A 144,179-nucleotide genomic window follows, 5' to 3' on the forward strand; every position below is an offset into this window, starting at 1 on the left:
GATATAAACAGTTAATAATTGAAGTTATTTAAGTATTATGTTTTAACTAAGGTATTTTTCCACTTTGCTTTTTTTTTATTACCCTTAGCATTGTGGTTTCTCACGTATCCACCCCTATTTTTTGTATAGACTTTTATAGATCTCTATCTATTGTTTCTTTAGAAACACAAATATTAATACATTTTTTACATTGTTACTAAGTAAAACTAACACAGAGAAAATAATCTTTTGGAAGAGTACCCACAAATTACATAGACACTTCTTGAGGAAGTAGGATGTCACTTCCACTGGCTCTGTGTGGCTGTTTAGGAGGACTTTTTTTTTAATAGAGACAGAGATAGAGACCCACATTGGAGCACCGGACAGAAATCTCAAGGTCCAAATCTTGAGGAGAAGGACAGAGAGCACAAGCAAGGAACTCAGGACCGCAAGGGGTGCACCCACACACTGAGACAATGGGAATCAATGGCAATTTATGTCTATAGTCTTCTTCCCTACAACTAACCAACCTCTGTTAGGGGAAATACCAGGCAAACCCAAATTACAGAACATTGTAGGATTCCCGATTCAGTCGAAGGCAGCAAGAATAAGGGAGCCTCACAGTCTCCAGGCAGGACGGACTTTTGCTAACTAATGTTTCTATGTGAGTATGAGTTACAATACATATACTACAGTGATGATGAGGGTAAGTGATGCATTGGAGCACGGGACCCCTGTAGTTTTCATAGCTTCTCTGTGGTTTTGACATTACTCTAAATGCAAGACTTGCTTATTGCTTTCTACAATACATCACTTGCATGTGACTACTTACATCATAACTTACTGCTATAATAATTTGCACATTTCATGTAATGATTTTGCTGTAAGCATTAAATTATAATTTTAAGTAAAATGCATGAAACATTCAAGAATACTTTGTAGACTTATTTTTAATATCTCAATTTTGTAAGAAATATGATTAAGAAAATGTGTAGGAGACTGCCCAATCTGTAACAGAAGTATTAGAAAATAACACATGAATAATATCCACAGCTATAACTATCTCTATTTATGGCATTTTTAGGTTGTTTTCTGTTTAACAGTTTTAACAGTGTCAAAGCTTATTTCTTGCAATTCTTCTATGGTGAACTTAACTCATTTGGATTCTATGCTTGGATAATAGTTTAAGGCTAAAAATTATATATGTATATATATATGACATATGTATATACATTTCATTCGATGTGTGTGTGTGTGTGTGTGTGTGTGTGTGTGTGTGTGTGTGGTACCTGTGGGATCCAGTTAACTGCGTGAGCAAAGGTGTTCATAGAATGGTTAGGAATGTCAACCACTGGACCACTTGCTAGGAGTACCTGCTGTCATATGTTTGTGTCCTTATAAGTGTTAACTCCTTAACCTGGAACTGTTTCACTAATTTCCTTTTGTTCTTATAATTCAATTCTGGCATCCCATTTTGGAGGACTGGTCTGTACTTGAATAAAAGTTAGGCATCCTTGCAACATGGCTCCTAAGTCCTCAGGCTTCTTATTACAGAAATGCACTCACTGACATGACCCATATATGCTTATCTCTTTGACTTTTTGTAATGGTCTGTAGGTTCATTCACGTTGTATATTCTGTTGGTTTGTTGTTATTGTTTTAATTGTCTGTTTGCATCTCCGTAAGTCCCATAGCCAGTGCAATGTGGAGTCATAGCCTTCACCTATGCTTGCTGAACAGAAAGTGTGGAAAAATGAGATTGGGTGCCCATCTTGAAGCCACTCAAGTGTTTGACAGGTTATCAAGAGTAACAGACCTCAACTCTAACATTTTGTGATTCAGTGCAGACACTATGAACCATGCTACAATCCTTGATTGATACCTTGCATTATCAGCATCCTAACTTTTGACCTACACACCCATCAGGAAACACACAGCCCAAAGCAGACCTTAGGGAACTGAAGGGAAATAGTGATGCAAAGAGGACAAATTTTAGGGAAATAAAACTTCAGAAGAAAAATTAAGGGAATTGTTGTTTTGTTTCCTTGGCGGCCTAGAAGAGAAGGCAATTAAAAAAAAATAAATTAAAAAATAGGCAAGAAATTTCTGTATGCACTGCCGAGAAGGGGAAGTGAACCCAAACTTGAGCCTAAGAAAAAATTACCTATCAGCTACAAGTGTTTATCCTGAAAATGCATTTAGTGAGTGTTCATCCAACTATATTCAGAATAATTTTTATTCACTGGATTTGCTCTATGCTTAATCCTGTATGAAGTTGAGTCAGGGAGCTAATGGCTGCTGCAAAATGCTTTACTCATTATTAAGATTCAATCATTCTTCTGCCAAGAATATATTTCTGCTGACTACATTCATCCCAGGGATGTATGAGTCCCAAAGTAAACTTTAAGATAAGACACTGTAATTTGGATATTCTCAAATGATCTTTCTAAGTTGGTCTACCCAGTTGAGCCTCCGACGATCACGAATCACTGCTCATCTCTCATAACCATAACAAACTTCTCCAGATAACATGACTTTCTTTCAGGATACAGTGAAGAGAAGACTGCATTTCTTTAATGATTTTCCTGAAGATAAATGTGGACGTTTACTTGAGCCAGAAGATGTTATGATTATTCAGGGTCAGTGTATGGCTCATTCCCAAACAACCTGTCCTCTATAAAAGGGGCGAGTCCCAGCAGAATCTATCAGGCTGATGCCTTCGCAACTGTGTGTTCAACATTTGTATTTTTATTTACTCATGTTTGCTCATCATTACCAAACTCAACAAAATCCATCTCCTTTGACTATAGTGGAAAGAAAACTCTGAAAGTACGATATGTAGTAAATGGGAGGCTATTTATTTGGGGTATGACTTAGCTGGTTGTAGAAGCATTTGGAGATTCACAGCAGCAGAACCACTTCCATTAGCACACCATTTCAAGAACTCAAGTCTGTTCTGAAGGACAGCTGAAGGGGTGCTTTTCTTTTTCTTGTTTAATTCTGTATTAAGACCTCTGAAAGAAAAAAAAACAAAAACACATCTATATAATATAAAACAGGAGTTAAGAATAGCATAGTTAAGTTATCTTTGACCTTGTAGTTCTGGTGCACCCATAGCAAATATTCACTTGAAGAATGAATCCTCACAATGCACCCCCACCCCTGAAAGATAGAGAAAGAAAAGCCCGAGGCAAACATCATCAGCTATTCCGAAAAAAAAAAAGAGTAAAATATGTATGCAGCCACAGGGAATTCCAGTATTTTAGTGGAAATCCACACTTCCAAACTGCAAGCTGTTGTTAGGGTTACAGTGCTCTGACCACTTAGGTTGAAAGTGAAAGAGGCATTAATTAAGTAATAACGATCAAGGTATGGGGCATTTCCTGGGGATTAATGACCAGCTGGGGGAGTTGATAGCCCTCAGTGCAGCCAAGGGCCATTAACCCCAGCTGGTCATCAATTCCTGGGCCCTGTGTTATAGTCATTATTGCTATCATAAGCCAAAAATGAAAAGCAAATGGGTCTATGGATTACTTTTATGGATGATGCAGTTTCAATTGGTATCTACAGGGCATTCCTGGAGAATGAATGCCCTGCCCATGAGCCAATCAGGTGCTCTGACATTCCATTCTACTTAGGATGCTGCCTGGGAGGAACGGAGGGTGAATGAGGTAGGCAGCCAACGGTTGAAAAGTTTCAGGTCTCTGTTGACACTTGAGAGCTATTGAAACCATAAAGATCACATAGAGGAAAGTTCTGGGAAGGAAAGAAAATGTGCCGTTATAGTTTGGTGGGGGGGGGGGTGTTTTGTGAAGGGTGTCCCAGTTTAGTGCCTTTATTGTAAAGTGGAGGAAAATCATTGGATAGTAATGAGACTCCTTTAAGACAGAAAGTGTCAGTTTGCAGCAGAGAATGAAAGATATGAAAGGATAATGTACTCTACCAGAAAAAAATACATTAAAAATAAATACGGCAGGACTGTCAGCCTGTGGTGATCATGCTGGACAGCTGGAGAATAATTATATTTGGTTTAAGAAGTGGGTTCTGCATCCTTGGTCAATTTTGAGAGCCACGATAAAGAACAACTCAAACTGACTTTCCAATTACCATGGGTGATAGCAAGGGGTAGTGAAACAAAACTCATTTTCGGTGGGTAAATACATTCAATGCTGACGGACAACATTTTCCAGATGCAAAAGTTTAGGCCCTAGCCACATCGTTTGGAATTTGATTCAGAGGAGAGTTGACCTCTGCTCAAGGAGAACAACGCCCATGTGTGCCCTCCCTTAGCAAATGATCTCAGATAAAAGCACAGTAGAACAGTGGCGCTTGCACATCTGGAAGGATATGGAGAATAAGGAAGAGCTTCATTGAAGTTATTTTTTATGATATTGTTTTTAATTTTAATTGTTAACTTTTCAAAAGTCATATCCAAATCTGCTTTCATCTACTACTTTCTAATGATTATAGTTAAGTTTCACGCACGTGTGTGTGTGTGTCTGTATGTGTGTGCATGTGTGTATATGTGTGCATGGTGTGTATGTGTGTGTGTGTGCAAGTTTATGAGAGGCACAAGTGCACATGTTTGGAGGTTGATGTCAGTCTTGAGTATCATTCCTCAGGTGCCACCTACTGTTTATTGAGACGGAGTTTCTAACAGGTTGGGAGCTTCACAAGTACTCCAGGTTGGCTGGCTGAGCATCAGGAGTCCAGCTGTCTCTGTCTCTCCAGGGATTAGATTAAAAGTGTGTGCCACCATGGCTAGCTTTTTTTCATGTGTGTTCTGGGGATCAAAATCAGGTCAAGCATTTTCCCAACTGAGCTATTTCCCTGACCTCTTCAGATAACTTAAAAATTAGGAATTTATAAAAGATGAGAAAATAAGTGTCTGAGAAGTTAACTGGTATTATAAAGAAACCCTTAAAATCATGGCTTTTTAGAGGAAAGAAAGTGTTTTTAAAAGGACACACAGATTAAGGCCATGGTGTGCTGTCTGCCCTCATACCTTCCTTTCACCTGATCAGAGGAAAAGGTGACAGCTAAGTTCAAGAGTGACTAACAAACATTAATGACAAGATAGTAGGAGAGCCTCAGTAACTCAAATAATAATAACACATTTAAAACAATGGCATCATTCTTCTAGACTGTTTGTATCAGAGCCATTGCTTTTTGCCTATGTTGGCAAAATAGTCAAAGGACAGGAGATTCATATTCTCAACGGCCTTGGTTTCAGATTCAGAGCCTGCACTGTAGTCTGGCTCTGGTTATGTTTATGCAGCTCTCCATTAAGAGAAAAGACTCGACCTCTGCAGATCCTCGACTTGTTTGAAATTCTACTCAATCCAACTCACATTCTTCTTTCCACGTTCCTGGGTCAGTAAGATGGATAAGAGAAAGTGATGAAGTGATCTGTTTGCGCTATCCGCCTACCTTCAGTAATGTAAGAGATGTGAGGAAAATAAGCACGGCTGAGTTCATGGTTTCTATCTTTTCAACTGACAACATTCCTAAAGCACTGCTCACTCTCTGCGTTTCAGAGTCACCTCCAGGTGGGCGACTTCCACATCTCCATTCTCAGCCCTCGTGTCTCTCTTACGCTCTGGTCTTCAAGTTGAAGCAATCTTTGAGTCCTTTCTATTTTGTAGTCCTACCCATCAGAGCTACCTTTTTGCAATTTTCTCATAGAAAAAGAAACATTTTTCATTAGCATCACTGTTCCCCCCCCCCCCCCCGGTGATTTGTATGCAAAACTTTAATGATCTCCCCTAGTAAGCTGTTGGAGAAAAAGCATTTACTGCTTTTTTTTTTTTCTTTTTGAAGAACCTGGAGTCCCCATCACTGAGGAAAACTGTTGTGGATATATATACACTGTGTGAAAATGTATTGCTATGATTGGTGTAATAAAAAACTAAATGGCCAATAGCTAGGAATAGGTTAGGCAGTACTTTCGGGGACAGAGAGTACTCTGGGAAAAAGGAACGCAGAACTGCCAAGCAGACATGGGATAGAAACAGGAAGTGCAAGGTGGAAGAGAGGTAACACCTCATGGCAGAATGTAAATTAATCTAAGAGGGTCATTTTAAGTTCTAAGAGCAAGTTGAGACAAGTCTAAGCCAAGATTTCATAGTTCATAGTAAGTTTCTGTGTCTTTATTTGTTAGCTGGCAGCAGATGAAGTAAACTTGCTACATTTGGTGCCCAGTGTGGGGCATTTAAATCAATATAGGGCCTGAGAGAGCTGAAAGAAAAAAAAAGTTTCTGGGTAGGCTCAGTGTTTGCAGCATGCAGAGGCACTGTTCTTTCAAGAGGCCCTGCTATGGAGTACTTGAGTGGTGTTTCTTCTGAGCAGCAGGCATTGTTCCACTGGGTGGAAGAGACTAGGTGGACACACTTACTGGAGCTGGGGCAGATAGACAGGCTCCAGGCCACAGGCATGAGGCTCTGCTCTCACCATCTGAAAGGGGTGGAGCCAGACGCCAGCTCACCATAGACAAGCAGAAGAGCCCCACTGAGGAGGGCTTAGCTGCCATGTAACAGTTTAAGTTTTAGCTCACAAAGTCTGAGAAGAATGCAAACCCCCAAAAAGTCAGATTCAGACAAAGAAACCCTGTAAGCAGATTAAAATATGTTTGAATATTCACAGATGCTGAAGAAAGAAAAGAAAATGAGATATAGTCATAAAAAAAAGCAAACAGCTTAAAATAATAAAGTCTTTAAAGAGATAAAGATGGGAAATATGCAGGAAGTCTGGTCCTGGATGGTGCTTTGTTGATTTTGAATTCTTTAAATGCTAATGTACAAAAAGAAGCAATAGCTTTTGAGAGACACCAGATTATAGAAACTGCTAAGTTAAACCAACCTATATATTTTAAGAATTTCATAACTTCAAAATGGAAGTCAAAGTATGTTGTGTTGGGAGAAAGGTTATGCCTTTGTTTCCATGGGAAACAAAAAGTTATGGTTCTCTTCAAAAAGTAAGAAAGATCAGATTTTATTGGGAGGGACTGCCTGAAAATCATGGAGAAGGACATTAAAAAATAAAAACAACCCCTCCAAATCCAAGAAAACTATACTAAAGGTCAAGCTTTTATAATCAATAATAAGTTTCTGTGCCATTATTTATGATCTAGAGGCTGATGAAAAAGCTTGCTACAGAAAACAGTAAAAGCTAAAACATCATCTCACACTACAAAAAAAAAAATGAATGAGGAATTTAATGCCTTGTCTTATTACCCTAACTCTGCAGCTCTAAGATCTTCATGCCTGTGGGCCTCAGTTTCTTTTTCTTTTTAATTTTTTATTTTTTTTAATTAATTATTTATTAAAGATTTCTGCCTCCTCCCCGCCACCCGCCTCCCATTTCCCTCCCCCATCCCCGGTCAAATCCCCCTCCCTCATCAGCCCAAAGAGCAATCAGGGTTCCCTGCCCTGTGGGAAGTCCAAAGACCACCCACCTCCATCCAGGTCTAGTAAGGTGAGGATCCAAACTGCCTAGGCTCCCACAAAGCCAGTATGTGCAGTAGGATCAAAAACCCATTGCCATGCCCTATCATACAACAAAAGTATTTGCTCAACTGTGTTCATAGCAGCATTGTTTGTAATAGCCAGAACCTGGAAACAACCTAGATGCCCTTCAATGGAAGAATGGATGAAGAAAGTATGGAATATATACATATTAGAGTACTACTCAGCAGTAAAAAACAATGACTTCTTGAATTTTGCATACAAATGGACAGAAATAGAAAACACTATCCTGAATGAGGTAAGCCAGACCCAAAAAGAGGAACATGGGATGTACTCACTCATATTTGGTTTCTAGCCATAAATAAAGGACATTGAGCCAATAATTCTGATCCTAGAGAAGCTAAATAAGAAGGTGAACCCAAAGAAAACCATATGGGCCTCAGTTTCTTAGCAGCAATGTGTTGGGGGTGATTCTCAAGAAGTAATAAGCTTAAAGCTCAAATCAGGGGTAGAAATGGATTATGTGAATAGAATATGAGAATCTATGCATATGTTCAAATATATATAGTTTATCATTGATCTTGCAGGATGGCATTGTTATCGCTACATTCCACATGAGTGAGAGAGATTGTACATCTACATAAGCATCAATTAATGGCAGGGATGTCTTCTCTGCATTGTTAGTTCCCATTTGCTGTGACCCAGAACTGCCTCTCTGGTGTCTTCTACTTGAATAAGCTCACACACTTCGTAATTATCTTCTTCCATGTTGTTTATATTTAAAATATTAATATCCTAATCATTGCAAGTTATACTTGAGCACAAGGGTCTGGCAGTCTAACTCACACAAAGGTGAGAGGTTCATATGATACATTCCTCTTCAGCAGACTTAGGGAAAGTGTTATACATTGGGTGGGGATATATTTTTTGACACGAAGTCTTTTTCCCAGAACCCCTCATACCATATCACAGAGACATCTGTTCAGTTTACATACACCCATAGGCCAACTCGGGCTACTTGGGAGGGTGAAAATTACACACGTGTTGGGGATTTGTGTCAGGTATCATGAAGGAAGGCTGACAGGGAGGTCTGTGGCTAGATGTCCCACATACATCTGGAGTATCCTATGAAATATCTAGAAGTCTATAAATCTGCTTGGATTTCCAAGAGATGAACTAGATAACTTAGTAGGTATTTTTGTCTGTCTTTATTTCCTGAGATCTTTCCTACCAAAAAATTTCATTTTTGGGTCTCACATGTTGGAACAATTATCCAAGAATATTTCATCCCTGAGAAAAATATAACCCTTGGGGTGCTGCCAAAGTCAGTGAGATCTATGGCAGCTTGCCTTCTGCATACAGACCTTGCACATTAACACTTTAGGGCTCTAGCAGAAAGAAAGGTTTCCTTTTTTTCCCTGCTACTTACTTGTGAATGAGGGACACTGACTGGAGCCTCAAGGAAGCCTCTCCAGGGCACCGAACTACATTTCTATTATAAGGTATGTGCTAAATGAGATCATTCTATGTTTAAGGTTGTCAGTCACATGTTAAAAACACCACTTAAAAAACATAACTGATAGCATGAATAAAATATTTGAAGCTACTTTTCAAAGACAAGAATATTTTGACACAGAACCCTGGTTAATCACTTTCCTATTTTCTCTACTTCCTGGACACTAAATATATATAAGTACTGTGTCCCTGCCTCTGCTGCACTTAGGATTCCAGTCACTGGGATGTGATCAGAAATAATATAACCTACTTCCAGGCCTTATCTATAAAAGCTTCCTTGCTTATGACCCTTCATGATTGGCAAATCTTTCCAGCATCTGGAATGTTTTTAACCCCCAGTGTGACATTGGTAGCCACATAGTGAAGATGGCAGAAACTTATTCATCAATTCAAGTTCTATTCATCTAGTAAGTCTCTCATCCAACTGTCACAAAAAGGAAGAAGCAACTCTTCACTCTGTAAAGTCACTGAAACAGAGACATCTATCCATCAGCTTTCTTGAAGGCATTGCGTACTTTGGTTTTCTATTAGCATAACAAGCTCTTTTTCTACATTTAAATGATGTCTGATGGGAAACTACACAATTATATTGTGAGATATTCCCCACTTTCACACCTGGCCCATAATATTTATCAGTTTCTGCTTCTGCCTAACCTCACTGAAGTTCCCAGCAATGATTTCTTGTCTTCTCCTGTTCCTCCATCTTATTTCTCCTCCACACTTTCATCTCCCTTTTCTTATTAGGCATATTTTTTTATTCTGTAATTCAATTAGTATTCATAACGCCCCACTGTGTGTCAAACATCTGCCAGGGGTTTGGTTGAGAATGATGAGTATGACAGAACTGCCTCAGCTCTTCTTTGGTGACAGCATTTAGGAGATAGATATTGAACAATAAACAAACATGCAAATTTATAGTATAAAAATATGAGGTCTGCTACAAAGGAAATAAATACGGCCCAGGACAATGACAATGATGATAGGGGTATAGAAAACCCTGACTGGAAAATTATCCCAAAAGGTTGAGGGGCACAACATTTCAGTTGTTATCTTAGAACAGAGAGGAACGGTTTTGAATGTTCAGAGAATGAGAAGACCAATGTGGCTGCAGTTCTGTGAATGATGGGAGAATTGTAAAGAAGACATGAAATCAGAAGTTTAGGCACAGTGCCCTGGGATTCAAATGTCTCAAGAAGGAGCTCAGACTTTAATGAGAAATGCTATGAAAACATATCACAAAGCTACCACAAAGAAAGTGATGTTATTCAGTTACTGGTTTGTCCGAATTTTTGTTTGGAAAGCAGAAGGCCCAAAGCTTGGGGTTGTGACATTGGTATTCTAGAAGGAAGCTTTCATATGTGTTCAGGAAAACATGATGTTCACTTGGATTTGAGAGGAGGAAGTGATTCAAAGATAGGAATATATTTGTAGCAGGATTTCAGATGCATGGACGACATAGAAATTGAGATTCTAAACAGTTAGATTTAGGAGCCTGAAGCTAAGAGTAGGGGTCTATACATTAGATATTAATGTAAGAGTTATGTGACTCAAGATACTTTAACCACGGAAAGGAGTAAAAAACCCCAGGCTTTATTTAGGTTCACTGTGTGCTTCTTGGATCTATAAATTTCTTTATAAGGTTCAATAAAATCTTACGGAAAAAACAGAACACTAGAATACCACTCAAACATGGTTATAAAGTAGACAATTACTCAACAACACACAGCAATGGAGATGTATGTCCAGGTTTTTCTCAGGCAAGGTGATGGGCTACACCAAGCCAGTTTCTTTCCCTTTCAGGTTTTATAACTAAGAATGAAAAACCTTTAGAAAAAGTTGACGTTCCAGTTTGTAAACTTTCATGATAGTAGATTATCTGGTTTCTCTTCCTGCATCCCCTGAGTTCACCTAAAGAAGAACTGGGTTTCAGAGGATTTTAAGGATCATTTTATGATTATCATTTTTGTTTATCTTAATACCTCTGCTCCTCAATAACTGGCTACTGAGAGACTTATTCGTATTTTTTTATTTTTAAGTCCTAATTCAAAGAATGAATATAAACACACAAATGTATGTATCTCACAAGTCCAAGATCAAGGAACTTTGACTAAATCCGCATGTCCGTTGTAACTAGCCATGCTACACATAATGAATCCATACTAGACTTAATCCAATAGTTCAGTTATCCCGCAGTGTTGTGATATTTTGTTTGTGATCTAACAAATAAAGCTTGCTGTAGAAGCCAGACAGTGGTGGTACTCACCTTTAATCCTAGAACTTGGGAGGGAGAGGAAGAAGAATTTCTGTCAGTTCAAAGCCACCCTGGGCTATAGGAGATTGATACCGTCTAAAAGAGAAACAAACTCAGGTGGTGATGGCTCACATCTTTAATCCCACTACTTGGGAGTCACACGCCTTTAATCACAGCACTAGAAAGGAATATATATGGCTGGGCAGAGAGAGGAATATAAGGCGGGAGGAAACAGGAGCAGAGCACATTCAGTCTGGACATTCAATCTGAGGATTCCTAGAAAAAGTATCGCCAATTAGGTCTGAGGATTTGCTACAGGTAAGAACTGGTGGCTGGCTGCTCTGCTTCTCTTATCTTTCAGCATTTACTCCTATATCTGACTTGGGGTTTTTTATTATTAAGACCAAGTAGAATTCATGCCACACCCCAGCTTTTCCAAGATGGGAATGTCCATGTGACCCTTCAGATTTTCAGATGGAGAATTTCCTGCTTCTAGAAGCCCAGATGAATGGACTGTTAAGCACGAAGCTCCATAGCTCCCAGGTCCTATCATACATACAACTCAGTCTTCTAGTGTCTACTGCAAGAATGAGCAGGGGCCTTCTTCAGCTGCTCCTAGTATTTAATCAACTGTTGTTCTACATCAACCGGAGAGAAAGTATCCTGAATTTAGGAGTCAACTTGACCCTTGTGAACCATTTCCTCCTTTCCTTAGATGACTGGAGTACCTTTGACTTGACCCCTTGGCATCCCTTTGTGCGGTTTTGTTGTTGTTGTTTTGTTGTTTTTGTTGTCCCGTCCCCCCCCCCTCCCCCCGGCGACCTTAGTGCTATCCTGGGCAAACTGACAAGAGCATCACTGATCTAACTCCCATGATATCTAATCTCAATACTTGTAGAACTCCCCTCTATAAGGAGGAGTGAGACTCACTTTGTCTCTTAACCCACAATGTTAATCATTGTTTCTTGTGACCTAAGTAATTCAGCTCAGTATCTGATGATCAACGCACTGTGGCTAGGGTACATGTCTGTGGTCCTAGCCCTTGGGAGGCCCAGCAGAGGGGCTGCAGTGGATGCGAGGTCACGCTGAGCTGTATAAGCTGGATCCTGTCTGAAAACCAAGAGTAAACAAGTTACTTTAAAGTGACTGGTTTACACAACTAAACGTTCAGCTTCCACTCTGCCTTCTTCTATCTAAGGACAGTCATAATGAAAGCGGGGACAGGGTTGGATGGGAAAGACAACAGGGATGACCCGGAAGCTGCTGGTTTAACTCTGACGGCCACCACTCCGAACTGAGATTTACAAGCCCCACATCCGGCAGAAGTTAACTCAGCCTCATCCCTACAACACTCAAGAGTACTTTGAGGAGACCCTGGCTGGGTAACAAACATTTCACTGTAGTGCTCTTTCAGGAAGGTGTTGCCTGTACCAACGGGAAGCTAGCTCGGCATCACCGTCGCACATAGACATCCAGTGAAGGAGCTGGCCTGGCTGAAATGTGAGCCAAGCTCTCTTTCCTTCTTCAGACAATTAAAGAGCCTGGATGCACACTTTGAGCCAGTGTTCACACAGGCAATTCTTGCGCTATTAGAGGAGCAGATTGACTCCAGTTTGATCATCCTGCCCTCGTCTGCTTGGCAAGCGCAGTGTGATGTCCATATGCTCTATTGTTCCCGTCAGCAGGGCGCTAACGGTTCTTTTTGCTGCTGCTCTCACGTCTGTGGGGGATGTTTTTTTAGCCCCCTTTTCAATGTTGCCAACACATACATATATATTTTTAAAACATAGCACTTATTCTGGAGCCGCAGAAGGTGTGAGAGCTGTGTCCTCTAGCCACGCTCCTGCATTTACATTCAGACTCTGCTTCCTGCCTTTAAATGCAGCGTGGATTGGTTTTCCAAAGAGGTACAGATCACCAGCAAGTGGCAGTAGCCTGGCTCGAAGACAGGCTGCACTTACACTTCAGAGGCGACTGCCTGGAACTGGGAAAGGTTTGCAGCCAAGCGGAATTTATTAGCGGGATCTATAGATGTGTTAGTAGAGCCGGAGTGGTGTGAGCCGGCAGGCACACAGGTTGGCCCACCATCACACGAAGTCAAACAGGCCAACTGCTCAGGGAATTCAGACTGGCGTGCCCTGTCAGCCTTTCTTTATTTCTTCCAGGAGAGAAACACAAATGGAACAAATTTTCAATTCTGGGGACGGAGGCCTCTGGTGCACCCCTCCCCCTCCCTTGGAGCTTCCTTCCATGTTCTCGGCCTCCAAGCTGCTCCAGCTTTTCTTCCCCCAGATGGTGTTAAGGAAGCAATTGCTTCTTTAGTGCTTCCAGCTGATTCTCTTCTTGCCAGTACCTGAATTTCCTGTGGTGCTGGGTTTTTTAGCTGGGGAGAATTTTCTCAGTTCTTCACGGAAGGATTTGAAACCTCATCTTCAATGAGAGGGTTATGGAATTTGGCTTCTTGACAAAAACTCATCACTGTAAAGTGTGGGCTCCACCACACCTGATCCTGAGAAATCCCCACAAGAAGAGAAGAGAGTATTTATCCTTCTTGGAGGCAGGAACACTCAAAATCCGTGTCAGCAAGCTGATTTAAGTTTTTTAAGATGGTGTCTTAGAGGCAAAGTTAGCTTGATAGAGATCAGACACCCAAATAACATGGGGACAGTACAATATGGCAGAGGGTGGCTTTTGCTGACATGGCCACATGTGCCCAGGCACTAGGCACATCTTCCCTGGCTTTTGTGGTCTTCTGAATCCAGCCTCAGTTCCTCTCTAAGCAAGTGGAGGTAGAGACCCATAGATTGGCTGGGACATTTGGGAGGATAAGAAAACAACCTGGCCTTGAGGTGATGAGTCTTCCTCTGGGATGACATTTGTATTTCTTATTTTAATTTCTGTCACAAATTGCAATTTTGACAATTTCAGGACAAATAGACTTACAACTTATTTCCATACAGGCATTTTCCCATCGATCACATTTTTGACATCTAGCAGTCAGAACTCTATTCTAAGTTCTTAATTTGGAGGGGTTGATACATAGGCTCTACTCTGTATGTACTTATGATGGAGGAAGCACCTCTGCCTCTCCTCTCCTCCAGTACTCAACGCAGAATCAAATGAGGTAATGTTTTAAAACACGTGGGAATCAATTTGAATGACTGAGTGGTTAAACGATTGGACTGACTTCTTATTATTTCAATTTTCATCCACATTCAATCTTATTTTCCAATATTGAGCTCTCAAAAGTAACATAAACTTTCTCATTCCTACAACAGGGAAGCTGCAATTATCTTCACTTATTTTGAAACTGCTGCTGCTATTGTTGACAGACCCTCCACTTAATTGTCATGAGATTTTTTTTTCTCCTCCTTTTTGTATTTTTTTGGAATGTATCTGTGTGTAGAGTAGCTCATGACAGAGAGTTAAAGCACAAACCCAGGGATGACTGGCTCCTCTTCGGTAGATGGATCTCTGCAGCATGAATATTCAGGGAAACCTGGAAGAGTCCATTAAAAACAAAGTAGAGTTCTACCTGTTTATAGATTACTTCTCTTTGTAATTACACTATGTTTCAGCAACTAATAGGGAGGAAACTTCTTTAACAAAAACAACTGACTTTCCATAACATGAATTAGAGGAGAAATTAAGGTCAATTCTGTTTCAAATAACTGTCTCAAAAGGAAAAAAAAAATCTCTTCATTAATCAAACGCATCCCAATCTACTTCTCCCTATTAATCCAGGTATATAAAGGCTCACAACACTTGTAACCAATCTCTGTCTGCTCTAATGGATATTGGGAACCTTTATTGATTTAGGTAAATTTGCTTCTTCTAAGGTCAATAATGATAAATGAGCCATGTTCTGCATGAAGTGACTTGGTACTTCAAATTAAATGATTGTAATTATCTGTAGTTACTCTGTAACTGCTGCTGTTACGGCTGCCGACAGAACATCCATGTCATTGAAATGGGACTCTTTCTATGCTGTTTAATTTGGGTGAATTTCATCTGCATGTGGGCGAGGTGGTGGCTGTGGCTTAGCAGGCAGCCACTGCAGTGTCCTCCACCTTCCCTTGTGCCTCTGTCCTCATGCATTGCACCCAGGCCTTTCACACTGTGTTGCTGTTGCTTCCAGTTGATCAGGCAAATGTGATACTTGGGTAGTGGGAGGAGGAGCTAAACTACAGGGCAAGACTTATGTCTTTTTGGGTTGTGTTTGGTGGCATTAAATCAGGCTGAGACATGTTAATCCTTCAGAGTGTTTGCTTGACCACCCCATCAGGGTATCTGTTTATAAGTGATGGTCTACCCTGCGGTGTTAGACGGTCGCCAGTGGTGAGAAAGCTGCATCTGCCTATAGGCTCTTGCTGTGCTTCCATCTGCAGCTACATATTGAACAGTTATCTACATACAAAGCCCCGGGCTCTGTCTCCACATTTACTACTTCTGAGTGGAAGGCAATTGCGGATGGATGTGAACTCTCAGCTGCACTCTGGAACCCATGCTCTTGATGACAAGCAGAGCTTCAGCTTCAGGTGAGATTCATCTACTGCAGTGGATCCCTGCCTTCTTAATGCTGCCCAACCCTAGAAAACAGTTCCTCGTGCTGTGGTGATCCCCAACCATAAAATGATTTCCATTGCTACTTCATAACTGTAATATTTCTGCTGTTGTGAATTATAATGTAAACGCCCATGTTTTTCAATTGTCTTGGGTGTCCCCTGGAAAAGGGTCGCTTGACCCCCAAAGGAGACAAGATACACAGGTTGAGTAACACTGATCTAGAAACTGCCCTGCATAGTGTGGAAGGGAGGAAGGACTACTTCACTATATCCCAGTGATTAATATATACCTTTTAGTCCCATGTGTCCACATGACACAGCTCATTGTTCACATGTTGCCAAGATAGCCACGAATGTATTTAAACAGACATTTTTGTTTAAGATTTTTCTTTTCTTACTACTCAGTTGTGTGGTTCTTCAGTGGGAAATTTATGGATGAAGTTATTTCACAATGTCAAAAGTTTAGATTTACTTGTAAGAGTCTAGAATGTTGTAGCTTTATACATATAGGGAAAATTATATCTTTAAAAGGATATAAGAAGCCAGAGCAGTACGTTGGGGAAAGTGTTTCAAACTGTGTGAGTCTTACACTTCACAGCAAGAGAAAGTGGGAAAAATATCTTAATACCCCCAGGCACTCTAGCTTTCAAGGAGAGCATCTCAGAAAGGTCCTCATGGACAACCATATTGAACAATAACCAGGAATGACGAAGGCAGCTATTGGTTGGTTACTTGAAGACTCAGAAAATTAGACTAGATTAACTCAAACCTTAAAGTAATGAATAAGTAACTCAATAGCTTGCTGGAAATGAAAGGAGAGAGAATGAAGAGCTCTTTGGGTATGAACTTATATATACCAGGCGATGTGAGACATGGTATCACTTCGTCAGTAGACTTCCGGAATGAGCAGGATGTACCTTGTACTTCCAGAAAACAAAAGAGTGTGGAAAAGAGCTTGACTTTAAATGATGAAGGAAAGAAAATAAGAGAGGGGTAAGTGGACAGGCATCCAGAAGTCATGGATGAGAGCGCTTGTTGGTAAAGATCTGAGAAGCAGAGGGCTCAGAAATTTAATTCAGGTTGATAGAGGAATAGACCGTGGATGCCTCCTGCTAAGACAGTCTTTCCCTACTATACCAACTTTGAGGTTTGTCCTGGTTTTTGGGTAACTGTGGCCAGAAACAGGCCACTTTGGATAGGGTATCACCCTCTCTTCAGAGTCTTTCACAATGAAGAAGAAAAGTGAAAGATTAGGATGATCTGGCAAGAGATCCTCTTATTCTCTGCCACATATACCCTCCCCCTCATACTTTTCCTAACCTCTTTAAATTAGCGGCATCCACTTGAGATCCATTCCCATTTGTTTCTATGGATCTTAAGACTTTTTTTCATCTGTTTCTTTCTTCTCACATTCGTCTGGGGATTTTTATCTCTCCCAGATTAGGAATTAGGATCAAGCTACTCATTATCCCCTGCCTACATGTTCTGATGAAATAAAATAAAAGACTAGAAGAGATTTGAAGTCATTCTTGTTGCCCCTGGCTCCCTCTGGTGAGTAAGGGAATGGTGGACATCTCCACTGACTCCATTCCTATAGGCATGCATGAAACAGAAGCCTGATAAGGTCTGTGCTTATCCAATCACAGCAGAGATATAGTAGGGCTGTGGAATGGAAACAGTCACTGAACGAGAAAACAACATTCCATGACAGGACCATTGCCCCCCTCTTTCATCTCTCACGGAATTAACCGTTGAGCTCTCAGACACTGCCTTAAAGCCAGCAAAGCTGGTGGACTCATAGCAGGTGTTTACACCTGTGGCCACCTAACTTCAGCTTAAACTCCTCTGTTCCCAGAGGAGGCAGGTGTAGGGAAAATGGGGAAAGAAAGAGCATTGGAGTATAAAGTCTGGAATTAGAGGTTCGGCTAGAGGCCAGAACCCTCAGTAGGATTAGCTCTACCCTGAAATAGGAGAACATCAAGAAGAGACTTAAGTCTGCTATGGTTTACAGATAAGCCATGTGGAGGGTTCAGGTCAAAAAGTGAGCCTGTTAAGAAAGAAGAGAATTAGCACTAATGGAGTGTTCTTTCTTTTTCCACAAATGAACTCACAATCGCACCACCCTTAGTCCCACATCTGCCTGCCAGATAGTGTGCACAGCTGCATGTGGGTCATTGTTTGTCTACAAACAGACTATTACATGCTAAATGCTATGCATTTTGGATGAGTTAAAAGGAAATCTGCTAGAGAGAGGACATAGCAAATGTACTTAGTCTTGAGTTCCAGCTTGCCTTTATTAGTTTTTCTTTGAGTTCCCATTCGTTATTGCAAACTATGAAATTTACTTGAGTAAAGAAGAACACTGGGATGGGCACTGGGGGAGCCAACTCACTCACTTGCCAGACTGCATACTCTTCATTATTAGTTATTGCAATACAGTACTACAGTCATTGTGTCTTTTGCAAGCACAGCAAAGCGGCTTGGTAATTATGGACAGAACTTGGTCTCTATGGCTATGGTAGAGATAGAAACTGAAGCTGAACAGAAACAACAGTTTATTGTCTTCTTGCCTTATTGCTAAACAATCGCTTATTAGACAACTGGATCTTGGTTTATTTACTCTTATTTTAATTTTATTTTCTTTCCAACAGTCATGGAGTATCTCACCCATTCCTTTTCCTATCACTGCTTCTCTCCAACCTAAGCCCTGACTCTAGAGAAGGCATCTCAAATGAAAATGCTGTTGGTTAGCTAAATTGGTGTAGTATCAAACTCCTTCTAAATATGTACCTTTCTATCCACAGACAAACTCTCTGCCTTAAAGAGAGATGCCTCTATTTCTAGTGAACATTGGTAAAGGCAGCAATTCGTGGCTGCATATGGTGCTGAGAACAAGTAAGAGATGATTGCTAGGTCCTAAAGAAGAGATTTTTGTAATTCTCTCTAAGACTCAAGGAACATTACAGAAGAATGGATGGCAAGATTGTAATGGCCCCAAGAGAGACAAAATGCCAATTCTTGAGCAAGTCACAGCTATTGTAAAGACAAATATATTAACTGTAGATTTTTCAAAAGAATTAGTCTGTCAACAGTTAACCGTGGAGGTGGGGAGACCTCAAGAGGAATACATTTCCTCACTCCTGATCTATGTTCTATTGATAAATTTAGAGATGGGGGTTCATTGCCTTCAGCTGTTTGGTCACTGGTGCCTCCACCACTGCTATTAATAGTTTCAATGCACTTGTAACAGAGAGGAGACCCTGGTAAAAGTAAGTGTTTCAAAATTCATGAATCTTGGAAAGAAACTAGTAGGGACATTGAATGTTGAACAGGGTTTGATAAGGATCATAGGGAACTGGTAAGAAGAATACATTACATACAAATATGAAATGTCAAAGAACCAAATTAACCAGTAACAAAAAATTTAGTGAGCACAAAGAAATGTAATTTTAACTTCCAGAGACCACCAAACATTAGTTTTGTATCTCAATACCAACTTGTAATTGTGTGTGTGTCTTTCTGTGTGTGTGTGTGTGTGTGTGTGTGTGTGTGTGCATGTTTAGTGTCTGTGGCCATGTATGTGTGCAGAAGCTGGAGGAGGACACAGTTGTCTGGTGATCTGACCTTATCACACTTTGACTTATTCCATTAAGACAGGATCACTCAGTGAACCTGGAACTAGGTTGGTAGTCTGTTAGCCCTAGAAATCTTCTTGTCTCTGTGTCCCTGACCCACACAGCCCTAGGATGACAGGCCGATGTCTGTCATGTGCAATGTTTTTATATGCCTTCTGGGGAATTCTACGTAGTTTCCTCACTGAGATATCTCCTCGGCCTCTATAACTTTTTTTTTTAATTCTTATTTTATTTTACTTTGTGTATGAGTGTTTTGCCTACATTTATATATGAGTACCATGTGTATGCCAGGTGCCTGACTAGGACTGGGGAAGGCATTACAGTTCTTGCAACTGGGGTTACAGATGGTAGTGAGCTGCCATATGTGTGTTGGGAATTAAACCTGAGCCGTCTGAAAGCCCAGCAAATGCTGGTAACCACTGAGAAAATCTCTTCCTCCCCTCCGCTTTATACTTTTACTTACAAAAGTAATATAGGAATCATACTACAGTTAGTTATAGGATATTATGTAGAAGCCTAACCTACCATCTGGAGAGTGATGGGTCCAGTCTATGGAGCAGTTACATCAGTTATGCCGAACTAGCAAAAGACACACCATCCCTAAGGAAACAGCCAGAGTATTGAACTTGGAAAATAATGCCTCCCCTGTTCCTCACCTTAAAGTTGAAATTTCCCTTTAAGGAATTGAATAATCCATGGCTAGACTAGACAATGGCCAGTGAGAATGAAGAAACTCGGATTCCTTAAAAGTAAATCATGTAGTTTAAAAATAAATACTAGTAACTGGTATGACTGAGCCTCCTCTCTTGAGCACAGGGAGAGGACTGTTGAGAAAAGCTATCTTCAACAAATCTCTAGTGGTTGAGTTATGAAAGTAGAGAAACTGGATGCAGCTTTGACAAGAGTTCTGTTTCTTCCTTCCCACGCCAAAATGGAATCTTTAGTGAAAAACTGTCACATCTTCACCCTGAAATAAAATATGTGCATAAATGGAAAAGCACATTATTTACCCCGTGTGTACGTACTACATCATCACACCACTGAGAATGTTTCTCTAATGATAGAACATATGGAGCCATATATAATAAACTGTAATGAGAAATATTAAAAATATAGATGGGTTTAATTTTATTTAATTAATTAAATAAAAAACTTTTATAAGGCAGTTTCACAAGACTTGCAGAGATTGCGGCCAATTCCCCCCCTCCCCCCACCACAGCAGAGTGCAGGCTCTGAGCTATTACACAGTTCACACTGCTTAAGAATGAAGTAATCAAGTCAGTGACAATGAAAGCTATCCCAAAGTCCAAACTCCATCCTGCTGTAATATTTGGGATATGAACCCATCCCCTCTATCTCGTCTGTCTTTCTGCTGCAATTCTGAGAAAGTTTCTGTAGGCCATTTTATTATGTTCATATTTCTGATGACCAGTAGTTGTTTCCCCTCTGCATTTGTACAATATGACCTATTGTACAAATTATTTATTTTTGCTTTTAATTATATACATATCTGAGTCCATGGGAGATTGTACACATGTGCGCAAATGCCTGCGGAGTTTCAGCGAGGGCATCAGATTCCCTGGAACTTGAGTAATAGGAGGTTGTGAGTCACTGGCATGGGTGCTGGGGATCTAAGCCAGATCCTCTGCTGGAAGATTGTGAAGGCTTGATTCTTATCTGCTGAATTTCCTCCTCAGCACCTCCTCTCCAGTCTTGAGACAGAGAGAATCACTCTCCGAAAACACGCCAGGTTTCACAAAGAAGAAACCCTTGTTCTGCACAGTGACATCTACCCCAGCCACAGGCTGCGACAATTCTGAGACATCTCTGCTTAAAACTCAGGGAAAAAAAAATCCCATTTTATGTTAGGGTAATTTCATACAACCCTGGTTGCCTTTCAATTTATGGAAATAATTAGAGTGAGGTATATCACCAGAAAGTTTAATTAGCTAGGCATAGTTTTGAATGAAAGTTCATTTTCTGTGAAAATTGTAAAAGGCGAGGCACTTGGCTCTGTGTTATTAAGTGGTGTATGTAGTGGCACCAGGATGGCAAGAGGCCCAATGCGGGGGGAGGGAAGGGACTGAGTGGTCAAAGGGAGGCTGGGTCTAACAAATTCAGACCCCAGACACTGAACTCCAATTGGTACTTCTTCTCTTCTTTTTTTTTTCATTTTATGTTGTCTTATTTTAATTAAAGAGGTTTTTATTTGAGAACTTATTGTTTAATTTTCTTTAAATCAACCATTTCTATACCATATGTGGTGCGTGAGTTTGACTTTTTCAATTTAACTATTTTCATTGTTTGCTTGATTTTTCTCATATATTAAAGGGATTCTCACAAATACCATATACATAGTACGTAGCTTAAAATTTACTTTGGACATACTCAGAGGCTTTTGCAAGTCTAGTACTAATAATGGTTTTCTTCTTTTTTTCTTTTATTTATAGTGACTTATATCAGAGTAAGGTAAAAAAAATTAAGATCTAATTTCAAAACTCGTCCCAAATCTCCCCTCTTTCGATAAATCTCCCTGCATCCTTAGCCATTCACCTCCCCCATCCGATTGCAAAACCAGTTCTACTCTGCCTTAAATTCATGTTTACACACTTGTAACACTGTTGCAGGTCAAGGACCATCTATCAATTTTCTTTTCTTTTACCACAACGTTTTAGGGCTTTCCCTATACTCACTGCTTCATAATTCTATTTCTTATCATTAATGGAAGGAGCTAAATTTGATTCAGACCACAGAGTTTTAAAACTTTGTTATGTTCAATGAGAGGATGTGTCTTTCTTCCTTCACCACAGCAGTTCTGTGTCCACGTGGCCTCCCCAACCCATTCCTATGACACCCATCTCTACCTGTACTCAGACAACTGATTTCAATGTGGAAAGCATAAATAAGACCATCAAAAACTATGATAAACCAATATTTTCTACCATAAGTAGGAATCCTTCAAACATGGAATGTAGTAGACCTTACAGATAAACCAAAATTACATTTCTCCCTGAATATGCCAGTTTCAAATAAATCCAAACAATTCTTGTAAAATCAAAGAAATCTAATAAACTGTTACAGAAATAACCAGAAATATCTATTTACATTCAAATAAAGAACATAAGCTTTTAATTTTCTAACTTTGCCCTGTAAATTTTGCTATAACTCTCTTATAATTGGTAGCATAAAGAGCCATTGCTGTACAGGTGTAAACAGCAAAAATAATATCTATCCTATGATGCATTAAAATACCTATTCTTTGTTATTTGAAGACCAATATTCAACTTTGGAGAATGGTTGTTATTGATGCCAATATCTATGAGGTTGTGTTATAAGTAGTACCACTTCATCAAGGGTGAGAGAAAGTAGGCAGAAGGAATTCTCCAAAAATTACATAGCGGGTTCTGCTAGCGTTTGCTGGGTGCCATGTCTCCTGTTAGTAGGCTGCAGACCCATGCCACCTCCCCTGTGAGTCCCTGTGATCCATACTGATTGCCCCATCGTGAAATATTAAGGAGGACTCTGCATGTATGTCCTCCATGTATGTTCCATTTGTCTCTGAATGGAGTCCAAGCATATATTTGAACATGGTGATTGTTGCCATGGAACTTGGAAAAACTTCAAATGAAATTAAAGAAGTTTTCAGGAAAATCTCTGACTTTGGAGACCTTGTTTGGTCAAGAGTTTGGCTGGACTCAATGTGTCACCCATTTCGTAAGGAAAATCTGGGCTCTCAACAACTATCCCAGGTCTCTTCCGATTGAGAAAGTGATCAAGAATTTTGATGAAAATGTTATGGAATTGTGCACTTATGTGCTTGGATTGTGTAAATGGGTAGACTTTATGGTGTGTAAGTAACGTCAAGCTCCTCAGGCATGAGCAGCACAAATGGCTGGAAAAGTGGCCAAGAGAAAGTTTGGTTCTAGACTTAAAATTGAGCACTGGAAGGCTAGACTAGTTTCTGGTTGCAAACCCGGGAGTGCAAGGAAGCTGGGTCATTTGATCTGTATTTTACAGCAAGTTCATGGCAGAAGCAGGGTTTTAAGTCCATTCTCCAGAGCCCATTAGAACAACATCTTCCACCTGAAGTTGTCATGAGCTCGTTGCATTACATTCTGTCTTTCGACACACAGTATCTAAAGATAGGGATTTCTCAGGCATCCTGCAAAAAACATGCTTCTTCAAAGTCAGTCGGATCATTCCTACTCACTCCCAATTCTAAAAGTATCAAAATGAAATAAAGCTGGATATAAATAAATATATCTGCGGAAGAGGAAAAATGCTTCTCTTTTTCATTTTCTTGATTCCTATTTAATTTCATATGCATGTATGTCTTTTGTTTTACATCTGAAATGATTTTGAAAAAAAGAGCTTAAGCAAAAAAGAAATTGCAAAACTTGAGTAAGACTTAGGAGTCCTAACTTTGTTCAGTCGTCCATACTCTTACTTGTCTATAAAAATCAAAGATTTTGTATCTTTAATTGTATGAAATCTATTTGTATGCTAGAAGTCATATTTTTAATGAAAACTTTAACTTCTATCTGTAAAAACAGATCAATATACATGGAATAGGAGCTTTATAGCACTGAATTGTGATTGAATTCATTATAAAAACAAATTTTAAGAATCCCATTTATTTATTATTTATATGTATATGTTGCATGCATATGAACATGTGTATAGATGCACCTGTTCATGGGGCACGTGTGAAGGTCTGAGGACACCTTTTGGGAGTCAGTTCTATCTCTTCTTCTACCACGTAGATCCCAGGGGATGAACTGAGATTGTCAGACTTAACAGCAAGCACCTTTATCCACTGAACATTTCCCACCCAGAATCAACCTTATTAACCCTTGTTAATCCCAGATCTAATTTCATCTTAAACATACATAGATCATCTGTGCAGTCAGCACTACACATTTGCAATAGTAAAAAGAAAATGTTCTTAAATATGTGAGATGATAGCCCATGCTTAATTAGCAGACATAAAAGGAGAATGTAATTGGGTTGGGATGTCCTAACATGCTAGAATGTATGGGTCCATCTCCAGTTCTACAGAAACAACTTGGACATCTTGTTGCACAGATGTATTCCCAATACTGTAGAGTTGGAGGCAGGAGGATCAGAGATTTACGGTCATCCTGGACTATAGAAAGGAAGCCAGCCCGGGACATAAAAGATACTATATGTAAATCAAAAAAGAAACAAATTGGGTGAAATTAATTAAAGGTTTTTATTATGTTCCAGTATGGAAAATAATTTGCCAAAGGCTTACTGAATTTTTAGTTAGTTCAGTTCTGTTCCATAAACAAACACATTTTCCCCTAAATTTTAGTTACTTTTAAGTTGATCTGAGATATAAAACAATGAAGCTAGAGCAGAAAGCACATAGGGTAAGTGGCAAAAATTGACAGTAAGTCTATATGGAGTTTCAATGTTAGAAATTAGAAAGGGAGATCTGGAACAGGAAGATTAAATGGGGGGATATGAGGGCGGGGTTAAGGAGGGAAGATTTAGAGGGAAAGCTAACACTAAAGGCCATTTGAAAAGCCATATGGAAACCTACTACTGTAGAAGCCACCTAAAATATACACATATATGCCGGGCGGTGGTGGCGCACGCCTTTAATCCCAGCACTCGGGAGGCAGAGGCAGGTGGATCTCTGTGAGTTCGAGGCCAGCCTGGTCTACAGAGCTAGTTCCAGGACAGGAACCAAAAGCTACGGAGAAACCCTGTCTTAAAAAAGCCAAAAAAACAAAACAAAACAAATATACACATATATGAAATGAATGTAGTTGAGTCACCATATATAGAAGACACAATGCTTCAACGAAATCTCTTATGCAATCGAGTAAAACCTTCAGCCTCAGGAATAGTTTCCATCTTGTTAAATTGTTGGGCAAAATGGTCCTATAGGCACTGCCCCCTCCCCCGCATGCTGTAGACTTATCCCAAAGCTCTTGATTGCTCCCCATAAACAGATGTTAATGCTCTATTGCTGAAGATGCAATTTACTTGTATCATTGAACATGAAGAAATCGAACTGGTACCCAAGTAGGAACTTCATCCCTAATGACCAGAGTTGGTAATGCTAGAAGGTGCTCTTCATACTACTACCAATATCTCTTACTTACAAACTCTGTGCTCTACAATGGTGTTTAATCTATAAAATACATTGGGGTAATAGCCTCAATTATTCTGTAAAATATACTGGCAAAATTTTATTTCTTGATATTTTTCTTGGGTATTTTTTTTTTGAGAGAAAGGAAAGCATAGAGTTGGGTGGGTGAGGAAATAGGGAAGATTTGGTAGGAGGTTGGGGAGGGGGAAGAATATATTTGAAATATATAGTATAAAAATTAAATAAAAATAAAGCAAAAGCTGTAATACTATAACCTATGCACTGTTAATGAATTAATAAATATGAAAATGAAAAATGGGAGAAAAATAGTTTGATTTTGATATACTGCACTATACTGTAAATGATGTGGTTATAACAGCTTTATCTTCTGGAGTGAGCTTTGGATATTGGACACTATATGGCATATGTGTACACTTACTTATACATATAGTCTGCATTTATATTCTGCATCATAGACTAAAATTACCATGTAATGACAATTGATGGCATTGTATTAGTAGTCCAAGGCGCACTTCTCCTTCAACCATCCTGGAGTCTCAATACCTGACAGCAAGTGTGTTTCAAGTAGAGTGGAAGAGCGAGTCATTACAGGGTGAGTTTGCCATTTGCTGGATGGGGACAACCAAGTCTGTGCCACAGAAATTAAATCGTCATTCCTCAAAGGGGCTGACATTCAAGAGGAAATCTGAGTATGAAGTGATTCTAATTGCTTCTCTTCCCGTGGCTTCAGTTTTGTTTTGGCTTCATGGAACAGAGTGAATCAGTGGGTAGTGTATGCTTTCTGTCTGGAGAGATGGATTGACTGACAGACTCACTTTTATTTCCCCATCCATTTTTCAAAGACTTACAGAGGAAGAAAAATCTTTTAAACACACATGGAAGTTCATGATTGTGCTTGAACACAAAGAGAAACTTCTCGGCCAAACTGGGAACACGGGAGATGGTAGTAACCAGCATGGCTCTCTTGAGATCCGATGTCACCTCTCTTCTGGCGTTAATCCTCATATTCAGGAGACGGACAGCTAAAGACGGAGAGAAAAAGCTGAATATTGTATATAAAGTTTAGAGAATCGAGTATTGTCTACTAAAGCAACAAGATTTACGAGAAACGTCTGGCTCAATTGCATTAGGAGGAAAATGATTTAAAAAAAAAATCGCTTCCCTGCCTTTTAAAATGAAAACCATCTGCGATGAAAAATTTAAAATGATAAATCTTCTCCTTTCACACAGCTACTGATAAATGGGGGGTTGTCTTCCTCTTTTTGGAGGCAGCAGGGTAAGGGATTAGAAGCCTGCGGTATTTGTGCATGCAGATCTTTGATTAAAAAAACCTATATGTTCTTTTCTGGAATTTTAATAAGGTTCTAATTTATTAATTATTGTTACATGATTTAATGTAAGTACTTTCATGAAGGATGCAACTTCGGGGATGAAATTTAATAACATTTGATCTTTCTTAGCTACAGCAAAAGAATTGCTGTGTTTCAATATGTAGAACATTTTAAAATTCAAGCTGTTTAGGGCAAGGGTTCTTCAATGCAATAATATTTTAAATAAGTAAGTTTGTACAAGTTTATGGCTATAGTTGATGCTAATTAGCCAATGATAAATGCTTTTCAGTGAAATATTTTACTTTGATAAATTTTTCATTTCTAGCATTTATTAAGAATATGAAAAATAAGAAATTATCTATTTCTCAATCTGCTTAAACATGTACACAGAAGCAGAACATTTTACACATTGATGAGACTTCTTTTTTTGTCAATTTTTTTCTACAGAAGCATTTAGCTATGTGTGCCCGTTGTTCCATTTTCCCCAGATCTTAACAAACTATAAGAATCTAATAAGAAGCAATGGCTGAATTCATGTAAACTTATTCCGTGTTCTGTCTCCTTGGTTTATTAGAGGACCTGTATTCCTATTTGGTTAACTTTGAAGCCAGAGTGAATGGGACTGTCCTCTGTGTTAGGGGCCCTGGTCTCCTTTGGAAACATGAGAGTTTAATTGGAAATTCTGGTGTCTATTTTACAAGTCATAAACTAAGTAATTGTTTCCTAATGCAACCTGGCAGTGCCACTGAGGGCAGATTACACAGTCCTGCCATCCTGAGGTGTTCTAAACAGGTGACAAATCATTAACAGCAAGTCTCTGCATCTCCGCAACTCAGTTTTGTGTCTGCGGCTGGAGGGGAACAAGACCAGAGAGGAGTGAGGGAGGTTTGAGCCGGCAGAAGCTGCTGCACTAATGACTGGTATTGTCAGCCACAGCAAGTGCAGGGGATGATTGCTGCATCTTCAGGCTCACCTTCTCAGGAATGTTGCTATGGGTACCATCTCAGAGGTGTCATAGAAAAAAGGAGCAGGAGGTAGACTGATGAACAACACAAGGAAGTAAAGGATGCGCATCGGCATAACACTATGAAGACATCAGACCCCTACAAACGAGTGAGTTGCATACTTCGGTGGGGACCCATTAAATATGGAGGATGGCAGACAGGAGAATTGGCTGAATTGTCAACAAATGACAAATAAAAGGAGCTTTGGAACTATTTGATGGCCCCAATTACCCATAAAGATAATCAGAGTCCTGGACCTTTGTCACTTGGGTATAATCTTTTGTCACTAAATTAATTTATGAGCCTCTGGAAACTGTGCATGTGCGGTGTATGGGTGCTTTTGTCATATGGCAAGGCGAGGGAAAGCTGTTCATTATTTTAAAGGCAGTCAGTTGAGTTTTTCTCTTCCCGCTTTTTTATTTTTCAAATTCCTGCTCCCTTCTATGATGAGAGAGTCCGTGAACTTGCTAGCTCTCTAGCCCGTTGCCTTTGAAGTTAAACGTCACAGTTACCTTCCTCTCTTAACACATTGGTCATCATCAGCCTCATTCTGTGTCTCACTCCATCTAGCTTTGGAATAAAAGTCAGGAAAAATTCTTATGAGCATTTTTACAAATTGCTGTGTTTCGGTGATTGGGTAACAGTTGTCAGATTCCTTCCAGGCAGTGCGGGGAAAGTGACATTTTCTGAGTCTCCCAAATTGACGCAACTTATTAAAGTAGCATAAACAATGCCGTGGTGAAAAGCAGGTCTCACTACCAAACTTCATTACTGTCTCATAAGCACAGAGTGCAGCCGTGTGCGTCCATGCGTCCGTATGTGTGTGTGTGCGTGTGTGCATGCGTGTGTGCGTGCATGTTTTATATTTATAGTAGGAATTGTTAAATGTACTCTGCTGGAAACCCAACTGCACCCTCACAGTTTGGTGGGAAACTTGGGGGTTCACAATTTAGGGGCCATATAGTATTCAAACTTTCCACAATCACTTCAGTTATTTTTGTATATATATATATATACATATATATATACACAAATATATATACACATTCTCTCTATATATATAGAATACACACACACACACACACACACATATATATATATATATATGACTAGAAGATATTTTTGTTTTCTTCCCCTTCTTATAGGTATTTTCTTCTTTTTTCCTTTTTCCCTTACACTTTAAAATCATGGTTCTTGCTAGGAATGTCAAGCAGAATAGCATTCATAACTTGAGACTGCTGCCCGTTACTTTTCACACATATATCACGTAACAGTCATTGGAAACCAAATTCTGTGGTGATTTGAACAAACTCTTGGGAGACCATTGCAGACACTGCTATAAAGAAATGTTTTTACTAAAATCAATGAAAAGACCCTTGGCCCTGACTGACTATGAGTTTATTTTTTGTAGGCATCAGTTTTCTCAGGCAAGGAAACAAGAGATGCTCTCAGAGAGGAGAGAGGTCCTGACTCTCAGACACTCCTCTCTTTATGGCTCTAACTTCGAGTCTACATCATTGTTGGAACCAGAAAGAGATATTTATGGGGAAATGAAATTCTATTTGACTAAGCAGTAAGAAAAAGACAAATCTGAAGACACAAAGAAAACCTGGTCTTTATTCTTTAATTTTTTTTCATGAATTCTGTACTTATGGAACAGCCCTCATTTGTCAGGTGTTGTACTGAAACTTGGGGGAAAGAAGGTAAATAATACAGAGGCCTTTCCCCTTAGATCTTGTGGCCAAGAAGGCCTATTCTTTAAATAGGTTATGATAAAATGCTACAGAATAGTGTGATCGGAGACACCTTGATGCCAGGCATGAAACTGACTAAGGGAATTTCAGGACATCACCTGGAAGGAGGGTTTGAATGTTCCCGGGCTCTTTAAATGTGAAAAACAAATTGAAGTCTCTAAAATAGGCAATCTAATACATTGAAAATGGCACTAAAGCTGGTTGAAGTTGGCTAAAAGACCCCAACTTTAGGGGCTTTGTCCCAATATGTTACTGTATACACGGGGGAAAGCAAATGTCTATTGCTAAATGCCAAATCTTGAATTTCCTGTGGATTGTTTCACTATGGTATATAAGGGTTTAAATAAGCTTATAGTCATTCAAAGTTATGATTATATAATATGGACATTTCTTATACTAGAGTTTCTTAAAGTCAACTACTGTCTTTTATTATCAGTTTCAAAATAATGTCTTTCTAGCTCTATCCTAGCAAAGTGCACCGCATTAGATACTAGGGTAGCGTAGGAAGGCGTTTTCTGCCACAACGTTCAATTGTTATTTCCTTTAGGTCCATTATTAAATTAGACTTTTCTGTTTCGAATTTGTTTTGTTTTCTCAGATTTGAAAGTTGTCTGGAGAATCTAGAAATATCTGGAGTAACATAAGCAGTTCATAAAGTGACTAGCTCATCACTGCTATTTACTAGGCAATTAATCTGCCAGCTATTATTAGTGATTATAAACACAGTACATACTAAATCTTGCAGGGTAGCCAGTGACCATCAAGCCATTCTTAATTGTACAAATGTCAGAAATTTTATAAAATTCCCAGCTGATGTAAAACTTGAATGTAACATACAACTTACAATTTACAACCCGCACATATATTCCAACACGATTATAAATTTTGTCGGAATTTTTTTTCATACCCATAAAAGGTCAGTTTTTACTACAATGCAAATTTAGAGCCTTTCTTGAAATATGCCTTCTTGAAAGCTGCTGAGAATTTTTATGCATCCATTAACTGTCTAAACACTTGTAAAGGACAGCGTATCTCTAGAAACACACTCCTGTGTGTATGTGTATATTTGTCTGTATTTATAGCCTCATGTGTGAATATACATTGTCGTATTTATCTGTACATATGTCTTCCCTACATCTGGAAGAATATATTTGTGCTTGTAGAAAGTTGGTCCAGTGTGCATATACAAATGCAAATTTTGACTCTTCGAAGCATGCTCTCATATTTGTATGCCTTTTTCTCGGCGATCTTGCCAGTTGGTATATTTCCTTGCTTATTTCCACGTTTGTCTTCCCCTGCAGTATCCCCCATGAAGTGGCGCTGAAAGATCACGTTAGCACAGTGGTATGAAGTGAAATACCACAAGTCTGTAATTTTTTGGTCTGGAGAGCATTGCTGGGCTAAGTGGATGGAAATCTTTCAGTAATTATACCAGTTTGTATTCGTCTCACATTTGGGACCAAATACAAATCCAATCCTCTCTTTCTTCCTGTGAATATTCATAAAAAACAAAGTGCCAATTCTGGTCTAATCATGTATGGAACCAAATATGTTGATGAGGCCTAAGTATATACTGTATGTATGTATACATATGAATGTATATATTTATACACACTAATTTTGCTTGTGTCCTCTGCTGTGCAATTTGTTTGTTTAGTATAAGGCTTGCTGTTATAATGTGTTAATAAGCTGCTGAAAACTTGGCACCTATTACTTGAAATGACAGCTATGTTAGAAGCCTATTAACACAGCTCCGCAGCTACTAGAAATGAATTTCAAAGATGGTAAATGAACAAAAGCGATTCATATCTCTAAGGAAAGCAAACACCGTGCTCAGAAGCATATACATGTTGAAAAGGTACAGTATATAAAACCTCTTTAACTCTTCCACTTAAAGAAACAGCGGAAGGGAATGTTTGGAGAAAGGAAAACTGCCTCTAAGATTTCCAAACAACCTTGAAGACAGAAATGTAAAGGATACCACGCACAACTTCCTCTCTTTGTTTCTATTGTGTTCTGATGAGAACTGTGTTAAACATCGGAATAGAATGGTGCAGGTAGAGGAAGTTATCTTTTCTCTCCATGAAAAAAAAATATCATCTGGATTTAGCTCACACTTTTTCTGCGTCTTTGAGTTTAAAAGGCCAGCGTCTGCCATTGTTCTTAAGGCCAGGCTCTTTATGAGTTGCTGGACTGTGTCTTTGAACTGCTTTTCTTTCCTTTAACTGTCATTGAAAGTTCACAAGATGGCTCATAGGCCTGAGTAAAGTTCAGCTGTGATTATGGAAAAAAAAATGTGCTTAACTTAGCTAAGAATAGCCTTTTATTTTCTTCCACTTTCTACAGTGCAGTGTAAGGGAGAAGGTTCCCAGGAGAGGAGTGGGTCATAGGCTGATATTTGGGAGATATGGTTCTACCCTTTTAAGTTAAATTACTAATTTTTAAGATTCTTGCTTTTGAAATTAAACAAAGGCTTAACATTTGACTTAAATATGTAAATTGGAAGTCTTAAGTTTTAGATGGACTGAACTAGCATTCAAAGGCTGTAATAGGCAGCTTTATTCACTCATAATTCTTTGGTGAAGATTCTGTAATATCCTTAAAAATGCTATCTTAATTCATAGATCCACATATGTAATACATGTATTATAATATCTTGTATGTATTATGCAATTTACTATCATCCTTCAAGCCTATGTCAGGCTACAATACCATCTAAAAAGGAAAGATTGAAAACTCTTTGAGAAAGACGGAGAATAAGCATAGACTCTAACAATTTGAAAACTGATAAACCTAAAGCCACTGTGTGTGTGTGTGTGTGTGTGTGTGTGTGTGTGTGTGTGTGAAAGAGGAGAGAGAGAGAGAGAGAGAGAGAGAGAGAGAGAGATCACTATTGGATGTCTACACTAAGAAACCGTCACAATCAGTTTGTGAAACATTATTGTCATGTTAGCATAAAAATGGTGAGACAAAATGCCAGCCTTTACCATGAGCCTCAGTAAAAAATGAATTTGGTATTTTGTCTAAATAAAACTCAAAGCTTTTCCCAGGTAAGGTGACATTGAAATTGTTACCAGGGATTTTAACTGTATATGATCTTTTCTGAAATTCTGTCACATAAAACTTCTGATTCCATGATCCTTCCTACACCAGTGGTACAGTAACAAATGACAGTCACTAAGATCTTTAAAGTGGCCAAGCGAGGCCGTTTAGCTGTTTTCAACCTTATTGGCTATCGTACTAAGTATCACTTTTTATCAAATGATTGAAAGTTAATATAACATCTTATATTTATGTAATATACATATATTATATAGATAATAACAGCCGTTCATATATTTGAAGACCACAAATACCCCCATTCCATGTCAAATAGGGAACAGGGAAAAATCTAAACTATTAAGCACATAGTAAAAGTTTTTGAAGTATTGTATTTACAAATGTCAATTATTATTATTATTGGGTGTAGTAGCTCATGCTTGTAATACAGGTACTTAGGTACTCCTGAGTCAGGAGGTCTGCCACGAGTCCCAGGCCAACCACAGCTGCATTGTGAGTTCCTCATCAGCCTTAGTTACAGAATGAAAGTTTCTCTAAAAAAAAAAAAGTCAATAAACTTTTTCAAATGAACTACAAAATGTTATAGTACTGCCCTTTTGTCAATTAAAATCTGTTCATTCATAAGATAAAACAATAACCAATAAGGAATATACTATTAATATTCGCAAGGTACCAAGACTTAATACTTTTTTATGTTTTAAGATATTTATCTTATTCTTAATATTTAACTAAAAAAAATGTAAAAAAAAAGAGATGCTTAAAGTTGAGCATTAAAGACACACCCAGGTGGCATGTGGCCATCATAGAAGTCAAGAAGTATAATTGTCAACGCCTTAGATAATTATGTCCATCACTGTGTTATCCTCCCTACACCCTACCCAAAGTAGCCAGCAGCTATACTCTCCTGAAGTTATCTATAGTTTTGCAAACTTAAGATAAATGGTGTGGCAGGCCAATTTAACTTTCATAGATAGAATCATGTTCTTTTGCATATGCTATCTGTACATCACTATCATTAGTTACATTTACTAAATAAAAGTAGTTATCAACCTATCTTACATGCACCAAATGCATTCATTAAAATGACTGTCTGGGAACCAGGGAGGTGGCTCCATGGTAGATAGCATGTACTACTTCCAGAGAACCAAAATTCCATTCTCAGAACCCAGGTAGGTTGCTCACACTGTCTGTAACTAAAGCTTCAGGGAACTAGTACCCTCTATTAGCTTCCACAGACATTGCATGAGTGTGCACAAACAGTTACTTGTCCATCCAAACTTTTTGAGATATAGGTCCCATCCCATCTCTTGGAGTAGGGCCTTAAGCAAAATCAGTTATTGGTTGGTTACTCCCACAAGACTTGTACCACCATTGCAATAGCGTGCCTTGAGGTTTGTGGCTGGGTTGTTGTTTACATTTCTCCCTTTGTGGCATGCACCTTCCTGTACCATAGACACTGGCGTGAAAGCTACTGTGCTTTGGCTCATTTTGGAACTGTAGAAATGGATCAAATTGTTAAGAGCATGTGTTTCTCTTAGAGAAGTTCTGAGTTTGGTTCCCATCATGCACATCGGGTGACTCACACCTGCCAGTCAATCCAGTTCCAGAGCATTTGAAGATCTTGTCTGGCCTCTTCAGGTACCCCTACACACATACGCAGCACAACATAAAATAAAACAAAACAAATTGTTTTCTTATTACTGAGATTTAAAGCTCTGTATATTTCTTTCTTTCTTTCTTTCTTTCTTTTTTTATGATTTTCGAGACGGGGTTTCTCTGTAGCTTTTTTTTTTATATATATATATAAACTCTTTATCAAATCTCTTCTGTTGGTAGTCTCTCCCAGTCTGTGGTTTTGCCTTTCATCTTCTCAGCCGCATCTTTTACGAATCAGAAGTATTTAATTTGAATGAGGTCCTGCTTCGCCAGTGTTTCATTCATGAACTGTGCCTTTGACATTATATCTGAGAAGTTATCCTCAAACTTGAGATCATCCAGATTTTCCTCAAGAACTTTGACGATTTTGCTATATATTTAGACCTGCTATCACGTAATATTAATTTTGATGAATTGTGAGCCTAGATCCCTCTTTACTTTGCTACTAGTTATCATTGATGTAGGTCAGTGTTTAAAGATTTCCTCTGCTCTACTATCGCTGTTTCTGATTCTTGCTCAAGCACCAGTGATTTCTCATTATGGTATTGCTTTCATTTGTCTTTATTACTAAAGAAATTAAATTCTTTTATAAGTGGCAATCACTTCTTTCTTAATTTCTTCTGTAAGTGTCATAGATGAGGCCTATAAAAGTTGTATGTGTCTCGTTGTGTTACTTTCCTATTGTCTTTTTTTTTTTTTTTTTTTTTTTTGGTTTTTTGAGACAGGGTTTCTCTGTGGCTTTGGAGCCTGTCCTGGAACTAGCTCTGTAGACCAGGCTGGTCTCGAACTCACAGAGATCCGCCTGCCTCTGCCTCCCGAGTGCTGGGATTAAAGGCGTGCGCCACCACCGCCCGGCTTCCTATTGTCTTTTGATGACTAATCCATTATCCAAATTTTACTTTAGATCAATTTTAGGTTATATTTATCTATAAACTCTTCCAATTATTCTGGTTCTAAAAGCAAAATATTGATGTTATTAATAGACATAAGATCTGTAGTGATTTCTCTATTCATATTAATATTATTCTTGGCCATTTTAATTTATCATTATCACCAAGTATAATTAATCCGTTTCAAAAATGAAATTTATTTTGTTGGTGTTGTATTGAATATTTTAGCATATACTTTTATTCTTTTACCTACCTCCACCTATTTTCTTTGTATCTAATTTCTATTTTAGAAGCTGTATTGTAAACTGAACTTCAGTTTTCTGATATATTATTTCTCTTATATTCATTTAAAAATATAAATTTCATTTAAAAGTAATCTTAGCAGCATTTCCCAAGCTTTCATAGGGAATACTGTCCTTAGATGAAAATGTTATTTGAATTTAACATTTCTTTGGTCTATGAATTATTTAGAATTGCATTGCTTAGCTATTAACATGTGGTGATTTGGAAGTTACCATTTTATTAACTTCTAGCCTATATTCATTAGGATCACAGAAAATATTCTATATGACTTCATTCTTTTGATATTTTAAGAAAGTGCTTTCTTGGCCAGTAGATGGCCAAATTTGGGAATATTCTTAAAAGAAACTCTTATTCTTAAATGATTGCCCCCATGCTTAATATTTATTATAATTCACTTTGATCACATTAAATATTTAATTATAATTTTTAATTTGGTTGGGCCATGATGGCCCATACCTGTAAAACCAACATTCTGGAAGTTGAGGAGAAAGAACATGAATCCAAAACTATCCTGAACTAACTAGCTAGTCCTTGCCTCAAAACAAATACTAATTTTAGCTATTATATCAATTACTAAAGATATATTTAAAACATTAATTAGGATTGTTTGTTTAGTTATATCAATTATTAATTTATACCTGAGGGCACATTAAGAACGCACATTTAAAATTGTGTACCTTCATGGTGAACCTCTTACTATTAAGTCTTCTTTTACCTACAACAATACTTAAAGTTTACTTTAGCAATGTTGATATGTGAAGACCATTGTTTACTTAACATTTCTAACACAGTATATTGTAGCATTATCTTAAGAACAGTGTACTTGCATATCATTTGCAATTATCTGGCAGCCATTTTATCTTAATTAAAACATTACCTTTTGTGTCCTTAACAGATTTAAGATATCTTGTTAAATATAATTTTTCAGGCCATTTCTATTTTTGCCTCTGGCTCCCTTTATTTCCTCTTGCATCCTACCTATGATTTCTCCTTTTTCTTTTAAACTTTTTCATTTATTTCACATGCCAAACACAGTTTCCCTTCCCTCCTCTCCTCCTGGTTCCCCCCACTTCTCCCCATCCACTACACCCTCCTCAGAAAGTATAAGACCTCTTAGGGGGAGTCACCAAAGTCTGGCACATTAAGTTGAGGCAGTACCAAACCCCTCCCCCCTTCATCAAGGCTGAGCAAGGCATCCCACCATAGGGAATGGACTCCAAAAAGCCAGTTTATACAGCAGGAATAGATGGTCCCACTGCCAGGGGCTCCACAAACAGACCAAGCCAGACAACTGATGAGGGATTCCTCTGTGTATGCTGTGAAAATGTTTTATTACTACTGGCTAATAAAGAAGGTGCTTTAGGGCAGACTAGAGCTAAGTGGAAAAACTAACCTGAATGCATGGAGAAAGAAGGCAGAGTCAGGCAGATGCCATAAGCCAACCAAGAAGGAAAAGGTAACAAACCATGAGCCTTGTGGTAAAATATAAAATAATACAAATGGGTTAATTTAAGATATAAGAGTTAGTTAATAAGAAGCCTAAGATACTAGGTCAAACAGTACTGTCATTAATATAGTTTAGGCTTGGGTGATCAGGAAACTCAAATGCAGTCTCCTTTTGCACACAACCGTCACCCAAATGCAGAGAGCCTAGTTTGGTCCCATGTGGGCTCCTCAGGTGTCTGTCTAGAGTCAAGTCTGTGAGCTTCCATGAGCTCAGGTCACCTGTCTCTGTGGATTTCCCTGTTGTAATCTTCACACACACACACACACACACACACACACACACACACACACACACACGCCCCTCATATAATTCCTCCTTCTGCTCTTTGACTGTATTTCTGGAGCTCAGCCTGGATCTCTGCATCTGCTTCTAACAGTTAAAAGATGAAGGTTTTTATGATAAAAATTAGCGTAGTGGTTTTTATCCATAATTAGTTTTTATATTTCCATTTCTGCTAGTGGAGAAACACATACACACAAACTCATACAAATATATTATGTCTTTGATGACTAGAGACTGAAACATGAATTCTTGACTCATAAAGTTTAACGTGACTTGACAGTCTTATTTCCCTTGTAAGTATTGCAAAATTCTTTTAAAAAGCTTCGTGCCCACCATCTTATTAGAACATATACTCAAGCCTCACCAAAATTTAGTTATTGTTTTCATGTGGTTAATATTGATTAATATTTATTCTAATCTTTTTTTATAATTTTTTTTATTAAGAAAAGAAGAAAAAAAACATAAACAAAAAACAAGTTTCCACCTCCTCCCAGCCTCCCATTTCCCTCACCCTCCTCCCACCCTTCTCCCCCTCCTCCCACCCTTCTACCCCTCCCCCCACTCCTCTCCCCCTCCCTCTCCAGTCCACAGAGCAGTCTGGGTTCCCTGCCCTGTGGTAAGTCCTAGGTCCTCCCCCCTCCGTCCATATCTAGGAAGGTGAACATCCAAACTGGCTAGGCTTCCACAAAGCCAGCACATTAAGTAGGATCAAAACCCCGTGCCATTGTCCTTGGCGTCTCATCAGCCCTCATTGTTCGCCATGTTCAGAGAGTCCGGTTTTATCCCATGCTTTTTCGGTCACAGTCCAGCTGGCCTTGGTGAGCTCCCAGTAGATCAGCTCCTTGGGGGTGGGGTGGGATGGGGGTAAGGGGAGATGGGGAGAGAAAAGGTAGAAGGGAAGGAGGGGGGACTTGGGGAATCAGGAGAATTGGGATAAAGGAAAGGTGGATAGGGGAGCACGGAACCATATTTATTCTAATCTTGAGGGGTAAGGAGATGCCTTTATCCGTAGAACACACTTGTAAAAGTGTGAGAACTGAACTTTGAAGGCTGAACTTTTACACAAAAATCTTGGCATTGTACCTCACATCTATAGCCCATTATTTAAGAGAAAGAGATGGGCAGATCCCTGATACTCATTGGTCAGTAAGTCTAGATTACTCACTAAGCTCCAAGTTCAGTGTAAGACCCCTTCTCTAAATCTAAGGTGAGCAGAGATCAAGGAGGATGGATACCCAATAATGACCTCTGGCTTCTACACATAGGAGTCTAACAATTTAACTAATTATTTAGGAAATTATTTCATTTGTGTGAAATAAACTGAGACTAAAAAGCACTATTTTTATATGTGGATGCCTGAGTGTATGTATGGCACCATGTGTGTGCAAGAGTCTCCACACGTACGTTAGAAGGGGCCATATGATCCCCTGGATACACAGGTGTTATGAGGCCTCAGAACTAAACCTGGATCCTCTCCAAGAGCAGGAAGTGTTCTTAACCACTTAGCCATCCCCATACTCCTGAACGAATGTTTTTGAATTTGTTAGCTCTGATTTATATTCTAGGATCCTAAGTATATGAAAGAGAGAAAGATAAAATTGTGTGACAATTAATGTCTGAAGTAGCCATATTTCCCAAGAAATTTCCTGGGAAATTGATGAGAGAATGAACAAATTGCCACATTCTTTGGCCAAGACCTATAGTGAATTAAAACAGCACTAGAAGGTATTAGAAGGACCTATTATAGCAATAAAAAGATGATAACATCTATTCATAGTTTCAGTTAATTTGAAAAAAACAAGTCAGAGAATAAATAAAGTTATTTAAAATAATATAAATTGTAGACATTAGTGATGCATGTCTTTCTAAAATTTTCATGTACATCGCACTTTCAAATACATCATCTAGGGCCAGAAAAGTTAAACATAAGCAATTTGTTTCTCATAGATGTAGCAAATTTTAGCACAAAGTAAGTCCACTGAATCTTATTTATATATTATTTCTATATTCCTCATGGAATGTATGTAGTTCTTCTATAGCAAGAAAGTCACATGGTCCTCACGTAACAAAGTCTCACAGTATAAAGGGAAGGACAGGTGGTTGTGAAGGTTTGATCCCATATGAAAGCTTCATATACCAACTTCAAGGTCTATTTACTGTTTTTTGATCCTTCTAAGTATGAAATATTCCCATCCAACCAATCAAAGGCCACATTTTTCTTTAGCTGCTACGTCAAGTTTGATGGTCTTCTAACAAGTGTAGGACAATTTGAAGAGTAACCTGCCTTCTTGGTTGTCACTTCCAGAGCATGCTTGTTTTGAATTAATGTGTGTATCATCCGCAGCCAACTCAACTCCAATAATTTCCTCAATTTGGGAACTAAACCTCAGATGCATCTTAGCAGACTCCTTTTTTCCTCAGCTCCATGCCTTCTTCCTTGGGCCATGAGCTTCCTGGATATCAAAGGCAACTTCTTGTAGTGAAGGGAGTCAGGCAGGGGCAGAGGAGCCCAGGACCTGACCCCATGTTACGGCTGCTGCTTGAGAAAGTAGAGAAGTTAAAAACACTCACTAAATAATTCTCTTTAAATCAGAAGAAAAGTGATTTTTTACATTTAACAGTTAGATGCATGATGATTAATGTTTTCAACCTTGAGGGCAAACTCTGCCTGTTTAGTATGAATTTTTTATTCCTGTGTTTCAAGTGAAAAATATCCTGGGGTCCTTTTGAATTTCAAACAATTAGTCCAAATTCAAAATGTATTAGGTTAATTGCGTATTTTTAATCTAATTTTAATATACTTTGACTCCGAAATTGATAAGATAGCATTTATTTGCTCTTAAAATCTTTCAAAGTTTATAACAATCTTTTATGCCTTTTAAAAGGCATTAAAGCTTAATGATAAAAACCTGGCCTAAGGAGGAGATAATGTTTAAGAACTATCTAAACCCATGGGGCTGGGGTGTAAATCATCTCTCTGGTCTTTTTCAGAGTACATATTCTATTTTATGAAATTTAGCAGGGGGTTTCCTCCTCTGGGGACAGTTGACTTAGATATAAGTGATAGACGAGGCACACATGAATTCCACCATTAGTTGTACCACTGGATTTCATCAAAAGACAAAGACACTGGCTGATATGGTCTTTGTCTGAGGCAGCGAGGGATAAACTGCCCTTTTTCTTTTCTCTTATTATAAACAAAAGAAACAGACTTCAGTGAAGATCTTTGCCCATCCTTGTCACCCTGAACAAGCATAAGTTTCCTCGGGTGCTAAACATACCAATTTTAAGAAATATGTACATAAAGAAAAATATTAGCATTTTTGTTAGATGATAAAATTTCATCAGTGGTTATTTTTAGGGAGGTACAAACATTTATGGATAATTTAAAGTATATTTTATAGATTTATTTTACTTGTTATTTTAATACTGTACTAGTAAACCTTGTTCACTTTTTTATAGTCCACAATTATTTTTGCTTTTTAATTTAAGAATGTGAGTCAACTTTAACCTTGCCAAACAATTGGTAATGCTTCCCTTGTTCTGATACAAACATCTAAGAAGGGGAAGGGTTTCCACAGGCTACTGGTTTCAGTCTTGTTCCTGAAAGGCCCCAGAGGAAGCATTTCAGCTTATACCATGCAGCCAGGAGCAGTAACAGAGAAGGCCCATCTCTGCTTTCAGAATTTTTCTTAATTTTAATTTTATTTTTTTAAAGAAAACAAACTATCTTTTTTCATTATACATATCAATCCAAGTTCCCATCCCTCCCTTCCCCCATTCCCTCCATATACCCTCTCATCCCACCCCTATCCAATCCTCAGAGAGGGTAAGGCACATTGCTTTGGGAAAGATCCAAGGCCTCTCTCCTATATCTAGACTGAGCAAGATATCCATCCAAAGAGAATAGATTCTCCAAAAGCCAGTACATGCAGTAGGGATAAATCCTGGTGCCACTGCCAGTGGCCCCTCAGTCTGCCCCAGCCATGCAACTGCCAATCACAATTAGAGGGACTAATTTGTACTTATGCTTCTCCCTTCCTAGTCTGGGTGAAGCTGGTGAGCTCCCATTAATTAGCCTAGGTAGACTGTTTCAGTTTGTGTATCCATCATAGTTTTGACTTCTTTGCTCATATTCTCACTCCTCCCACTCTTGAACTGGACATTGGGAATTAAGTCCAGTGCTCCGATGTGGGTCTGTCTCTGTTTCCATCAGTTGCTGGATGAAAGGTCTATGGTAATATTGAAGTTATTCATCAATCTGACTACAGGGCAAGTCAATATCGGGCCCCCTCTCCTCTATTGCTTAGAGTGTTAGCTGGGGTCATCCATGTGGATTCCTGGGAATTTCTCTAAAGCCATCACCTCTCCTTTCAAAACTTTTTTTTATAAGTAGCTGTCACAAGTGTTATGCAAGAAAAAGTTATTTCCAAAATGTTCTCAATCATACTACAAAGGCATTTGCTCAGTTATGTTCATAGCAGCATTATTTGTAATTGCCAGAACCAGAAAACAGCCTAGATGTCCCTCAACAGAAGAATGTATAAAAAATATGGCACATTTACACATTAAAGAACTACTCAGTGGTAAAAAAAAAAAACAATGACATCTTCAATTTTGCATGCAAATGTATGGAATTAGAAAATACTATCCTTAGTGAGGTAACCCAGACCCAAAAAGATGAATACTGTATATACTCACTCAGAAGTGGATACTAGCTATAAACAAAAGATATTGAGCCTGCTTTCAAATTTGAAGAAAACACTTCAGCCTCCTTTTGAGAATAATTTCCCATGAAGCTTCAGGGCATAGGCAGGTGTATATGGAGCTGTTTTGGCAAAGCTGAGAGGACAACTCAGAGCCCCAGACTCTTATCCTTTCCCTCTTTTCTGAGGTGGCTCCTCACATTTCCATGATGACCTTCCTCTAGGAAATAAGTCTTTGAAAATCACTTCAATGAAAGTTCGTAGAGAACATCATTGGTAAGGGTAACCAAGGTGAGATGATCACACAGAAGTTACGTCAACATATAAAGTTGATTATGATTATTGTCTTCTCCAGATCTGTGAAGAATTTTGATGGGATTTTGATGGGGATTGCATTGAATCTATAGATTGCTTTTGGTAGAATTGCCATTTTTACTATGTTGATCCTCCCAATCCAGGAGCAAGGAAGATCTTTCCATTTTCTGGTGTCCTCTTCAATTTCTTTCTTCAAAGACTTAAAATTCTTGTCAAATAGATCTTTCACATCCTTGGTCAGAGTTACCCCAAGATATTTTATGCTATTTGTGGCTATCGTGAAAGGTGATGCTTCTCTAATTTCCCTCTCTGTTTCCTTATCCTTGGTGTATATGAAGGCCACTGATTTTTTGGAGTTGATCTTGTATCCTGCCACATTACTAAAGGTGTTTATCAGCTGTGGGAGTTCTTTGGTAGAGTTTTTGGGGTCGCTTATGTATACTATCATATCATCTGCAAATAACGAGAGCTTAACTTCTTCTTTTCCGATATGGGTTTCTGATCCTACTGCACGCACTGGCTTTGTGGGAGCCTAGGTAGTTTGGATGCTCAACTTACTAGACCTGGATGGAGGTGGGGGTTCCTTGGACTTCCCACAGGACAGGGAACCCTGATTGCTTTTCAGGCTGAGGGGGGGGGAGACTTAATTGGGGGAGTGGGAGGGAAATGGGAGGCGGTGGCGGGGAAGAGACAGAAATCTTTAATAAATAAATAAATTAAAAAAACAAAAAACAACAACAACAACAAAACAAAACAAAAAAAATGATGTTACGTCAACAACAGTTGTTACGAATGTTATTGCACCAGTTGCTTTCAAGGTTCATTCTGAGAGCAGACAGGATTATTTCTCTGAGCAAAAACAACAACATTTTCTTTTGAGAGAGCACATGCAGATGAAGTCTCTATGAGGCAAATGCCTATTTTGTTTCCACCTTGCTGTTCTGGTCTTTCTGTTTTGGGCATGAACTATCTAGTGGGATTGGTGCCTAAGGATTACATGCTATCATTTTTCTAACCCAAAACATATAGACGAAAGTGCTGTATTGGTGGGCATGGTGTAGTCATCCCAGATTTTCTCCTGCCTGCCCATTTGTTTGTGCTGATTGCCTTCCCCTAGGAAAGCTTAGCTTTGCCTAAACTTGCAAGATTATATATCTAACTTTAGCAGAAGGAATGGGAGGCCTTAGGCACCTTACCCAGTATCTGACAATACTGCATTGACAATCTACTGAGTTTATATTTTTTCTCAGTTCTGAAAAACAGGCTCCATGTTTGTTGAGACTAACTTATCCTGGCTTACAGCAGACAGTCTGCTAATGCTATTGGACTTTTGCAAATGAGTTGTTGTCACAAGACAGCTTAAAATTAGTCTGGCTAGGAGCATTTACCTTAGAAAACCTTTAGAACTTAAAAATCAAGTCTTCTGGTGATTTGGGATTCCCCTCTGTATTCTGTGAATACCATTGTTTAATAAAGAAATTGTCTTAGGCCTGTGCCAGGCAGAACTTAGGTAAGTGGGGGAAAGTAAACTGAATGCTGGGGGAAAGAAGGCAGAGTCAGGAGAAGCCATGTAGCCCCACTGGAGATAGAAGCTGTAACTTTACCTGGTAAACCACAGCCTCATGGCAAAACACAGATTAATAGAAATGGGTTAAATTAATATGTAAGAGCTAGCCAATAAGAAACTAGAGCTATTAGGCCAAGCAGTGATTTAATTAGTACAGTTTTGGTGTGGTTATTTTGGGTCTGAGCAGCCAGAATGAGCAAGTAGCTTTCTACAACAAATTGGCATGCCAAAGTAGTTGACTAAATTTCACTTAAAACCTGAGAGAGTTTGGGAAGAAATTCTAGGCAAAAAACAAACAAATGAATAAACAAAAAAACAGAGTTAAGCATGGCTTAACGCTGATGCTTTTTTGAAAGAGTGTTAACAGAGATTTCCGTTCTGCCCCATCCTGCAGCCATTCAGTCCCAGAGAAATATACAGAGTTCTGCTATATTAATTATAAACTGCTTGGCCTATTTGCTCAGGCTTCTTATAACTTTTATGACTTATATTATCCCATACTTCTTTTCTGTGTTAGCCCATGTGGCTTAAGAACCTATCATCAGCAAGGCATTCTCATCTTGCTTCCTCTGTGTCTGGGTGATGAGAGCAGACTGACTCTTTCCTCTTCCCCAAATTCTGTTCTGATTGCCCCACCTGCCTGGTCACCCCGCCTACACTTTATGTGTGGCTACTGACCAATCAGCATTTTATTAAAAATAATACAAGTGACAGGATAAAAGACCATTGTCCCACAGCAAGAGAGGATTTCCTGATTCAACAGAGGTAGAAAAAAAGCCACACGGTTTTGAAATGGACACTTTCGGGGCTGTATTGCCAATGCAACAAACTCTGGCTCTTTTAGGATCTCAAGTATTTAAATGGGGTTTGTGGGCAGTGTATCACAAGTGACTTGGTGGCAGCATGGGCCAAATGGATACCAGAGTTGAGGTGGTGAGGACGACTCCCACCTGGCAATCTCAGGCACTAACGAGTTCTGCCATGTTGGATTGGGTGGAGCAAACAGACAGGGCTGTATTACCCCTAGCAATGACACCACTTAGGTTTTTAAGAAATGCTTAGCATTTTAAGAAGCAGTCCCGGTCAGAAAACGGTTACATATACACAATAAAAACAAATTCAAATGGAAAAGTGCTCTAAATGGGTCATGGTGTTGGATAAATGTACATAGGCTTGGGAGAGAGAATAAAAAGAGGATAGAGAGTTATAAAAAGAAGTAAATAGTTTAAAAAAATAAAACAAAGTCTTTAAAGAGACAAAGTACAGACAGTCATAGATTAAAAGGTGTAAAGAAAAATAAGCCACATAAAGATGGAATGTACAGAGAGTCTGGATTGTATATGTTATTGTGTTTTCTTTGAATTTTTTGACTGTGAAAGAACTAAATAACCAACATATATATCTTAAAGGTATCTTGACCTCAAAATATGGGTCTAAGGATATGTTACTTTGGAAAAGAGGTTCTTCTTTTGTTTCCACAGAGGATGAAAACCTGTAGAATCCTTCCAGACTAATGTGGTTTGATGAGCAAGACCCCCCCCCAAAAAGGTTACTGTGAATACTCTCAAAAATTAATCTGCCCAATAAACAGCAGGAAGTAGTTTGGAGAGAATTATGCCCATATTCCCAAATATTGTCTATAAATGTTTGTTTACATTCAAGGGGGGATATACTATAGAGATTTGCATGGGTATGGATCTTGGTCTCTTGATACAAATTTAAGATCAATTTTGTTATATATGTATTTCTGATCTTGATTAAGGTATTGTGTTTGTCCAGCTCATTTAAAAATGTAATGTATAATTAAGATATATAGGTTAATAGATAATCATCTATAATAGTCAAGCTTGTAGTCATGTTAGTTAGATTTTCTAGATGTACAGAGATGTATTTCAGATATATAGGCATTCTTTATATCTTTCAAAGGCCTTCAGAATATGGCATTTAAGATGTTTAAGGACTTAGAACCTTTCATGACATCGAGACACATCTGCTCCTGGAAGCACCAATTACTTCAAGTGGAAGATGGGCATCACAGAGACTCCTTATGGAGTTTGTTAGCCATTTGGGCAAGAAACTGCTTTTGCCTGGACTGCTTGATGCTATGCTGTATGATCTAGACATGCAGTTCCCACAGAGAAATGACTGCTGAAGTTGCCTAAAGAAGGTGAGAAAGTCATTTGAGGTTCCTGCTTCATGAAGCAAGTGTCTGCCAGACATTCTGCAGAACACAGAACAAAGTGACTGACAAACCGCCAATATCGGTGGAACTATCTTTGAAATTTCCTACTTCATGGAAAAGTCTGCTGGATTCTATGGACCTGTAGGATGAATATGGATTCCCCAATGGTACAGAAAAACTTTGGATGTCTGTCCAGGCAGCAAATGTCTCTGTCGATTCTAGAGTTTTGGAAGTTGCTTATAATGCACTTGCTGTTTACTTAGGTAATATTATATTCTTCTTGAGTTTTTGATGGAGTTGAAGAATATATAGTTATAGTTTTCCTTAGTTATGATAGAAGATAAAATAGATATAAACATCGTAACTGTAATTCTTGCTTGATTACTGTTTTATGTAATTTTACCATGTTAAATTTAAAACTTTCTTTTTATTTAATCAGAAAATGGAAGGTAATGTGGGGTTCTCCTCTATATGCTGTGAATACCATTGTTTAATAAAGAAATTGTCTGTGCAAGGCAGAACTTAGGTAGGTAGGGGAAAGTAAACTGAATGCTAGGGGAAAGAAGGCAGAGTCAGGAGAAGCCATGTAGCCCCACTGGAGATAGAAGCTGGAACTTTTCCTGGTAAACCACAGCCTCGTGGCAAAACACAGATTAATAGAAATGGGTTAAATTAATATGTAAGAGCTAGCCAATAAGAAACTAGAGCTATTAGGCCAAGCAGTGATTTAATTAATGCAGTTTCTGTGTGGTTATATTGGTTCTGAGCGGCTGGAATGAGCAAGTGGCTTTCCACAACATTCTGGAGCATAGCACTGCTTGGGAACTTGCTTCCAACTCAATGAACTCAGTAGCCAGGATCTCCATCTTCCCTGGACCTAATTTTGCACTTGGTCTCATAAACAATGCAAAATGCATGGACTTGACATTCTTGTTAGACTTTTCTTGTAGTCTTTCTGGATTTGTGCTTACAGAGTTCTCCTGACGTCTGATCACCCAAGGTCATTGAATGTGTTATTGATTCTTAGATTTTCCTAGTCTCATCACTACTTAGTCTTGAACCACTCACTTGAACCTCCTGCAGTCTGTTCTGTAACGTGCATCCAACAATGCTTTCCCCAATGTCTGTCTGTAAACATCTGCTTTAGCTGACATGTTTTGTAGACAAAGTTGGGCTTCTACAGATTTGTGGTCCTGGATCTCCTCTACCCAACCCCCTCCCAATCTACTCTGTCCCAGTTAACTGAAATAACGCAATACTCTTTCTGTAGAATTAAAAAAATAAACATTTATTCCACCTAGAAATAGTTTGTGTATTATTAGACTTTTAATTATTTAAAAGTAATTTGTTAGTGGTTTTAATTTTAAAGCCCAATTTAACATTTTAATAAATATTAACATTTAATATCCATAATGAGAGTTCACTATATATTAAGTATTTCATTTCTAAACACACTATCTATATTTTCTCAAAATAATGAGCAGTAATTACCACTGTTTCTCTCCTGTACACTGATTGTATACTTTGATTATATTCACTTAGCCCTATGTATTTGGTGGTATTCACTTAGCCATATGTATATGTATTCACTTAGTGCTGTGCACTCTCTATGAGGTGTGTACTATTCTTGTCCACGTTCATCTTATGAATGAAAGAGGTAAGAAACCTAGAGGTTTTGTTTTACACACACACACACACACACACACACACCAGCAAAATTTTAGCTTAAATGGGATCGTCTGGCCCTAGAACTCTCTTAACCATCTTATTGTTCTACCCCTTGCTAAATTGAAACCTGGAGATGGGACTTAGGAGAAAATCTACATATGCCCATTTTAAATGTCAACAGCTCAGAACAGCAGATCTGAGCATTGGCAGAGGAAAGCCTAAGAAATCAGTTGGAAAAATCCTTCTCATGCCCATGGAAAGTAGAGGAAGGAAGCTTACGAGTGTGAGATCCACTGGACCATATGTGACCACAGGCTAAGAAATGGTGAAATCTCTTTTTCTTTCCTATACATATTTTCCTCAGTTGATCCATGTGTAGAAAACTGTGGCAGGGGGGGTCTGTGTTCTTATGGGAATTGTCTAAGTATAAGCAAAACCTAACAGAATTCAGTTTCTTTTTGTCAGTTGCACAAACAGAAAAATTAATATAAATAATGTCATTTTATTATTTGCGCAGAATAGAAAGTATAAGCTATATGGATCACTGGTTTATTATGGTTTTCATACTCTTTAGTGAAACTGTATTTTTACAGTATTGCTGGGGCCAGCTTGATCCTGAAAATGTTGCTATAATAACTTTTTTTTTAGAAAACACCAAATATATTATCCTCCCAGATTATGACATTTGGCACTTTCAGTAAAAAGGTATGGCGGGATTGCAGCAAGTCAAAGACAAAGAAGGCAATAGCCACCCATTTTCCTTTCTCTTTACCTTTTGCTGATTTGTTTGCTGTGATAAGAAGTTTCTCTGAATCCCAGACTGGGTTGGAACTAGAGATCCTCCTGCTCAGCCTAATGGGTATTGAGATTGTAGGCATGCATCGCTACATCCAGCAAAACACAGCTGTCAAGTCTAAAGATTGCCTTCTAGAAAGTTCAAAAAATAGAATAATACTGCAAGACTGCGACCCCAAAATTTTACAAATAGAAACACTTGGTTGTGGTGCCTCTGCTTGCTGAATTCCAGGTGAAATGAGAGAGAACATGATAGAAGGCAGGCATTTGTGTTATTCTATTCTGTTTTTTAAATGGAATTTTTAATTGATTTTTATTGAGCTCTACGTTTTTTTCTCTGCTCCCCTCCCTGCCTCTCCCCTCCCCTTTAACCCTCCCTGAAGGTCCCCATGGTCCCAATTTACTCAGGAGATCTTGTCCTTTTTTACTTCCCATGTAGATTAGATCTACATAAGTCTCTTTTAGTGTCCTCATTGTCTAAGTTCTCTGGGATTGTGATTTGTAGGCTGGTTTCCTTTGCTTTATGTTTAAAAACCACTTATGAGTGAGTACATGTGATAATTGTCTTTCTGTGTCTGGGTTACCTCACTCAAAATAATATTTTCTAGCTCCATCCATTTTCCTGCAAAATTCAAGATGTCGTTATCACCATGCACAAAACTCAAGTCCAAATGGATCAAAGACTTCAACATAAAGCCAGCCACACTGAACCTTATAGAAGAGAAAGTGGGAAGTACACTTGAATGCATTGGCATGGGAGACTACTTCCTAAATATGACCACAGAAGCACAGACACTGAGAGAAACAATTAATAAATGGGACCTCCTGAAAGGGAAATGCTGCTGTAAAGCAAAAGACATGGTCAACAAGACAAAATGACAGCCTACAGAATGGGGAAAGATCTTCACTAACCCCACATCAGACAGAGGTCTGATATCCAAAATATACAAAGAACTCAAGAAATTGGTCATCAAAAGAACACATAATCCAATAAAAAAAATGGAGTGCAGACCTAAAAAGAGAACACTCAACAGAGAAATATAAAATGGCTGAAAGACACTTAAGGAAATGTTCAACATTATTATCGGAAAAATGCAAATCAAAACAACTCTGAGATTCCATCTTTCCCCCGTAAGATCAAGATCAAAAACGCTGATGACAATTAATGCTGGAGAGTTGTGGGGTAAATGGAACACTTCTGCATTGCTAGTGGGAATGCAAGCTGGTACAATCCCTTTGGATGTCAGTGTGGTGATTTCTCAAAAAATTAGGAAACAACCTTCCTCAGGACCCAGGAATACCACTTTTGGGTATATATCCAAAGGATGCTCAATCGTACCACAAGAACATGTGCTCAACTATGTTCACAGCAACATTGTTTGTCATAACCAGAACCTGGAAACAACCTAAATGCCCCTGCACAGAAGAATGGAAAATAAAAATGTGGTACATTTACACAATGGAGTACTACACAGCAGAAAAAAACTGATGACATCTTGAATTTTGTCCTTCCATTCTTGTCCTTAGTTGGTACTTCTCTCTCTTTATTACTCTCATCCTGGAGTCCTGGACCATTACCTTCTCCCAATGCACAGGCTTCAGCTTTGGTGTTGAAGCTGCTCCAGTGTCCTCCATCACTCTCCCATCTGTGTTTTGACTTTCGCTTTCTCTCACATGATAATTCTCTAATGCATGAACCTCTAATCTCCAAATCTTAGTCTTTACTTCTCAGAAAAATCAAACCTTACTTCTATATACTTGTCTTAGTTACTGTTCTGTTGCTGTGAGAAGACACCATGACTAAGGAAAGTTATAAAATAAAGAATTTAATTGAGGGCTTCTTTATAGTTGTAGAGTGTTAGTTCACCTACACTATGGAGAAGACATGGCTGCATGCAGACACTGAGGTAGTAACTGAGAGCTTATCTATGGATGGAGAGAGGAAGAGAGAGGATAGAGAAAGGAGAGAGAGAGACAGAGAGAGAGAGAGACAGAGAGAGAGAGAGAGAGAGAGAGAGAGAGAGAGAGAGACCTCATCCAACAAGGCTACACTTCTTAATCTTTCACAAACAGTTCTATTAACTGGGGGACCAAACATTCAAACACGAGCCTATGGTCATTATCGTTCAAACCACCTAACTAGTTAATAGAGAATCAAACAATAGCTTAATGGAATTATGCATCTCTTTCAGGAAATACATCCAGAGATAGAAGAGTAACTGGTAAGTATCTATACCCAACTAAGAAAGCTTTATTACATTTAATTCAAATAGTCTGAAGCTTGATCCACTTATATAGAAGGCTGGTCCTAAACAGTGGTATTCACTTCCATACCCTCCAGAGACACTTGAGTCACCCATACTACACCCACAGCAATTGAAATAAATGCATACCTTGACATTTCTGCACCATTTCCCTAGACATTCATAGTGTCTAAGATCCAGCTGATGGGGAGAGAACCTCCTGAGAATGAGACAGCTCCTGTGGGAGCTGGCTATTTGAACTGCTGTCATTTCCTGCCAGAGAAGTGATGACATGGTGACTTCATAAAGTTTTCAGGGAATTTAGTTGGATACAATCAAAATAGTAGCTGGTTCAGACCAGATCTAAACCACCGAAGAGGTGAAGCATGAGAGAATTTGATTCTTCTTTTTGTTCCTGTCTTCCAGCTGCAAATTGCTATTTCCTTGGCATGGGGCATGAAATAATTGAAAGCAACTGCTAGCACTAATATTTCAGTATATTTTTATTATATTCCTGCACTTTTTTGATCTGCAAAATTATTCTCTCTCTCTCTCTCTCTCTCTCTCTCTCTCTCTCTCTCTCTCTCCACACACACACACACACACACACACACACACACACACACACATGTTTGAGATTATGGTGAGGCTCGGTGGGATAGTATTTTTTCCAAGGCCACCATTCTGCAAGTTGATGACAGAATAGCTAAGTTTGTAATTTAGAGTTTGCCTTCAATTTATCTGTGTTTTAAAATAACAGCTTGGACATTTTGTTCTTGGGCTTTTTGTGATGAAGTCAAAATAAAAAGTAACCCACAGTCAACTTCTTCCTGTTTTGTTTTCTGACCTGGACTTCTTGTGAGCATTGTATCACAGAAGGGGAAAGAACTGAGAGCTTTGTAGGGAAGGAGAGGGGCTTCCCTTGAGTGGAAACAATCAAGTTTAACAAAGTTTAGGGTAGTTAGAAATGGTACTTTTATTAACTTGGAGAGTCTTGAAACTTATGCAGAACCATGGGGACAAAAGATTGGATGACTCATTTAAGAAAGACAAGCCATTACCAGCAGGTTTAGACAGAGAGTAGATGACAATGATTAAGAACCAAAGTGGCTACCATAAATGCCTACTCTCCATAAAGCTTCAGATCACCGATGTCAAACTAAGCTTGAGACAGAGAGCTTATAGTGACTATAATTAGGGAAGAGAGACCATATTACTATGTGTTTAATTTTATGTAGATATTTGGTTCATTAACATACTAGCCTTCTATGTTGGAAGTTTAGCAATACATATTTGATTGTCCTACATCTCCTATGACTCACAAGTTTATATTTAGATGGGAAATATTCACCAAATTCATCGCTTTGTATGCTTATAGCAAAAGACACAGCTGTTGACTCATACTAAATTGTTCTGTATTTAATTCTATAAACATGGGTCAGATAATGTTTTTCAATAGTTAGACACGTAAGCTAGTATTAGACACAGAAATGGCCATCTGGACAAGGCATAAATGGTTCTCATGAAACTTGAAATTGATGCCTTTGTGTGGTGGAAATAATGACTCATAAACAGACTGGACTACACTGCAAGACTTGTTTAAAACTCCGGTTGTTTATTAGTTTTCCCAACTCCTTGAACAACTCCTAACATTTTCTATACAAAAACATCCATGTACTCTCTTTGCTTTTGATGCTGAAGCCCAACAATTTTACTATGTTGCTTTAGAGCAGAAAAAAAATTTTATTAGTCTGTGTTTCAGTAGAGATCTTTGATTCCCAACTTAAATTAAGACAAAGCTAAGAAACAGCTCATACATTTATATATGGTATTTGGTCATCATTTGAAAACAAAATGCAATAAAAACGCAAAGGGGAGTGTTTGAAGAGAAACCTGTTCTCTCTAATGCCTCATCTCCTTTTTCTCTTTTTCCTTGTCTGCCTTCTTCAGTACACAGAGCTCAGAGAAACACAACAGAAGCACAAATAGTATAGAGTGAAATTCCTCCGTAATAATGACATCTCTTGAGTTAGGAGAAATCTGCCAACATCTGCAAGCTCCTCTACAGAGTTGTGAGCCAAAGCTAAAACTCATGTGTGACAGGGCTGTGAAAAGTCCAATTGATTCCTGTGTGATTGTGTCAGTTCCCAACAGAAACAATATTGACGATGTTCAACAGTGATCTTATTGGGCTTGGACCCAACTGAACATTGGTCTTTGTCAACTCATTATTCCTCTCTCAGAGGGATCTTTGCAGATTGATCTTGCCAGCACCTCTTGATGCATCTCACAAATCAGTGTTCTCCTGTTGGCAGGCAGATTTGAGCTCTGCACAGTAATTGCTGGGTTTTTTAACCTATCTCTATGCCTCATTTTCTGCCAGGAGACAGTGACTATATATTGAAAGTCATCGTTATTTGAAGAGCTAAATAAGTCCAAACAAGATTGAGTAGGTTGGTATATAGATTTTGGTCAAGCCCAGATTTGTGGCCATACCACAAGTGCTCTCAGATTGGCAAAATAAAGAATTATGTCTTTCATCTGCCTTTAACACAGTTAATTAAAAGAACCCTGAACATTTTAGAAGTCTGCAGTATCACCGGTAGGAAAGTTCAGTTCTACTGGTTTAGATGATTAGCACTTCCACTACAATTTCACAAGTTGGAAAATATGTTGCGTCAGAAGTAATGGTAGAAGGGAGGATAAGGCATTAACATTGGGTTGTATTCAACACACCATCTTCTATGATTTGATTTGCCCTTCTAGTCTGAATTGATGTCCTCCAGAAAAGTCTCCTGATATCAGTACTTCAGTTAGCTACAAAGTGTGATTATATTTCAGGTAAAATGATCAGAATAGAGTTACATCTTTATAATTAATAGGTCCACAGTTAGTTTCCCTTATGAATGAGAGACTCTTCTAGAAAGTATGTGTCCTTATATTTGCTAAGTAGAGAGGAAGATCATGGCCCATGCAGTTTCAGGATGTATGTTTGAGTTACTGATGCCCTCAAACATAAAGATTTGTTGGTTGCTCCATTTCTAAGTAATCGTTGTGGAAAAGGCAGTGACCCCTTCTCTGAAATCCTCACCATGGAGAATGGATTTTGAGGTTATCTGAAGAGACTAATGCTTTTCTTCTGACTTTTTTATTTTTAAACTTTTTTACACAGAGGAGTACTTGTTATAAAGACAAGATGAACTGAAATAACTGAGTTTAGTAGAAGGTATTTTCTATAGCTTCAAAGAACATGCAATAAAATTTGTAATTGATGTAATGAAGTGTCTTGATAATACTTGAAGAAATTCTAGACTCTCAGATGTGATTTATTTATTAATTCTCATTGTTTCTGGAGCTCGTAGAATGCAAGAGCTATTCTTGTACAACAGTTGGGATCACAAAACAGAATGATATAGTGATGATAGCCAGGGAAAGTAAGAGTTTTCCAATTCTGCACTCCATTCTTTCACCAGGTTGCTTCCTGCTTCTGACTGTCAAAGAATACAGTAATTAATCAGTCTAAATTAAAAATTTCCTTACATTGAATTTACCTTACTATATTTATTTCTTCTGACTTTCTGGGTTAGAGAAAGTTACTCAGTGTTTGCCTTTGAAAAACTTCTTTCTTGGTAGGATGAACAGTAGACAAACATGCAAAAATAAATGGCATACAAAATAAAAGATGACTAACTGCCTGCATATGGAAATTAACTATCCCAGAAGAATTTAAAAGCAAGATTAAAAGCAGATCAACTGTGGAATTGATGGAGGGTGGACTGTTGAGAACCATTTGACGCCGGACCTTTCCTTCTCCCAGTCAGTGCTAAGAAAGGGCCATGTAACAAATAGGGTGTTGGGTAATGATCCCAAAGTTTGTTTTTGTTTTTTTGTTTCAGGTAAGAATATAGGCATTTCTGAGCTGAGTCCACAAGTGATAGGGCATCTGATTATGAAATTGTATCTTTTAAAACTTATTTTATATTTTGTATAGGATTTCATAAAAATGTGTTTTATGATATATACATACTTTGATCATATTTAGCTATCATAACTCCCTGTTTTCCTCTTCCTACCCTCCCCTCTCTAACTAGTATCCATTATTCCTCTATTCTCCCTTCTGTTTTCATGCTATAAAAATGTATTTATATTTCTATATAAACTTTGTCATCCATAAACGAAGAGAACATGTGAAATTTGCCTTCCTGAATCTGCCTAATTTTACTTAATATGATGATCTCAAATTGCATACATTTCCAACAATAGCCATAATTTTATTCTTATTTAGGGCTGAATAAAATTCCATTGTGTCCATGAATCACATTTGCTGTGCCCATTCATCAGCTGATAGACACCAGCTGTTTCCAGAACATGTCTTTTGTGAATATTGCTGTAATACACAGAACAAACGCTGCTGGGAGATGTGGGTGAAGAGGAAACCATACACACTGCTTACAGGAGCAGGAATTAGTCCACTCACAATGGAAATCAGCATTTAGATTCCTCAAAAGATCCAGAAATAGAACAACTATATTAGCAATCTGTACCATTCTTGGCTTTATACTTGAGAGATAGAGATTCTAACCACACAGGTGCTTTTTTTTTCTTTCTAATAATTGACAAGTTTATCCACACCCAGAAGCTTGAGCATTGTCATAGCAAAAGCCAGCATTAGTGTAAGATATTGGCTGGTGTTCAGTGCTTTGGATACTCAAAATACATCATTCTAGAACTAAACTAAGTTGGAAGGTTTAACAGAATAGCAACAGATATCCATATCTGGGAATGCTATTTCTATTTATCACTTTATTAATGTGAATGATTATTTCATTATTTTGTTGTTGATAATTCCTTATGTATCTTCCAGAAAATATACCTAAATAGATAACAGATTTTACACAGAATTATTGAAAATGAGAAAATCAATTTAAAAAGGAAAGTAAGAAAATGATCTTAAATGGTCTTGTGTTATGAATAGGGTTTTATGGAAGACATCAGGTGACATAGCATCTCCTTGGAACTTACTATGTTCTAAGAAATAAGATGTAGGAAATGGTCCCCATTTATATAAGTTAACAATGCCTTCTTTTCTGTTTTTCAGATGGTAATGCTAAGTAGACAACTAAGGGACCACAACATTTTAAGGCATTAAAAAATACCCATTTCAAAAAGCCTTGTAATCTGGTGCTAGAACTTTCTTATGAATGAGTCCCTCATTCCCCTCATGTCAGATGAAAGATGTACTGTTAGCTGCAGGCTTCCAACAGATACCACTGCGTACTTGCACCGTGGCCCACATTTTCTCTTATGGGGATCAGAACCAGTTTCATTGCCATACCACACATGATGTGGGCTGGTACAATCTCCTACATTCCATCCCCTTTGGGTGTACAGTAGAGATTGGTAGGGAGTAACATAGGTGAGGTGACTTTCAAATATGTTTTGTCCAGTTTTGTAAAGTTCAGAACACCCTGGTATATATAGTGCTGCTGTTACTGCACAAAGAACACGGTGCTGTTCCATCAAAATCCTTTCCCCTGCCCTTGATGAATTTTCCAATGAAGCTAGTCAACACTTCATCCTTTTATGGAATGACAACCTCGACTGACTTTAAATTATCTTAGACTTTCCCCTACCATTACAATGCTTTACAGACAAGAAAAGCGGTGTCTCTTCCCCCTTGCAAATTAGAAATCAAAATAAACCAGGAGCCTTCTAATAATATTCCTTGAATGTAACTAGGAATAGCCTTGTCAGGATGAATAGCCACTCCTCACAACGAAATGCCAATTCTAATTTCAGAATCTTGTATACCATCCTGCCATTTGCAAACATTTAATGGCAATTCTTTCAACTCTGATACCGTTTGGCAACCTGACTGTCAAAATTCAATTCCTTAGGGTGCAGACTCTGAAGGGTTTTTGGTAGTTATACCCAACCGTAGATGGCACTTCTGTCCTGTGTGCAAATGAGCCGTCGCCTGGCATTCGCTCCTGGAGTTTCTATATGCAGTGGTGAATAGCAGCTCACTGCTGAGGATCCCAACAATTACTGTTCCCACTTTGCAAATATTTGCATGATTAATTTTTTCTGATGTGTGTATTCCCAACCATGAGCACAAACAGCTTTTCATTTCCGACAAGTAAAGCGGCGCCCTGAGGGGTAAAAGCAGACATTTTTATGAAGTTGCTGCTCCGGGAACTTACAATTCTTACAGAATTTTTTTTCTCTTTTTTTTTTCTGGGGTAAAATGAAAATTTAATACCTGTGAAAACTACTTTTCATTTTCATAAATGAAGTGACAGCAAGAATAAAATCTATTTAGAATCATGCAATCTTGGTGGGGTGACTGTGCTCTGTTCTTCTTGCATTTACTTAGCACCTCTCCCTCCAGGAGGGGATGCTTATGATGCTGAGATGTGAACGTGCCTCTGCTCCTGCAAGAGAGAACTCTTGGACAGCTTCACGAGTTATGAACATAATAAACCAGAGATATAAAACATAGCTTATTAAACACATTGAGAAAAAAAATCCCTGATGTGAGGATTCAATGCTGGGAGTGTTTGTAATAATGTCTTGAGAACTCAAGACATTAACAAGCATATTTTTTAATACAGGAAAGGAGGATGTTTTGCATTCCTAGCTCAGTGTTCCTGCAGGCATTCATGCCTACACCCTGCATTCTTGGAAAAATCCTAATTACCGAGTCCTCTTGGATTGCTTTCTTTTCTCTGTCCCAACCATTGACCTCCTTTTTCCAGCTCTTTCATTGATTTCTGCTGTGCAATAAGCTTTATGAACTTTGAAGTTACAGTCTCCCCCCTGTCTAGGGTTATCTAGAAGCATTCTCAAGCCGTCCCATTGGCTTGTATCTGATGGAATGCAGAGCTCAGCTTCAAAGTCACTGGATTCAGACCCTTCTTTGACTCCATCCCATCCTACCCCTTCATGATGTCTCTGCTTCTCCATAACAGTTGTATCCAGTGGCAGGTTGAAAGAGTGGTTCCCATTTGTTAGGCTATGTCATGCATACCCTTGGTCATGGGATATGTAAACTCTTTTTCTCTGCTGCTGGGCCTGAAAAAAGTGGTTGACCAGTGGAACGTTAGCAGAAGGGATGGCCTGCACTCATTTCTGTGTTTCCATCTCCATAGTTTCCATGAACTCACTCTGCAGGCAGACTTCATAGGGCAGGACTAAGTCACTCCCGTACCCTAGCTACGGCACCCTGGATCAGCATCAGCTAGCCCGGCTGACTTTACAATATATATCCATTTGCTTCACATATCTTACAAAATCTGGACTGTGGAATTCTCGGGATGGATGCACATCTGCATTATAACTCTCCTTTGACCAGAAGTAGTATTTTAACCACTTGGTTGAATAATGTTTATTAAACGCTTACTATATTTCTGATTTATTGCTAACCCAGAGAAGAAATTAAAGATACATTTAACAATATTTTTAATGTATAAACTAGTAGGTACAATAATAATAATAAACTAGTACAATACAATAAAGAAAACATTGTCAACTAATGAGACAAATAATCAATGTAACAAAATGTAATGAGGCAAGTGGCAGACTCCATCGCACATGGGAAGGCAGGCCTGATGTGTCTCGTTCATCTTTCATCATTTGTCTTTGGTTTTCATGTCTTATTTGACTATTATTTTCCCTTATATCAGACTCCTCTGTTGGGGGAACTTATTGATAAGCACATATATGCATATATTATCTCTTGCTCTTAGACTGGTATCTCCTGAAACATTATGTGGTTTAGTTAACTCGGTCATCTTTGCATGGCATTTGGCAACCGGGCTCTGAAGACAAGTCTTGAATTGATCAGTTCCATTTAACCTGCAAAGCATCTAATGTTGCACTATTATTCAATAGTCATCTGCAGATTTGATTTAACTGTGTTGTCGCTTCTGATGACCAGCGATGTACCTGAAAGCAAACATTATGAATTCCATAGGTCACCCCTAAAGAAACGGGAGGTGAGCACTGCTGTATTGACACACAGGGAAGAAACCGAGTTGGGGCACAGTCTCCGTTGGGGAAGATCTTTTATGTGCATCTTCAAATCTGCAGTCTAGAAAAAAATGAGAGTGTTCTAAAGCTTCATTCGAGATGATAAATTTGAACAAATACACTCTATTTTCCGAGCATCTGTATCAAAGAATTTTTGCCACAATTTAAATCTGATTCAGGTGGTGAAACATCTGGAAATCATGATGCATTTACAGAACATCATAAAATGTTGACATATAAAGCTGAAAATTATGTAATGTACCATTTTGTGCTAAATCAGATGCCATCTCATGCTGGAGTCTCTGGAGATGAGGAATGGCAGGTGCCAAATGTTCTAGGGGAAAATGAGAGCGGCTTAAAGAAATCTGATTTTTAAAAATTAATGAGTTTGGAAAAGTCTGCATTATTCTACTTTGGTCCTGAGATGTCTAAATATATCTATCAAAAAACATTAAATAGCCTAAATATGTTCTCAATGTTAATTTGACTTTTTAGTTAAGAGCAACTATATAATATTATATTTCATGGACTAAGAGATAGAAAGGCTTATAGTCTGGAGAAAATTACCTTCTGAACCTACAGAGGAAAAGAAAAACCATAAAATTGGTTGCAGCCTTGTTGCTGTAGTTAGAGAATTAGAAGAATTTGGGTGGGTTTGACTCTTGGTTTGCACATTTCTAACCCTTCTTGGTATTTTACAAAGAGGAGTTCTAAGCAGAACTCCCCCTGCTGCTCCCGTCAGTGGCCATCAGCATCAGACTCCACAGCAGTCCAAGCAGACCTCCTTCTCCCTGCCTCAAAGAGCCGTGCTTCCTAACCAAAGGAAGAAGGTCTTGCATTGCCCATTTTATTAAAATTATTAATCCAAAACAATGTTGTTCCACTCTGCTCTTTGCCCCGTTCCTCCCCCCCTCGGATGCCCCCACCTCTGCCTCTCCAGGGCCCTCCAGCAGTGCCATTGCACTTTTTCCTTTCCATACTTGCGGCTTCTCTAACCCTGCCCCTCAAACCCCATTCCAACCCTAATAGCCTCTGTCCTTTGGCTCTCAAGTTTGGTATCTTTGTAATTTAATGGTGAATTTTAAAACCCCTTTTCCATATCATTCACAAACATCTCTTGAGTAACTACCATTGTTAGGAACTTTTCAACATTAATTCACATTAAAAATGAGGTTATGTTCCTGGGCTTGTGGCTCATACATTCTATCATAGGAGTTGGATTTTTTTTAAAAAAAATATTATATATATATATATATATATATGTATGTACATATATTTTGCCTGAGGCCAGAAGAGGATCCTCATGAGATACTCTGGACTAGAGTTACAGATATAGTGAGCCACCCTGTGTGTACTGGAAACAGAACCCAGAGTCTCTACAAGTGGATGTTAACCACTGAGCCACCCAGCCAGCCTTGAGAGACATTTTTAAGGCAGATTTAAGTGTTATACAGATTGCCATATAAGACATCCAAAGAAAAATATCAGATCCTCAGATAAGTTTGAATTTAAGAAATGCCACAAAATACACTTTATTATAAATCTGTTCCATGTCATATTGAAATAAAATGAAAGAAGGTACAAATTTACCTGATTTTTTTAAAAAGTAGATCTGTAGTTAGCGCCCCAGCAACAGTCCTATACCCAATTGCCAGGATTCTATATTGACAACTTTCTTTTGTATGGTCTCTCAGTGGGTGTAGATTTTGTTGACACCTAATCCCCACCTCCCTGGGATATTTTCTTGTGACAGGGCCAGGTTGTATAATTCTCTAACCTTAGACGTCACCTTTCTGGTTACTGTCCACATCATACAGCTCTAAAAGCGCAAAGCAGAGTCCAGAAGTCCATGCTTGCCTGCACCTTCAGTGCTCTGCTGTCCCATTCTTGACTTGTCTTACTTATTAGCTTCTTCAAAATCCCAGGTGGTAAGTGCAGCAATCAAGAATGAAGCCTCTGAAACACACAGTCGGTATTCCATGCCCTGACTCCTCTGCCTGCTGACAATTAGGACTTCACACAGGTCTCGGGCCGAGTCTCAGTTTCTCCATTTGTACCTACGTCTGCGAGTTTCCAAGGACACTAAATGTGGCCGCATGTGTGGAAGAGAGCACACTGGCGCTCTTCCTCTGCTATGGTGTTGCCTCATAATCATGACCACCTGGGTGAAGTTTCTAGAATGGCCTGGAAGGTCTAGTACCCAATAGAAAACTTCAACATTAAGTGATTATTGAAATGAATAGAGAAAGAGAAAAAATAAATAATGGCTTCTATGGTGATGCTTTAAAAAAAAAAAAAAACAACAGTGTATTTATCCTGTCCTTTGTTGTTGTTGTTTTACCCTGTAATGGTGAGCAGCAAAAAATAATTTGTCTTATTTTAAGGAAAAAAATATAGACCACTTGAAGTGGGAAATGAAACACACACACACACACACACACACACACACACACACACACACACCACATTCCAACAAAGCTCCAAGTATAATATGTGAGTCAAGTCCTATCTGTACCTCCTCTCCTTTCCTTTTTGGGAACTAAATTTTCAGAGGTCAGAATCAGTTCTTTCAGTAAAAGGCCACTCTCCTAACTGTGTAAGCTTTGGGTCACTGGTAAAAATATTCAATGACAATCATGGTGATGGCCCCCTGATGATCTGTCCAAGCAAAATCGGATTAAGCAGCAGGTTTCCAAACCAACCGTTCAGCAGGAAATGATTCATTTTCTATTATACTTCTGTAGCTGGTGTGTTTTGGCTTTATGCTGTTTGTCATATATACTAGCCAAGTTTGTAAATTGAACTCTACAGTGCACCTTCAAATATTCTGAGAAATAGAATCTCTGGGGCTTGGAACATACCATGTTCTTGGTCTTGCCAGAAAGCATGAGGGAAGCCTAGTATAAAATAATATATTCCATCTGCCTGAGAGATTAGTGAAAATGTAAAAATCATTATTGCTATAAATCTTTAGTGTCCTTATATTATTACTGCAAGTCTACAGTATGCTTTTGGGGCCTGGGAATCATGAAAGAAATGTCTGAAATAACCACAGAAAATATAGGGTGGATGACACAGAAAGCTCCATGAGAGAGCAAGCCCCAAATTATCACAGACCCAGCTCCATCGTCTTGGAAGACGGCAAATCTTTGCAAAAAGTCAGAGTACGTTAGGATAGAAGCGACTTTGAGAGTGTGGACACAAAAAGGAGAGAATACTATGATTTGTGTCGCCACTCAAAGGTATATTTTGTTGTTTTCGCCTTCTTCAGAATATTGTGAACACTGAAAATTTCATCTGAAAACAAAACGTCTCGTGGAGAGTTCTGGGAGCCCGAATGAAATGAACAAATGCAGAGCCAGTGAATGAATGGATGAGGGCCCTGAACTTAAATGATATTGAAAAATCAGGGTTTTTTGAAGCAAAATATGTAATAAAATATAAGCTTATATAACTCTCAAAATCCCTGTGGGAACTTAAGCACTCTATGTAATTAAATCTAATCTTTCAGCTTCTACAAACTCAGTTTTACTTTCCTAAGCCCTTCCACACCGAAGACATTCTTCAATTGCTAGCAATACTACACATTTTTTTTCCATTTTAAAAATTTAAACCAAAAATCATGAGATAATTATCAGGAACGTTTTGTATTGTGTATTCCAGTGTGTTACATTTTTATGTGATTTCCCAAGTCTCGCTACAGTGACTGCAAACTGTACTAGGTGAGAGAAAGAAACCCTCAAGTCTCTAAAATGCTAAGGTGAATTCTTTGTTATTCCTTTTCTAGGTGAAGTGCTGTGTTAATATCTTGAGAGATAAACAAAACCATTGGTAACAATAGAGTTTCCAACCCCTCCCAAAAAAGCAAACACTTGGCATGCTTAGTTTTAGAACAGAATACACTTGGTTGTGTAGCAAGTAGAGTGATATCATTTCTTATAGTCCCCTTATCCCCAAAAGATTCAATACTTTTAGAACAACTAAAATCTTGGACAGACAACTAGTAGATTCAGAAATCCCTCAGCTAGGGAAACATAGAACAGGCAGCAAACAGCACTGGGTAAGGAAAAGACAACAGAGAGGAAGGAAGGTAGAGAGGGAGGGAGGGAGGAAATTGCCTGGTTTTGGACTTCCTATATAGAAGAAAGAGAAAACAAGGTCTCTGAAGCCAGACACTGACCAGTTCCGCTAAGTATTTACAAAGTAGCCACAAACAGAGCTCACATTTAGATTTGCATTAAAGGACAGATTATTAATATAGTTGATGATCCAGATAATCACTAAAATATTTTCTACCATAAAAAGGATACATGAGTTAATTTATATCCTGTATGCTGGCATGTGCCTGTCATACCTGCACTGGACATGCTGAGGCAGGAGGATCAAAGAATTAAGACCAACCTGGACTACATAGCAAGATTCTGTCTTAAAATAAAAAAAAAATAGAAAAAGTTAATTCACAATCTAGTATAAATCCGTCATCTTAATGATTGTGTACATGAAAACTGCCCATCAGGTAAGCCAGGCTTGGGCAGCAGGTGCCGCTGTCCACACTGAGTGAGTCTGCCTTTATGAGAGTCTTGATCAGCCTGCAGTGACCTGCCCTTGAAGCGGTAGTTTGCCCAAGCACTCTCTGGCTCTTTGCACATCTTTAATAGTTTTCTTGACGGACTATGAAGAACTGCCAGATGACAGTTCTATTTCATTTTTGTCACTGCCTGGTGCTCCCTTTCTCTCTCTGGCTTTTTCTCAAGGGCATGATTCTATAAGTCAACGTGGCAATGTTCACGGTGGGGATTGCTCTTTCAACCACTGTATTGATGTAGCAAGAGCGAGTCACAGACGTGTCAAGATTTCAGGCCTTCAAAAAAGTAATCAAGGAGTATTTTATAAACTCTAATGTCCTTTCCATTGGAAGCAAATTGAAACTGGGGATTGGGATCTGATATTAAGGGTTTACTTTAAAACACTGCTGCCAGAGGCATAAAAACCCATTTTGATTAATATACTGTAGGATTTTGTTCCCTTGGAAAAAAAAAGCACAAACGATGTGCTTTTGTTTCCTGAGTTTTAAATAAAACATTTGTCATTATTTTACACTGTATGATCTAATTGCACAATTATTTCATTAAATGGCACCAGAAAAATATGATTTCAGATTCCTCCTGCATATTCTATGTTTTAAGTAAATATCACTTCAGTCAAAGATTATTTATTAAATTACGTGATTCCTTGCTAAACATAATTGAGATGTCAAAACTTTTTTATTAGTTCTGCATAATGAAATAATTGAGGAAATAGTAATAAATTATTTCTTTTGTAATTTAGAATAAATAAAAACAGTTGCTAGGATTTTCTGTAAGAATGTGGTACTCTGAAAACTCTCTCTCATATAATCATGCTGATGGATGTCATATGTTTCCTCAGCAAAAACGCAAAGTGAGCTTGCATTTCTGTCTCCTGTACAGAGTCAACTGCGCTCTTCCACACTGCATGGGCATAAAGGTTTCTTTAGATACTGTTTCTTTTGATTGCCTCGGTGTAGAAAGGGAGGAGAGCTTAATTCCAAAATTAAGGATGCTGGTCTACTGGACATGACATTTTCATTATGCTTATTAGCTTCTACCTGTTATAAAACCACAGCTTTACCCTAAGAGTAGGAAGTTAGTTTAAAAGCCCTGAAATACCAATTTAGTTTTAAGGATCAAGAAACTATTAATGTGGGGGGAATGGAGAGATGGCTCAGTGAGTAAAGCAAATCTGAGGACCAGAGTCTGCAATTCCAGGACAGACTAGATGCCAGACAAGTGTGATGGTCTGCCTGTAACCCCAGAGCACAGAAGATAGACAGATGAAGCAGAGGTGGTGGAATCGGTGATCTCTGCATCCAGAGGGACACCCTGCCTCAGTAAAGAAAATGGAGCTTGATCAAGTGAGTTACCCATCAGCAACCTCTCATCTCTACATGTGTTTGTGTGTGTGTGTGCACGCGCACACACACACACACACACATTCACACATAAATGCACCTCTACATGTAAAAGGAAACAAAGATACTGTTAAAGCTAGTGTAAGATGTCAGGTACCATGAGGGACATGGGGGCTTGGATGTTGACTTTGGCTTCAAAGACCTCACCATCCAGAAAAGAGGTTTGGTTCATTAATGCGTATAGTTGACTAGTGTGCTCCCTGAAAGTAAAGAAGACATATCAACATAGACTTTTGAGAAAACTGGAGACCCCATGACTTAAGAGAGAGGAATGATGGGACATGGGCAGAAAAACAGCAAAGGATTTGATTTTGAGCTTGAAGGAGAGTGATGGTAGCCGTAACTAACATTTTTTTTTGAACTATTGGGTGACCAGATATTCCTTAAAATTCATTTTCTTTAACATAGGACTTGGATGTAATAAGGTCAATGGATATGGATAGTTGGGATGAAAGAAACAATGTGAATATAGGAGTTGAATGGGGATGGGTCCTGACTTTTAACTCTTCTGTACATAGAATTGGAGGTACTGGTGCACATGAGACAGGACCACAACCTCACCTCCCTGCAGTAGCTTTGATAACACGTGCAGCATCAAGATGATAAGAGCCATGCATCCCTTAAAGATAATTAGATTTGGCTTAGCTTCACTACAGGCTGTTTTGACCATGGAATCGTGAATTTATTAACAAAACTCTTGTTCTTTCAGCTGGAAAATCTGAGAATTAAGCACAAAATGTAAAAGAAAACAAAAAATACAAAGAACAAAACAAAACAACGGCCCCAAAAGCAGACTATTCCTGGTGTGGCATCAAATTATCTAGCCATATAATTTTCCAGTCCACAGTTTATATGCTCTATACTCTGAAGTTATTGGGTCCAGTATGTGTCTGTCTTCCTCACAGCCTATTGCTTGGGGACACTCTGGGTTTCTCAGCGTGCTGATTGGCTCAAGAATGATTTGAAGGAGGGTACACTATACTCCATCACCTCGTTCACCAACCCATTCAAGAGGCATACCTCTCTGGCTTGTGCTGGGGAATTGGAATAGCCACCTTCGAAATTCTTTCTCCCTCACCGTTCCTCATGCTCTCCTCACCTTTCCTCTTTTGGAGGGCTCACCTCACTTTCTGATGTTTGGTGACACTGTTTTCCAGCTCTTGAAGACGCATCTTTTTCTTCATTATAGTTAAAGCTTGTTCCATCCTCTACTGTTGAAAGTCTTGTGGGCCATCCCTCTCCTACGACTTATTCAAGATCAATGGAAATATCTATTTACAGAAACAGTTGTTTAGGAATGTCTATAACTATTAGCAAGGAAGTGCTAAATGCTTAATCATTCTGCTTTTCCACCAGCCACACATTTGTTTGCTGCTGATGTCCACACAGCACCAGTGTTTCTAAGTAAATCTCTTCTGCTTGGCTGTGCAGTGCAATCTCACTGTGGTTTACATTTGGATTCTTTAAAACAGTTAATGGCATCAAGTACTCAGATTTGGAACCCACACATACAATTTAGTGACTAATTTCTATTTATTTTTGTAATTTTACTAGATTGTCTTATTACTTGGTTAGTTCTAGCTTCATGCAATTACAAGTCAACCAGGCTTTTATATGACCATAGTATTTTTTAGCACCTGGTAAAATACTTATAAATGTAATTGTCACATAGAATGGTAAGTCTGTCTCACTTTATATTTCCTAACAGAAAATTTGTGATGAATTACATAGACTCTATATAGCAGTTAAATGTGGATTCACAAGCTAACATTATTGAGTAATCCAAGTTATAATAATAACATATCTTCTCATATTGTTTATCAGTAACTTCTCTCAGAAATATTTTATAGTTTTTAATCTGTAAGTCATATATATCAAAATTAACTCAGATTTTATGATATTATAAATAGTTATTTTAAGTTGAAATGCCCAGTTGTTTGTTGTTAGCATATATGAATAAAATTTCATTTTGTATATATTGAATATACTATTTGTAGTTGTGACAAACTCTATTTATGAAGGGCTGATCCTGGCCCGCAGTTCAAGGATATGGTCCATCATGATGGAGCAGTCCTGCCACCAGGTGCTTGAGGCAGCCGCTAACATGGCACCAGCTGGTCACATGGCATAATCCAGTCAATGGCATCAGCTGGTCACATGACGTCAGCTGTCGGGAAGCAAGGAGAGATGAACTGGTGGTCAGATCCCTTTCTTCCTTTCACTCTTTCTTGGATCCCAAGCAGTTGAAGTGCCAGCCACATTTAGGGTTTTTCTATCTCTGCTAGCCCATCCAGAAACTCATTCATAGTCTCACCAAGAGGCTTGTCTCCTGAAGATTCTGTCTTGTCAAACTGACAACTGAGATGAATCTCACTCCGACCTTACAGTTTGTAATTTTACTAGATTCTGATATTAATTCTAATGGTTGTTCTGTGGGCTGACCTGGATGCAACACACAGATGATTACTTGAGTAAACAATTTTTTCTCTTTTTTTCCTTCTGACCAGCTTGCTTTTATTATTTTTCCTCACTTTGATAAGGTCTTTTAGGACTGTTTTAAATGGAATCATGAGAGGATAGGAGGTAAGAGAAGATGTCATGGGGAAGAGAACAGGAGTGAAAGGGAACAAAAGAGTAACAATACATGTGGCTGGAAACAAAAGAAGACACTGGGAAGAGGAAAGTGGTCAGGTGATCAGAGTGATGGTGGAGGGCTCGGGGAAGACAGCAGCGTTCAGGGAGAATCAACAGTAAGCATGTATGAAAACCCCAAAATGAAACTTTCTTCTTTGCATATCAAGTTTTAAAAAATAGATATGGTTATTTGCTAAAAGCTTTCCTACATCTATACATATGTAGGAATGATCATACACTTCTTTCTTCATTTAGTTTGCTTATTAAATAAATATGTGGTGTTGATTGCTTTCAAATACTCAACTAAGAGTAGGCTGGTGTAAACCCCTATTTGTTACTGATGTACCAACATCTGACCTATTGTCTGATTCAAGTTGCTACAATGTCCTCACTGTTTCTATGGCTTGTGGAATATTGGTTTGTAGTGTTTTTCTTCCTATCCTTTTGAATGGTTCTGGCTCCTTTGGCACCAGGTCATTTCTAGCCTCACAGAATGTGATAGACCCATTTTCGTTGCTTTGGGTAGACATTTTTATTTTTTTTTAATTTTTTTTTCCATTTTTTTATTGAGAAAAGGAGAAAAAAAAAACAAGTTTCCACCTCCTACCAGCCTCACATTTCCCTCCCCCTCCTCCCACCCTTCTCCCCCTCCTCCCACCCTTCTCCCCCTCCCCCCACTCCTCTCCCCCTCCCTCTCCAGTCCAAAGAGCAGTCAGGGTTCCCTGCCCTGTGGTAAGTCCTAGGTCCTCCCCTCTCCGTCCATTTCTAGGAAGGTGAACATCCAAACTGGCTAGGCTCCCACAAAGCCAGCACATTACGTAGGTTCAAAACCCCTTGCCATTGTCCTTGGCTTCTCATCAGCCCTCATTGTTCGCCATGCTCAGAGAGTCCAGATTTATCCCATGCTTTTTCAGTCACAGTCCAGCTGGCCTTGGTGAGCTCCCAATAGATCAGCTCCACTGTCTCAGTGGGTGGGTGCACCCCTCGTGGTCCCAACTTCTTTGCTCATGTTCTCCCTCCTTCTGCTCCTCATTGGGACCTTGGGAACTCAGTCCAGTGCTCCAGTGTGGGTCTCTGTCTCTATCTCCATCCATCACCAGATGAAGGTTCTATGATGATATGCAAGACATTTTTAATACCATTTCTTAGTACTATCTCTACCACAAACATTTGATAGAATCTCCAAGTGATACTATCTATCTAGGCTTAGAGAGTGATTTGTAGGAATGTTTTAGGCTATAAATTAAGTTTACTTAAGTATAAAGGATTAGTTATCTTTTCTTATATATGCTTTTAGACTATGGATTTCAACAAATTTATTTCCTCTTGTCATCATTTTAACGTTTTTAAAAGCTATAGCTATGACCCACCTAACATTCCATATTCTGGTATTAATAGTTTTCTGGGGTTACTAACAATAGCACATGTATTGTTACTCTTTTGTTCCCTTTCACTCCTATTCTCTTTCCAATGACATCTTTTCTTTCCTCCTCCCATCCTCTCATGATTCCATTTAAAACAGTTCTAAATGGCCTTATCAAAGTAAGGAAAAATAATAAAAGCAGCATGTACTAATTTTGGTACATGCTCTTCAGTGATATTGGTAAGCTTAAGACACAGTGCATCTTTCAGTAATACCTCTCACTTGCTTCCTACTTCATTCGTATCCACCCCACCTTGTTATTTCTTTCTCTTCACTTTCCTTGAGTTTGCTCTTCCCTTTTCAACACCATAACATGTAAGTAAAGACTCATCATATCATGCTGATTATCTGTTTGGCAGTATTCCACAATTTTGTATCATGTGTTTTCATGTTCCATCTAATTCAAAATAATTGATTCCCAATGTAATTATTTTTGCTTTGACATATATATGTGTGTGTATATATATACATACACACACACACACACATATATATAATATATATATATATATATATATATATATATATATATATATGAAATATATATATTTCTGTTTCCCAGATAGCTAGCTTTCAAATATGGATTCCAGGTATGGTGGTCAGAGCAGGAACATTAAAAACAATTTCAAGTCTTTTCTATTTATTGAGAGTATTTTAGTCTAGAGCATAGTATGTCATGTTAAGTGTATGATGTCTGTCTTTCAAAAAATATGTATTTTTTTTTCCTTTGGAACTGGAGCATTTTACAGATTGCCAATCAGGAAAAGTTAGTATATAGGGTGCTCACATACTGTTCCTTATTTAGTTTATATATTCACTTAATTATTGAGCAAGAGATTTTGAAATATTTAGATGCTTATGAATTTAGTCAATTTTCTTTCATTTCTGTAAGCTTTTGCCGTTGTGTTTTTGAAGGTCTATTATTAGAAACAGACACAACTAGGATTGTTATGTTTTATTGGTACATTGGCCTTCTGTCTTCTGCTGAATCTCCCTTTATTCCTGGAATAATCTTTCCTCAGATATCTTGTCTAATATTCATATAGTAAATAAATTTATTTTATTTAATTTATTATGATCAATCTTTCTTCATTTCTTTTATTTTGACCTCTTTATGCTTTATATTTAAAGAGCAGTTCTTACAAACAGCATGCAGCGCATCAACTGACATTTGTGGTCTCTAAATGGAATGCTTAAAACATTTTCAGTTAATGGGATTTTTGCATTTTGAATGAATTTAATGGCCCTACTTTGCTATGTATTGTACCTTTTAAAATTATTTTTTAAAATTTTTCTTTATGTGTGTTTGTGAGTGCCTGAATGCATGTATATGCACCACATGTTTGCAGTGCCTCTCGGGACCAGAAGAGGTTGTTGGGTTCCCTGGAATTGGAGTTACAGATGGTTGTCAGCCACCCAGTGTAAGCTCTTGGAACCAAACCCATCTCCTCTGTAAGAGCAGTATTGTGCTTTCCCACTGAGCCATTTCTCCAGTTCCATGATTTGTCTTTTTCAAACTGTCTCTGCTCTTCCTTTTCATGTATGGGTAGTGAGCTGGGGCTTAAACGTAGATCCTGACGTTGCTAGGTAAGCTGTTTGGCCATGGAGACACATCCCCACCTTCTCTGTTCTTTGTGTTCCTTTCCTTCTTTCCATGTTTTGGAACATCATTTAGACGGATTAATAGTGATTATTCTAACTAGAAAAAGATCTTCAGAAATAGATTATTCCTATTTTCATACATTAAACAGAGCTTTAGAGTAATCTACCATTTGTTGATGCTTCCATAGTTACTCAATAAGATTCCTTAAATTGACTTACACAGTTTCTTGATTTGCCACCTCCCAGATAATGCTCTTCCTTACCTCTAGGTCACCCTTTGGCTCTCACCACAGTGGTGTCCCTCTTAGTCTTCATATGTGTAAGGCTAATTCCAGATTTGAGTGTACTTATACTCTCTTCACTTTCTGGAATTCTCTATTTAACTCGCCTTCTGGAAGTGGTCTTTATCACTTTTATCTTGAGATAAAAAACACAGGAAATACCTTTCTTTGCTTGATTTCAATGAAATAAAACTATGTCAACGTCTGTAAAACTGAGATGGAAATATATATGAATTCTCTTCTTAAGTCATCGTAATTCAATGTTGTGTGGACCATTTGTGAAATAAATACATAGTTTAGATAGCATCATTTCATGAAACAAGATATGTTTAAAAGTTGGGAAATTAATAATACATAGCATAATAGAAAGTTTCACATTATATGATCCAAGGTGCTCTTAGGTGTGCATGTGTTCATGTGCGCTCTCTCTCTCTCTCTCTCTTTCTCTCTCTCTCCCTCCCTCCCTCCACCCTCCCCTCCCTCCCTCTCTCCCTCCCCCCTCCCCTCCCTCCCTCTCTCCCTCCTTCCCTCTCCCCTCTCTGGTGCATAACAGAGTGCAAAATTCCATCATCTAAACCTTTGCTTTAAGTTGTATGGGAACTTAAGGTTTTCATTAAAATTTTGACTACTCATGAAGGTGAAGGAATGCGTTTGTTAATATTATGCATAAAGCAAGTGGAAATGAGACTTGTGTCCTGAAATACAACTTTCTGTCACGTGATTAGTTTCATGTTCAAGCTGATGTCAATTCTTTAATTTATCCAGAGTAGTTGGGTATGTAGTAGCTTGTGTGCCTTTTTCATATGAAGGCCATTCAGAGGGATTTGCTAGCAGGTAGATTTGCATTTTGAATATTGAAGCAAATATTTTCTATTCTTGTAGCATATGCTTAATATTTTATATATAACTTTTAATAGATCAACTTAATTATTTAAGTAAATATAAATGAAAAATGGAGTGATAATGATTAATTCATAAAATTTGCTTCTGTAGGCTGAAAATGAATGAAAAACAAAAGCAAGTTAATTCTACTTACATGCAGTGAAATCTCTCAATCTGGGATCCCCATCATAGATTGCTCTCCTATTTGCAAGAAGAAAAACAAAAAGTGATAGATTCAAATATTAACCACAATAGTTTATCTAGAAAATAACACACACAAGAAAAAAGACTTTCTGATCTCAGGGATGATAGCCAGTATAACTGGTTCCTCTAGAGTTAGGTAATTTGAATAGTCTTGTAGTTTTACAGAATGAACTAAATAATGAAGCCTTTCCACTCCCAACTCCTCTCAGATTCACGGAATTCAAATCAGCTATTTACGGATTGTGAATGAATCGCCTGCCGATAACATTGTCAACAACATAGAGTTTTTCCAAACGATATATGTGAAAGATAAGAAGAAGACTAAAGGTCAAACATGAGAATAATATTTTCAAAAGCAGATGCTTCCGCCTCTGATCTGATGAACTAGTTTATCATTATCATGTACTTTCTCATTTCTTTCCACATTTTCAAGAGCCTCTTGGAGCCTTATTTGTTCAGAAAACATGCTTAAAACCAGAATTTTTACATCTTTCCAAATTCTTCACCAAACTGTAAATGATCTTGTGAGGGTGACTCAGGAACCCTCCAGAAGTGGCTGGGATAACATCATTCTGGGAGCAGCATGGGACTTTCAGGACAAGAGGCAAAGTTGCTCACTGTGCCTATCCTGAGGCTGCGACAAAATCACTCAGAATTTGTTTTTTTCTACTACCTAATTGTTTTTGCCTTGATTTTTATGACTGGCTTATAGCAACCTGAGAGACTGAATATCTAGCCAATCTATGACATAGTTATGCCTTTTCGAGCCTGAATTCCTCAGGTTCACCACAGGTTCTACTTCAATCATTAATAATTTTCTGACTTTTCTTTGGCCACAGAGACCCCTGCATAGAGACCTCTGCATTTGTCATGCAGATAATAATAACAGTTGGCATTATGAAGTATATCCATTCAGGTAGAGAACCATATCTCCTTCGTTTAAAAAAAATCTACTTTTAATTCTAGAGTTTTAGATGTCAAAAATATTATATAGTGTGTACGTAGACACTTTCCCTATATCCAGCATCTGATTTCAAATGTTAATTAACAATAACTACATTATTATGGTACATTTGGTCCATGTATATTAGTTAATATGGTCTATCTGTCACATATGCAATCAATATTGATACATTTCTGACTGAAATCCATAACTTATTTAATTTCCCTTAAGTTTTACCTAGCATTGCACAAGAAGTAGAGGAAGCCCTGAGCAAGTCAACTGGGGAGTAGATATGTGTTCACTCCACATAGATAAAACCATGTGAAGGGCCCCATAGCCTTTGGCTCAGTGAGATAGAAAAGCTTTCCTGAGAGAACTGAGTGTTGACATTTTGTGCTGAAAATGTCCAGCATAGATTCCCCCTTCATATATGTATGGCCTAAAGACTGCTTCCCTGGAGAGAATGGTCCTACTGGTCCAGCTGTATAACATAAACTTCGCTTCCCCACTATCAGTATGTAATAACCCAACCTCCTTGTCGACTTATTGTATGCAATAACTCCGTCTCTGTTCAAATCTACACAATAAACACACTGAGACTCGGAGTGCTGAAGTTTCTCCAGTGGAGAACCCAGGCCATACGATCACAGCATTTTGTCCGTGTGTCCCTTTGCCTGTCATTTCTCCATTCTCTAACTACTCCACTTAGGTCCAAGTCCTGGAGTCATGATAGACATGGCACAGTGTGCCTTTCTGTTCCAGTATTTCATTTTGAATCCCACTGAGATTCAAGAATCATGATGGTTTCAAGAAGTGCTCATAACTAGTGTTGAATGAATTATTCCTCTGTTGGCATTTTCTGAAGTTTTTTTTTATGCATTGGCTAAAGTATGACTTTGGGAACAGGAAGACTGGAAGTGCTATTTTTGCCGCATCAGATTTGTATTTGTATTACCAATATGATATCATTTTGATGGTGACCTTGATCACCTGACTGAGACAGTAAAGGTCATGTCTTGCAACTGTGATATTATTATTTCTTCCTCTTCTTTATACAATATTCTTTAGAAGAAAGGCACTAGATACAGCCAACTTGACTTAACAGCAAGTTATGCTCTACTTCCTCCAGGGTGTAGTATCTCCATAAATTATTTAGAATTCCCCTAAATGGGAGACTAATCTATTTTATCCAATTTCTTTATTTGATTATTTATTCATGTAAGTAGAGATTCTTGGGTATTTGTTTAATCCAAATCTATTTTATTTATTTTGTTGTTTTTTTTTTATTTTAGCTCTGGGCATTGGAAGCTCTTTAGTTGTCTCTCGTGTCCTTGTAAAGTATCCTGGTGTGTGTGTGTGTGTATCTGTGTGTCTGTGCTTGTGCATGCGTATGTGTGCGTGTATAGGTGTGTTGAGTATTTCCTTGTTTTTTGGTGTTACATACTCAAAACTTAAATGTTTGGTCCAGCTTAAAACTCACCATTTGTGTAAATTTCTTGCTTCCATTTTTGTTTTTTTAAGAACTGGAAACCAAAATCTAGGTGTACATATGTTCACGGCTACTGTGGATCACTATTTTGATCTTTTAAGTTAAAAACCAAAGAAACACCATAAACTGAACTATATGAATTAAAATATTTTATAATAACCAAAGAAACACCATAAAGTGAACTATATGAATTAAAATATTTTATATGTAACCATCAAAGTCTTTATGAATATTGTCGTAAATTCATATTGGTATCTCTTTAGTCCATTATACCATACATCATTCTAGCCCAAACTCTTATCTATAATTACATCTACAACAAGAAATCTGGCTCCCAGCATTCTTCACGTAAACACTTCTTGTTTCATTTCTGTACACATGCACAGTGGTAGCAGAGTTCTGACTTCATATCCTGATGGTGGACAATGCCATCAGTGAGGGTACAGTGCTTAAGTGCAGCTTCTGATGTTTTAATCTTGCTAATTCTACTCATTTCTAAAGTCACATTGGTAAGCACCCACTCTAACCACTTACTCAAGTGAGGTCATGTCATCTGCCAAATCCCTTCATAGGAATCTTCTTAAATGCTTTTTAAAAGCATATATATTAAGGTTCACTCTGTGACTTCTGAAAAATACATTTCAATAATCTGTATAATCTATAAAAGGAATTCCTTGCATCTCTAGTAACTCAGTGGATTTGTTTCCTATTATTTTACATTTCACAAAATATTAACTAATTATCCAGGTATGGTTACTTGCAACTGTAATTCCGTATTCATAAAGCTAAAGATTATCAATAATTTAAGGTCAACTTGAACTTAGCAGCAAATTCTAGGTCAGTCTTAGCTATGTAAGTATTGAATAGCTTGAAACAACAGCCAAACTAGACCCAATGGACTCTTCAATAAGAGGATGGCTTAGAGGTTAAAGCATTTACCACAGGAAAATAGCACTTGTTTTCAGATACACAGAATCCATATAAATTCCCGGCAAACATGATGGCCTCCTTCCATCTTCAGAAGGCTTAGATAGGGATCTCTGAGTCAATCTAGCTAATGAGACTAACCATATAGATGAATTCTGTGTTTGATTGAAAGATTCTGTCTCAAAGAATAAGACAGAAGATTCTGGATATCAGCCTTCGGCTTCTACATGCTCACAAGCTCCCACATATGTGTGCTTAGACACACTTGAACACATTTACACACACACACACACACACACACACACACACACACCTACACAGTACATACAGATACACATGAAATGAAGAAAAAGAAAAACAAAACAAAGCAATAAATCAAACAAGCAAACAAATAAAAACAACCCTAACTGGGTCTTTATTTTTTATTTTTTTTTATTGAAAAAATTTCCACCTCCTCCTCCCCGCCTCCCTATTCCCTCCCCCTCCCTCCACTCCTCTCCCCCTTCCTCTCCAGTCATAAGAGCAGTCAGGGTTCCCTGCCCTGTGGGAAGTCCAAGGTCCTCCCCCCTCCATCCAGGTCTAGGAAGGTGAACATCCAAACAGACTAGGCTCCCATAAAGCCAGTACATGAAGTAGGATCAAAACCCAGTGCCATTGTCCTTGGCTTCTCATCAGCCCTCATTGTCCGCCATGTTCAGAGAGTCCGGTTTTATCCCATGCTTTTTCAGTCCCAGTCCAGCTGGCCTTGGTGAGCTCCCAATAGATCAGCTCCACTGTCTTAGTGGGTGGGTGCACCCCTCGCATTCCTGACTTCCTTGCTCATGTTCTCCCACCTTCTGTTCCTCATTGGGACCTTGGGAGCTCAGTCCGGTGCTCCAACGTGGGTCTCTGTCTCCGTCCATCGCCAGATGAAGGTTCTATAATGATATGCAAGATATGGTCTTTAAATTGTTTCACTTTTCAGACTATCTTCCTTCAGTAGTAATACAAATTTAAGTAATCTAGCCTTTTTGAGATATGATAGTTTATTCATTATTTTTCAGAATAGTTATACTATATGAGTATGCCCTAGTTTGATTACATATTTATGCCTGAGAGAAATATTCGCTGCTTTCAATTTCTGATTATAAATAAACCATTTATAAACATTCAGAAATATATAACTTTTAAATCAGTCAGATAAATACATGAGACAGTGGTTGGATTACAGACATCTAAACTTCACGGTACAAGAACCTACTAAATTGTCTTCCAAGTTATTTGCAACTTTTGTATTCTTATTTACTGTATATCTTCTTGAATATCTTAGACATATTTTATTGGGAAATAGAAATTAAGCATTTATATTAATGTGACATCATGTAAATTAATCTGAATTGCAGTTGGACAGAAGGAGGTTTTCCTTAGTGTTCTAGTTTGATTCTCTTCTTGACTTTAAGCTTCCTTAAAATTCCTCTTAAAATAAGCCTGTTTCTTAAAACTCTTTACTATATATTCTACTTTATTGCTCCTGTGATAAAATATCCCATCAAAATGCAGTTTAGGAGAGAAAGGGTTTATTTAGCTTACAACTCCAGATTGATACCCACCATTGTGGGGAAGTCACATTTGACAGGAGCTTAGAACTTCTAGTCACATTCAAAGTCAAGAGCATAGAAAATTCACTAATGCCTGCTCATTTGATTGATTGTGTTCAGCTTGGTCCCCACGCATACAGTTCAGGATTCTCTGCCTAGGGAATGAATGGTGCTGCCCACAGTGAGCTAGATCTTCTCACACCAATTAATTTAATAATCCTCCACAGACATAACCTCAGGAAAACCCAATGGAAACACTCCCTTGGTGAAACTCTATCCCCAGGTCTGTCTAGGATGTGTCAAGTGGACACCTAGAGCTGTCATTACAATACCATCCACTCCCATTGCACACCAAGTTAGTGTGGTTAGCAATGACAGGGGAAAGTGTCATTCTATAACCTTGCAATTAAAGTTTAATCTTTTATCAGCCTGTCTCTCTCTGTATGGTGATCCTAAAAGAAAGCTTCCATTACTGAATTTTCTTCTGTCTTTATCCCTACTATATTCCTTAAATATAGCAATATTTCTGTTCTAGTCCACTGAATATCATACTGTGTATATTTCTTATTCATCACATTATACATGATAAGAGTTTCTTAGGGACTAAAGTAGGCAGAATGTGGTAGTTGGATATCTGGGAGAAAAAAAAAAGACTCACCCAGACTTCTTTCGTGCAAAGTAGGCTCAGGTTTATTGCATAGTGGTTAATATTTCCCCCAATCCTTGACAAAAATAAAAGCCAAATTCTACAGACTATATCTGATGGTCATCACATTTAGATCTCTGGAAATACCACGCAGGACAATGTGGGTTCTCTCTAAATTGTAGCTACCAAAAGTTTGTCTTTTCCGTGCTAGTCCATACTCACTTAGTCTTTAACAATTTATCAAGATTGTCCTGTACTTGTCCTCAGCAGTGTGTGGCTTCAGAAGCATTAGCTTAGGGAAACAGGTCTTCCCTCTATTTCATTAGGAGCTCTCTAGACGGCAAGAAACGTGTTTGCCATACAGCTACATATAGAGCCCCAAAGCTGTTTGTTCTAAATCTTTTGAACCTTTTCATGTCAAATTAGGAACAACAATTTGGAAGTAATTTGTACAGTAGAGGTGGATCTGAAAACTTTTATGTTCATACATCTGGGGATTTACACGATCTTTCAACAAATAGTTTGATTTACTTCTTACAATAAATCATGTAAGTAGTTTTTGACATTTCTCCAATTAAGTAGGAGAAAAATTACTGTATATATTGAACCTTAAAAATTTTAAATTAGATAAATCTGCGATCAAAATTTTTTGAAATGATGTTTACAAAATAAAAACTTTTTTGAGAAAGTGTTAAATTTTGTTTTGTTTTTCCAAGACAGGGTTTCTCTGTGTAGCCTTGGAACCTGTCCTGGAACTTGCTCTGTAGACCAGGCTGGCCTCAAACTCACAGAGATCTACCTGCCTCTGTTTTCTGAGTGCTAGGATTAAAGGTGTGAGCCACCATGCCCAGCTTAAGTGTTGAGTTTTTAGGCATTGTCTCTATCTGGCATGCTCAAGACTTATTTGATCATCACTGTCATTGTGTGGACTGGGAAAAACTTCTTCCTTAGCAGATAAAGTTATAACAGAAAACTAATTTCAATGTCTGTTACAAACAATTTGTAAATGGTCAGTTTATGTTATGTTTAAATTCTATACTATTCTATACTTTAGGATCAGATTCCCAGAAACAATTGGAGAAAGGTTCTTCTAGTAATTTCAAATGATAAACTATCCAAGAATAAACTCCACACAGAGAAAGCAATGCCAAAGTCCATGGTTAAATACAATTCAGAGTCTTTCTTGCCATATTGTATTGCCAATTGTTCTACATGTAAATATACTTTCTACACTTTGTCAGCAGGAAGGCAAAAGTACACAGTGATGAAACAGAATCAACACAGGGGACACTCTCTCCATTCATATCTTTAAGTATACAGCAGGTGAAAATGGATTGAAGAGGGTAAGTGATATTCTCACAGATTCACTATGATGTATGAGATAAAAGAGAACCATTAAATTGTGTATCTTATTTATGGGAAAACAGAAGTGGGCCCTATGGATTGTCAAACACTGTGTGAAATATAGCTGAGCTTCGTAATGCATTGCTGCTAATCACTCTCCTGATTGCCGGAGCCTCAACAGTAAGGGAGTTTGCTCAGTCGTGGCTCAGTGGGTTATTTGTTTTCATGGCATTTGGGGGACTCTTTCCATAATTAATGTTTAAATTATACTAACGGATGGCTCACATACTCTTCCGAGAAGGCCTTTGGTCATGTGACATAGAGCACTGGCAGCATGCCAAACTTTGGACGGTTCACTTAATGTCAATAGCATGCAGAAGGATGTGTTAGTAAGCAGAGAAGTACAGGTGTGCCATTGTGCTCATGTGGTCAAAGAGATACAGCTCATGGCATACCTTCTGCTGGGCCTTCTGGGTAGGACACAACTGACTCCCAGACGGAATAGAGATTCGGTATTCACAAAGGTGTTGGACAGAACAGTAAATGCAGTTAGTAAGGTATACATGTAGGGGAAGTAGTGTAACCCACCCCTTAAAGGTTTATTTGCCAAGTATGGTTACTAAGAATGGGTGCCTAATGCTAGTCTCTGAATTTCAATTGTCTATGGCCTGAAACATTTCAAGTCAGATATCAGAAGTATGTTGGGAGATGTTAAACTTCAGAAAAAAATACATTAGAGCTTGCCTAACAATTAAGCAACATATTAAAAAATGCAGCCAGAAGAAAAAGGGTAAATAATATATGTTATAATCTCAATGTGGCATTCCTCATTGTAGTTGTTTTCAGGATAAGATCCATGCTGAGTAATAGGAAGAAAGAGAAGATTTTAGTTACCACATCAAATTTCCTGAAAAATTAAACCTATATATCCATTTTAATGAGGAGAGTTCCAAGAGCTTTAATGAGGTTCTCTGAGTGTTTATTAACCACAAACGTATTTAAAAAATTTAAAACATAGTTGTATTGGAAAAATATATCTATATGACTTCATATGAACTATGCTTGAAATATTGCTTTGGACATAGGTAGACCCAGATGCAAGTTCTTATGACATGGGCAAATTAAATGTCTTCTATGTAAAGTTACCCAAAAGATAACAACTTTATGTTTATATTTAGATCATGTCTTATTATGCAATTATATGCCTAAAATATTATGAAATTTTAGTAAATGTCTATTACAAGACAGAATTTAAGGGTTGCCCTGTTGACTATGATTTTAATTCTGCAGAACACTGAAGCACCTCGCATGGCATCTTGAGTGGTGGCTGAGACTGAGTTTTGTGCTAGGAACCATAATTTTAGCAGTGGCCAGATGAGATCTTATCAGTTTATCATCTAAGTGTGCCTACTCCAAATACTTTTGGGCATATTCTTTGATAAGTGTTAAATATAGATACTTGTTCTTGATAAAGCATATGTCTCATTAATCATCTTAATAGGCTTTAGAAATAAATTTTCTTTGGAAAAATGAGTTATATTCCTGTTATGCAGGATAGAGTGAATATTTTATAGATACATCCCACACTTTCCTAAATAGAAATCAAGAATCCAACAGATTCTTAATAATTTGTGGCTCTCCCTGTCTATAGTGCAGATTCTCAACAGCATGACATCCTGCTTCAAGAATATTGATGCAGATTCATTCCTGTAGATTCCTGGGAGTTTCTCATGCATCAGGCTGCTACCTCACCCAAATGCTCCCCTTTTCTAGTCATCTCTTTCAGTACTTTCTCCCTCCATCCTTTCAACCTGATCCCTAAAGTTCCTATCCTCACCTGCCCCCAGTCCTCCCATGAGATTTCTTCTATTTCCCCTTCCCAGGGAGATCCATGCATCCGCTACTGGGCCATTCTTGTTATCTAGCCTCTCTGGGTTTGTGAATTGTAGCATGGTTCTCTTTTATTTTACAGCCGATACCCACTTATCTTTCTGGGTCTGGGTTATCTCACTCAGGGTAATTTTTTTCTAGTTCCATCCATTTGCCTTCAAATTTCCTGGTGTCATTTTTTTTAACAACTGAGTAATATTACTGAGTAATATTATTTATGTTAATGAACCACATTTTTTTATCCATTATTTGGTTGAGGGGCATCTAGGTTGTCTCCAAGTTACTGCTATTAAGAATAAAGCTGCTGTGAATATAGTTGAGCAAGCATCTTTGTGGTATGAGTGAACATTCTTTGGGTATATGCCCAAGCATGGTATCGCTGACTCTTGAGGTAGATTTATTTCCAATTGTCTGAGAAACCACTATATTGATTTCCAAAGTAGAAGTACAAGTTTGCCCTTCTAGCATTAGAGGATGCATAGTCTGAACTAGTTGTGTCTTGTGATCAGATTGGTGACAACCCCAATCGTCATCAGAGGCTTCATCCAGTAATTGATCGAAATAGATTCAGAGACCCACAGCCAAACATTAGGACTTCCTCAGGGGTTCCTACTAGAAAGAGGAAAGAAGGAGTGTAAGAACCAGAGGGGTGTCAAGGACATCATGAGAAAACCCACAAAATCAACTAATCTGGCTCATAGGAACTCACCAAGACTGAACCAATAATCAGAGAGCCTGCGTGAGACTGAAAATGGCCCTGTACATGTATGTGATAGTTATATAAATTGGTCTACATGTGGGATTCCTAACAATGGGAGAAGGGGCTCTCCTTAATGCTTTCACTGTCTCTTGAAAGCCTATTCCTTATACTGGATTACCTTGCTCAGTTTTAATAAAAGGAGAGGTGATACATAACTTGATATGACATACTTTTTTTGATACCCATGGGAGACCTGCACCTTTCTGAACAGAAACAGAGGATTAGGGGAGGTACAAAAAAGAGGAGGTAGGGAATGGGAGAAGGGAAGAGAAACTGTGGCTGGGATGGCAAATAAATAAATAAATTAAGCAAATATATAAAAATAGAAAGCACACACCACAGAAAGAATACTGCTCCATTCTAGCAGGCACTCTTGAAAAGGAGAGAATTCTAGCTTATGGAACACACCAGTGCTATGCCTGATTGCCAACAAAATTTGTATAATACACACCACCATGTTTGTGATCGAAACTTTCTAAGCACTTGTTCTTCTTGGAGGGTATGAGCCTACATTTTTTACGGAGTATTTATTACCTAGTAAGTAATTCATAATAAGTATGTTTTAGGCTAGTTTTCAATCAGAGAAAAGCCCTCAGTCGTTTTTTTTTTTTTGATAAATATTTTTTATTGAAAAAATTTCTGCCTCCTCCCCGCCTCCCATTTCCCTCCCCCTCCCTCCACTCCTCTCTCCCTCCCCCTAGTCCTCTCCCCCATTCTCTCCAGTCCTAAGAGCAGTCAAGGTTCCCTGCCCTGTGGGAAGTCCAAGGTCCTCCCCCCATCCATCCAGGTCTAACAAGGTGAGCATCCAAACAGGCTAGGCTCTCACAAAGCCAGTACATGAAGTAGGATCAAAACCCAGTGCCATTGTCCTTAGCTTCTCATCAGTTCTCATTGTCCACAATTTTCAGAGAGTCTGGTTTTATCCCAAGCTTTTGCAGCCCCAGTCCAGCTGGCCTTGGTGAGCTCCCAATAGATCAGCCCCACTGTCTCAGTGGGTGGGTGCACCCCTCACGGGTCCTGACTTCCTTGCTCATTTTCTCCCTCCTTCTGCTCCTCATTTGGACCTTGGGAGCTCAGTCTAGTGCTCCAATGTGGGTTTCTGTCTCTATCTCAAAAGCATTTGTTCAACTATGTTCATAGTAGCATTATTTGTAAAAGCCCTCAGTCTTACCAAAGAAAAAGGAAGGTGAACACAGGTCAGTGGGCAGTGACAAGCAAGGAGCACACAGGTAATGAGATCCAAAGACGTGCAAGGGTGAAAATGAGGGCAGTGAAAGTTAAGGAAATACATGGTGTTAAACGGCAGGGAGCAATAGGCAAGTCGCCAGTCTTCAAGAGAACTTTGGTGATCTCAGGCAAACACATGCTGCAGATAGAGAAAGGGGTACTTGTGCCAAGGTCATATCCATCTTTGCCCATGGATGGATAAAAGTGAGATGAGGAGGAAGAGAAGCTGAAGAGCAATAGTTGTAAGTGAAATGCTCTGTGATTCCTCCCTGTCTCACCCTGGTCACTCATTTTCTGTCTTCTTTCAAGCTTCCTAAACCCCTCATACCTCATAGGTACAAACACATAATTGCAACCGTTTGGCACAAATGAGGACATATTCTTAGCACAGCACTCTGTAGTATCATTTATAAATATTTATTCATGAGAATGGAAGTATGCATCTATACAAAAGTTTTATGTAAATATGTAAATATTTACAGCAGCTTCATTCATAACTGTATAAAGTATATGAGCTCAAACAGCCATGAATTTTGAATGTACCTATAATTTCTGAAACATATGGGATGCTACCAAGAGATTAAAGAACACATTCAATAATGTCTGATACTATATTATATATACATATGTATTTTTATATATACACAAATATTCTATATGTGTACATATAAAATATCTGGTAAATTGGTTGCTTTATGGGCAGCGGAAGTGGTAGAATTCTAGGAGTTTATGACATGACAGGACACAGAGGAAGGCCATAACTGGAAGAGACTTCAGGCATGAGTACCATTCTCCCCAGAATTGCAAGCTGATAATACGTCACTAGTTTCTTTCCCTTTTTGAAAGGAGCACACGTTTCTCCTTACAAACCCACTGATGCAAAGATCTTCTAAAATAGAAACTGCCATTTCAAATTTTTGCATACAAATGGAATTTCTTTTGTGAACTCTAGCTTGCTGCGCATAAAACCAAGAAAATGCAAAAAAAGAAAGAGGCTCTTTGGAGGATTTGTAATGGAACTCTCAAACTTGCATGAATCTTTGTATAATCTAGAAGTCTGTTGGGAGAAATACTATACTTGAGACCAATAGCATAGTCCCATGGCATTTGGAAGCTGAAGTTTGCAAGTAAGGCAGTAATCAGTGGAAAGCTTTCCTGCTTAGCATTTAGTCACAGGATAGCTGCTTGGCAGGAATTTCAAAGACAATTGTTGACAGAGGTTTCTGTCATGCCCAGTCCCACAGCCATTCAGCCCCAAAGAAACACACAGAGGTCTACATTAATTATAAACTGGTTGGCCTATTAGCTCAGGCTTCTTATGACTCTTATAACTTATATTAGCCTATAATTCTTGTCTGTGTTAGCTATGTGAGGCAGTCACATCTCTTGCTTCCTCTGCATCTGGGTGATGACTACAGACAAACCTTTCTCTTCCCCTAATTCTCCTGTTCTCATCGTCCAACCTCTACTTCCTGCCTGGTTTCCCCACCTATACTTCCTGCCTGGATACTGGCCAATCAGCATTTTATTAAAATAATACAAGTGACAGGATAAAAGACTACTGTCCCACAGCACTTCCCCCTTTTTTAAAAACAAAAACTCTAAATTTAACATCTTTGTCCAGACCATATCCATAACATATTGTAACCAACACTCTGAACAATATAAATATCTGTACTCCATTTTTGGGGAATGTGGTGTAGTTTTCCAGGCTACTTCCTGCTGATTGGGGGTCCTGATCATCTTATGGGAACCTAAAGAAAATTTAGAATTACGATCAAGTCCTGACTGGAGTATCCTGTGAGGCTTGAACATCTCAGCCAGCAGTCTTTAAACTGTTCTGGATTTAGAACTCAGACATCTGGGCCTATTGGAGATTTCTCAGGGGTGTCTTCCTTGATCAAACCTGATTTTTCTTAATGGGGAATGAATCCACAGCCTCTCATTTCCTGTGGAAACAAAAGCAAAACCTCTTCTCCAAAGTAACATCTTTTGACTTCAATTTTGAAGTCAAGGCATTTCAAAATACCTATCTTGGATTAATCCAGCAGCATTTATAATCAAATGTCTTTTAACAGCTGTAGATAGATAGATAGATAGATAGATAGATAGATAGATAGACAGACAGACAGATAGATAGCCTTTGTTTACCTCTAAAAAAATTGAAGACTCTCTGATATGGTGTATCTACTGAAACTTATATATTACCCATATTAGGTAGATTTTCCAGAGAAACATAAGAGAGTTGATGTGATGACTAAAACCAGTTATCAAGTGACAGATTCTAGAATCACCTGGGATATTTGCTTCCAAACATACCCCATGAGAGTTATTTAGATTATGTTAGTCTCAGGCCACGCTTCTGAGGTATCACCATAATTAGGTCACTGGGGTGAGAAGACCCACTCTCAAATTGGGCAACACCATTTCTTAAGCTGGGCCCTGAGCTGCATAAAGAGCAGACATCTAGAAGAACACCAACATCATCGTGTTCTGCTTTCTGACTGTAAGTGTAATCTTACCAGCTTGTTTTTGAGATGGTTAGCTTTTAGGCCTATCCATCATACTCCTAACCAATGGAGAAAGACGCTGTCTATATCTATATTCCACTTCCTAGTCTATAAAGCTTTTAGAGTCTGCTGACATTTTTCATTCCTTCTATTCTTACTTAGTGACATTTGTACCAAGAAAAGCTCTAGATCCAAGGAATGCACCAGTAATCATAAGCTTGTACTTTGTAAAAGATGACAACATACAAATAAAACATAAATATAATTTGATATAGGGTGACCAACATAATGAAAATTATTCAATGAACATTTATACCTGCATGAATGGGGGAGCTGCTAAGGTTCAGAACTAGCCAGGTGCTCCTGGGTGAGCTGCTTGAGAAGAGGCCTTTTGAACTAAGATGAGAAGTACATCAAGCAGGAAATAGAAAACTGAAATCCCCAGGCTAACGGTGAATGTCGAGTGCCTTAAGTACCAATGAGACAGTGTCACCAAACTAGAAAAAGGAGCAAGAGGATGGTGGAGGATGAAGTCTCAACAGTGGAGCAGTGTGTATGGCTATTTGTAATTTTTTCTGAACTTTAAAAAAATTCAGACTTTACCCCAAAGATCCTCAAAACTGATATTTGAGATTCAATTTCCATATTTCAATTATCAGACTGTTTATATAGTAGGCTTCTTGACCTCAGATATCACGCAACCAGAAATAGCAACTGAGGATAATCAGACAACCCTGAAGTTTGCACAATACATTGCAATTATATATTTAGTTCATAATTATGAACTGTATTCATTGATTTATTATTTTGCATGATAAAAACAATACAAAAGATATCATAGTACCCAAGTAATGCCCATAATGAAGTTAGCAATCTGCCATTTATCTCAGATATTTCTTTTACTTAAAAAAATTAGATGCTGAAGAACCCAGTATGACAGCCCCATTCCTTTCCTTTCCTCTGCTCCTGAGGTAATTGTTCTTCTCAAGTTGGTGTGTACCATAGCCACATATATTTTGAATTTTTCTCTGCAAATACTCATATCTAAAACTAATTCTTCTATTTCAACGTGTTTTTAGAATTTCATCAAGCTGTGTTTCATATGTATTGTGATTATTATTTTCCTCTCAAAGTTGCTTGAAGTATAACTACATTTGTTTGTGTGCATAAAGCAGTAGTAATTTATTCACTTGTGGATAATATTCAGTTCATTTACTTATTCCTTATCTTTCACTCTGAGAATTTTATGGCTCTTTCTATTGAATATTATGAAAGACTTTTGATGATGCATATAGACAGAAATATAAGCCAGCCCCAATTAAATGGTTTTTTTTTTATAAGAGTTTCCATGGTTATGGTGTCTCTTCACAGCAATAAAACTCTAAGTTAGGTCATGAGGAAACATCATTGTTGGAGATGTTGTTGCTGATATATGAACTAATTTCATATGTAAAGGCTATTGGTTTCCCATGACAGAGAGCCACTCTAAATCTACCTTTATGGATGCAGCAATGTTCTAAACTGGTTTTCAGACAATTGCTCATGTACTTTAAATGTACTTCTCTGATTTCTTGTTTTAAAGACGGAGTCTTCAAATTAATATCTTAATGGTCTTGGGATATAGGAGTTTTAGTAAGTTGAATGATGAGGAAACTATCTTAATGAATGGATTGAGTCATACATGGGATGAGTGAATGACTTGGTTCTGAGAATGAGCTCTCTTGCTATACGTGCCCTGCCTCACCACAAGATGTCCTACGCTATGGAAGAATGAGAAGGAGCTCAGCAAAAGTTAAGATGGAACTGTACCTCTCATAGATTTTGCATCCTTGAGAAGAGAACCACCAGCCAAATAAATCACAATTGTTACAAATTATTTGGGTCTTGATATTTTTATGGTAACAGAAAATAAATTAAGAGTTGTGTCTATATCAAGGAAAAATCTTGAAATTGTTACATATTGTAATTTTTCAAGATGCTTTTCTAAACTTGTCTCACTCTTGTTCTCAGACACCATGAAAGGAAAAATTAAGCTCCCCACTCCATAGCTCGGGCAGACTAAATGGTTTGGCTTAGATCCCTGTAATGCTGTAATGTAATATTTGGAAGTAAGTAGAGGTTATCTTGATGAAGGTTAATAAATATGGCATGTCATAGATAAGTACTGTGTGCTGTGGTTTCGAGTGGCAGTCTCTTGAATGCACCTACTGAGTCTGAGAAATCCTATATGTTCTTCTTGTTAAATCATATAACAATGTAGTAAAGACCTATCTTCAGAAGACCTATCATTAAGCAGGAGCATATCGAGTTGCATGCTAGAATCTTCTCTTTAAACATTTGCCTGGACTAGGAAGAGTCATGCTAACTTAGAAAACTAATAGGTTTATAGAGAAGGAAAGGGGCGTGCATATTCATCAGAGGGTGCCAGCTCATTGCCTGTTCTCTTAGCACTGTTTGCCAGACAATTTATCCGAATGATGCTGGCATCAGATCTGAAAACATCACTGATCTCCATGCACTGCTGGAGGGTACAGCACCAAAAAAGCAGAATTTGAAGAGGAAGAAGGATCTGAAACCTAATTCCATTTTAGATTTAATTTTCTTTTAGAGAAAATGGAGGGGTGTTAAAACTACTCAGGCGACAATGTAAGGCGACCTTACAAGTTATGCTGAGAAGTTCCTGCAGATCCAAAGAAGTCGCGAAGGAAATGCCCAGATCTGATTTTTGACTGGCACTTGAAATGGCCTAAAGGTGTCCTTGTAACTGCCTTGCCTCCGGAAGGCTCTGCAGGCAAAGCTGAGTACACATGCTCATCAAAAGACTCTTTGGGTTTAGCTGCTGTCACCTCTCAGGAATCCCATCTCCTGACAAGAATTTGATTTATTTTTGCCACTATCACCTTTTTGTCACTTGTGATGTCAGTGTGCACGAGGTGCTTCTGTAGAGAGGTGTGTTTCCTATTGAGAGATTAAGAAACTTTGAAGACTGAACACAGAGAGGCAGCACTGTATATTTTGCCTCTTCTAAGCAGAATCAGAAGACAGCGATTTTGAGACCTAGTCGCTTTGAAACATCCCTTCAGCAAAAGTGTTTTCAGCTCTTATGGGAAAATAAATAGGTGAATTTTAAATCTATTTTTAGTAACACTTAAAACATTTAAACTATGGAAAATAGCCTACATAAAGTGCACTGTGATACAAGATACAACTTACTTCATATACACCCAGCAAATGGTGCCCAATTTTTAAGTCCCAACATTAACTAGGTATATTTGATGTAGAAAAATATATACATACTTAATAAAAAAAATTAAATCCAGGCCTCAGATCTCAGAAAAATTCAATTCTTTCCTACTGAATTTCTTATGCCAAATAACACATTGTATTGAAAATATAAACTTCAAGATAAAAAGAGTTTCTACAGAAATTAGATCGAAGGTTCCTACTCTGCTTAATTAACTGATATGAAATACTTGGCTCTGGTCAACCTAGGAAGGTTGATTCTATCTGATCCCACTGCCCTCTACTGACTGAGTACCACAGAATGAGAAAACTGTGTTTTTTGAGCATTTGTTTGTTTGTTCGATTGTTTTAAACAGTTTTTTATCGTCTTACATACCAATCCAAGTTCCCACTCCCTTCCCCCCTCTCCCTCCCACTGCCCCCACCATTTGTCTGCAAATTTCAAATGTACCACATTTTCTTTATCCATTCTTTGGTTGAGGGGCCTCTAGGTTGTTTCCAAGTTCTGACTATTACAAATACTGGTGTAATGAACACAGTTGAGCAAATGCCCTTGTGATATGAGTGTGCATCTTTTGGATATATGCCCAAGAGTGGTATTGTTGGGTCTTGAGGTATATTGATTTTCAATTTTCTAAGAAAACGCCATACTTACTTCCAAAGTGGCTGTATGAATTTGCACTCACAGCAGCAATGGAGTAGTGTTCCCCTTTCTCCACATCCTCTCCAGCATAAGCAATCATCAGTGTTTTTGATCTTAGCCATTCTGACTGGTGTAAGATGGTATCTTGATTTGCATTTCCCTAATGACTAAGGATTTTGAGCAATTCTTTAAGTGTCTTTCAATTCTATATTTAGATCTGTACCTCGTTCTTTAGTTGGATTATTTAGTATTTTGATGTCTAGTTTCTTAAGTTCTTTATATATTTTGGAGATCAGTCATTTGTCCAATGTGGAGTTGGTGAAGATCTTTTCCCATTCAATTGGTTGCCATTTTGTCTTATTGACTGTGTCTTTTACCTTACAGAAGCTTCTCCATTTTAAGAGGTCCCATTTGTTTATTGCTGTTTTCAGTGTCTGCACCACTGGTGTTATATTTAAGAAGTGGTCGCCTATGCCCATGTGTTCAAGGCTATTTCTCACTTTCTCTTCTATGAGGTGGCTGAATTTATGTTGAGGTCTTTGATCCATTTGGACTTGAGTTTTCTGCATGGGGATAGATATGGATCTGTTTGCATTCTTCTACATGTTGACATCCAATTATGACAATACTATTTGTTGAAGATGCTTTCTTTCCTATTGCATAATTTTAGCTTCTTAGCCAAAATTCACATGTGCATAAGTGTGTGGATTAATATCAGAGCCTTCAATTAGCTTCCATTGGTCTACCTGTCTGTTTTTATGCCAATATTAAGCTGTTTTCATGACTTTAGCTTTATAATAGAGCTTGATATCAGGGATGTTGATGCCTCCAGAAGTTCCTTTATTTTACAGGACTGTTCAGAGCATTTTTAAGTCATAGATTATTCCTACTGATTAGGGATTCTGGAAACCTTATTGCTTTCCATGTATCACTTCTAAATAGGTTAGAAATTTTAGATAACCTTTATTTCCATTTCTGTTTCTTCTGGTGCAAAGAAGAGAGTAGATGATGTTGCCAAATATTTAGTCCAGTTTTAATGGTCTATAACTATGTCAGTTTACTCAGGACCTGTTCCTGAAGAGCATGCAATAACACACATAATAAATAGTATGTAACTAGATCTAGTTCTTTACTTTCAACCCAATGCACTGAACTTACATAGGGTTATGTAAGTCATCTTCATCAATAGCCTGTACATCAAATGTGATTGTGGGTGGAAGAACTGGACTCCTGTTCCCTATTGCACTACTGCAATCTTGCTGTCCAGACAGAAGAGTTATGGGAGGGAAATGCCAGGGTCCAAGATGCTTGGAAGAGAGCTACCACAGAAGGCTATTGGATTGCAAAGTATTTGCAAGAAGTGTATATAAGAATATATCATTGCTGTAGACACTGGGGGTTCACCCACAAGATCCCACTCACACCCATGTGAATAGATGAATGAATAGATAAAGGTTCCCTGTGTACATCATCCAAAGCAAATTGGAGGGAAAAAATGAAGCAAGAGGTGCTTAACAGTGCACAGAGAAATCACTAACAAATGCTGGTTTAGTGAAGGAATTCAGTGAACTTTTCCAACATCTGTGTGTAGATGTTAAACAGAGATATAGGAGGGAACTCTTTTGAAAGAATTCTTTCCCCTGCACACCAGAGCACAGGATAGTACTCAGGAAGTGTTTGTTTAGCTCAGATGAATTGACTGATCACCTAGCAAGCTGTTTCATATGAATGACTTTAAAACTGGAAGTATAGGAGTGGATATTGTTCTCATTGCTTACTTATAGCCTCTGCTTTTAAAACAGAAGACTTTGAAAGTCTGTCTATAAGTATAACTGCAACCCACATGTCCACTCAGCAAATAAGTGTTTGCTGAGTGCCTGCATTTCTCAAAGCACTCTGTAAAGTACAAAAAATACCAGACTAAATACACCCTCATAGACTGTACTTTCTGGCATGTATGGACTAGGTAATGGTAAAGACAAAGGATTGGCAGATTCCAACATCACTTCAGTAAAGTTGTGATGAAATATTTTCAAGGGAAATTACAGAAAATGTTTATGGGGAATGAGTATGTGACTCAACCCAATTGGTGGTGAAGAAAGGCTTTCAGGTTTAACCAAGTTCATGGCCCCTATTCTGATAATTGGGTAATTGGATTTGGCTAGGACTTTTAGGCTATGGTGCAATCTAGTGAATGTGGTTGAATCCTGCTATGGTGGTGTCCAAAGAAGGTAGATGTTTTACTTATATTTCTTGAGTTTTGATATGATGACATTAAGAACTAAGGTATACTAAGTAAGGTGGTTGTCATGTCTTTAGCTTTCTGAGTCAGATTCCCAGCAAATTTAGTCTAGATGCACAAAATAATTGCTATTTTCTCTCTGTCTCTTCTCACAGGGGCACAAAACCTTGAAGGGTTGCCATGTCTTCCTCTTGTGTAGCTGGAAAGTGTATAATGCATGACTGCTAAAATATTAAATAAGTGGGCAGTCTTGCTAACTGCCATCATCATCAATGTGAATAGAGTCTATGTCAGTTCAAAACTAAAATGTTCTCCCTGGCATTTATTTAATGCCCAGTCTCATGGAATCCAACCAGCTTGACAAATGTGCCACATTCTTCCTTTTATATGTCTATGTGACTGAGAGAAACTGTGAGGGTATAGAAGAATGGAATTTTGATCCTGTCTATAATATCAAGGCTTTACTGAAAGTAAAGGTCATGCAACCTGAAGAAAGCATGAACTAAAGTGGATCTAAGTAAGTGTGAAATGATTTGTCATTTCTATTTTCTTTGCTACCATTCTGTTTTACATCATTATTTTTAAATACAAAGGACTAGAAAGAATTGACTTCTACTTAATAAAATTTGATTCATTCAACCTTGTAATATTATGGAAAAATAGGATGTACTGTTAGTTGGAAGGTACATTTAAAATAATGTACTGAACACATTGAATAAATTATCAGAGTGATGAGTAATATTGCAATATCGACATCACCTTATACTTGCACTGCATGTGGTAGTATCCAAAGTATTTACATCTGCATCTAGGGAAGCATTCTTCATCATCCTTTGGGTATAGTTGTTCTTATTTTATAGACAGGATCCTCAGGTTGAGAAGGGTTAAATGACAGATAATAATAGGGAAAGGAAAGTTGAGCCTCCACACTCTTTCTAATTGTCATTTTTACCTGAAATAGCAAATCGGGAAGTTGGTCCTCATTAGCTTTCTGCTACCTGATTTTCAGAAGTCTCTTTTTTTCACCAAACTTGACCACCATTCAAATTTCCCAGAAGCAACTCACATCAGTTCTCTTCCCTAAAGACTCCACTTGGAGGTCTTTCATCTGTAACTTAAGTTTGGGTTGTTATTTTATTACCTAGTGTATTTCACACCTCTCTCAAACCAGACCCCGCTCTACTTGCTCAATTTCATGTCCTCACCAACATGACCCTGACATTGTGATTTCACTAAAGTAAATGATATTATGATTTCCCATGCAGGACTGCTTTCTATACCTCATGTCTTTGCACATAGTGTTTCTTGTCCCTGGGATGTCTTTGTCCTTTGCCTAGGAAACCTCCCTCTACTTGTGACCTCAGAATCAATTCAAATGATATCTCTTGTAGGAAGCTTTTTCTCTCTTTCCCTAAGATTCATATACACTTTTTGATTAGTAATGGCATAAAATTCAAATCATACAAGTGAACTTTGTAAAGAAATGGAAATGCCTGGCTCGTTGATAAGATCTCCTGAGTAAATTGTGAGGGGGGAAAGAGGTGAAGGGGAGGAGAGTATGAGGGAACAGAATGGGTGAGTTGGGGGAGGGACAGAGAGGGAGAGGGAGAAAATAGATACCTTGTTAAAGGGGCTGTGAGGTTAGGGGGAAATCTGGTACAAGGGAAACTTCCAGAAATCCACAAGAATGACTTCAGCTAAGACTCCAAGTAATAGTGGAGAGGGTGCCTGAACTGGAATCCTGTGATTAGATTGATGACCACCTTAACTGTCATCACTGAATATTCATGCAGTAACTGATAGAAGCAGATGCAGAGATCCACAGCTAAACACTGGGCCACACTCCCAGAGTCCAGTTGAAGAGAAGGAGGAGGGATTATAAGAGTAAAGGGGTCAAGATCATGATGAAGAAACCCACAGAGGCAGATGACCCAACCTAGTGTAAGCTCACTGACTCTGAACTGATAGCTGGGGAACCTGCATAGGACCGAACTAAGCTCTCTGAATATGGGTGACAGTTCTGTAGCTTAGGCAGTCTGTGGGACCACTAGCAGTAGGATCAGAATTTATCCCTAGTGCTTGACCTGGCATTTTGTAACCCATTCCCTACAGAGGGATACCTTGCCCAGTCTAGATATAGGGAAGGGGGTCTTGGTCCTGGCTCAACTTGATATGCTAGACTTTGTTGACTCCTCACAGTAGGAGTGGATGGGGGGGTGGGTAGGAAAAGTGGGAGGAAGGGATAGAGGGAGAATTGTGGTTGGTATGTAAAATGAAAAAATAAGCTTTTAAATAATTTTTTTAAAAATGAAATGAAAACATTAAAAATAAAACAAAATGGGACACATCAAACTGATACATTCACCACTAATGCCTGTTATCAATAATAATTATGAGAAAAGCAATGGACCAATTACTTCTTTGATCACATCAGTAGTAATGAAAAATATCTGAACTCATTATAAATCAAAACTCTTTACAGAATTCTATCTATAAGTCTATGTTCTAAATAACTGAAAACAGGGAATATATATATATATATATATATTTCTACAACAACAGTATTTGCAATGACTGAAAACTGTAATAACAACAGCATTTGCAATGACTGAAAACTGTAAGCCAATCAAGTGTTTATCAATGATTGAAAGGGTATGGATATGCACAGTTTGGCATATACCTATATCAGGATAATATTTGGCCTGAAGTAGAAGAATTTTCTGATAAATGTTGCGAGATAGAAGAAATGAGATTATGCTAACTGAAATAAACCTACCACTAAATACAAATAATGCACAGTTCCATTTGCTAAACCATCTAGAATAGTAAAAGCCATACAGAAAGAAGATGGAATGGCGATTTGTGAGGAGTGTTGGAGGGAGGAATCTTGGGCCTGGAGAGCGTGCATGGACTTTCTGATTTAGGTGATGGAAACAGACTGGAGGTTAGTTCCCTTGTGTGAAACACGCTGTTAACAGAGCTTGCTGTCTCAATTATTTTCTGTGTACTTAAGCATATTTAAATTTTAAAGTTAAAATACTACCTTGTGAAATTTCCATCTTCGTTATAGAAATAAATGAGCCATGGAAACCATGACCAGCTTCCCAGTCTAGGCATGTAAATGCTGAAGATAGAGTTAGAGTAGAACAAGAGGTAACCAAGAAACATAAATTAAGTTTGCCCTTGTTTGCTCCCTAACTAAAGAGCTAGACATAATGCTCATCATTCAGACACAATAAATTCCCATAACATGCTTTAATCACTACTTGAATGAGGTGAAAAGAAAAAAGTAATCAGGATTCCTTTTTAAACTCTTCCTCGGCAAAGTAACTAATTTCTGAAGCTTAAAATCAGGAGTTTTGACTGGCAGACAGTTTCTTATAAAAGTCTCAGGGAAGAAATGAGTGACTTATTATGTAAGAAATATGTCTGCTTTGGAAGTATTTATATAATTGTTGCTATTTATAACTCCTTATTTGAGTAAACTGAGACTAAGAAATTAGGCAATGTACCCAAAGAGAATATACAGTTAATGGCAAAGCAAAGTGTTTAAGCTCGGACCCCTTGCTCAAATACTCCTCATATAATTACTCAGTCATTCATGTCCTAACTTCTCAATTCCCTTAGGAAACCATTCTCAGTGTCTCAATTCTACATATCCTTTCAATGAAAGAATCCAAGGCATCATCACAAGAAACTGTGGCTTCCAGTAGTTTGATGTTTATAGATGACTTAATGAAATAAACAAGCAACACTTTGAGAGCATCCCTTTATATGGTTTCAGTCAGTTTCACATAAAAAAAATTACTGCTAGGCTAGTTACTTCTCTGGAGAAGCATCTCTTCAGTGCTCTGGCCCTAGCTCTGTGGCTGGCCTTCATGTACAGTGCTCTTTTGTGGGACAATTTTTGAGGTTTCTTTGGCAGGATGCTTAGTGTTTTCAAGCCTATTGGGCTGAAGACTGTCAACAACATGTCTTACTTTCAGTAGTGTTTATGTCTCCTTTTTTTCAATCCAGGAATTGCAACAGATGCCTTAAATTACATTCAAAAGAAAAATTAAAAATGTGGAAAAGAGGCTGGATATGTACTGCATGTCTGTTGTGGGTGTATCCAAGAAAAGCTAAGTTTTCCACATTATATCATATGCATTCATTTTTAATATGGAAAAAAGACACTTGGTGGTTTGGAAACTGTCTACAGAAAGTGAATGTGTTCATGGAGTCAAATAAAGAAGGGTGATTATTTAATCTTTTTTATGACAAACTGGAAAGTGCTTTTTCATTCTTTCATCTGTTTTAACATCAAAGAAAAACTATATAATTCAGTATGACATTGCTATCTTACAAAACTATATTCAAGTGATTGATTGTAAGCATTCTGATTTTTAAAAAAGGAGAAACAGGGTTTACATTTTACCAAGTTTTAAACTGAGTGGACTCTCACTATTTGAACTTCAAAAGGTTAGAAAAGTTTTCTGGATTCAGACCAGTCAAGATCTGGAAGACAAAGAGAATAGCTTATTAGAATACCACTATGTCTCTAGACATCAGACAACTGGCAAAAATATTTCTAAATATAAATAAAATAGAAACACATGGGCTGCAATTTGCTCAGAATAGGAAAGGATTAGAATGAAAGGGAAAGTATTACTTTGGCAAGTTTTATTTGGTATTTTGTTGAACCTTAATCATTTTGCCAAAACGTTTACTTTTGTGGCTGAATTTGGAACAGTATATGGAAGTAGAAAAAAAAATACATTGACTTCCATAGCTCTATGAGTTTTTAAGCTGAAAATGTTTTAAGGTTAATGACAATTTAATGTTCTTCTCCAATAAGACTGACCCAGAAAATAATGAATACTTTTGTATTAGTTCCATATCTGAGAGCATCAAAATGTTTTCCATTTTGCCTTATAAGATGCAAAGACCTGATCTAAGCCTAAGAAGTAAACATACTTCAAGAAACATTCCTCTAACTAAACTGAAACTTCAACTCTTCTTTATGAACCAGTTGTAGCACATTGGTAAGTCCTGCTTAGAGTCAGAAAACAACAGGTAGGCTAGGGATCAGACATCTGTGATTGTGAAATATAGCATAGTCATTGTCCTAGGGTTTCTATTGCTGTGAAAAAAACGCAATAACCAAAGCAACCCTTGTAACATGAGGGCTGACTTGTTGGGGTTTATGTCCTGCCTAGTTCCCACAGCTGGTAAGCCCCCAAAGAAAATCATACAGAGAGTCTACATTAGATATAAACTGATTGGTCCATTAGCTCATACTTCGTATTAGCTCTTATAGCTTATATTAACCCATTATCCTTATCTGTGTTAGCCACATGGCTTGGTACCTTTTCTAGCAGGTAGGTCATATCCTGCTTCTTTGGAGATCTGGGCAGGATTGGGAGGAATGGGCTTCCTCCTTCCCAGAATTCTCCTGTTCTTATCACCCTGCCTCTACTTCTTGTCTGGTTGACCCACCTATACTTCTTGCCTGGCCAATCAGCGTTTATTTAAAACATGATTGAGAGAATACAGACAATTCTCCTGCATCACTTCCCCCTCTTTTTTTTTAAACAAAGGAAAATATCCATAGTCCATTTTTTGGGAATGTGGGCATAATATTCCAAGCTACTTCTGGCTGATTGGGGGTGCTGATAATCTTATGGAGACCTAAAGAAAACTTAGAGTTATGATCAAGTTCTGACTGGAGTATCCTGTGAGGCTTTTTCATCTCAGGAAACTTCTTGAATCTGTTCCAGATGTAGAACTCAGACATCTATACCATCTGTTCTTACCAAAGATTTCTCAGGTGATCTTCCTTGATCAAACTTGATTTTTCTTAACTCAGAATGAATCCACAGCCTTTCATTTCCTGTGGAAACAAAAGCAAAATCTCTTCTCCAAAGTAATATACCTTTTGACTTCAATTTTGAAGTCAAGGTATTTTCAAAATAACTATCTTGGATTAATCCAGCAGCATTTATAAGCAAATACCCTTTAGCAGCTGTTGTTCCTTCCTCAGCATTCAAACAATTCAAAGAGAACATAATAAGATATAGTATCAAGATTATCTGTGTATTTTTCATCTTTATGTGGCTTTACTTTAACCTCTATTTCTTTTATTTTTACTTTTTGGCTTTTTGAGACAGGTTTTCTATGTATCTTTGTCTGTCATGGAACTCCCTCTGTAGACCATGCTGTCTTTGAACTCACAGAGATCCACCTACCTCTGCCTCCCAAGTGATGGGATTACAGGTGTGTGCTACCACACCTTGAACTCACAGAGATCTGTCTTCCTCTGCCTCCCAGGTATTGGGATTAAGGTTGTATACCACCACACCCAACTACTCTCTTTCTTTTGTTTTTATTTTAAGGACTTTAACTTTTTATTTTCTCTCCCAAGCCTGCATATATTTTTAAACACACAGTAAACAATTTAGAGGTTTTCTTAGTCTTTAGTCTTTAATTTACTAAGCAATATGAGTAGGATTAAAGCCGTGGCTTTGGTGGCTAGATCCAGCCCACTTCTTAGCTTTCTGAGATTTCAGGCTCATGGTAGAGCTACTGGCTACAGCTGTGTTTATTGCTACAACTCTATGGCATGTCAAGGTCCCTGCCAGCAAGCAAGCTGTGACAGTGTGTCCACAAACCACACTCAAGTGCTCTGTAGTTAGACCGCCTGCCTGAAAGAGTCAGAGTTTGTCCTGGAAGGACGACCTAGAAAGCCAGCATTTTAAAATAGTGCAGCTTTCTTCCTGCTATCACTGAAAACTGAAAAGCATGCAGTCAGCTTTTCATCAATACTATTTAAGTGTTCAAGGCAGGACCTCTTAAAAGAGCTGCAAGGTTTTACAGCTAAATCTGATTCAGGAAGCCTCTCTTAGATGGATCTCTTGCTTGCTTCTAGCAAGCAGAGCAAACCTGAGAAATTGCTGCTACCAAGAAAATATGCTTTACTCTATTATCTCCTAAGCTTTCATGGGCTTTCTGTGGATGTAGTTATCCATGTTGGCGCCATTCTGTAACACAAGGTCCTGCATGTTGGGGTTTCTGTCCTGCCTGGTTTTTGCAGCCATTTAGGCCCAAAGAAAATCACACAAAGAGTCTGCGTTAATGACAGACTGATTGGCCCATTAGCTCAGACTTTGTATTAACTCTTATAATGTATGTTAACCCATTTTCCTTATCTATGTTAGCCACATGGCTTGCAGGGCAGGTCACATCTTGCTTCTTCTGTGATCTGGGTAGGACTGGGAGGAATAGGCTTCTTCCTTCCCAGAATGCTCCTGTTCTCATCACCTAGCCTCTAATTCCTGTCTGGTTGACCTGCCTATACTTCCTGCATGGCCAATTAGCATCTATTTAAAACATGATTGACAGAATACAGACAATTCTCCAGCCCCAAACTCTTATAAGGGAAAACATTTAATTGGGATGACTTACAGTTTTAAAAATTTAGTCCATTATCATCATGGTGGAACATGGCAGTATGCAGGAAGACACAGGAATGGAAATGGAGCTGTGAGTTCCATCTCTTGATCTGCAGGCAGCAGAAGTCTCTTGGGCAGATGAGACCTGAAAGCCTGCCCCCACAGTGACACACCTCTTTAAACAAGGCTACACCCAATTTAAAACGCCACATCTCCTAATAGTGCTACTACCTATAGGTAATTTTTTCTTTCAAACCACCAGAATAATGCCAAGATTGCTTCAGATTCACTAATTCTTTATTACAGTGAACATTCTTTTCATAAATCATACATACAAACATGTCAGCAGAAAGTGTGAGTTTCAATAATACTGTCACCATGAAGGCACTGCTTCAGAATGAGATACTGCAGAATAGAAAATAAGTCTTCTCAGTGTTCATAATATTGCCATTAGTTGATTCTATTCATGTATATTGCTTCATTTTTATTACTAGTGTCCAAGAATGATAAAGGGAAATACTAAATCCCATTGGGATTCTCAGATCAAATGCTCTAGAGACATTTCATTAAATCTCATTATTGAAATTTTAAGACAGCAAAGAAAATAACAAAACCAAGGACAAACTTGAAAGACTCAATAGCAACTCAAATAATTTAATTATAATTTGAGAAGACACAACGTCTGTAAGAGGGTGTCTCATCTACAGAAGGGGTAACTAGGTTTTTCCTCACAAGAACCCAGGAAGAATTTACAAACCTGGATGGAAAGAAATAGAAATATTGAAAAGAATCCTTCCTCTTCCTCAACTATTTCTCTACCTTATTTTAGAAATAACAAAAACAAATAAACAAAGCAGTCTTTGTAAATAATGCAAATGTAAATAAGGCAAAAGGAGACCACCGGACTTAAAATTTTATGATTCTAATACTTCTCACAATGCAATTACACAGCACTTTATGTGAGTTCTTTCATTTTGTGTGTAAAAGCCTACACTTGAATACGCCAAGAGGCAACATACTATAGATATTTGTGGTGGTTTGAATGAGAAATGTCCCTCATACTTTCATGTATTTGACATTTGATCATCTGTTGGTTGTAGGTGGAAGTTTCTGACCTGCCCAGTCCCATATCTGTTCAGTTCCAAAGAAACTGTTTGACCTATTAGCTCAGGTTTATTATTAACTAGCTCTTATAACTTATATTAACCTGTAATTCTTGTCTATGTTAAGCCACATGACTTGGTACTTTTTCTCAGACCAGCATTTTCATCATGCTTCCTCTGTGTCTAGCCAGTGACTGCATCTGCCTTTACTCTTCCCAGAATTCTCTTAGTCTGTTAGCCCTGTCTATAATTGGCAACTCCTTTAGGGAAGGTTCTAAACTCTTTATGAGGTGAAGTTTTCTTGGAGAAAGGATACTACTGGGGCAAGCTTTCAGAGTGTTAAGACTTGCCTTGTGTCCCATTCTTTATATTTCCTGTGTGAGGATGAAAATGTAACTAGCAAGCTTTCTGATCCTATTGCCCTAATTTCCCCAAATGCTGCTGTATCTCCACTGCTATCATGCTCTCTGTCCCTCTGGATCCATAAGACAAAATACACCTTTCCCCCCTAGATTGCTTTTAGTAAGAAATTTTTATTATGGCAACAGAAAGGTAACTTAATATAGTAATTGGTATGATAGTGAGATGTTGCTGTGTTCAACCTAACCAGGTGGCTTTTATTCTTTTGAACTAGTTTGTGGGAGAGTTTGGAACTTTGAACAGGATAGAGCCATTTAATGTCGTAAACAGTTTAGTGCCCCGCACCCAGTATACACTGGGAAGGGAAGAATGCTGAGAAATGTAGACAGAGAAACTTGTGAGGTTTCAGAGAAAACCAGAACTCTATCAAGAGCAGAAATGAGGCAAATCATAAGTTATTTTGGCTGCATTCTTCCCATATCCTAAGAACTTTCATACGACTGAATTAAAAACTAATGGGCTAAATTTGAGTAGGATGTGTTGGCATAAATCTTTAATACTAACACTAATGAAGCAAAGACAGGTGGGTATTTATGTGTTTGAGATAAACTGGTCATAAAAAAGTTCCAAGACAATCAGGGCATAACAAGACCCTTTCTCAAAAACAAACAAAAAATAAAAAGTTCTGAACTAATTTTTGAAACATAATACTTCAAGACAGGATAACATCGAGTCTCTGGAACTGATGCTAATAGTTAACTTACAAAGGCATACAGTGAAAAAAATCAGTAAGTGAGGCAGAAGGAAATATTTAAAACTATGTAGTTTAGAAAGGGGAAAAAAGCTCTCGGTAACTAATGCTGCAGACAAGCCCTGTGTTGGGGGGGTTGGGGGGGAGCTGCAATGTTGAAGAGATTAGTACCATTAAAGAAAAACCTTCCATCTTCTCCCATCACCATAGGAAACATCTCTCTGAGCAAGCTTACTATGACTGATTGGCCAGCTTATGAGAACAGAGCCAAAGAAGTTCTCTCCTCATCGGGAGTTTCTCTCCAGCCTCAGATATGGAAGCTGCTTCAACTGTGCCACAATTGGTCAGGGTCCACTGAAAGCTAATATACAACTTGGCAGTGTTGTCTGTGGGTTACTGGTTTTGGAGGGATAAACTATGTGAGATTTAGGGATCATAAATTCTTCTGGTACAGTTTCATAGAGCCGCGGGACCAGGCAATGTATGGCAGGGTCAGGGTCCCTGAGAAACCAAGGACTGAAATTGTGAAGGTAAAGTCTGGGTTATGGTTGGGAACCTAAGATGCTGGAGATGTCAGAGCTATGAGACATATACCAATGAGAGCTGGAAAGGGGGATGGAACTAGCCTGAGAGAGATTTATTTTGAGTACAGCAAAATAGGAGGTGTGGCAGCATCCAAGACCTTTGAAACTGAAGCCAGAATTACCAGACACGGAGCTAATGGTCTAGTGCTTGTCCTGCTGACTTTCAGCCTTGCTTTGGTACAATTTCCCCTTACTCTAACTCCATTCCTCCCTTTTGGAATGGAAATGTATATTCTGTATCATCGTACGCTGGAGGAATGAAATTCAAATTTTGAGTTTATTTGGGTCACAGACAAGAGATTTTTTTATGTTTGATAAGAGACCTTTGAACTTTTATATACTATCGAGATTGTTAAAGATTATGGGCAATTTGAAGTTACAATAAAGTGTTTTGTGTCATGAGACGGCCTTGGTCCTCTGGAGGTCAAGAATAGAATGTGGTGGTTTGAAAGAGAAATGCGCTCTGTAGGGTCACATGTTTGAATACTCGATCCCAAGTGTGTGCTACTATTTGTGAAGATTACTGAATCTTGAGGAAGTAGAGCCTTGCTGGAGAAGGTATGTCGCTGGGGACCCACTACCAGAGTTCAGGGTTTTCTAGTCACTCTGTCTTTGTTACCTTTGTGTGGACTAAAATGTGATCAGCAAGTTTCCAGATCTTTTCACACCAGCCTTCCTACTTTACCTGATTATTGCCATGCCTCTCCCACCAAGATGGAATCTATCTTTCTGGAACTGTACTCCAAAATAAACTTTTTCTTCCCCAAGTTGCTTGATGTCCTGTGATTTTATCATTGCAACAGAAAAGAAAATGATAGGCCACACCTACATCTGTATCCAGCTTATTGTTCATGCATCTTGTTCAGCTTATCTGAACAAGACTAAGAATTATTATACTTAAGAACAAAACCAGTGTTTGCATGAATGCAGGACCAAGCTAGCCTCTGTGGGTGGAGAATTAAGCACCTATTCTAAGCACAGGAATAAGAATGCTAATTTTTGCTAAAGTTTTATTTGAGGGTTAACATTAACATTTTTTCCTTTACAATACACCTATTAGTAATATTTCTAAAGCTTTTGGATATAAATTGTCATTATGGAAATTGGAGGAGCGTTGCATGACGGAATAACTGCACAGTTAAGAAAAAAGACAAAGCAAATGCTAAATCTCTTATTTATAGACTAGTGGTAGCTATGGATTAGTCTTGTGCAATTAAACATTCCAAGAACCTTGGTTTGAGGCAGAGGATTCGGAGTTCTTTATTAACTAAAAAACAAAGAAAAAAGGTACTTAGGGATGTAAATTGTAAATGACTATCAAATCAGAGCTATCGATTTCTTTGTGTTTATATTATATTTAATTATTCAAACAAAATAATGAGGTAGTCTACCTTCAATGCTCAGATAGCAAGATAGAGTAAAAGACACTAAATATCTATCCAAATGAATTTAGCAACTACGGAGTCCATAAACTGAATCCAGGTCTCCAAACATAAAATCATATTAGCTGCTTCCCGAGACCCTGACTATCATTTTCCTGTGTTCCACATGTAGATACAAAGCTCAGAGTATGTCTGGTAAAATATCACACAGTGTATAAACTACTATGCTTTGACTTTTAGATCCTGTCTGGACAAGATTTCATAACATTTCAAATCAACAATATCTTGAAGGATTTATGTTTTGGTTCTGCTATTAATAATTACTATCAGCCCTATTGTGTCTTCTTCCTTCATTATTGCCAAAAGTTGTATATAGAGACAAAAAAGTTTAATATGAACATGTTCAAATTTTATCACTAAGCTTAATCCAGATAAGAAAAAAACCCTTTGTTTTCAAAAGAAAATAATGTTTTTTAGTAGGTAGTTCCCCTAGCATCTCTTTTCTTTCCTTTAAGTGACCGCACTCTGACCTGCAGAGGCCTTTAAAAGCTCATTTATGGCCAGACAGAATGGTGCAAACACAGATGTTTCAAGAAGCTTCTAAAATTATCACATGCCCCCGCAGAATTTAAATAAAGGATTTGGAATGTGCTCCAACCTGTCTACCATCTTCCTTGAGAGAGAGGAAGAGTAGTACCCACACAAGGGATGCTGCTGACTGGAAGTGGATATTGTGACATTCCAGAGTCTTATTTTGAGAAACTCCAGAAGTCCAGGAAGTGGTTGCTATTTACAAAAGTGCAGGTCGCTCACTCCTATTGTTTATACTCATCCTTATTCCAAACTACAGTAGTGAGGTGGATAACCTATGCTAAGCTGCTCTGCAGTCACTGTGCACAGGAGAGCTGCTGTTCATAGTTCCTGTCAAGCTCTCTGGTTTGTGCTGCCCACTAGGGACAACAGGTCTGATTCGCCAAGGTCCAGGGGTACTCAGCACTTATACAGAGCACAAAATACATGGTTGTGTGTGGATTGCGTCAAATTTCTTTGGAAAAGAGAGAGGCAGTTTTCTTGGTCCTCTTTGATGTGCAATTAATTCAGTAATCACATATTAGCTTGGAATTAATATATGTATCATCTCGTTAAATAGTAAATAGGTTCTCATGAATGGTCTTCTTTGATAGTGGACTTAAGTATAAGGAAAACTTAAAGAAACTCACTGAATGACCTTGTAGATTTTCAAATCAATATAATTATACATTGGTTTAGTTCCAAGACCTTGTGTGAATAACCCCCAAATCCATGAATGTGTAAGCCTCTTGTACAAAATGCTGCTCCATATCACCTACATAATTTTTATGAATTTAATGAATTTTCATATTTGGTAGCAAGCTAGAAGCAAGTTAAAGAAAAATTTAGAGTTAAAATAATGAAATGTTTGTACACTAAAGAAGGTAATAGGAAAATATCTGTTTCAAACTTTCTATGAATTGAGAGCTAAAGGACTAATCTAACAGAAAATATTAGTCTCTAATACCAATTCTTGATTCCCAGAAAAGCCAATTCAATGTGTGCTATTTTAAATTATGAGCAATTTATCACTGTTACTATCCCACAATAAGAAAATAGTTTCTTCACTATTAAGAATCCCTTTTGCAAATGAGTCAAGGCTGACTTTCTATATAGAAAAAAGGTCCAGTTACCATATCCAGTTATTAGTTCTAATAAAATACACAACCAGGAAGGGAATTGTAGCCTAGGCTGCTTTCCTGTAACCATGGCTTCTTATTCTTTTTAAGTATTTTAAAGTCACCATATCTTTAGTTCCATGCCAACATGACTTTGTACTTGCCCTCAACTAATATCCTCCAAGTGCACATTGATATTCTTTCTATCTGCCTTGATCCTTACATTAAACTCTCAGAGTATTTGATATATTCTACTTTTCAAATATGGTTTATTTAATATTTTCCACTTCACATTCTGTTGTGCATTGTGATTTGGGTATTCCCTCGTCAGGAATTTTTCTTCAATCCCCTTTGGATTTTTATTGGGTCATACAACTGCTCTGTCCTTAGGATGTAGCAAAAAGCGATTTCACGCCAACCCTGTGCATGGCCCTTAAATGGGCTAGCAGATCCCGTGTCTGCCTTTTGGAATGTTTTCTTTTTAGACATTTTCTCTGGGAGCCTAGTCTCACACTGTGAGATGCAAGAGCCATATGACAAAACCACATCTAGGAGCTCCTGTCTAGCTAAACTTCCAGCTGATAGATAGCATCGGCCGCCAACCATGTACCCTGCTGAGGATTCCCTGCCTACCTGACAGCTGTTTGCAAACACATGAAGGATTGCAAGTGACAGCCATGTAGATGAGTCCAGTCAGTACACAGACCTTAACAGATAGTATTATATTATTATTATTATTATTTTCATTACCAGAAGTTTAGGGAGTGGTTTGTTAGGCAGTAGTCAGCAACAGAGAAGTGATGGTAGAGGACCCAGCAATTATGACTGTCCATAGACTTCTGTAATAGCATCTCAGGAGCGCTCTTACCTCTGCCACGCAGGCTTCTCACTAAGTCTCCTGAGTCCTGAATGTGCTGCTCACCTTGACAGGTCCCATGCTTCCCCTCTTCCTATTAGCAAAATCTGTCAGGTTTGAAACTGATGGCTGGGTGTATGGAACTTTCAGTAGAAATTCTAGGAGGCTTGGACATTTCTTACCATAAGAAAACAACACTGTTTTCCCATGTGGACATCTCTTTTAGGCTGCAGAGTTCGGCAGAGGTCATAAAGCCCAAGAGCAAGTTAGATCTAATGTTGACCTTTTCAGAGAGCACAGAGCTAAATTTAACATTCAACACGAGGACTGTTTTAGCCTGGAGGTATGGCAGATTTGCTCCCTCCTTCCTCTGCAATCCCTGCTATTTATACTTTCAACTTCAATAATCTTACGTAAAAATTAATTTGAAGACCTCTCTAAATTTTCTTACAAGACGTAGGGTCTAAACTACCTCCTATAAGAAAACTACAAGCAAATAATTTTAAAAACCACTTTTGAGCACCATAATTATACAAGAACTTCTTTTTATTGTAAAGTGACCAAAACTTGCCTATATGACTTAATACTCTATGTAAAATAATATCCCTAAAGTACATGTTTGCAGCACACACACACACACACACACACACACACACACACACACACATACACACACACACACACGCCTTGATTCTTTTTGAGGACATGGTATTTCCCAGTTATTATCACAGTGATATTTTCTATTTCATATACTCTTCTATGCTGTTCATTACTTGAATATTTCTCTAAAATATGTCAAAACCATTTCATACTTCTCATTTAGTTCAGTGTTCCACCAAAAAGCAAGCTCATAGCTAAGGAAAATAAAAAGATTAAAGCATACCCAGAGTTTCTAAATGTTTGGTGCAAGTAATTGTGTATTTTAATATAAGAAGGATCAGGCTAGTAAATCACAGACATTGATACATAGGGAAAGGCTAATTTAAATAACCATGTTACATCGGTATTGCCTAGTGAGGATGTCTAAACCTTGAAGGCAGCATATAAAGGATTGGGAAACATTGACCGGATATTTCTGAAAAGGATTCCCTTATCTATCCAGTGATTGGTTGTTGGGTGCTTGTCCCTTTCAGATTAGTTGATTCTACTGTTTTCTCTTTGACTAAGCAACTTAATGCTTGTCACAATGGGATACATAGAATCAACCTTTTCCTACATCTCGGGGCATCAATGTTTAGTTCAAACTTTTACATTATAATAGCTGCTCACTATGGCCATCCCAGAAACAACCCATGAGTTAAATAGCCAGCTTGTGGTGTGTGTGTGTGTGTGTGTGTGTGTGTGTGTGTGTGTGTCTGGTGAGCAGAAAGCTCCCAGAGTTAGGAAGCAGAAGCTTGGATTGCATGACTGCTCACCCTCAAAGAGAGAGGTACTGCTTTTCTTTCTCCACCCTTTATCTCCTCTGCTACAGCCTATCCTCACATTCTATACACACAACACCATGGCCAGAGACCCCTCTTTCTCGCTGTACTACTATGCTCATGGACTCTCTGCCTTTATCTACCCGCTGACGACTTCACCATGTTCATCTTACTTTAGAGTTGAAGACAGTGTATTAACACTGACTATAAAGTTAGAATTTGCAGCACCCACGTAAGTAAATTTCCATTTGAATTCTATTTGAGGGAGATTCTGGAGAGATCTTAAAAAATAGCTTATCCTGTCCTTTCATCAATGGAGAAATGGCTTGTTCCCTCTTTTGAACTTCAAATACCGCTTAAGAACTCCTATCTCAGCATCAAATAAACCATCCCCCGTATTCCAGATCAAGACCCGTAGGCACATACCCTAGCCTTAGATGCCTCACAGGCTTCCTTATTTAAGACCTTTGAATTTACCACTTGCTCTGGAGATACAGCCCCATCAATTCCCATTTATTAGTAGGTGCTTAAAGGGGGCACTTTCTGACATGCAATAAAAAGCAAACCTAATGAGAAAATGGCAGTGAACTTGAGGGGCACTTTAGGGAAAGGTCTATCAGTATTCATAACTCTGACACACTATAAAAGACACTTTAGTGCAACAAAAATATGTCAGAAAAGATATTGAGTTAACTGAAGGGGGGAATTTCTGGTAAAACACGTAAGAGCACCCCTTTCAGCCCATGTGAACTGTTAATATATTTTAGCCTTTGCTGACAACTCATTTACTAAGTGTCAGATAGATGGTGTTGAAGGCAGTCCCGATATTAACTCCAGAATGAGGTTCTATAACAATGAAAGGTGCATATCTATTCCTCCTTAGCATTCCTCTATAATTAATGCCTAAGCCTTCCTTGCCTAGGCAGCTGATGCTTCTCAAAAATTAGAGAAATTGCCTTTAGAAATAGTTCTTAGCGTTTATACAAATGGCATGCTGTAGTTTCTTATTCTTGCTACAACTCATTTTTCAATTAATATAGACAAAGTTAAGGAGTACTTTTGGTTTCTTAAAGGAAGTTGATTTCTTTCTCACTAAGGCCACAAAAGTGATTTAACTCTACAGATGGATAGAGAGATGGACAACAACATGGAACTCTGAGGGTAGCGGAAGTCCTAGTATCAGAGATGGATAGAACTTGGTGGGGCTCTACAAAGAGGAATAAGGCCCTCGCTGATTTAATCTTGAACTTCAAAGTCATGTAAAAATTTCAAAATAAGATGCCTTTTTGCTTTATACATTTTTATAATTCATTCTATTATTTAATTATGTAATTCTGTGCATTTTGTGTGTATGTGAGCACCTGTGGAGGATAGGAAAGGTATTAGATTACATGAGTGTAGAATTATGGGCAGTGTGAGCTGACTCATGTGGCTTCTGGGACTCCAGTTAAGGTCTTCAAGAAGAACAGATAAGCTTTCTTAAGCACTGAGCCACCTCTCCAACCGCCAAGGTATTTTCTTATCAAAAAATGAAATCCCAAATCCAAACAAATCTAAAGCAGGCTGAATCTTTGTGTCTCTTTGCATGGAGCAGAGACATAGATTTACACTTGCACTTGATTAATATAATGGTAAGCAAGGCCAAGATATATGAATTTTCCCTCAATCACATGGGTAGACATTTTAGACAAAAGAATGTTTTTGTCTTTTATTCTATTTTCAATAATGAAATCCCAATTAACTTTCCTTTTCCTCCTAACTTGAAGCATCTCTATTTATATTGTTACTCTTATATTACTATTTATATATTACTTTATGTTATTCTATACATATATCAGTGCTGAACATTATGAAATTGAATAATATTGAACAATTCACAGTGTGGGATATAGTTTAGGAGCAACATGAACAAACAAAATAATAAACTCATCTTGTGAATTTTTTACAACTGTGGCCTCAGACTCCACTACTGATAATTTTCAAAAAGGCTCAAAGGTAGCAATGTAGGTTATGAAAGAGCAGTGCCTGTCTAAAAATATTATCTTCTCTCATCTCTGTCACTTAAAGGAAAATACTGTTAATGAGGAAACTTAACTTTCAGTTAGGATAGCTTATTATTTTTCTCAGTGGTATAGATGCTGAGGCCAAGTTGGAGGCAGAGGTGGATGTTTGACTTTCATCTGTAAGCTGTGATAGAGAGTAAGCGGTTCTAGAAAGAGCATACAAAGCACTCCCAGTATTAGGAAAATATCAAGTCCTTGAAAGGGCCTCTGTTTTCCTTTGACTAAAGAATAGGATGAAAAGGGAGAGAGTAGAAGCAGAGAGATGCAAATCTGCGATGTATTTTTGTCACTATTTTATAGGAAAAGAATATAATACCAGTCTATTGTTCTCCCTTAACTGATAGAAGATAGAACATTTCATTTGTATTAATGTATGAAACATCAGCAGGTGGCCATATATTGAAATATAAAATAATTAGATGAAGTTTTTGTATTTGAAAAATTTACCATATTTGTTTATAAATATATATATTTATATGTAAATATATATATATATAAATATATAAATTTCTCTAGAGGACTTAGCAAAAGATGTAAGAAAATATTCAAATTTTCTTGTACTTATGTGTTCTTTTGGTGTCCAATTTCTTGAGTTCTTTGTATATTTTGGAGATGAGACCTCTGTCTGATGTGGGGTTGGCTGCTGTTCTGTCTTGTTGACCATGTCCTTTGCTTTACAGATTCTTCTCAGTTTCAAGAAGTCCCATTTATTAATGGTTTCTCTCAGTGTCTATACTACTGGAGTTATATTTAGGAAGTGCTATCCTGTGTTAATATGTTCAAGTGTACTTTCTACTTTGTCTTTTATGAGGTTTAGTGCGGTTGGTTTTTTTTGATGATTTATTGGATCCATTTGGACTTGAATTTTGTGCATGGAGATAGATATGAATCTATTTTATTTATTTACATGTTGATAACCAGTTATGCCAGCTTTCTTTTTTCCATTTTATATTTTTTGCTTCTTTGTCAAAAATCAGGTGTTCATAGGTATGTGGGTTGATATCTTGTTCTTTGATTCAGTTTCATTGATCCTCCTGTCTGTTTTTATGCCAATACCAGGCTGTTTTCAGTATTGTAGTTCTGTAGTAGAGTTTGAAGTCAGAGATTGTAATGGATCAGAAGTTACTTTATTGTACGGGATGATTTTGGTTATTCTGGGCTTTTTGCTTTTCCATACAATGTTGAGTATTTTTCTTTCAAGGTCTGTAGATAATTTTGCTGGGATTTTGATGAGCATTGCATTGAGTATGTAGATTGCTTTTGGTAAGAATGCCATTTTATTATGTTAATTCTACATACCCAAAAGCATGGGAGATCTTTCCATTTTCTAGTGTCTTCTTCAATTTCTTTATTTTAAGGTTTAAAGTTCTTCTCATGCATGACTTTTACTTGTTTGGTTAGAGTTACTCAAGATATTTTATGTTATTTGTGGCTACTGTGAAAGGTGATGCTTCTCTGATTTCTTTCTCAGCCTGTTTATCATCTGTGTAAAGGAGAGCTACTGATTTTTTTTGTTGTTGTTAATCTTGTATCCTGCTACATTACTGAAGCTTTTTATGAGTTTTAGACATCCCTTGGTAGAATTTTTGTGGTCGCTTATGTAAACTATTATATCATCAGCAAACAGTGAGAGTTTAACTTCTTTTCTGGTTTATATCTGTTTGATCTCCTTTTGTTGTCTTATTGCTCTAGTTAGAACATCAAGTACTATATTGAATAGATATGGAGAGAGTGGACAAACAACCTTGTCTTGTTACTGATTTCAGTGGGATCACTTTGAGTTTCTCTCCATCTAGTTTGTTGTTGGCTGTTGATTTGCTGTATATTGCCTTTATTGTGCTTAGGTATGTTTCTACCTTGCTCTCTCCAAGACATTTATCATGAAGGGATGTTATGTTTCGTCAAAGGCTTTTTCAGCATTTAATGAAATGATTATTTTTTTTTTACTTTGTTTATATGGTGGATTACATTGAGAGATTTTTGTATGTTGGACTATCCCCACATCTCTGGGATGAATCCAACTTGACCATTCTGGATGATTTTTCTGTTGTGTTCTTGGATTCAGTTTGCCAGTATTTTATTGAGTATTTTTGCATCAATGTTCATGAGTGAGATTGATTTATAATTCTCGTTCTTAGTAATGTCTTTGTGTGGTTTGTGTATCATGGTAATTGTAGCTTCATACAAATAATTTGACAGTCTTCCTTCTGTTTCTATTGTGTGGAGTAATTCAAGGAGTATTGTATTGGTATTGAGTATTGGTATTAGTTCTTCTTTGAATATCTTGTAGAATTCTGTGTTGAAACCATTTGATCCAGGGCTCCTTTTGGTTAGGAGACTTTTGATAACTGTTTCTATTTCTTTAGTAGTTATAGGTCTGTTTAATTTGCTTGTCTGTTCTTGATTTAATTTTGGTAAGTGATATTTATCCAGAAAGTTGTCCATTTCCTTTAAGTTTCCCAATTTTGTGAAGTTTTCGAAAGATGATCTAATGATTCTCTGTATTTCTTCCCTGTCTGTTGTTATGTTCCCCTTTTCATTTTTGATTTTGTTATTTTAGATATTCTCTCTCTGACTTTTGGTTAGTTTGGATAAAGGTTTGTCTATTTTGTTGATTTTCTCAAAGAACCAATTCTTTGTCTCATTGAATCTTTGTATTGATTTCTTTTTCTATTTTGTTGATTTCAGCTCTCAATTCAATTATTTCCTGCCATGTAGTCTGCCTTAGTGAGTTTACTGCTTTTTGTTTTAGCATTTTCAGGGGTTCTGTTAACTCACTAGTGTGGGATTTTTCCAGCTTGTTTATGTAGGCATTTAGTGCTATGAACTTTCCTCTTAACACTGCTTTCATTGTGTCCCATAGAAATAACGGAACTAAAAGATGTTATGAACCAGACGTACTTAACAGATATCTGTAGAACATTCCATCCAAACCTAAAAGATTATATTGTCTTCTCAGTGCCTCGTGGAACCTTTTCAAAAATTGACCACATGGTAGGTAGAAAGCAATCCTTGACAAATTAAAAAAAAAACAATTGGAATAACCCCACATATCTTATTGGATCAACATGGCTTAAAATAGAATTCAACAGCAACACTAGTTTCATAAAGCCCACAAACACATGGAAATTAAATAATGCTCATCTGAATCATCAATGGGTCAAGTAAGAAATAAATGATGAGATTAAAGACTTCCTAAAATTCGATGAAAATGACCACACAACATACCCAAATTTATGTATACATACTTTTACTTGTTGTCAAAGTTCCTGCCATGATTTCTCAATATTTATAGGTATACCTGATGCCCTGGGTTATTCTCAGCTTTGGTAAAAGAAGCTTCTTCCTGTGGACAGTAGTTAAGGAACACATTCATAGCGGTCAAAGTACTGAGAATAAGAATAAGAGTTTGAGTGCTCAGCCCTCAATAGGACATTTATTCAAAGCCTTCCCCTATCCCCAAGGTGAAGAATACAGTGGAAGATGAACTAGAAAGAATACCAGAGCTGGAGGATGGGGACTAATACTACTGTGTGGGCTTGACATGATCAGTGTGCTCATGAACACAGACAGCTCTGTTTATCTATGTAAGTTCTACATAAGATGAAGCAAGACAAAATTCTAGCATCAGTAGGGTAGATGGTCTCTAGGCCCCATTTCTAGCTCAAGAGGTTATGGCAGCTGCATTTGATGGGGTTTAAAGGATCAATATTTTATGAGGATATGGCCACTGATAGGAGTTCCGTGCTTAGGGGATGGTCCCCAAGGATAGGAAGCACTGTCTGGATTTAAAGGACTGTTTCCAAAGGAACGGTGAGTTTGGGAAGTGATTCTGTTGAGGGGGCTATGTGGGCTCAGCAGGAGAAAAAGGAAACTAATTTGATCATATTATATTTTATATAGACATGAAATTCTCAAAAATAATGAAAAGAATGAAATATATTAGTCCTTTAAACTTATTTACTTTAGGTTAAAAGTGTAGGAAAACCCACATGAATTGTTTTCACCAGGAAATGGATCTGCTTCTAGACAAGAATGTTTGACTGAGTCTGGGAACAGTGAGCCACTAGGTTTCTCCAGTGAAAGATAAAGCAAATGTATAATAATATAGTTTAAATATCTAACAAAGTAAATGCCAGCATGATGACAGCAGCACTTGTATTATGGTCATCTATAGAGACAGCAAATGTCTCTCTGATAACATTGTTATGCATTCAAAGTTTCGTGATAAGAAATAAATTGTATGTCCTTTCTCACACAAAGAAACAATTGGCTCTGTTGGGTTTGTAGTTCTGTTTTGGTTTTCCCTAGACTAATTGTGATGCGGAACTGAGCCCATCTTAGCTTCTCCCCACACATGCAGGAACTCATTCACAAGGCACTGCCATGAGGTAGAATAGAGGCAATGTGAGTTTTATTTCCTAGATTTTTTTTCTCTTTTGCTACAAACATAATTTGTTTATCAAATCATAAAGACCAGAAATACCCCAAAAAACAAAAATATAAAAATAAGGAAAACCAAAGAAAGAAGGAAAACTTTGGTGTGTTTGGCTGAAAGCCTGTGCTGTGTTAGATCACGTTGCCCAGCCTCACAGTGCTGGCATAAATTGAAAATAAAACAAACAAAAGAACTATCAGGAATAATCATCAGAGCAGCCCTCCCTCCCACTTCTCTTCAACTCCCATCCACAGAAGCCGCAAAGCTTTACCGAGCAGCCCTTAAATCTTTATTGTATTTGGCCTCTGGCGTTTGCTCATCAGTTAAGGTCTACAAGTATCTAATATGGTCAGAAATAACTTTTAAAAACTATTGCACCACTGAGCCAATAAGTACTTCAAATGCCTTCAAAATTTTAAACTTGTTACATGCAAGGCAGAGTAAACACTTCAGTTCTGGAATAAATGGATGGCTTTCTCATGTCATCTTATACTCTTATTTTATGAAGGCCAGAAATACAAAACTGAAGAGAACATCTATAAAGGCCCTGAAGGTGCAGAAGAATTTTCTCCCCTTCATAGCCACAGAGATAAATATTTAAGTTTGGACCTCATAGGAGGAAGCTGTTCTCAGAACCTCAGTTGCCCCCTTAGAGAGTGTTTGCTTCAAGCCTGGGTAGAGAATGGCCTGCTGAGTGTTTTGAACTGAGAGTCAGAAAGCTGTGTTTTTCAATCTAATTACATGTGTGGGGTTCCAGACACAATCAAGACAGTTCATTGACTTTAGCTTCTCTCTTTCCTCCTGGCAACAGTACAAAGATTACTTATGACTTTTGTTTCCTTATTATTGATGTTTTTGGCTATAGTTCTGTCTTTTGATCAGTATCCAAGCTGTATAAATTTTACTTTAAGAGTGTGGTTGCAATAACTTGGAGTATATGAGATATTCTGCAGTAGAATTTTTACTCAAATAATTTGTAGAGCTCAAGCAATATACATTTTCTTGTTGGTGAGTCATGTGTTAGAAGTTGTGGTCAATTCCAATAAGAAAGAAGTGAATATGGTATACAATACCTTACTGTATTAAAGGTGACAATTTTTACCAATTTTTTCAAGCTAGTTTTTAGTTATTTGTATTTAGTTATATTTTTGTAATGTTAAAGTTAGATCTAGTGTCTCTCAAATGCCAGACAAATCCTCTATCACTGAACTATATTACCAGACCTTAAAATTTTGTGATAGAAATTTTAACATGTATATTAATAAAATTTTCTATGTGTTCATATATAATTTCCTATGCAATACTGATGTATTCATGCACATATACATTTGCATGTGTACATATATGCTTATAAATGTGTATACTATACATATATAGAATCAACAGGGAAAGCAGAATTTGGGCAGCTTCACATTGAATGTTTTGTCCTTAGCCCACAAGCTTTGGAGATTTTATGGTTCATGCTGCTTCCTGCCAGGGTCTGTCTCTGACATACAAGCACACCTCACTTCCCAGCTGCCATAAATTTACAGTGTGTCCAGGGAGGCATGGTTTCACAACACGGGGAGCTTACACGTAAGAACTGGCAGCCAACTGTGTTATTATCCAATCAAAATCCTGGAATCCGTAAGTCTCCAGAGTTTAATGACAAGGCTGCGACACTCTACTTAGGCTATCAGGTTCCCACGTGTAGCTGGAACTGCACTAGGTCAGCTCAGTCCAGCCCTCAAGCTGCTCATGTTATTCTTTCTGTTTGGCCTACCACTGCCGCCCTTACATAATGACATTTCCTTGGGACATTTTAATTGCATCCAATGAAAACTCATACTCTTGAGTCTTTGTAATCACACATTCTAAGAACTGAAGGAGTGATGTAAGGGTACTTGGAACCATATAATTGTCAGAAAATTGCCACAGGTGTCCTATCCTTTTTCTCCACCAACATCATACAGTTTCATTAGCTGTGCGTCCTATATGTCAGGCATTGGAAGTTTAGAAAACATTACCTTAATTAAATGCTAATGTTCTGAAAAGTATAGTAATCATCACCTCTATCTCATAGAAAGAAAATTTTAAATGTGAAAATAATTTCAAGTTTGTCTAAAACCACAGGCATGTAAAACCAGAGATTCAAAAGCTTGACCTATTTCCAAAGCTTGTATTCTTTTGAAAAAAAAAAAAAAAGTCTGTTTTTTTTTTTTTTTTTAGTTTTGTCTTCATAGGTAACTTTAAATGTCGAGTTGGAAAATGAATATAAAAGTTTGAATATCTTTCATTGAGTTTCCCCAGGTAGCCTCTCACAATTACAGACATGAGAAAAATTGGCATTCATATATATGACAGTATTTATTAGGCTGAAAATTTTCATGCTCTGCCCTTTTCTCCACTAGCACCCCACTAATGTCCCGCTCGGTCTCTCACACCGTCTTCGTTATACTGTGTCTGTAATCTCCTGCAGTACCCAACAGCGCCTGTCTTTCCTGGCCTTCAGCTTCCTTCATGCTTTCGGAGGGCTGATCCTTTACTCACTAAAATATCATTTTTATATTGATTTTTAATTTTTATTTGTATGATGTTTTCTTATGACTTGGTTAAGGTTTCATGCTTGGGCCTAGAATCTCCCAACAGCGACGTGTCGTTCTCAGTCTTTGTGTTGAGTAGTAGATGATGTTGATCATAAGAAGCTGAAGAGCAGATATTTACCTTCCTCCATCATCTTTATCCTTTAACTGGGTGATGTATTGGCCAACTATAACCCAGAATCACAGCGGAAGAAAGATTAAACAGCTCAGAATATGTCCTGCTATTTAATAAAAATCACAGAGCTTCCCAACTACCCATGATTAGTCAAAATTGGCTTTAAAATTTAGCTTGTGTGTGTGTGTGTGTGTGTGTGTGTATGCAGAGAAATATCAGCAAATGTTTAACAATCAACTCCCTTTAAAAACAAATTTCTCGATCTGTAGTGTGCACTTGTTTTACAGTGTAAGTACCCCCACCATGCTGTGGCCCATTTCAAGCAGGTAATATCATATCACTGATCTTAGACCTGGGAGGACATGCAGCCCAACCTACTCCTGGATGCAAGCTACAACATACTATTTAAATAGTATGTATTTATACATTTCATATTTTTGTTCTGAGCTATTTTTAATAGGGTCAAGGAATAAATATATAAAAAGAGGTAATTCTAAAACTAAACATAATTAATTTGAAAAATAATTACAGTGATCCTCTGATGAAAATTGGGGTGAATTTTTGTATTATAATCTTTGTACCAGATCTTTAAGTAGCAGAGAATATACTTTTGAGTAGCCTAATTGTTGTATGTTACTGAACGTCACTTCAGAAGCAGGAGATGAAATGGTGACTTGAACCACAGGTTAAATCATCCTCTGTCTTACCTTGATTAATTCTGATGGTCTAACGTTTCTTTAACTCCTCAGTCATAGGAATTAGATTATATGACAGTGACCCCAGTCTTCCTTACTAATGAGGCCACAGCTGATCACTGAGTTAGCTATTAGCAGGAGACCCATAAATGTTCATTTTAATTGAAAATTTTATTTTTAATATATTCTACAGTGCATGCTCAGCTTAAAAGTTTATTTATTTATAATTCAAACTTGTATGTGTTACTACATAAAAGAAAACACATTCTCTTCGCATTACATGAATACTTTGCTACTTAATTGACTAACCAAATGTGAGATATATTTTAAAAACAACTAGAAGTTAGTATTTGTGGTCTCACATTCTTCCTATACAGTTCTCAATATCTATATGAAGATCAATTCCACATGACAGTATTTTAATGGCATTTATCTCAATGATGATTTGAAAGTTTTATTTTATGTACACTGCTGGGCCAAATGGTTTCCCAGAAATATCTCCAAACCTTATTGGGAAAGAAGATTTCTGGATCTACTTAGAGAACTTGGGGAGGAGGAATTATCTTCCTTTGTGCATGAACCATTCATCACATATAATCACAAGGGGCCTTGGGTGTGAAAGGCAGGAGAGATGGAGGAAGGTAAAGACGGTGGGACAATGCAAACAGTTGGATGTGATGTGGCTCTTCCTCAAAGAGTACAAGCCGGCTCTAGAAGATGAACAAGGGAAGGATTTTCCCCCAAGCTTGCAGGGCAGCGTATCTCTTCTGACATCCCACAAGACCCAGTTCAGGATTACAGCCTCCTAAACCTCAATATGATGATATGATAACTTTTACTGTTTTGGTGAAAAACAAAAACAAAACAACAAGCAAAAACTAAGAGAGAAGGCAGAGCATCAATACACACACAAAAATCACCTGTCCACAGTTAACTTCAGTCCTCTAGCTTATGACTAGTTTCCACTGTCCCCTTCCTTTCACCATTACCACTCAAAAACAAGATCATTCGCAAAAACAAAACAAAACAAAAGCACAACCTATGTGGTGACCTATGGGTTCAAATGGAGCTGGTGACACCTATGTCAAAAACAAATATTTCATTGGCAAGTATAATAAAGGACATTTTCCTTTTTTTATTAAACACATTCAGCATTATAGTTAAACTATTATATTAGACAATCAACAAAAAGAATGGAAAAAAGTCTTCATTAAAACCTTTTGTTGGAATACTTTCCACTTTCCACAGAACAGAAATGAAAATACCCTCTTAAACAATTAATAGTGAATACAGCCCTCAAGCTTATATACTCATACCCATGAGTATTATCTAAAACATGGCTCTTTTGTAACCACTACTGTGTTGGCCAAGTCAACAAATCTATTGTAACCAGAAGTTTCCCTGTCACTTCTCAGACTGACTTCTCTTACTAGGCTTTTCCTTTTCTAAGCAGTGATCAGAACTTCTGTCTTGCCATAGTTATGGCTGCTGTTGGAATCACCACAACCACTTTGGTTTTATGGTTTAGCAAAGTTTTGTCCTCTACCACCACAAAGGCCAGAACTTCTGTCCTAAAGTTCCCAACCATGGCCCAAAATTTGGGGACTGATTTTTTTTTTATTTTTTATTGAAAACAAAAATTCCGCCTCCTCCTAGGCTCCCATTCCCCCCCCCCGCCCCTCCACCCTCCCCGCACTCCTCTACCCTACCCTCTCCAGTCTGAAGAGCAGTCAGGGTTCCCTGCCCTGTGGAAAGTCCACGGTCCTCCCCCCTCCATCCAGGTCTAGGAAGGTGAATATCCAAACTGGCTAGGCTCCCACAAAGCCAGAACATGAAGTAGGATCAAAACCCAGTGCCATTGTCCTTGGCTTCTCATCAGCCCTCATTGTCCACCATGTTCAGAGAGTCTGGTTTTATCCCATGCTTTTTCAGTCACAGTCCAGCTGGCCTTGGTGAGCTCCCAATAGATCAGCCCCACTGTCTCAGTGGGTGGGTGCACCCCTTGTGGTCCTTACTTCCTTGTTCATGTTCTCCCTCCTTCTGCTCCTCATTGGGAGCTCAGTCCAATGCTCCAGTGTGGGTCTCTGTCTCTATCTCCATCCATCATCAGATGAAGGTTCTATGGTGATATGCAAGATATTCATCAGTATGGCTATAGGATAGGGTCATTTCAGGTTCCCTATCCTCAGCTGCCCAAGGAACGAACTGGGGACATTGCCCTGGGCACCTGGGAGCCACTCTAGGTTCAAGTCTCTTGCCAACCCTAAGGTGGCTCCCTTAACTAAGATATGTGCTTCCCTGCTCCCCTATCCAACCTTCCTTTATCCCCAATCATCCTATTTTCCCAAGTTCCCCCCCATCTTCCCCTTCTCACTTTTCTCTCCCCATCTCCCCTTCCCTCCTCCTGGCTATGGGAAGTAGACAAGATTGCCGGGCAAAAAAAATTGGGACTGATTTTTATAATTATCCAAATCACTGTAGCTTCCACAATCTCCAAAATGACTACAGTAGTTATCAAATCCATTATATCCATCCTCATTGCTACCATACCCGTGATCACAGCTGTAGTCAAAGCCACTGTGGTCATTGACATTTTCTCCACAACCAAAATTGTCATTGTCACCAAAACCACCTCCACAACCACTACCAAAGTCTCCAGAACTACTTTGTCCTCTTTGGCTGAATGAAGCACTGGCTGTTTCTTCTTGCCAGGGGCCCCTTGTTGCTTCACGCTTGTGGGCATCCATGGTGTGGAGTTTTTTAAAGAGAATCTTTAAGATTCTCTGTTCAAAATAATCTCATAGATGATGTTCTTCAGTTTCTTCTTAGTAGAGCCAACAGAGATCTTTGCACAGGCAAATGGGGTGGGTACCTGCTGTCTGATCTTCTCTCAGCACAACTCTCGTTAGTCACACGGTTCCTCCATCCATCTTGTGTGTCCTTGCATTTATGTGTATATTAACCTCCCCATATCAGTGGCAGTGACAAGCTTGAATCCCTAGGGGACTTGGATCTCTCATCGCACAATCATTGGACAGAATTGCTTCACAGACGCTTAGCTGTTTCAAATCTCAGGATGTCAATGAAGAGTTTCTACTGATGTATGGCCTCCCTGGGAGGACACTGACTTAGACATGACTGAGGAAGATGAGAGCTTTTGGGGACACTTTGCTGGCTGCAGGGACAGTCAGAAAGAAGGAAGCCAACAAATGGGTGTCTAAAGAGCATTCCCACAGCTTGTGACCATCGTTTGACAAAGAAGTCCTGGTTTAGGTAAATTGTTTTATATGTTGAAAACCTTGATGAGAAAAATGTAGACACAAGCTAGGATTAGAAAAAAAGATCAGAAGTGTTCAAGCCATTTTAGGGGAATGGACCCTTAAAAGTAAGCGGTCCAAGGCAGAATTGTTCTTGGTTCTGTCCTAGTCTGCGGCTAGGAGTGCCAGCACTGACCTCTGGTTTCTTATTATCTCTCATTCTCTCTCCTATAAGCAACCTTGCCTGGAAGCTATACACAAGGGTGGGAGAAGAGCTCCAGTCTAGACTCCAATTCCTCCTCGGTGACAACTTTGGAATTAGATCTCTGGATTTTCATGATGGAAACAAATTATATCTGTTCCCTAATTTCACCCCATTTCCTAAATAATTTCACCATCGCAGCTCTTGAGAAAATAATTTTAGATAAGCTACATAGGGATTAGTAGCCTTGGAAGTCATTGAGGCAAGACTCTCATCTCCTGATCAGTACTGAACCCCACTTACCGTTTTTCTGGTAGTATGAGGAAGGTAAACAGCAGCTCTGTCCCTCTTTTGGCTTCCTATTCAAAATATGGAATACTTCATGGTGAAGACATGACATTCCGATCTGCTGTAGAGAATAGGTTATTACCTACAATTCTTTTCCCCCTTTAAGGTTAAATCCTGTTGGACCCACCAGCCACCTAGAAAGGAGTCCATCCTCCAGGAAAGTTGATTCACCTAAAGAAATGCAAAAGCCACAGGAGGAATAATAATCTCTTTAATAAGATAGCTTATTTTCCCCAAACCTCCTCCAACACACAACTACTTACAGAATATCAGCCTTGTAGCCTGCCCAATCTTTTGAACTGAGTTCCCACCCCCACCCCCAGTGACTTGCAGACACTGATCAGAAAACCTGAGCATACATTCTGGTGTGGTCTGTGCTTTCTCCCTTTCAGCCATACAGCTACTTGCCAGCCTCGTGGCTGCAACCGCTCCTTCCTCAAACCCTAACTCAAACGCATGAACCTGGCTCTTCTGCTTCCCTTCTTGGCATCTGGCAAATTTTCCAGCCTACCCGCCTGGTTATTCCCCTGAACCGCGATAAAATTGTTCTGAAGTTTTCTCCTGATTCTGTTTTTAAATTATTTTATTAACGACACTACAAACCCAAAATGGGAACCCCACATTCCCCGATAATATTTAAAATATATTTGTGCTGATAAACTGTATCTTTTATTACTTTATGGTTTGTTTATATTTGGTAGTCAGTAGGCAATGTCACCCATATATGGGTGTGTTGTGAATCTCTTAGCTGGTATCTCTACAAGATAGTGAAATCTAATGGAAAATTATAATCCTTGAGTAGTTTATGGTTTTAAGAAAACTTTTAGATTAAAATTGAAATACTTTCATGGTGTTTACTATATATTCTTCTGGTTTGAATTCATTGGAAGTTAGAAACCAGGAAGAAAATTAATCAAAACGTCTTTTTCTTCCATCACGTCAAACTAAACAGAGTGTGATATAAATATTATTTAAACAATTAAAGAGTGACCTTCATGTGATGTGATGCATTTCTGATGTAAACAGTGGGATAAGAAGATCCAAAACTAGAAATTCAACCTCGATGCCAGCCCTAGGTCAGTCAATGACCTTGGAAAACCATTTTCCATTCAGTAGACTCCTTCCATTTCCAACATTACTTGCTCTAGCTACCTTGATAAAAAATAAAAAAATAAGTAAAACACAATGCGTTTGAAAAAGGAATGACAGACTGTAAATCTCTGTTAAAATGAAAGCTATAATGAAAGGAGGGTTCTGGTGTAGCTACATATTTATGATATTTTGAATAAAATTTCCCCAGATGGATTCTCTCCTTTATTTATTTAGAATTGTACAAATGTGTAGGCACACACACACACGTGTGTCTGTGTGTGTGTTCATCTAAGATTGCTTACCACTGGCTAAAACATCTCAGAAAATATCCGTATCTTCAATAGAAGTATACTATTAAAATTTGGATTATCTAAGTCTGTTTAGAAAAGGTGAAGAGCAACAGCGATTAACTTATTTAATTGTTGCTATCCCGGATAAAAAAATAAGCAAATTATTACAAGCCTCTGAAGAGCTGTTATGCTTAGAATTGGGGTTCAGGTTGATCTCTTTAATACTGCAACAAGCTCGCACATCATTAATCACTTAGAAGTGGCCCCAGGCCATGGTAAATGGATGGCCTAATAAATCAGGCTTGATGTTTGCTGTTTCCAAATTATTGTCAATAAGGAGAGTGAGGAGGTGACAATTCAATAACTAATGCTTATAAGCTGGACTTTTGTTTTTTTTATTTTAATCAAGAACATGAGCAGCAGGAAGGTGAAACAGCATAATACATATAATTATAGACACATGCATGAAGACAGTAACAATCACTGTAAATAATGTCTTCATTAAAAAGACCTCACAATTATTATTATGTATGAGTTACTCCAGAGTAGAAAATATTGTTTCTAGTTCCTGTAACTGTATGCTCGTAATGAAAAACACAGGGCTCAATATTTTTTTCATGCTTTATGAATAAGAAATAGTGGAAGTGGAGGTTTTAAGAAGATCACGATAAAAGGTGCATGGGACTTGAACCAAAGGGACTATCGTCTCAGCAAATTCATGCTGTGAAAATAGAATAGACAAGGAAACACAGGAAAAATAAAGAGTATCTGTTCTTAGGCGTTTGTATCCTGGTCCTGGAGAACCTATATGGAAGGACATAAAAACAAGCATTAGTGATGCTGGACAAAGCCAAGCAAAGCAACACAGAGAGGGAAAGGTGCAATTCTGAAACAAAGCACAGGATGGTTAGTTCTACCCAAGGGAACCAAGGGTGCGACACAGAAACGTAGAAAGAAACATGAACAGGCCATGATGTAAACACTTCAACCTCTTCACGTTTTCATTAGGCTTCAAAACAAAAACGGAATGAGTTCATGAACTAAAAAGCAAAGGATTAAACTCTCACGTCTCTTGGTGTGGTTGCTGGAGCTAAGGAAAGCATTGCTTGGAAGTGAGAGACCCACGTTGAAACCCCAGCAAAATCATGCAGAATATTGGACAATGCAAGTTGTCTGAAGTTCAATGTTGTGTTGATTTCTTCATCTGTTGAAAGGTGGGTAGGGTACCAGTACTTCCTACTTCACGGTTGTTGGGATGATTAGAAGAGAAACTTCATAGAAAATCAGTGCTTTTGATATCAAGTACAGCACTCCAAGAAAATTTCTGAATCCTTGTCAAGTACAGCTACCTCATCTATAAAATGGGAACAGTGATAACACATTCATGAGATGAAAAGAGACCCAAATTATATCAGCTATTGGAAGTAACTGGGGCACAAAAGTCTCAAGATTAGTAGTAACTATTAATATTAAAAGTTCTGCTATCAGGAAAAATTTAGTTTCTTCAAATGACAAAGCCATGCTTAGAAAGTCTGATTTATTCTATAGCTCATGTACTTTAGACATTTGATACTGAGGGAAAGGAGCCCCACGTGGAATGGCAATAATATTTATATGCCTCTTCAGAAGAACACTGGGGATTAATAACTTCTGGAAGCCCTTGGATAGCCAAACTTCTACTTGTCAAGTGAGCTTGAAAACAGCTTCAGAGTTTCCCCAAGTTCATCCCTCCCTTTTGAGCCATTGTTATGTCTTCTGCTAGGAGGAAAAGAAAGACCTAAGAGGAGCCGTTGGGAAATACAAAGTTTTGGTTATACTAAGATTTGTTCTCCGAGAGAGAAGATGAAAGAGATGAGGGAGCCAAGCCTTTAAAGAACGCTGCCTGATTCCCATTAGCCCCTGCTTCTTTGGATCAGCGTCATTTCTTCATATGCGGCACAGCTTTTAGGACTTTGCTGGCTGTGCAGAACACAGCAAGTCAATAGCTACTCATCCCGGCTCTCAGACACACGAGACTACGTTTTCCTCACAGTATTTTCTATTTAACTGTAATCAAAGGTCCATAGCAGCCATGTTTCTGTAAACAGAGCTGTGTTACTCCAATTGACTTCTAAATTAAACACACACATGCACACACACACACACACACACACACACACACACACACATGCAGACATGCACACACACATACACACACCCTTAAAATGGTTATAATTAGAGCACAATATGACCCAGTCTTCGTTAATGGGGATCCATATTGCTGTCATTATAAATGTCACTTTTCAGCACCGTGTGTCTGAGCAAACAGAACTCATTTCGAAATGCCAGTTTTCATGAAAAAAAAAAAAAACTTTATCCATTTGTCCAAATGGTATTTGGACAAGGGAAGAAGTTTTTCTTTCTGGGTTCATTTTCAGGTTGTTAGCCTAACCTAAAATAGAGTTTCTCTCGAAGTCTGCCCGAATGTTTAGTCAGAACCAAGAGAGGACAGCTGAGTGTTGAGTGGTGGTGTTACATTGAGTGAAGACACGACTGTAAATAACTCCGCAGTTTGGAAATGAATGATGCTTTTGACAGAGACGATTATGTCGTATTGACAACCTTGATGTCAAATGCAGAGTGAAAATAGGAGATTGACTATCAGCGGCTTCCACCAGTGATCACTTGAAATAGCTTCGGAGAGATAAAGGGTTGTGATGAATGTGCACCCCCACCTCTCGGCTCCCACTCTCTCCCTTCCCTCGGAGCCAGCTTAGTCCAGCTCCACTGTGGGGGAAAGGATCTAGTGTTCACACTTCATCAAAGGAGAATCAAATGCTCTTAGCTGCTGCTTTTTAAGTTAATCGCTTCCAGGGCATCATTAGTCACCCGACCTCCAAACAAGGGAAACCAAAATACCCCAGAAAAGAAGTCAAGCCCTGACTTCTATAGAAGAAATTCCAATTTCAAGTTAAACCTGACATATCTGAACTAGGGCCTTTGTAATAAAAAGCCTCACATGGGGCTCTTAGCAGCCTTCAAAGTCATTGTTCACATAACTGCTACACGCTGCCTTCCATTTCAGGGTGGGGCATGGTAAGCTTTCCAATTCGAAAGTAATGTCCTGCATTCAAAATGTCTTGATGAATAACTAATTCCTTCCATATCCATCTCTCCACTCCAGTCATGCATTGCGTTCTTGAGGCTCCTTGACAAGTATTTTTATTGTAAAGACGTTGTTCTTTTAAATACCTTCTGTGAGTGTTTAAATTCCTTACCGTTCATATTTAAACATGTAAAATTAATTTTCATATTTATTAAAACCAGAATCAGCGTCAAAACTGGGAGGCCATATTCATATGGGAGAGCTAGACAAGTAATGCTGCCTGTGTACATCTGTGAGTTGCTGTGTATGGTGTCACATGTGTGGAGCACGGAGGAGGAAAGGAATGTCCGAGGGAAGGAATGCCTATGGAAAGCACTTGGCCTCATGTTTCAACGTTCTGATGGGATATTTGCACTGGTGTAATAGGGACTGTACACACTCATACTGCCCTTGTAGCTGTCACCACACAGCAGTCATAAACCTTTTCACCAGAAGACATGCCTCTTAGGATGTGACTTTCCAGTTTGGAGTGGAGAGATAGCAAATTCTTTGTCCCTATTTTGAAATACAAGAGACATGAACTTCCTATAAAGTGCACATAATTTTCATACACCGAACAAAGTATTCAGGGGCCAAAGAGATGGCTCAGTCATTAAAAGTGTGCCTTACTCTTGCGGAGGATCTGAGTTGGGTTCCCAGCACACACATCAGATAGTTGACAATTGTCTCTAACCCCAGCCCCAGGAGATCAGATGTCCTCTTCTGGTCTCTATAGGCATGTGTTCTTATGTGCACATAATACAAACACATACAAATGCACACCTGCAGTATATCAAAAATGTAATATATCCTTTTGGAACTTTAACTAACCCTTTAAAACAAGTAACCCTGTATGATTGTGTTTGTTTTTATAGTTCTTAAAGGTCATAAAGGTGATTGTGAGTTCCCTGTTTGAATCTGTCACTCAAAAATGCTGTGGGAGAGAGTAAAAAATGTCCATCTAAAGGGAGACTCAAAAGACGCATTTTCATTAAAGAAAATAATCTATTAACTTTATGGTGAATTTTATACTGTGTTTCATCAAAAAGAATGTTGTGAATTATAATTAAAAATTCACCTTTGCAATTTGGTTCTAAGAATCCATTTTGCATTTTGTTACAACATCATATCTCAATTTTTCCTGAAGCAAAAAGAGTGGAGTATAGAGGATTAGCCTTAGTCAGGAAGATTTTACCAAAGTCAGCTTCAAATAGACAGAGTGTGTCCATTTACATCACTTAAGAAATACACTGTTTACTGCATAGTCATTAGATTTTATGTTAGTTCCCAATAAGATAACAAATACTTTTGGGAAAGATTTCTGTGATTGTATAGAAACACGAAAACCATTCATCATTGTGGACTTTATCATTTTAACTTAATTTCTATGGTGGTTTGCTACATAATTAGTCAAGTAAATTGGTTCATGTCCATGGCCCTGCTGGCTCTAAAATTTCTTTAACCTATGATCCTTAACCAAAGAATAATTTGATTTGTTATCTCATATGAATGTTCTTTATTCCTAATCTGAAATTTCATTATTTTATCCTATTTAATTTACTGTTTTCACAGAGTTACTGAAGCTCCATCAATTACACAAGCATTTACATTACCATATCTGCATAATTTTAGTTTAATTTTCACAATGGTCTCAACATATCTATGGGTGGTTCACATCTTAACATCTGGTATCCATTTCTTATTGCATTCAACAAAATCAGAGATTGGTGGTTTTATATTTGTGCAGGTTTGGAAGAGTTTATTGAGTTTGTCATTTCTTGCTCCTGTATTCTCCATTCTTTCAGCAATAGTAGAGAACACCCACAACTCAATTCAGGACTATACTAGATGCAGTATGCTTTGCTAAAAGGACAATATGGTTTACTTCCCTCTCACAGAGGTCATTGTATGGGCTGAAAAGCACATACATGTAGTGAATGCACAAGTGCCTTTACAATTTTGTTAGGGGAGATACAACAAATCATAAAGTTCTTTTTTTTTTTATTGAGAAAAGGAAAAAAAAACAAGTTTCTGCCTCCTTCCAGCCTCCCATTTCCCTCCCCCTCCTCCCACCCTTCTCCTCCTCCTCCCACTCCTCTCCCCCTCCCACTCCAGTCCTAAGAGCAGTCAGGGTTCCCTGCCCTGTGGAAAGTCCAAGGTCCACCCCCTCCGTTCATATCTAGGAAGGTGAACATCCAAACAGTCTAGGCTCCCACAAAGCCAGCACATTAAGTAGGATCAAAACCCCGTGCCATTGTCCTTGGCTTCTCATCAGCCCTCATTGTTCACCATGTTCAGAGAGTCCGGTTTTATCCCATGCTTTTTCAGTCACAGTCCAGCTGGCCTTGGTTAGAATTCAACAAGAGTGCTACCCCCAGAAAGCCTACAAATTCATGGAAACTGAACAGTCAACTACTGAACCATACCTGGATTAAGGAAGAAATAAAGAAAGAAATTAAAGTCTTCCTGGAATTCAATGAAAATAAAGAAACAACATACTCAGACTTATGGGACACTATGAAAGCTGTCCTAAGAGGAAAGTTCATAGCACTAAGTGCCCACTTAAAGAAAACAGAGAAAGCTCACATTGGAGACTTAACCACCTGAAAGCTCTAGAAAAAAAAAAAAAGAAGCAGACTCACCTAGGAGGAGTAGAAGACTGGAAATAATAAAACTGAGGGCTGAAAGCAACAAAATAGAAACACAGAAAACAATCCAAAGAATCAATGAAACAAAAAGCTGGTTCCTGGAGAAAATCAACAAGATTGACAAACCCCTATCCAAACTAATCAAACGGCAGAGAGAGAATTTGCAAATTAATAAGATCAGAAATGAAAAGGGGGACATAACCACAGACACAGAGGAAATTCAGAGGATCATTAGATCTTACTACAAAAGCCTATATGCCACAAAACTGGAAAATGTAAAGGAAATGGACACATTTTTAGATAAATACCATTTACCAAAGTTAAACCTGGACCCAGGTGAACAATCTAAATCGACCTGTCAGTCGCGAAGAATTAGAAGCTGTTATCAAAAACCTCCCTACCAAAAAAAGCCCAGGACCAGATGGTTTCAATGCGGAATTCTACCAGAACTTCCAAGAAGACCTAATACCTATACTCCTTAATGTATTTCACAATATAGAAACAGAAGAGGCATTGCCAAATTCCTTTTATGAAGCTACAGTTACTCTGATACCAAAACCGCACAAAGACTCAACCAAGAAAGAGAATTACAAGCCAATCTCACTCATGAACATCGACGCAAAAATCCTCAACAAAATACTGGCAAACCGAATACAAGAACACATTAGGAAAATTATCCATTATGATCAAGTAGGCTTCATCCCAGAGATGCAGGGCTGGTTCAACATACGAAAATCTATCAATGTAATCCAGCATATAAATAAACTGAAAGAAAAAAAACCTATGATTGTTTCATTAGATGCTGAAAAAGCATTTGACAAAATTCAGCATCCCTTTATGATAAAAGTATTGGCGAGATTAGGGATACAAGGGTCATACCTAAATATAATAAAAGCTATATACAGCAAGCCGACAGCTAACATCAAATTAAATGGAGAGAAACTCAAAGCCATCCCACTAAACTCAGGAACAGGACAAGGCTGTCCACTCTCACCATACCTCTTCAATATAGTGCTTGAAGTTCTAGCAATAGCAATAAGACAACATAAGGGGATCAAGGGGATTCAAATTGGAAAGGAAGAAGTGAAACTTTCGTTATTTGCAGATGATATGATAGTGTACATAAGCGACCCCCAAAACTCCACCAAAGAACTTTTACAGCTGATAATCATAAAGTTCTTATTAAAATGTATCATATGCGAACAGAGAAATGTCTCTTGTAGAAAGTGGACTTAATTATATAGTTGGCAAAGTGCAACAGAGAGCCAAAAAAGGGATAAATTTGTTATATCCATGGTAACAGGATGTGCAAGGACTTAGAAGCAGAAAAGATCAGTACTGTCAAGATGGATAGTACACAGTAATGTGACAAAGGAAAATTAGGTGACAGAAACTTTGTGTTTTAAGATTGGGATGACTATATAATTTACTATCCAAGTAGTAAGAACTGAAATAAATGCTGTTCAGAATGAAGCTAGAGCAACAGGTATAAACCAGGGCATTTCTCAAGAAAAGCAATCTAAATTTTTACCTACTTTAAAGATTATATGAAAACAATTAAGTCCTCAATTATTAGAGTAATAAAATCTGATTATTGTTTTTGAAAGATTACTCAGGCTGTGTGCAGAGTGAATTTTAAGAGATATAAAATGCAAACAGATTCTTACTGCAGTTGATATTTGAAGTACAACTTAGGTTATTGATAAATAAAATTCCCTGGTGGATTGAAAGCTCATAGAAAGAGCACATGACCTTTAACTATGGCTCTTACCTCAACATTTCCCCTCTGAGGACTAGTTTTTATGGTTCCAGAAGGTACTCTGAAAATAACCAAGGCTAGTAAAGGATGGCTCTTGGATGTGAACATACAACCATCACTTTACGACACCAGCACAATTCCTAACTATATTCTATATTTTTTTTCTTATATTTGTAGAGAAGAGAATGGTTTTCACTTTTTGTCAGAGAAACTTCTTTTGCCACAAATGGAGACCATTATAGAAAACCAAAATTGATCAAAATTCAGAGAACAGAAAATAATGTATTTCATAAGGCTCAACTGATCAATCTATAACACAATTTCTGCATCTAATTGGGGATCATTGGGAATAGAGGCAAAGTAGTAGAAAGGTTTCTGTGAGATTGTGTCTCCTAGAAATGTCAGAGATGACCTGTGAAATCTCACCAACATGGCTACGTAAACATGACCTACACGAATGGACATGCTGACATGGAAGATGGAAAGCTTGTGGAGCCTCCATTCTCGACAAAGTACTAAAGACAACTGGGAAAATCTGAGAGAGGAAGAAATGCTCTATATCAGGACAGAGGTCACCAACTGGTTATCCAATACTGAGATCGTATACATATAGACAGAATTGTATGGACTAGACATGTTGGATTAATATATTTTGAAATATATAAATCTATATAATAATAATTAAAGGGAAAAAGGTTATGAGTTTGAGAGAGAGCAAGGGAGTGCTCATGGGGTTGAAGGAATGAAAGAAAGGGGAGAAATGATGTAATTATATTATAAATTAAAAAATAAAATATTTAAAATGATTCCCATGTTTTCATTTGTGTTACAGAAAAAATCAAAGTACTACTTATTATGATACACTACACCAAAGGAGCAGATTTAGGGCAGGACTAAGTCAAGAGATACTTTTGAGGTGTCAGAGTATGAGACTCTTGTTTAGTCCCTAAAAGAGAAGCCATGAAGACCCTTTATTTGGAATAATGGTATACATGCTATCTACAAAGTTAAGAGCTGTAATCCACAAGAGGATGCCACCACTTAAAGCATGAGAATGTCTAATATTATTGGTGAGAAATTGAAAACATCATAAAGAAAGTAGGCTGAGTGGCCAGGAACAAATAAATGAACTAAAAGATGAAGTAGTCATCTTTGGCTCCATTATAAGAACACATTCTACACACTTCTCAGGAAAGATCTTGCCCGCTGCACTGAGTCACATAAAATAATTCTGTCACTCTCTCATGTCTTTAATGTTTTGTAAAATGTGAAAAAAAAAGCGTTGTCTTTTCTATCAAAGGGTAAAATAAGACAACTGAGGTACGATTTTAAGAAAAACTGCAAAAATCACCATTTGACAAAAATCACCCCTGAGTCATAATTTTTCTAAAGTCACACTATGTGCTCAAGGTTGTGTTCTGCTTATCAACTGCCCCATTTAAAATTGGTGTTAGGAATGGAACCCTGTGAAACACATCAGAGCATTCAACAACTGGAGTTGTTTCATCATGGAGAAGTAAACAAAGAAACAAGAGAAAAGAGATGTTAAAATAAAAAGGTAGTACCACAAAACACTGAAAATGATTTTGAAAGAAATTCTACTTTCTCCAGTAAGAGGCAATATGTTTATAAGACTGTATTTATTGTAGATGCGGATTTATAAATGAGAAGACAATGGGAAAGATATTGTGGGGCTTCTACGTCTTCAGTGAACTAAGGGCAATGTCTGTTGAGAACAAAATGGAATAGACAACTCTAGGAATAGAGAAGTAGGTAGTCACTGTTATGAGGGAGATCTCAAGATTCTGTGATAGCTTTTGAAGCCAGTGACCCTTAATTCACACCAAGACTATCTGCTTTCTTAAAGACTTTTGTGAGCAGAGCTTAACCAGATGGATGCTAGCTGTGATAGTCGGCTTTAAATATCAACTTGATGTAACCTAGAGTCACCTGGGACAAGAGTGTCAAAGAAGAATTTTTGAGATCATGTTAGCCTCTTATACGTCTATGGTATATTATTACTTTGATTGCCCTAATTGATGTAGGGAGATCCAGCCCGAAAGTGGGTGTGACTATTCCAAGGCTTTGGTCTATTGATTATCCAGAAGTAGAGACAGAGGAGCAGTAAGCTGGACTGTTTTATTTCTCTCTGCTCTTCCTGTGTGTTTGTTGTGACTGGCTACTTCAAGACCATGCCTCTGTGAAGCCCCCAGAATGAGAGACTGCAACCTGGAATTGGAAGCTTACATGCATCCTTTGTCCCTAAGGTGCTTTATGTCAGAATATTTTATGACACCAACAGAAATGCAACTAGGACACTCACTGGCCCAGAGGAAACACGTGATTGAATCCATCATTGTGGTTTGCAGGGCAGATGTGGTAGGGGAAGAAAGGGCTTAGAGAATTGAGGGCCTTTACATATCGCTATGAAGAGGAACTCTGGAACATGAGCTATTAAAGGGGCAGAGTGAATTATTATAAGGCTTAGTAAATCAAAACACACTGATAAGAAGAGCAGATTACAGTTCTCTGTGAGGCTAAAAGCTTATTGTTACAAGTGTCCCAATGGATACAAAGGACCAAAAGAAAGTAGAAACTAGGGCAGAATGATTTTTCTCGTGTTTGCTATTTTTTAAAAAAAATGTTTTGTTGACATATATCTATACTTAACAATAGGTTTCAATATGATATTTTATACATGTGTATAACATATTTCAAATATGTTAACACAGGCAGGCACACATCACACATACATACACATCACGCATACACACCACATATGCACCATTACTCCATTCCTCTCTTGCTAATGCTCTTCCTCCACCCAAGTAGTCCTCCTATTTAAAATATTGGTGTGGGCATGTGTGGCCTGACTGGATTCACTAGGCCTGTTTATAGACATCTAGCTGAGTCTTCATTTCCAGGAGCATGGGCACCCTACGAATGGGTAGGGAAACTTCTCTCCCTTCTAACAGTTAACCACATACAGACCCTCAGGAAGGAGCAGACTTAAATGGTATAGTTTTTAGAGGTTAACTCTGTGAAGAACTGCAATTCTTTCATTTCTACAAATTCTTCTCTATCCTACGACAGTTTAGGCAAGGGAATGATATGTCCTTTACTTTATTTTTACTTCATACATATCAGTGATTTGCCTCCATTTATGTATGTGCAGGACGGGTGTGCCTGGGGCCCAGGGAAGCCAGAAAATGTTGTCCGATTCCCAGTACTGGGGTTATAGATAGAATTATATATGGTTTTGATCTGCCATATGGCAACTGAACCTGGGTCCTCTGGAAGAGAAGGCAATGTCGCCATTGTCCTTAACCATGGACCCATCTCTCTAGCCCCAGCATAGTCTTTACTTTGAAATAAGTGCCCTGTGCCTGAGTTTCCTTATCACCTGGTCCCTTAAGGAATAGTGTAGTGATCTAGGATTCTGGGAGTCATGTTTTATTCTGCATTGCTATGGGATTTCTGGTATCTAATATGTTGAGGGAATCTTGATACTGAACACATATATTATTATTGCTTCATGGAAATTTGTAACATCCAGCTTTAGGGGTCTGCTCATTGACTCCTACACATCAAGCTATTGAGAGTTGTGGTTTTTCCTCTGCAAATGTGTTTTTTACTTAGATGACTTCCTTCTATTTTCTCATATTCTTCCTTCCGAAACCGTATGAAATCTGGTTGTTCTGTGGTATCCAACTTGACCATAGCTAACCTCCTTACATTTGATAGTATATTCATCTTCTCTGCTGCCTAAGTAGAATTTGAAACTTCAAGTATTTTGGGCTGTGCATTATTACAGTAATTTATGTACATGACTATCTCTTTCCTTGTCTGTGAGGTTTTGAAGGCAGGAAACATATTTATTCATCTTCGTGTTTTTAACGTCTAGCCCAATTCCTAGCATATTTTAAGTGTTAAGCAAATATTTGTTTAAAAATAGAGACATGTACTGATGCAATCCATGTATCTTTTTGTAAATCATGTAGTCCTCGCTGGGAACCAGGACGCTATTAAATAACACAAAAAAGTGAAAAAAATATGTGGGGTGCATCTTCCATTACTGATAGTCAGAGAAGAGCATTGGCCTGCACATCTGCATGCTGATGCAGAGTTATCATCTGGGATGCGGAACTCCTGAGCTGTTATGAACTGACATGGCGTGGGAGGTGAAAATACAGCATGTGTGGTGATGGGGGCAGGTATGCAGCTCCTCCAAATTTATGAGAGGACCCAGGAGCAGAGATTCAAATGTAGAATGGCAATCAGATTAAAAGAGCTGATGAGATCCTAAATACATCCCTCAGGCCATCGGGAGCCCCAGGGGAGCAATCTTGGGAGGACTGCAGGCAATTGAAGGAAGGAAAAGCTTGGCCTCCTACCACTAAAATAATAAGAGATAAATGAAACCCACTTATCTGATTTCAGAATTGTATCTGGACATAGAAGCCTCATATTATTTATTTATACATGGTGATATCAAGATCTGTCTACCGCCACTCCAAAGGGAACTCTTAAATAACCAAATAAAATGTTAAAGGTTTTCTTTCTTTTCCTTTTTTCCTAGACATATTATTAAAGGGGAAAAAAGCATAAAAGGTTTTTTTTTTGTACTATATTCCACAAAATACAATTTAAGCGGAATAACAAGCATGAGTTGCTTTGTTTTATTTAATATAGAAAATGCTTGCTTTTTATTGAACTCATTTCTGTGTGCTCTCTGTAAGAACCTTAAGAAACGTATTTTTAGTCCTTGCATCGCTGAAATATAAAGCATCTTCTAAATGAGAAAGCCCTTCATCTAAGACAGTTTTCACCCCAAATTAGTGTTTAAATGTTTGTGTACTCATTGTTTGTAGTTTGCAATAAACATTTATTTTAAATCATTTTCACTACTCCTAGTTAGTTATGCATTTTAGACACTTGCATCTATGATTTTCCTAGTGCCAGTATTGCAGCAGTGCCATTCATTTTGCCTTTTCAAGTATATTTTACTTTTAACATAGTAGCTTGAACTATTGAATCTATAAACAGATTTATGAAATGACAGGGTAAATGATGAATATCCTCCCACATACAAAAGACAGGAGAGACAATTTGATTCACCAGAGGCCATCAAATGTAAATAACTATAATTAGATCTACAAAAAGCAAAGACAAATTAATGAAAGTAAACACAGAATTAATAATATAGATCTGAGGGCCTAGAGCCAGTAGGTGGGTATTTATGTGCCCATTTTGTTTTTCTTTTTATTCAGACCTTAAATATTCTAGGTTTGAATAGAAGAAAATAAGGCTCTATATTGCTTTAGAAATCTAAAAATGACCAAAGATGTAAACAGAGATCAAGAGAGAAAATGACAGATAAAAAGACAAAGGTGGTAAGAAAGCGGGGATGAGGTAAAGGAGAAAGCTACACAGTTGAGAATCCCGGGTTTCCAGCAATCATCTCTAGAACTCAACACACAGCCTCTACTCACACAGCCTCGTTTTAAATAGAAGACAGGTCTCAAATAAGTAGATTAACAATTTGTCATAAGCCTATGAATACTGATAATATTTATCTATAGGCAGAGTGCAAAAATCATGCTATATAGAATAAACATTGAAGAGAATAATGGTCACATATTTAACGCTGAGAAGCAGAGAAATTAGATCTTTCACTTTTTAAGGAATTGAAGGGAAAAATGTGAAAACAAAATCAAGAATCTTGAAAAATCTCCCTCGATTTCTGTTCTTCTGAGTGGAATAATGATCACTCTCCTGAACTCAACTTGTTTTTTATATTTCACTGGTTCTCTCTCTCTCTCTCTCTCTCTCTCTCTCTCTCTCTTTCTTTCTCTCTGTCATTTTGGAAATTCTGGATCCCCTTTGACTGCCAAGTCATGGAGTTTTCACTGAGTCCTCACTGTTCTTTCGTATCAGTCAAGAGACACTGCTTTGTATTTGCTGAAGGCTTGAACACACATTAAATAGTTTCTGTATCAGTATTTTCTGTATCAATTCTACTAACATCCTAGACAATTTCAAATGCCTGTGGATGATACTCAGCATCCTAGCTTAACATCTGCGAAGACAGTCCTTGTTTCCTTCCTCTTCAGTCAATTGACCCATAACTAACAGCATTGTTTAATCAGCACATAGTAGTCCATACTAGTCACTGAAATGGCAAAATCATCATACTGGTTCCTTAGCCTTGGGTGCCTGAGTGCTCCCTCACTCTGAGTGGACCTCTTTACCTTTTGGACCCTCCTAACGTCCTCAGCTCAGAAAATGGATGATTAATTTTTGGTTTTCTATACATTGCATATGTTGAGCACCATGGCCCTACTACAGACCAAGGAGCAGTTAACAGGATAACCATGAGATACAAATCATTAAATATTCTGGATGTCAACCATCTTCACGACCACAGCCTTCCACCTTAGCTCATATTGTCTCTCTACTTCTGTTGCCAGTATTTCTCACTCCCTTGCTCTTCTTTCTCCCTCTTTAGCCTCACTGAGCCTCACCCTTGAGTGCTCCGTTTTCTCTTCACTCAGCTTCTCCTCCGTTCCTTACTAACCCCTGGTTTGTTGTTTTAACTACATGTTCTGCAATGCCATGTCTTCTTTTATTGCCTGCCCTTCTGCCACCTGTGCGCTATAAAAATTAACTCAAATTAAACCCATAATCCATCTTCTTTGGTCTCGCAGCCACCCACAATTTGGAAAGAGCAAATGAAAATCAAATAAGCATAGTGCTTGTTCCAAGCCTTGGTAGAGCCTGCCGAGTTTTACAAGACATTGGTTAACTCCCTTGGCCCTTATTATTGTAAATTCTTAGCAATCTCCTCTAACTTACCTCCCCAAATAGAGCCCTCATATTCCCAAGACATTTAACTACGTTTTAGAGAGAAACGTGAGGCAGGAATGGGCTCATATTCACATATAGTAGAACTTTAGGCTTATTCCATAGTGACCATTGTAGTCTTCCTTTCAGAACAGAAGGAAGAAGGTTGCCTCTGCTGCCCAAGGCCTAAACCCATTCTCTCTTTCTTTCTTCTTTTGTTTTCTTTTTATTATTTCATCATTTTTCATTTTTGTTCAGATTCTCTCCATGAATGATTTTATCTCCTGCTGTGTTGAGTCAGACAGATCTCTAAACTTGAGCTGAACTTATCTAAGACAGGAAGCCATATCCTTAAGACTCTTCATCATGGAGTTCTTGTGTGTATGAACATTTTAGCTCTTCAGCTTTGGCAGATGTCTTCCTTTGAAGCTATACATATGAAGGTCATCGATGTCTCAGTATAATCTGTCAAACATACTGGACAAATTTGGGGTTGACTCATTTTTTTTCCAGAACACAAGATTCTATTGCCTGCTCTCCCCACACACAACAGCACCACTCTGTCGTTCTTTCCTTAGGGTTATGCCTTCTCTTCATTGAATACATCTGTCTATGAAGGCATTTGTCATAAACATGTTGTTTTGTTTCTTCTCATGCTTCTCTCCTTCTGGATAATCATGTCTAATAATGTTTTTTTTTTTTTTTTTTTTTTTGGTTTTTCGAGACAGGGTTTCGCTGTGGCTTTGGAGCCTGTCCTGGAACTAGCTCTGTAGACCAGGCTGGTCTCGAACTCACAGAGATCCACCTGCCTCTGCCTCCCAAGTGCTGGGATTAAAGGCGTGAGCCACCATCGCCCGGCTGTCTAATAATGGTTTAATGGTCATCCATTAGATAATTTGCCTTATCTACAGAGTATCTCCAACAGACTGATGGTGATGATATTGAAATTAATAATGATTATTAATAGTATGTCCATTTGCCAAGCACTCTTATGTGGTACTATGTGCAGTTTGTTTTCTTTTTTATTATCTTTGTGGAAGTTGGGTCTTGTGTTTGTCATGACATTTGAGTAGATGCCAGAAGCATCTCTAGGCCTTGCCTTCTGTCTCCAGGTTGTACAGATGTGGTGTGGTCCAGATCTCGTGGGTTTAATGGAACTGGATTCAGCTGATCAGTTTGCATATTAAGTGTTTTATACATGGAATCATGTCCCCATCCAGATTCTTTTCTTATTTTAAAACTACTATTACCAAAATTCCTGCTTTCACCCTATTTTTTCATGTCAAAGAGTACCTTTCTCATGTCTCACAAAGATTCTAGCAGCAAAGGTTTTAAACTCATATTATATGATCCTAGAATTTCATTTAACCATTTAACTGGACTTTCCCTATCCAAATATAATTGTATATCCTACATATTATTTGTTGTTCTATGTAATCTGGTGGGAAACACATGCAAACACTTACTACAGAAACCAAACCCAAGAACGCAAGGTCATCCTTTATCTTACCATTCTCCCAAAACCAACAGCCACCATCTTTCTTCCCCAGATCCACATCCCATGACTGTGGCCTTCTTCAGTAAGGCCACCGAGACAGCATCTGTGCTGGGTTTATACAACCATCTGGTAACTCCAGTTAGTCCTCAGAAATGACACACTTTCAAACACCATATATCTGATCATGGCTTTCCTTTGATACACCCTAGATCCTACAACAATATTTCTCAAAGTGAGTTATGTGTACCACCTTCCACCAAAATGACCTTGAAGGGGTGCTAACAAGCAGATTTGAAGGGACCACCAAGGGATTTGAGATTGCTTTTAAGATGCCTGCTAGGTGACTTCTCTTCACATTTGCGAGCCTCTATAATCCAGACTAGACGCTCTCACTTCTGGCTTGTCGTTCTCATTGTTGTTTCCATTTCTCCTGAGCATCTGTATTCCAGACACAGCAAGCCTCTGTCTCAGGTATCCCTCCAACCCGAATGTCTGGTGAATGCTGAGGAGGAGTTCATGGGACGACGGCTCTGCTGACTTGGACCTTCAATCGACTGAGTGTTCTTCCAGGACAGCGTAGCACACACAGCACTGGGAAGTTGTCCATTTAAGGAACACTACTGCAAGCTCGGAAGTATTCCAAACTAAATGACGACTGAGAAACATCTTGTGAACTCAGTACACACTTCCTAAATAGGTACTTGAATCCCCTCAGCAACACCGCTAAGATTCATTGTTCATTATTTGCTTAGCTATTCATATAAGATATTTTGGAATGCAATTTCACATGTTCCGGTTTCTATTAATGAGCACACCAATGGAAGTGTTTTCGGATGGATGAATGAATGATTTAATCAAAAATTCTGTGAGTTCTACTTATTTTAACTTTTCAAAAGTCCTATCTGAATGATACAAGTGAAGGAAATCTATAAGTGATCACGGTTATATGTTAGTGTTTATGAAAGCATCGCTTTTCACAATAATTTTGTGTAAAATGTATAGCCAGATATTTGAGAAAGCTCTGCTGAAAGGCAGCCTGAGAAACTTGAAAGAGACATCCGAGTAGTCAGTAGAAATTTAAATGAACATTTTTATGACCTTCTTCTATTAGGAGATTAACTATGTGGTAGTATTTGAGTAATAAAGGAAACTTGCTATAGCGATTTCTTTTTCCTGTGAAGAGACATTCTGTGAGCTTTTCCAGTGAGAAGCAGTATCCTCCCACTACATGCATTCCTTTCTTCCCCCGGCTCCTCAAGCTTGAGAAAATGACATAGGGATATTTTTTTCAATTTCTCTCTTGGAGTTTCAGCTCTTCAGGAACATATAGATGAAGGCTGTGTCTGCCTTCCGACGGCAATTTACTAAGTGGAATCTTTTTGTCAGATTGGAAACCTGACCAACAACAACACAGAGAAACAAAGCCGGAGGTTGCAAAGCAAAGCTCTCCCTTCGCAGCCCTCCATTCCAGGAGCCACTCTCTTTCCAGGCTCTGCTCCCAGGACGCTTCAAAGAGCTGGTTACCCATCTCATTTCCTTCTCTGCTCCGTGTTGACTCTGAAACCAAGCTGTGCATTTGCTAGCACAGTCTATGTACCTCCTCATCAGACAGAAGAGAAAGACAAAGTACTACACATTGTCTTTCTTGAGGTCTTTTCTCTCTCTCTCTCTCTCTCTCTCTCTCTCTCTCTTTCTCTCCTCTTCCCTGTGTGTGTGCACGCGTGTGCGTTCATGTGTGTGTGCTCGTGCATGTGTGTGCTCCCTAAGTCTCCCTATTAGGAGAGAGACAGATCTCTTTAATGAGCCTAGAGGTAATGCAAAATTCATGTGCTTTCACCTGCGGCTGGGTGAAGCCTGGTGCACAAACAGAAATGGGGGAGGCAGGAAAGGGCTGTTGTTTCTAATTTTGCTGAACCAGGTACCCTTGCTGCTACTGGGTGTCCTGACCCACTTGTTCATTTTTTAGGAAGAAGTGGATACTTTCAATGGGGGAAACTCAAGCTTCAGATTTGCTCCTAGGAGCATTAATAAAAGGGCTCAGTTAGCTTCATCTCATTATTTTACTATGAGTATTGACTTTGGCCTAGAGTCATGTATAGATAAAATGGTGCAAGGGCTTGTCCTAAGTGATTACTCAGAATTACAAATCATTTCACGTGTAACTGAATACTGCAGTCTAGCTGGCACCCTGCCCCTTGCTGCTCCCCCCTCCCCTGTCTCTAATAGGAGCGCAAATCCAGCTTTGTCTGAAGAGGCAATTAATCTTATTCACTGAAAGCTGAATTTTAATTCGCCAGCATGTGGAGGACATATTTGCCTATCACACAGAATTAGTTTAACAGAAAATTTAGAAAAAAAGAATTGAAGGTCTTAGCATTTGTGGACAGGAAAAATATCACAGAGCTACATCCTTTTATTCGCTGCCTATGAGCATCAATATACGTTTCTCTTTGTAATAACAACTCTATTAGGGTAAACTGGGTTTAGTTTGTATTTGTAAGTGGCTGATTATGTTTTATTTTATGGAAGGAAGTCCACAAGATATGTGTGTTTGGAGGAAAATGAACATAAGGTGAGAAAGATAAATTTTCGTTTTCTGGTGATTCTAAAAGGCTATTATTTTTAAGGGCACAGTTTAGAGATGATAAGAAAAATAAAGGGACACATAAAAGTCCTGGACAGCCTCCATACATCCAAATCAAATCATATAGGATGGGAAGTGTTAAGGCAGGAAGCTACCAGCCCCGTGCCGGAACCAACCTGAAAGGCAAACTCTGTGTTCTGGTATCTGTGCAGTATATTTTAACAATTTCCCTCTAAGCAGGACGTCAGCATTTTGTTTGTTTGTTTCACATGAAGACAAATGTAAAACCAAATAACACCAAAAAGAAAAAAAAATTCCCAAAGCAGTTTCTTTTTTTTTTTTTTTTATTTTATTTTCGAGACAGGGTTTCTCCATAGCTTTTTTGGTTCCTGTCCTGGAACTCGCTCTTGTAGACCAGGCTAGCCTCGAACTCACAGAGATCCGCCTGCCTCTGCCTCCCGAGTGCTGGGATTAAAGGCGTGTGCTCCCACCGCCCGGCCCAAAGCAGTTTCTTATTCAAGAGTTCTGGACATGAACAGGATCTAATGTGTGCCATACTTATGTTGATACCAAATTCCCATTATGTCAGAAAATCCATGCCCTCCTGCTCCATACTTAAGCTGAACAACTCTCCTCAAAGACTACTGCCTCTTCCCCAATGAAAGAACTCAATAATAAAAATTTTTAAAGAAGCAAAACCTAGTGCCTGTGATCTTATATCCCAAATACTAACGAGAAGAGCCCAGATCTGAAGGACCTACTGCAGGAAAGTTACAAAGCTGGTGGCATTCTGTAAGCCCTTCTCTAGCTATGATCCTTAGAAATAGCCCTCAGATGTACTCTCTTCCTTTGATTCTCTCACAAATGCACAAATGAATATGTATTAATGGGATGAGGAATGAAGGAACCATGGGGCTTTTCCAAGACTTGTCCTCATATTTTGAGTCTTTTTACCGCTGGTGGGTGTGGGCATGTGTGCAGGGAATCTGTCAGATTAACTCTGCCTAATGGTCACCAAATGTCATGGTGTAACCATTTAAGCTAAAGCAGGTCTGTGGAGTCACAAAAGCTTGATTGCCCTGTCAAGCCCCATTTGCAGTGCTAACGTTGACAATTATTCTGAAGGGAAACAATTTAGAGATTCAAGGTTTACACGTTATTACTTGAAAACACTGCTTTATGTAGTGCTGGTCCCATAAACATAGATTTTTCTTGCAGTCACTGTGTAAACTCTCTATTGACTATATAATGTTTAGAATTTAAATCGCATAGGATTGGATTGGAAGACACATGTTTACGGACACACACTTGCAAACGCTCCTAGCCCTGATTAAACCAAGTCGTGTATACTGGTAATAAACTCATTTATTTATGAACTTAATTTTTGTGAGCTCTGCCACTTTATGCACCACTTAAATATGTGTTAGAGCTATGTTCATTATCTTCTGGTCAGATCTGCATTGCAGGAATTGACCTAGAAAAAAAAAAGGTGAGAAACTAATGGAAAAGTAGAGCTTTATCTCTGTTCTTCTGTTGTTTCTCTAAGTCCATGCAACATTCTACATCCTTTCTTTACAACATGAATGGATGCAACATGAGGGATGAAGCACACACTTTCTGTTGGAGATGTTGGGTGCTTTTCCCTCAGGTGGGGGAAGAAGTCCGACAGCAGCTGCTTTCAGAAGCATGGTTTATTTTTCCTGTAATGAAAGCAGCATCCTACCTTTTCTTCAACAGATTGGCTTCGACTCAACATTTTAATATGATAAAAAAAAATGAATGGACACATTTCCCAAGGACTCCCAGAGTCTGTCAGTGATTTGTTTTTCAAGGCAAAAGTTAAGATGTTGTGAATATGAGCTAAATTCACTGCAACTGGGACTCCATATGCTTGAGGGTTGCTTGGATCGGGCAGCTCCCGGAGTACCCAGTTCTCAAGGCAAGCAGAGGCCATCTTAGTTATGTTTCATATAATTTGCTTCACTGAGAAAATTCTATTTATATAAGCCTACTTTGTTATTATTTCCCCTGTACAAAATACAGGAAAAATGAACTTTAGGAAATGGAAGGGAGTAAAATGGAAAGCAGAAATCACAGCGAAGTGAAGGAAAGAGTCTTCTTAAGTCTTTTACTTGTTGAGTTATTTATTAAAATTAGATTCTTCTCTCAGACAAAACATCCTGACAAGAGTTTCACCTCTCTCCACTCCTCCAAGCCCCTCACACCCCTTCTCCCCTAGATCCACTCCCTTTTTGGTTCCTCTTCAGAAAAGAACAGGTCTCCAAGAGATGACTGCCAAACACAACAAAATAAGATACAATAAGTCAAGGCAAAAACACTCATATCCATTGCATGGACAAGGCCATGCAATAGAAGAATAAGAGTCCCAGGAGCAAGGGAAGAGTCAGAGAGACACCCACTCCCACTGTTAGGAGTCCATAAAAACACCAAGCTAATAGTCTTAACACATGGCCAGAGAACCTGGTGTAGACTCATAGGCCCCATGCTCGCTGCTTCAGTCTCTGTGAGCCATATGAGTCCTACTTAGTGCCCGCAGTGGGCCTCATTCTCTTGATATTTTCTGACTCCTACAACTTTCCTTCCCCCCTCCTTTATGGGAGGAACCCAATGGAGACATCCAGTTTAGATCCTTTTTGCATATCATGTTTGGCTGTGGGTCTCTGCATCCAGTCCCATCTGTTGCCAGAGGCAACTCCTCTGGTGATGACTGGGCAAGGCACCAATCTATGAGTATAGTAAAATATCATTAGGAATTATTTCCTTATTTAGGAGGGGGAGAAGGCGGGTGGTCATGGTTCTCTTGGCTATGCAATCTCTGGTGCCTGGCCATCCATGAAGAGTGAGGCATGGACTTTCTTTCATGGTATAGGCATCAAGTTAAACCAAACATTGGTTGGCCAGTCTTTTTTTTTTTTTTTTAGTGATTTCTTTTTCTTTTTTTTTTTCTTGATTTTTATTGAGCTCTACATTTTTCTCTGCTTCCTTCCCTGCCTCTTCCCTCAACCCCTTCAACCCTCTCTAAAGGTCCCATGCTCCCAATTTACTCAGGATATCTTGTTGTTTTCTATTTCCCATGTAGATTAGATCTATGAATGTCTTTCTAGGGTCCTCATTGTTGTCTAGGTTCTCTGGATTGTGATTTGTGGGCTGGTTTTCTTTAGCCACTCTTACAAGGTCTGTACCACCATTGCCCCAGCATATCTTGCCAACAGCAGTTTGTAGGCAGAAGGTTTTGTAGCTGCATTGGTAATCTTATTTCTCATCATGCAGCCTTCTTTCTCTATAGAGATTACATGGTGAAGATTAGACTCAGTGGTGAAGGCTTCATGCAGTCTCCAGCATGACTTCTCTACATTCAGTGCACTGTGTTGATGTCTAAGTTCTAAAAAATCAAAAATCTGGACTCTTTTCAGAACATACATGGCCCAACAACCTCTAGCCAGGTATCTAAAGAAGTATAATTTATTTTTTTTAAAGCTAAAAGACAGGCATTCATTTTCTACAGTAAGCCAATCCGGATTCATGGCTATGGTCAGGCAATGTTTGTTAATGTGTTTCGAGAAACTCCATCATGATTTGTGCTGCAACTCATCAAAGAAATAAAAATATCCCAGTACTTGGATAATATTTGCTAACGTGTATATGTGTAGGTGAAGGCATCACAGATTGAAGCTGCAGTTCAAATGCATCCCTACGATCTGAGCCAATTCCTTTTCCAAAGCTGTGACTCTCAATATACCAATCA

This window comes from Microtus oregoni, unplaced genomic scaffold, assembly GCF_018167655.1.
Source record: "Microtus oregoni isolate MIOR12 unplaced genomic scaffold, Mior012 000031F_ref0000149, whole genome shotgun sequence".
NCBI classification, from domain to species: Eukaryota; Metazoa; Chordata; class Mammalia; order Rodentia; family Cricetidae; genus Microtus; species Microtus oregoni.